Source organism: Vitis riparia, chromosome 12 (assembly GCF_004353265.1).
Source record: "Vitis riparia cultivar Riparia Gloire de Montpellier isolate 1030 chromosome 12, EGFV_Vit.rip_1.0, whole genome shotgun sequence".
Lineage (NCBI taxonomy): Eukaryota > Viridiplantae > Streptophyta > Magnoliopsida > Vitales > Vitaceae > Vitis > Vitis riparia.
Window position 1 is genome coordinate 13,997,076 of NC_048442.1, and position 137,650 is coordinate 14,134,725.

The following is a 137,650-nucleotide window of genomic DNA, read 5'->3' on the forward strand; positions in this document are numbered from 1 at the left end:
TTGAATAACTCGGATCAATGCTTTTATGTGGTGGCCGGCGCCTTACTTTGTGATTTTTTTTTGGGTTCAGCTCCAACAATGAAGATTAATTTATCATTACTACAGCCGGAGAATATCTTCCTTTCTCTGCATACATGCATGCAGTCAAGAAGATAAATTTTTAATCAATGTTATCATATATATTAGAACCCTAACACTTCTACCACATATCGTGGGTCCAAATAGGAAGATCAATTATCTAATATCATATGATCAGGGCCTCTAAGCAAATAGTACTGCAACCGAATGATCAGTAGGGAAATTGGGAAATAGATCAATGACCTCAAATCCATTTTAAATCGGATATTACATGTTAATTTGTTTATGGTTTTGCAAGTCAATATTATATCATATATGCATGGAGGAAATTAAAGAAAGCCAAAGAAATGAAAAGAACAGAAAAAAAGAACGGAAAGGAAAAGGGTAGATAAGAAAAATGCATGCCTATCCAGTGTCCCATGTGCGTGCATGGGGTCACTCAACCTAGTCCCGTGTACATATACCATCATGGGTTGACAAAAAAGAAAACAAAAATTCATCAAAGAGACAACTAAATTAAAGAATTAATTATGAGTGGGCACTTTTAAAGTGCATAATGAGTAATGCATTGAGGGCTAAATGGGTGAAGGGCCAGCCGAATGTAGTAGAGCTTTTAAACAAAACCAAAGTCTTGATATGTACGAAGGCGAGGTTGAGTTCCTACCTCAGAGTTTTTGGTCAAAATGACCTATTTATTAAAAATATATATATATAGGATCTAATCATTTTATGAAACTTATGTTCAAATTGACTTTTTTAGTACTATGAAGCCTTGTCATAACCTTAACTTATGTTCAAACACTTGGAAATTCTAAATACACCGAAACTTTACTTCTTACTTCTCATCATTCTTTACTTTTTCTTCCTTTTCCTCCCTTTTTATTCCTTTATCTGTTTTTCCTTTTTCTTTTCCCTTCTCCAAGGTTAGGATTTAATTTTTTTTTCCCTTCTTTAAGATTAGGATTTAGGATTTGAAGAAAATGAGGACATGACAACAAATTCACATGTCTTTTTTTTATTTTTTCAAAAAATAAAATAAAACAGTATATAGTTTAGGTTCAATTTCTTTTATTGATTTTTAAATAAAAAATGATTAGTATGTCTTTGGTGGCCTAAATAATGACAATAAATTATAGCATTGGTCATAATACTAAACATCAATATGAGCATCAAGACACTTGTCTTGGGTGGTAGCATATTCAAAATGGATAAGAATTATTCCATCGTTCCCTAAATACAAGCTTCTACCTAACGGTTTTCCCATTGACAATTTCTACAACCACATGGAAAAAAAATATTGAAAGACTATTAAGTAAGTTCCTGAGTTCCAATAACATATATCACATCTAAAAAGATAAGTCAACTAAATATATTATATAGTCATTAAAAATTTAAATATGAAATACAATTTGCTTTAGAAAACTTGAATAGTTAAATTTCAACTTTGAATGTTGGTGAATGCCTACAAAGAAATTACTTTTTCTGGCAAAAAAATGTCACGAATCATGTAAGATATCAATGTTGGGGTGGGCTCTTATTCATACGAGACGGGTGGACCACCATAAATGTAAGATTGTATCAGTGTAGCACTTTTCAAGAACACAACCTTGACCAAATTTTTCACGCATGGAACACAATCTATAAGCCAAAAAAATTTATCACAAATGGAACAGAACTTGTAAGCCAAAAAAAATTTCTCACAAACATTTCTCACACATGGAACACAACTTGTAAACCAAAAAAAATTCTCACAAAAATTTCTTACGTATGGAATACAACAAAAAAAAAATTCTTACAAAAAATTCTCATAAATATTTCTCACACATGGAACACAACTTGTAAGCTAAAAAAAAATTTTCATAAAATTTTCTTACAAAAACATATCACGTACGAAACATAACCTATAAGTCAAAAAAAAATTTACATATAAACTCAAAACCAACCTCAATTTTATAGTTCCAAAAATGTTTCTTACAATGGCCCACTAGTCGGGTTAGGGTTTGAAGAGAAACTCCGGAGACAGCCAACCACGGAATAGGAAACAAATGGGAAAGTAAAAAAAATAACATAAAAAAATATTATCTTTTCTTACGTGGACAGATGAGACTATTTTTAACGATAGTTTTACCTTAATCCCAATTTTGGTATTAAGTTTAGGGAGAAGGCCATTTTGGCCCAAAACACCATACCTCATATGATCTAACACAACTGATATTATATATAATGTATTATTATGATTTATGAATGCCCTCAGTCTCTCTCTCTTCTGCACCTCCAGTACTAGAGAGTAGTGTGTAGGGGCCTAGATCCTAGACTAGCTAGCTTGATTTCATTTCCTATGCCTTCTGATAAAGTAAATTTCACCTCTGTGGAAAAGCCTGCTTGCTTTCTCCTTGTGATAATAAACATATAAGGTATCTACTTCACTCTCTATATATAGGAATTCGAGGCTATCATTTTGTACCCACAGAAAGTTTCCATTGCAGTTTTTCCTTCCACTTACTTCCACGGAAAAATTTGGAGAGAATAAATATTTTATATATAAACACACACACACACACACAACATAACCACCTCCGTCCATGGCTGTAGGTTTTTGGTTTGTTCTTTTAGTTGGTCTGGTTGGGCTTGTCTTGGGTCTCATCTTGAACCACTTTCTGCCCTTGTTCTTCAAGCTTGGGCATGTCCCTAAAGGGACTTTTGGGTGGCCTCTACTGGGTGAAACCCTTTGTTTTTTGAAGCCTCACCCCTCTAATTCTCTTGGTGCATTTCTTCAAGACCGTTGTTCTAGGTAAGTGAACAGTTAGTTGATGCTCTTTTCCTTATATATTTATATATTTTTAACACCAGGCTATTGTCAGTTAGTCTGAAATGGGTTTTAGAATGGTGATCGAAGGATAAAATAAGAGTTGGAAGGTTTTGGGATTTCAGGTTTGGCAAAGTGTTCAAATCCCACTTGTTCTTCTCTCCAACTGTGGTATCTTGTGACCAGGAGCTCAACTACTTCATACTTCAGAATGAAGACAAGTTGTTCCAGTGCAGTTATCCAAAGCCCATCCATGGTATTCTCGGGAAGATTTCCATGCTGGTGGCGGTAGGCGACACCCACAAGAGGCTCAGAAACGTGGCTCTCTCACTGGTCACCACTACAAAAACAAAGCCTGAGTTTCTCAACGAGGTGGAAAGGGCAGCTATTCGGGTTCTTGATTCCTGGAAAGATAAACCACAAGTCATCTTCTGTGAAGAGGCTAGAAAGGTATTGCTTACAAAAAGAAACCCAAGCAATAATAATAAGTTAGTTAATCACTAGTTATCCAAGAATTCGACAATCTGATGACTTGTTTTTCCTTTTTTATAATTAACGTCTGACTTCATATTCCGCAGTTCACATTCAATGTAATAGTAAAGCAGGTCTTAGGCTTGACACCAGATGATCCACAGACTGCTAAAATTCTTCAAGATTTCCTCACTTTTATGAGAGGACTCATATCTTTCCCACTCTATATTCCCGGAACTCCATACGCAAGAGCTGTTCAGGTGCTCCAACTCTCTAATTTTTTCTCATTTCTCTACCCAAAAAGAAAGCTAAGATATAGTTAGCTTTGTTTGATGCAAAAACAACCATGTTGTTTAATAATTTCAGATAGTTAGCTAGTTCCTTTTCTTCCATAGCAAAAAGGAAGGCATGGGATCACCTTTTCTTTGAACTTTCTTTACAGGCTAGAATTAGGATATCTTCTACTGTCAAAGCAATTATAGAGGAAAGAAGAAGAGATGCTGAGAATTCTAGCAAAAGGGATGATTTCCTTGAGATCCTTTTATGCGTTGATACCTTATCAGAAGATGAAAAAGTGAGCTTCGTTTTGGATTCTCTACTGGGTGGCTATGAAACTACCTCTCTCTTAATGGCCTTGGCTGTGCATTTTCTGGGTAAATCACCCACTGCACTGGAACAGTTAAAGGTAACATTTTCTGTGTACCATATACTTGATCAGGTGGAAACTGAATTCATGGTCAAATTAATTTACCACTTTTTCTTTTGCTTTTCCTTTTCTTGATACATAGCTGGAGCATCAGAAGATAAGAAGCATGAAGCAGAAAGATGACTATTTGAACTGGGATGATTATAAGCGAATGGATTTTACTAAAAATGTAGGATTATTTCCATCATTTGGGTTTCCATCATGTTTACAATGATGATCTGATCATTTAAGTATATATTATTTGGTTCCACATCGTAGGTCATTCATGAAGCTCTCAGATGTGGCAATGTTGTGAAGTTTGTGCACAGAAAAGCTCTCAAAGATATCAAATTTAGAGGTACTACTCCACCTTGACCCTCCAAGAGATAAGCCATAATAATGCATGCATGAGCTTTTTGTATTGTGTACTTTTCATTCTCTGTATTAAAAAGATCCTCCCCTTTATATTTTCTTTCTCCCAGATTATCTAATTCCATCTGGTTGGAAGGTCCTACCAGTTTTCAGTGCAGTTCATTTGGACCCATCTCTCCATGCAAGTGCTCTCCAGTTCCATCCATGGAGATGGGAGGTAATCACTTCAATCTTAGCTTTCTAATAAAATAACTGTAATTTCAGTATGAGGAGAAGAATTAGATGTGGAACCCAATATAAAAACTGAAAGTCCACAACTTCTTTAGGTTGGAACTCATTGAGTAATTCTAGATGCACTTACTTATTAGATATAATTCAGAATGGATGGATAAATTCTTTTTCCATTAGGAATGAATTAATTTCCTTAATTAAGAATTGTGGGGGGTTCCATACATGTGTCAATAGTACATGGAAGATCAAACATGCAAGAGAGATGAGAGAGACATACATCTTCTATAGCATATGTCATCATTGCTCCTCATGATTAATAATGTGGAAATTGATTTTCTTGATAAAACTCAGGGCCGAGATCAAACATGCAAGAAATTTACTCCCTTTGGTGGAGGGTCAAGATGCTGCCCCGGATCTGAGCTTGCTAAGATACAGGTTGCCTTCTTCCTCCACCACCTTGTACAGAATTTCAGGTGATTCCTTGTATCTTTTCAAGAATATATTTCTGATAGAAACCTAGCTAGTTTTCTTGTTATTTCCTGGGTATTATAGATATATTGTGCAAAACTTGAAGCTTTCTGTCTTTATATTTGTAGATGGAATACCAAGGATGGTGATCAACCCTTTGCATATCCATATGTTGAATTCCAGAGAGGATTGACACTAAATTTGGATCACTGTTCCACCTGATCAATTTCCAATTTTGCAGACGGTTTCTTTAGGTTTTGTTTTAGGCGGAAGCAATGATCCATGATTTGGTGAAGGCTGAGAGATGAACTACTAGCTAGCATACTAATCTCATCATGCTTCTGAATCATATGGGGTTTTCATGGGAGGCCTTCCTTTGTTTAAAAACTTCTAAAAGGGTTTTAAGCTATGTAATATTAATTTTCTTTTCCTCCTGTGTCGACCCATACATAATAATCAGTCTCTCATTGAAGGCTAGCTTTAAGCTTCTATATATATATACATACTCCTATATTTTATCAGCAAATTATCTTGTACGTACCATTTTCTATCTCCTTAGCAACAGAACTTCTTCTGATCCATGCTCAAAACCATAACAACCCAATACCCACACCGAATGAAAGTACAAATTAAATGAATCAGGGATCAACCTGTTCTCTTTGTGTAACAAGTTTCTTGAGCTTGTTTTTTCTTCCCTTTAATTTATCGATAATCACCATCAAAGCAACAACACAGAAGAAAATTAATTTTGAGAACTAAAAAGGCAAGAATAAAACAGAATGCCATACTAAAAGCTTAACTGATCTAATAAGTAAATAAATTCTGTTGCTTAAGTGTACCTAGGTAGCTAGGCTGCCTTCACCACAATAGGACTTCTCACAAAATGCTTAGCATCTGACCATATCAACTCTCCAAATACGTAGTCCCTAGCTGCACCGGCTCTTTCAGCCTGGAGAGTAAGACTGAAGGTCTTCTCTTCCCCGATCTTATTGAATTTTAAGCTGTCTGGCTTGACTAAAACTGAGATTCCAGTGGGTTTCCGGATGCGTGCTTTGTAGGTTCCGGGAGGACCAACATTCTTAAGAGTTCGAGTCACAGTGATAGAGCCATGGAGCTTAGGGACTGTGATTGAAGGGTAATTGAAGTTGGTGAGACTGATTGGCTTGGGGCATGTATAGGGCCTCTCTGAGAACATTTTGATCAGGGTTTGGTTATACCCCAAGGCACATAGAAAGTTGAGGTAGTCATTAACATTTAAGTCATAAACCAACCCTGGATTCATAGCACGGTTTGGCCGAACATGTCCTGCTCCATAGCTGAATGGTGTTGCCTTGAAATAGGATGCATTGAGTATTGCTTCCATAGAATTGTCCATTGTTCTTGCTGTAAGGTAGAAACAAAAACAAAATCAACTGAAAAGAATGAGAGAAACAGCTGCTAAACAGCATGCATTAGGAAGTTAAAGGGTCTTCTGACCGGTGGTCATTATTGCTGATCTAATAGCTGCAGGACTCCAATCCGGGTGGAGGGTTTTAAGAAGGCCAACAATGCCAGAAACATGAGGGCACGACATTGAAGTGCCTGATACCGAGTTAAATAGAACTCTCCGTTGATCAAAATCTTGATTAGTTGGCCCTTGTGCTTCAGTGTATGCAGCTATTACACTTACTCCAGGTGCGGTTATATCTGGCTGTAGCATGAGAGAAAACAATAAGTTGCCTAAATGATTCAATAGAGAGAAAAGTGAAAAGAGAATGTTGAGTTGCTTGGAAAACCTTAAGGATCTCTGGTGTAATGGTGTTAGGTCCCTTTGATGAAAAAGCTGCCATGAAGGGTGCTGGCTTAGTGCCCAACTCAGTTGTTGAAGGGGTAATATAAGCAATGGGAGACCTGGTTAAAATTATGTTACTACTTGAAACGTAATGAAAGAACAATGGCAGCAATTATAGAAAGCTTATAATTAAGGGGGTCCATATATATATATATATATATATATATATGAATGATCCGTCATGTGATCAATCTGAACTCTACATTTGACAAGCTCTTGGAACAAACAGAGTAGCAGCCAGATCTTGATCCCAAATGGATGGTTAAGACTACATTCTCTTTCTAGTCATTTCATATGTGGGCAATTTCTATGATACTATTGGTATGTCATCTTACTTAGTCGAATTGAGGTAGGTGAAGACAGCAACCCCATCAGTGAAGTTGATATGCGAAGCAGGGAGGACATGGGGATCAGCTATAACTTCATTCCCAGTAAGCTCATTGTTGGCAAGAACCATCCCCACAGCACCAGCCAGAGCAGCTTGCTGGCCCTTGTCCACCCTTGCATTCTCCCCTCGAAGGCACACCAAGATCTTTCCCTTCACCTTGCTATGATCAAGTGTCCCAGCCTTACAAAGCAAACTGCATCATTCAAGAAAATTACCTCTCAGCTATGCAAAATATGTGATGATTTTCCACTGAAGTGACTAAAGCACATCAGATATATCATCAGAAAGCATTTTGTTACAAATGGAAAAATGGATTCTTATTTTGAAATGATAAAATAATGGGCAATTCGCTTCTGAAACTCCATTTTCACAACATTGCTACATAGAAGAGTGTTCAAATAGCGGGTCTATAGAATCAGAATACCAATAGCTTGAGTTGTTCTATCCTTACGCGTCATCAGCTGATGCATTAGCTGCTTTGGCATCTGCAGCACTGATAAGTGGAAAGAACTTGTTGGGTGGCAAGGCTTTAGCTGAAAGACTTCCTCCCTTCCAAAAGAACAAAAAAAAAAGTTAAAAAACCAAAAAAGAACATTGGTAAGTTTGTATCCGTGGAAGAGGATTTCAGAAAGAAGAGACATGTCAAAAGATTGCCATGCTGATTGCCCCTCAATATTAGCAACAACCAGTGATTCCTTTAGTCCTAGTGAGACTCCAATCACCAGTCACCAGGGGAAAAATATTAAGGACACGAGTACGTAGCATGCAGCATCACAATTTGAAAAGACCGATTTTGAGGTCAGGAGGGAAACTAACCTCTAAGCGTTTCTTGTTTCCAAGGACAACATAACTAGGGAACCGGCGATCCATGGTGCTGGCTCCAACGGTGAACTGCCATGGTGAAATGTTTGAAACAGTACCATCAGCGGGTCCAGAATTGCCAGCTGAGCAAACCACCACAATACCATGCTTAACTGCGTGGAAGGAACCTATAGAAAGACTGTCGTTGAAAAAGGGTGTGGGTAATCCTCCCAGTGAAGCAGATAGCACATCAACTCCATCATGGATGGCTATATCAAACGCTGCCAATATATCTGCATCAAAGCACTCATTGCCACCCACTGGTGGCCAACACACCTTGTAAGCTGCCACCCGTGCTTTAGGCGACCCACCTTTCGCTGTTCCATTGCCAAAGCCAAAAACACTAGCCCCCTCTACAAAGTTACCACCTGCTGTTGATAAGGTGTGAGACCCATGACCCTCAGTGTCGCGTGGGGTATGGAAGGAAGAGTTGAGTGAGCCTACGGCGGCACCATATCCTTGGTGGAAGTATCTTGCCCCAATCAGCTTCCTGTAATATTCAACAAACAGTCCATGCATACTACCAATGAAATATAACATAAACTAACACAAGGTGAACACACCGACAATGAAGTCATGAAAAAACCACTTTTCCTTTGTCATTACTGAAAGATTGATGCTAAGTTGGCCTAATGTCACAAGATGCTCCAAATGACCCTTCCCATGGGCTTATACGGAGGTCAAGAAGCTTCTAAAGACTCCTACACTTAGCTATTGGTGGGAAAAGTGTGGAAGATTCTAGATATGGCTAGAAACACCCATACTTCTTTATACTAAAGTGGAAGGCATGGGAAGAGTCTAAGGCATTCTAGAGAGTTCCAGAAGTGTCTTTTATATACTTGTACATAAGCTTGTACATATATTAGTTTAAGAGATTCTAGAATATTCATGATTTGTAAGGAACCCTCCAAGGTTCTAGAGACTTCCTAAGGTGCCTATAAATAGGTGAAACCCTTATTTGGTCAAGATACTAAGCACTTGTAAATTAAGCATCCTTAAGAACAATAAAAACTTTCATTCTTTAAGTGTTGCCTACTACACCTTTTAAAGCTTCCAAGTTGTATGCATCTTAGCTTAACGAGCTAAGTATCGGGTGATTAAACAAGATCAAATATTTTGGTTTGTCTAAGTGTAGCACGAGTTTAGGGAAAGACTAAGTCTGTGATGATTGGTATCAAAGTGCAACTACGAAGCAGGCATAGTAAAGAAAGCATGTCAGGCTCTAACATTGAGGAGATTAGCAAGCAAACCCGTGGGAAGGAGACCAAGCCTATTGCATGTGGTAGGGGCAGGAAGGATAAGTCTCGTGATGCCTTAACCAACATGGAGGCAAGACTAGCCATGACGAACACCCGAGAGGGGGTAGACTTGATAGAGCAAGACATGGAGAAGAGCTTAAATGATCTAAGAGAGTATATTCAAGACCTTTGTCAGGAGGTGCTTGTCTCACAAGTTTAGCCGGTGTCGCACAAGGAGTTCATGTCCTTTCAAGACAAGGTCATGAGCATGCTTGCTAGCATGAAGTCAATGATGGAAGCCTTGGCTACATGTATGGAGGCTCGACACCAGGAGGTTCGGCAAGAGCTGGCCATCTACAAAACAACCATGTTGGCATGGGTCATGGCCACTCATGAGGCACCAAGGGTGAAGGTGCCAAAGCCACACACGTTCAGTAGTAAGAGGGATTCTAAGGAACTGGACAACTTCTTGTGGCACATGGAGAGGTATTTTGAGGCTATCGCACTAACAGATGAAGCCACTAAGGTATGCACCGTAACTCTCTACCTCATTGATAATGCTACTCTATGGTAGCGTCGGAGGTTTGTAGATATAGAAAATGAAACGTGCACCATAAACACGTGGGGTGCCTTTAAATGAGAGATCAAGAGGCAATTTTATCCTGAGGATGTGGTCTACTTAGCAAGGAAAAAGGTGAAAAGTCTCAAGCACATGGGCTCGATCCGTTAGTACATTTAGAAATTCTCTACACTAATGCTTGAGATTCCTAACATGTCCAAGGAAGAGCTACTATTTAACTTCATTGACAACCCATAAAGATGGGCCAAGCAAGAGTTAAGGAGACGTGGTGTCAAGACCTAGCCACGACCATGATAGTAGTAGAGTCCTTGGTGGAATATAAGAAGGGAAACTTCCCCAAGCCTAAGCCACAGTCCAAGGGTAATCATGCCAAAGGTGGGAGAGATAAAGGATCACGGGGCTACATTCCTAAGGAATGATCAAACAAGGGCCCTAGTTGCAAGGATGTAAAGGACAACGAAAAATGGAAGGAGTTCACACCCAGGACCAACTACTTCTTATGTGATAATCCACATTGGATGCGAGATTGTCTCAAGAGGAAAGCCTTAAACACCATGATCGAGGAAAAAGAAAAGGAGGGTGATGTGCACATGGGATCATTGCAACTCCTAAATGCCCTCAAGGTTAAGTCAATGCCTAAGACACCTTAAAACAAAAGGCTAATGTATGTGAAGACCCTTGTGAATGGAAAGGCCAATAATTCCTTGGTGGACACTGGTGTTACTTTTAACTTTGTCTCAGATGATGAAACAAAGAGATTGGAGCTCCCAACATCTAAGGAGGGAGGTTGGGTCAAGGTAGTTAACTTTGCTGCTAAGCCATCACATGCTATAGCACATGGGGTGGCTATATACATTGGCTCATGGGAAAAAAGGGTCAACTTCACACTAACACCCATGGAGGACTTCAAGTTGGTATTGGAGATGGACTTCCTAAGGAAAGTCAAGGTTATGTCATCACCCTTTCTATACCTAATGGCTATTTTGGAAGAGGAGAAGCTTTGCATGGTTCCTACCATCACTGAAGGTTCGCCTAAGACTCCTATGCTATCAGCTCTTCAAGTGAGGAAAGGGTTGAAAAGAAAGAGGTGACTTACATAGCCACCCTCAATGAGAAAAAAGAAAATGGGTTAGGGAAACTCATGTCAAAGGAAATCGAGGAATTCTTTAATGAGTTCAAGGATGTGATCCCATCAAAGTTGCCTAAGAGACTCCCACCTAAAAAGGAGGGGGATCATAAGATTGAGTTGGAGTCAGAAGCTAAGCCCCCTAATAGAGGGCCATATAGGATGGCACCATTCGAGTTGGAAAAGCTAAGGAGACAACCCAAGGAATTGCTAGACACAGAGTTCATCCAACCATCCATGGCTCCCTATGGTGCGCCAGTGTTGTTTCAAAAGAAACATGATGAGTCTCTAAGGATGTGCATTGACTACCAAGCACTCAACAATATGACGATAAAGAACAAGTGCCTCATTCCACTCATTGTTGATCTATTTGATCAACTTGGTATAGTAAGGTACTTCACGAAGTTGGACTTGAGATCGGACTACTACCAAGTGAGTATTGAGGAAAAGGACAAGCCAAAGACTACATGTGTGACTCAGTATGACTCATACAAGTTCTTAGTGACGCTCTTCAACCTAATCAATGCTCCAACAACATTTTGTACACTCATAAATAAAATCTTCCACCTATATTTAAACAAATTCATGGTGGTTTACTTGGATGACATACTCATCTATAGTAACACCCTAGAAGAACATGTAGAGCATCTAAGGAAGGTCTTCAAGGTTCTAAGGCAGAACAAGCTATATGTAAAAAAAGAAAAGTGCTCATTTTCTAAGGAAGATGTGAGCTTTCTAGGGCATTGCATCAATGATGGCAAGTTGATGATGAATGAAATCAATGCGAAGGTCCTCCAGGAGTAAGATCCGCCTACTTAGGTACCTTAGCTAAAGTCTTTCCTTGGCTTGGTTAACTATTATCGACAGTTCATCAAGGTTTACTCTACAAGGGTAGCTCCACTCACCAATCTTCTCAAGAAAAACAATGCATGGGAATAGGATGAGAAGTGTCAGTGAGCCTTTGAGGATTTGAAGAAGGTTGTGACTGATAAGCTGGTATTGGCACTACCTGACCACACCAAGGTATTTGAAGTACACACGAATGCCTCTGACTTTGCTATTGAAGGGATTTTTATGCAAGATAGACATCTGATAGCCTTCGAGAGTCGCAAACTCAATGACATTGAGAGACGCTACATGGTACAAGAGAAAGATATGAAAAATTGGGCACATTGAGGCATTATCTATTGGGGTCTCATTTTATGGTGAAGACCGACAATGTTGCCACTAGCTACTTCCAAATGCAGAAGAAGCTAAGTCCTAAGCAAGCTAGGTGACAAGACTTCCTAACCGAGTTCGACTATACGCTAGAGTATAAAACAGGAAGCACTAATCATGTGGTCGACACCATAAACCACAAGGTGGAGCTATCATCCATGACAAGCCAACCCCAAAGAGATATCGTGGATCTCTTAAGGAAGGGGTTGTAACATGATCTAGTGGCTAAGGGCCTCATTGCCTTAACCCATGAGGGGAAAACTAAGCGGTTCTAGGTGGAGGACAACCTACTTTACACCAAGGGGAAATGACTCTACATGCCTAAGTGGGGAAACATGAGAAGAAATCTTATCAAAGAGTGTCATGATACTAAGCGGGTTGGGCACCTTGGGCAATGACGCATGCGGGCACTACTTGAGTCGGTTTAATACTAGCTTCAGATACAGGATAAAGTTGAGGCCTATGTGAGGACTTGTCTTGTGTGCCAACAAGACAAGGTAGAACAATAACAACCAAGAGGCTTGTTGAAGCCAGTACCTATCGCGAAACATCCATGGGAGAGTGTCACTATGGACTTTATCATTAGGTTGCCTAAGTCGGAGGGCTACAACTCAATTATAGTGGTAGTAGACAGGTTCTCTAAGTATGCTACTTTCATAGCAGCCCCTAAAGATTGTACCACAGAGAAGGCAACAAGGTTATTCCTTAAGTATGTGGTAAAATATTAGGGATTACCTAAGTACATCATCAGTGATCGTGACTTGTGCTTCACTAGGAAGTTTTGGATGGAGCTATTCAAGCTTATGGGATCGAAGTTTCACTTCTCTACAAGATTTCACCTACAAACGGATGGGAAAACTAAGAAGATGAATGTCTTATTAGAGTTCTACTTTAGGCACTTCGTGAGTGTCGACCAAAAGGATTGGGCTAAGTTGCTAGATGTGACCCAGTTCTCATACAACTTACAAAGGAGTGAGACGACCAACAAAAGCCCATTCAAGCTAGCCACGAGGCAACAACCATTGACTCCTCACATACTAGCGATGGGCTATATGGGGAGAAGTCTAACGACTTTTAAGTTCATTAAAGGGTGGCACGAGTAAACTGATATAGCACGCTCACACTTGAATAAGGCCACTAGGAAGATGAAGAAATGTGCTGACAAGAAGCGACGCCACACAAAGTACAAGGTCGGGGACATGACACTTGTCAGGCTTCTTCCTCAACAATTCAAGTCACTACAGCTAGTGCATAAGGGCCTTGTGAGGAAGTATGAAGACCCTTTCCCCATACTTAAAAATGTCGACAAGGTGTCTTACAAAGTTGAGTTGCCACTGAGGTTGAAGATTCATCCTGTCGTCCACGTAAGCTACTTGAAACCATATAACAAAGACAAGGATGATCCAAGTCAAGGGTTATCTAAGCAGGCACCTATAGTAGTTGTGACCTCCTATGATAATGAGGTAGAGTACATCATCGCAGACAGAATTGTAAGAAAACGAGGCATGCCTCCTACTATGGAGTACTTGGTGAAATAGAAGGGACTACCAGAGAGCGAGGCCAACTGGAAGCCAACAAACGCTCTATGGTAGTTCCAAGAGCAGATCAAACGATCCCAGGCTGAAGGCCGAGGACGTATGTGGCTTAGGTGGGGGAGAGTGTCACAAGATGCTCCAGATGACCCTCCTCATGTGCTTATATAGAGGCCAAGAAGCTTCTGGAGACTCTTACACTTAGCCATTAGTGGGAAGAGTGTTGAAGATTCTAAAGATAGCTAGAGACACCCACACTTCTCTATACTAAAGTGGAAGACATGGGAATAGTCTAAGGCATTCTAGAAAGTTCCAAAAGTGTCTTGTATATACTTGTACATAGACTTGTACATAGACTAGTGTAAGAGATTTTAGAATATTCATGATTTGTAAGGAACCCTCTAAGGCTCTAGAGACTTCCTAAGGTGCCTATAAATAGGTGAGACCCTTATTTGGCCAAGACACCGAGCAAGTGAGCTTCCTAAGAACTTATAAAGCATCCTTAAGAGTAATAATAGCTTCCATTCTTTAAGTGTTGCTTACTATATCTTCTAAAGTTTTCAAGTCTTGTGCATCTTAGCCTAGGAAGTTAAGCATCGAGAGTAAGACTGGCTTAACAAAATCAAGTGTCTTAACTTATCTAAATGTCGTATGAGCTTAGGGAAAGACTAAGTCCATGACACTAAGCTCAATTAGCTTGAGTACTCAGTCAAAAATCAAGCGTCTTATGTGGAGGCAAAAATCAAGCCTCTTATGTGGAGACAAAAATCAAGCCTCTTATGAGAAGCACCGCTTATTTGTCAAAGTTCACATCATAGCCTCAGCAAAAGTGTCTACTTTTGCTGGCCCTCAGCCAAAAATAATGGGAGCCCCACCACATGTTGAAGGAGATGATGCTAGATCTGAAGCAACATCTATGGATGACATAAACAATACTGTTTTGCCCACAAGAGATGGCAACTCTACCGAACTCTATTTCCATAACAGATTCTATACTGTTGAGGATGTTGAAGGGACTCAACAAGTGTGGGCGACCTCTAGGCCATTGTACAAACAATAAGTTCTGTTTCCCAAGGAAGAAAGCACATCTGTCTGTAAATAACCATTTACTTAAAAAGAACACATCAAGTTCTCTAGGTAACCGAAAAATGGTTCTCAGTTTGATAGAATCTCTACTTTCATATATGTCAAAAATAATTAAAGAACACTACTTTTTTGGCTCATATTGTTTGGGGTTGTGAATAGATTTTGAAACTAAAACAGAAGATGGGGAAAAAAAAAGATTCTTATTTACAAAAGGTGGGAAGTGGAAGCCGACCTATTGCAGTGAAATCCAGCATCTTTGTCGTTTTGGCAGATTCCTCTCCATCTTGATGGAATTGGTCCCATTCCTTCATCACTAAAACTCGCTGATTCAGGCCAGACACCTACCAGAATCTCCATTAAACAAAAAGGCCAGACTGAAGAAAGATAGGCATGATAGCAACCAAAAATTGAGACAGTAGTTCATATTCAACCTACACTCATTTCAGTTTTATCCCGATTATTTTTACGAGTGCAACATAATTTTTGTTCATCAATTCTTTTTCTTTTGAGCATATATACTACTGAAAAATAGATCATCGTCTCCTTTTTAATTTCCTTGTGAATGAGATATATGTTTTACTCACCATCCCTGCTACTTTCTTTCAACTTCCTACCTGATGACAGCGTTTTAAATTCTCACCTACAAATTCTCTGTTAATATTATTTCTATTGATTCTAGAATCACTGATCTGGGCCATTTTTGTTACCTGTTGTCATGCAGCTACTTCCTTGAACCCCTAAAGAATGTCTTACCTTATATTTATATTATGAAGTTTGATTTGAACTTAGTAGTTATACCTCTTCAATTATCCAGAGTCTAAATTTACAAACAAGATTCCCGTGTATCGTGCCTATCTTAATTCATAATCAAACTGAAACACAAGAGCTGAAAAACCGATTAATTCATCACACATTTTTTTAGTCAACAAATGTATCGTGTGGCTCTAAAGAACTAACTGAAATGCATTATCAGCTGAAAAAACCAAGAGAATCTATTGAATTCAAAGCACTGGGGCACCCCACTTGTTTATTTTGTCAAAGATTGAGACTCCTGTAATGACTTAGCACAACCAAGAGGTAGTTAGAATAAATGAACTTTCGTCACATTCAAATACCAGAGCCAACGAGTCAAAGAAAGCATCCCAACAAGGGAATAAAAATCACAAAAGCCAACCAACCCTTCTAGAGACGTGTAGATTTTTTAAACAAGAAAGAAGGTTCCGACTGGGGACCCCTATTTCGGCAAAGATTTTGATTTCACCAAAAAATCACGGGCTGGTTCCAATTGCATTCAACTGTATTCATCTAGAGATGGAGTTGACTTGGCATATATATGAGATGAAAGATTTAAGGAAAAGGGAAAGGACCAAAAGGGAAAAGAGATGTAAAATTCACCGGTGTCGAGGTTTCCTATGATGGTATCTTGGCCGAATCTCGCCTTCTTCCAGATAGAATTGGAAGGAATTATGCCATCATTCTCCAGACCCAGAAAGTGCCATGATCTTGTTGTGTGTAGTTTCCTTCCCTTGTTCAAGAAAACTGAGACTACTTTGGGATGGTCTGCATTTGTTAATGAGTCAAACACAAATTGAGAAATAGCAGACTAAAAGAGAGTGATGAGAAACAAGAAGAATTGCTCACTGGCTATCTGGGCAGCTTCATGGTCCTGGAGAGTTGCAGCAAAGCCATTGATGTGTCTTGTGTATGAGTAAATAATGGCTTCTTTGGCATTATCACGACTGCGGAAAATAATTCAGAACATGCAGGTGATCAGCTTTGGATAGAATATCAGTTCCTCAAGGAAACAAATGAGGAAAAAAAAAGGAATTCATTACCTTCCCAGGAATGATCCAAGAAACTCATAATGAGACTCAGTAACTTGATCCAGATCATCAGAAGAGGGTTCTGGGCCATGTGAGTGTGCTCCCAAATACACTATGTATGACTACACCAACATCACAACAGATTTACTTGAAAAATGAAACCACCATCACAGCATCACTCACAACCTTTATGAGGAAAACAAAAATGGTAGGTGCTTACCCTTTCAATAGCAAAGGTGGAACTAAGCAATAGAGAGATAAGAAGAAATGAAAGGAGGCAAAGGGCTGGACCTGAGAGCCTCATTGCTGCTTTCTCTTAAATGCTTCCCCTGCCCCCTTAGTGATGATATGGTGCAATGCTACAAGGCAGCAGTAAATTTATATAAGGAACTAGGACACAGTATTAATGAGAGTTATGCTATATCTTCTGGAGAGTGTGATGGGTCCATTCATCTCCAGACATAGTGGGTAGGGGGGCTCACTCACCAGCCATTAGAATCTTATTTAAATAATTCAAAAAGTGAAACTTGCAGAAAATCAGTTATGTAGAAAATAAATTATTTTATTATGAAGGTACCCCTTTTTGCAATGATGGAAAAACGTAGGCTGTTATACATGAATGATTGGTGGTATTCAACTCAACCGAATTCAAAATAGACTTAAATCTGAATTTCTTGAGATCTATTATATATGTGAATCTCAAAAGGAATAGAATTGTATCTTCTCATAATAGCATGGATGGGGTCTTTTCCTTTTTCTTTCGAGTTCTTTTAAGATGAGAACTCCAAATAGTAATTAAGATATTAAAATACATTGACATTAGAAGTATGCTCTACACTAGGCAGACAGACTCACTGGCTCATGTATGACAGAGGGAGACACACGGAGGCATTAAGGGAAAACAAAAAATTACAATAATCAGCTGATCCTCACATGCCTCTAGAGTTCAAATCTGGATCGACTTGTGTAGATAAAAACCTATATTTTAATGCATACTGTTAAGATCCATAGATAATTAAGTTTTTAATACATTATATTAGGCCTTTGTTTGGTTATAGTCAAATTAAAAAATAAGGAAAAAAATTTCTAACACTACGTGTATAATGGGTTTCTTCTAACTAATGGACACGTTAACAAAGAACGATGTAAATCATTATAAATGGTATTAGAGTCAATACCCAATTCTTTATGGGAGTCTGAGTGGACATTCTAACTAATCCCGCAACTCCATGAGATATGATTATCACGACGCTTTGTCCACATAGGGGTAAGAGAAGTTATTGACATTATATTAGACTCTTCTTAACTGTATAAATAGATTTTAAGGTCACGAGTGCCCATAGAGTCAACAGTATATACACAAGAGAGAAGAGGAGTGACCTTACAAAGATGATAACTTATTATTTAAATATCCTTACCCTAACATCACAGATAGTTATAAAATGGTTAACTGACTATTTCAATATCTTTAGTCTAACATCACATTACGTGGCTTCAGACACCTCCTGTATGGTGCACAGTAGCATATAGGCAATGATAGGATTAGGCTTTGTGGGTGAGTTAGGGTTCTTCCATGATTAGGTAAGAATAAAGTTTCACAAGGAGTTCAAATTCAAATATTAATTGTAAAATTATTCTAATAAAATATTCAGGAACTCTTATTCTGATCTATGAAATCAGAACAAAATTGGGAAGGGATCATCACAGTTGAATGCTCTTTGGTTGAAAGAGTGCGCACAAAAGTGATAAGAGGAAAATAGACTTGCTCCATGAACCATAGCATCTGTGACATTTTTGTGAGATTCCCTTCCACTTTGATGAAATGGTCCCTTTACTCCATCACTAAAGTGATTTGACTTGAGAGTTGGGACAGATGCCTAGCTAGCAGTCAACTCCATTAACAAAAGGTCAGGATAAAGGAGAAGATGCATCATACCTCACACATGTCAGAAAGAGAAAGGAAAACATCAATGTCATACAAAACAGCACTTTTTTAGCTTATATAGCAATTGTTTTGAGTCTGTAACATGATTTTTGTTTTATCAAATACTTGTTAACAACCTCAATTGGCATGTTGCTACACTAGGTTTAGTTCAATCTTGTTGCTCCTCTCACACAGAATCTTGAACTTCCCTTCCTGTCTGTCCTAATTTCAATAGCTCTGCATTTCAGTTCTGTCATCTCTTGTGTAATCAGCAAAATGATTTCACTTATTTTGTGGCCATGTCCTTCTGCCCAATGAGTCATCATTTCAAAGGCCCATGACAGTCCATGAGAACATGCAAACTCATAAAAGGCAGTTTCCTGTTCGATTGAGTTTTGCTTTGAACATAAATTAATGAGTCAGAGGTGCGCAAAGAAATATACCACAAGCTGCATCTATTTTCTATATTATGTCTTCAGTCATGGCCATTGATTACCAGCACCCAAACAAGAAGTTGTTTATAAAGATTCTGTGTGAGAAAGTTACCGATTAGGTAAGATTCTTTGTTCTTAATATCCATTTAGGCGGTTACAAACTTTAACACATTTAGTATGTCATATACTCAACTAACTGAAATTCTATGTGGATTACAAGATAGTAGTTGCTTTATTTTCAGTTTGGACACTTGGAGATATGAGCAATCTGTCACATAGCACAGATTGTGACACAACTTATACGACATGATCCTATAAATATGCATCATGTGGCCCAAAGCCTAACCAAGTGGACAAGGTGATAATGGCCTGTCAACAACATGAGGCCTCCTGCCATTCTTACCTCCACATGGGGATATGACAATAATCTCAACATCCATTTCTAGTGCCCCGGAATTAAGATTAATGCCTAGAACAGATGCCCTTCTTTGGATGGATGCCTGAACTATTGGCATGCTCAAAATTGTAAAGTCACCCCAAAAGTGCATTATTGCAGTGGCTCCCTCACAATAATCCTTAAAGAGTGTCAGCACTCCTGTCCCAGGCAATGATGTAACATTTTCACAAAAGCTTCATCGAAGCGGTTAGAAGTAGAAGAGAATCTTCTCACAACAACAATTTGATAGTCTCCACATGAATATAAAGAACCATGGAATTGTGATAATATTGAGTTAAAACTTTGTCCTAATTGAAGTTCTTGCAAATATTTTAATTCAACTGCGCTTTCATGAATAAGACATGTCTTGAACATTGGTGTCATGTGCCCCTTTGCTGGTAAACCAATAGCTATAGAAAACTGAGAATTGTTCATAGGAAAACAATAATAATAGGATGTTCCCCAAAAGACCATAAGAAAACTTGGAAAAAGCATCCATAGCTAAGCTGTAATTTGTCTCATGCAGTAGCTTTGCCATTGTCTAATACCATACCAGTCCAAATTCTGTTAACCTGCCCCTCACCTCTATTCATACTACAAATTCTGCTGAATCCGCTCCATTGTGTTGCAGTATGAAAGTGGATGGACTGAAAGGAAAAATGGAATTATCGGTACCTTGAATATGAAAAAAAAAAATTAGAGAACTTGGCATGATGGGTGAGTCACCTTACCTTACCTGAACCCATGACAAAAGAAGCCAAACTTGTGAACCTGCAAAAACCCAGGCTGCTTTTGGCGCTATCTAATGTTATCTATAATAATCTTCAATAAGACAATGATGCGCAAAGTGAAGCCTTCTCTGCCGCCTACTCCAAGTCCTCTGGACTTTCTCTTGTCTCTGCCTCTCATCTCTTTTTCCAACACTTTCTTAAATTTCACTTTTCTCACTTCCAAGTTGGACTCGGGGGGTAAACTTTTAATATGATCTGATAGAGAGAGTTGTAAAACAGTGGGGGGAGACAGAGATCCCTGTTACATGGTTTTTCAACCTCATCCAACTCCTCTCCATCATCATCTTCAGCTTGAAAGTAAGTAAATCTGGACTTGATTATCTTCTAATAGATTAATTATGTAGGTTTTTCCTTCAACTTGGTCTAAAGGTAGGACTGGTTACTTCAAAGCTAATTGAAGTATATTGGATTTACAGTATGTGATAAAGTATAAGAGTACATGGGTTGTTTTCAAAAACTTGGTGAAATTATACTGCTTGAACTGACTACTATGAATGCTTCTTTTAAAGTGCTCTTACTCTCTCTCTCTCTAAAAATGCATACTCAACCTCAGTAATTTGATATGTTGTAATTCTGTTTTGGTTCATCTAAATGGATGAATACACCTCCTGAAATCATTGTCTGGCCTTTGTGCTTCAGTGGGGTAGTGTTCTGTTTTGCTACTGGTGACTGCGTATTCTTGAGTTGGTATAGATTCCTAATTGGCAGCAGGGTTGATAACACTTCCAATGATGGGTGGATCTTGTAGGGTGTGGAGGTCAACCCAGATAGCATAAGGATTCACTTCATTCAATGGTCAGGGGTTGATCTGCCTGGCTCCCTGAATGCCATCTAAGAAGCTTGTCAAGGTTGTTGACTCCCTTCCTAGTTGGCATCAGAGGAGTCATGCAGGCCCCAACATTTAGACAATTGGTCTTGATTTCAGGTGTGTTTTTATCTAAACCTTTGCTTAAATTGCTCCTAGTGTTTTTTTAAACATTAACCTAAGCATCATGTACAGAAAATTACCCATGAATTTCCATAATTTTTCTCCAACATCCTTCCCAAACAATGGGAGAAGGAACAGGAGAGATTGACATGTGTGCACCATATTCATGTCACAAGTTTCTTCATATGCATCATCTTTCTTGCCCCTATTTCTTAATATCACTGTCTCCCAATTTTGAGCTTTCCCTTTATCCTCCCTTTTGGGAAAAGGCAGCTTTAAATAATATTCTTATCATACATGCCAACTTGCAAGATTAGCATACATTTGCAATGCACATGGGAGATGTGAAACAAATTAATTTTCTTTTGCTATTATTCAGTGGTTTCAGAGTTGTTCTGTTTCATGGCTAACTAGTTATTTTGACCAACTGGACACTATGCTGGTCATTGTGAACCATTGGGCCAGTTGTGTGATGGATGAAGATGGATTCTGAGAGGCAAAGTTGTAGGCTAAGTAATTTCCAGGCATGTGTTTTCTACTCCTTTGTAGCGATATAGAGATTCATCTTTTGAACATTTGACACAATATTCCAAGATTTTCAATTCATTTAGTACTGGGATTGAGGCAGATTCCAAAGCAACATCCGACCTAATTTTGGGACAGCACCAGATTGCCAGCTTAATTTTGCAATCATTCAGGCCTGCCACCACTTTGTAGCTTGGCACTGCATCCTTACACTCTCAAGGAAGAAGAGTACTGTTGCCTGACCACTTAAAGCCTTCTGTAGCCAGGAGAACTGTTCTTAACTAGCCTCTTATGGGGCCTCCAGCACTCATTTAACTATCATATTTCAGAGCTGCTAGTGGCCATCTCTTTGAAATTTCCAAATAGAATAGTACCCAAGTTTTTATGCGTTCAGAAAAATTGCACTATGTCATTTGTGGGGATCTTCCAACCCTATTTTTTATCGATAGGATTCTTCTGTACTCAAGTTCAAGACTTCAAGTCCATCTTGTCTCCAGTGTGGATCTGGAGAGTTTGCTATAATGTCAAACACTTCGTTGCTGGAAAGTATTATTGAGACAGATTGCAAAGAAAATCAATTAACTACACAAACCATGAAGTTAAAGCCTCAAATCTTATTCAACAGCATACCCAGATGCTCAAAAATCCAACTACACTTAACAAATGCAATCTTGTTATATAAATTGACAAGACAAGAGGTGGGAAAGCGAAAAAAGTCGCAGAAAACAGAGTAGCACTGCATATCTAACTTGCAGTTTTGATTTACAGAGCAAAGAAGGGAGCCAGCTGAGCCTTAAAATCATCGAGTAGGGCAAGGGCGATTATTTCTATCTTTGAAAATATATGATACGACCCAGTGGCATGAAGATCTGCCGTGAGGTTTGTGCAGTTGCAGTTGCAGGGCATCTATTTCTTTACATGATGGGGCATGAGTCCGGTCGGTCGGTGTATTCCGGGTAATGGTAAATTGGGTAGTGAGTAACACCAATCTCATACGGATATGAATGCCAGGCGTGTACAGTTGGCTCATTTTTCTGTTCCTCTTTCTTCTCCTCTTTCTTTTGCTCTTTCTTCTCTGCAGCGCCCACGCTCACCACCTCTGCATTGCCCACGTTCTTCCGGAGCAAGAAGGTGAGAGCAACAACATCAATTTCCTCCCCTGTTACCTCTATTTCATCCTTCTCTTGACCTTTCAAAGCTGCTGATTCAACCCCTGAAACCCCGACTGCAATCTTCAAGGCCTTGGTGCGTGACTTCTGCCCATTCATAGCCACCTTGATCACCACCTTTTGCTGCAAACGAAGAAACAAACCCACCCCATATTAGCATACATCTCTCAACAAACAATAGTAGTATGAACCTGATAAAATTGTAGGAAATCATACCTTCATGGCGTTGATCTGGTTCTGGGTGTTGGAGGAGGGGTGTTGGGAGAGACTGGTGACTCTGAAACTGGGGAGAGTACTGTGCTGTTATTTGCCACTGGCTCTGTGCATAAGCCTTGTTAGGCGCGGTCTCATATTCATAGGACTCCTGTAGGCCGAGCAATAGCCGCGTGTGGGGATTAAAACCCAGGAAATTGGCCTAGTTTATTAGCCCACTGTCCCTTCCGGCGACCTCACCAAATTCCAGTATTAATGAATAAGAGATATGATTCATCGGCACGTGATCTGTTGACCTCTCTTTTGTTGTATTAGCTAAAGTAGTGAACAGATTTTAAAATCAATGGAAAAAATTGTGGCTCATTTGTATCATGATATTGATAGTTATCTAATGGAGAATTGTTATTGAATTTCAAGAATTACAAGAAACAAAAAACCCAATTCATCCTCAAATGGCTATCCGAGAGGCTATCACTCTCCTACTAGATTCACAGAATATCCGATACTCACTAATTCCCTCCTTTTTCCTATTTAAACCATCCTATCCCGTATCTAGATTGTTACCTAACCTATACTAAGACTGTTACAATTAACTGCCAGGTGGCAGTACATTTCTCTTCCCTTTTCTGGTATACACATAATGTATAGGAGGCCTATCATTATCCCCCTCAATGTGAGACACCTTGTCCTTAAGGTGGAAGTCAGGAAAGTGCTCTTTAATGGTGTCAACTAATTCCCATGAAGCTTTAAATTGAGGAAGTCCTTTCCACTGAATAAGTACTTCAATATTAAGTTGATTGTCATTGGGAGACTGGCGAATATCTAAGACCTGATCAGGTTCCACAAGCCATTCCAAATCATTAGCAAGAATAGGGGAAAGTGGATGACATAAATCAGTTGAACTAAGAGCCCGCTTGAGTTGTGAAACATGAAACATTGGATGAATAGTTGTCAAAGAAGGAAGCTCTAACTTGTACGCCACTGGACCAATTTGTTGCACCACCTTGTAAGGGCCAAAATATCATAAGGAGAGTTTCTCATTGGGTCGCTTGGCAAGGGAACGAAGACGCTATGGACAAAGTTTTAAATAAACAAAATCCCCAACTTCAAATTGAACTACACGACGATGAGCATCTGCAAATGACTTCATTTTGGATTAGGCACAACAGAGATGGACTTTCAGTTCATTTAAAATTAGATCACGCTCTTGTAATAACTGATCCACTACTAGAACAGAGGTGGAGTCTGATCCAGAATGTAGCAACGATGGTGGGTCTCGCTCGTAAACTGCTCAAAACAATGTCATATTAGTGGAGGAGTGGAAGTGGTATTATACCAGTATTCTGCCCACGGAATCCATGTAGACCAACATCTAGGTTTGTTATATGAAAAGCATCAAAGGTATGTCTCCACACAATGGTTGACCACTTCCGTTTGTCCATCCGTTTGGGGATGTTATGTGGTAATATGGCAGAGAGAAGTACCCTGCAACCGAATTAGCTCCGTCCAAAATTGACTAAAAATATTTTGTCACGATCATTGATAATGAAATGGGGAATTCCATGTAATTTGACAACATCATGAACAAAGACAACAACCACCGTTTGAGTTGTGAAAAGATGTTTAAGCAGTGAAAAGTGAGCATATTTGCTTAATTGATCCACAACAACTAAAATGGAGTTATAATCCTCAAACTTAGGAAGCCCCTCAATAAAGTCTATTGTCACATCATCCTATATTTTTTCTGGAATAGGCAATGGTTGTACTAACCAGCAGGTGACAAAGTTAGGGCCTTATTTTATTAGCATACTATACACTTTTCCACAAACTCTTTGATGTCATTCTTCATTCCAACCCAAAAAAAAATCTCGTGTGAGTAGTTTGTAAGTTCATAAGAACCCGGAATACCCTCCAACCACGCTAGCATGACCCTCTTGAAGAAGTGTTGTAACAAGGGGTGAGACATTGGAAAGAACTAGGTGCCCCTTGTAGAGGAGAATGCCATGGTCTAAAGAATACCGAGGATAAGCATCTGGATCAACTAGTAGCCTCCGCTGAATCTTAGCAAGGTGTGGGTCAGCTTCAACTTGTGAACTGATCAACGAAGTGTCTAAGCGACTAGGAACCATGAGGGCAACTAACTCCATAGAAATGAGGATGCGAGATAAGGTGTCAGCTGCTTTATTCTCCAATCCAGACCGAAACTAAATTTCAAAATCATACCCAAACAGCTTTGCGACCCACTTTTGGTACGACTCATTCACCACTCTTTGCTCTAGTAGAAACTTCAAACTACTTTGATCCGTCCGCACAATAAAATGGCGACCAAGCAGGTAGTGACGCCACTTCTGAACTGCTAAGACAATAGTCATTAACTCTCTTTCATATATGGACTTTTGCCGCTCCCTTGCTGAAAGGACTTGGCTAAAATAAGCCACTAGTCTTTGACTTTGCATCAAAATGGCACCCAAACCATACCCCGAGACATCTATCTCTACAATGAAGAGCTAATTGAAGTTCAGCAAAGCCAAAACAGGAATTGTTGTCATAGTTGTTTTCAATTTTTGGAAGACAGCCTCAACCTCTGGGTTCCAATTAAAAGCATTTTTTTGAGTTGCTAAGTGAGAGGCCAAGAAATAACTCCATATCCCTTGAAAAATCGATGGTAGTACCCAGTCAATTCGAGAAATCCTCATAGTTCTTTAAGGAATTTGGGTGTGGGCCACTCTACCATGACTGAAATCTTGTTAGGGTCAACAGCAACCCCTTTGGCAAAAACCAAATAGCCCAAGTATTCGAGTTGCGGTTTAGCAAAGAGGCATTTCTTTCCATTGACGTGTAGTTGGTGGTTCGTCAAAATGGACAACACACTTTGAAAATGATCACAATGCTCCTTCAAGTCCTTGTTGTAAACCAATATGTCATAAAAAAATACGAGCACAAATTCCCGAAGGTGTGGCCGAAATATACGATTCATTAACAGTTGGAATGTCGTTGGTGCATTGGTTAGCCCAAAAGGCATCACCAAGAACTCGTAGTGACCTTCATGAGTACGGAATTCATTTGTGTGGATATCTTGTTATTAGACTCAAATCTGGTGGTAGCCCGATTTGAGGTCTAGTTTGGAAAAAAATGGTCGCGCCATGAAGTTCGTCGAGTAACTCATCAATCATCGGAATGGGAAACTGATCTGGGACTGTAACTTTGTTGAGAGCACGGTAATCTATACAAAACCTCCATTCTCTTTTTTTTTTTTTTTAACCAATAACACTGGACTACAGAGTGGGCTTAAGCTAGGCCGAACCATTCCTGCCTCAAATATCTCTTGTACCAATCTCTCTATTTCATTCTTTAGAATATGTGGATACCGATAGGGATAGACGTTGACCAGAGATGCTCCCAGAATTAATTGAATGACATGGTCAATATCACGACTTGGTGGTAACCTTGTTATTGGCCCAAAAACTTGCTAATGTTGAGCTAACACTTCTTTGACTATTTTCGGGACCTCTTATACTCCTTCACTCAAACTCGAAGTGGTGGAAGTCTGACAGAGTTCTGCCCATACCCCTTGGCTATGGTATTGCAATGCTCTAGCCAATGCCTTAAGAGACACCTCAGTCCAACTAAGGCTCAGGTCTCCCTTTAACACTATCACTGCCTTCCCCATTTTGATCTTCATTGTGTCATCTTCCAGTTTACTTTCATGTCTCCTAAAGTCCCTAATCAAGGCATTCCCAGAATTACATCAGTGTTACCTAATTTAAGTGGAAAAAAGTCTTCCACCACAGTAAGCCCCTGCATCAAAATACCAACTCCCCTACAAATACCCTTCCATTTCACGGATATCCCAGTTCCCATCATCACCCCATAACTAGTTGTTGTAGTTAGTGAAAGTGCTAATTGTTGAACCAAATCAAGGGATAAAAAATTATGGGTAGCCCCACTGTCTACAAGGATGATTACCTTTTTTGACCCGATCATCCCTTTGATTTTCATAGTCTCCGGCGTAGTCAAACAGACCATGGAATTTAGAGATAATTCCACAACGTCTTTCAGCTCGATAAGTGAAGGTTCTTCGGTTGCTCTACTGTCAAACTGATTATCCTTCTCATTTTCATCTTCATGCACCAATAAAACCCTTAATTCTTCCTTACAACGATGACCAGGGGAGAACTTTTCATCACACTTAAAACAGAGTCCCTTCTCTTTATGGGCTTGAAGCTCCGATTCCATCAGTCTCTTTATTGGAATCTCTCGTCGTTGGTTCATCATATTCTCACTAACAACCACTACCCTAGTCTAAAAATTTTCCCCAATCTCCCATTCACCTCGATTTGTAGATGACAACATTTTGGTGTTCTTTAGGTCATTTGGTTCACAGGTCGCCCTCAGGGTTAAATTCCTATCTTCAACTCATTGGGCCATTTCCATCAAGTGGCCCAACCCATATGGTTGCAGAAGATGTAACTCAGCCCAAATCTTAGGAAACAACCCATTCATAAATGTGTTTTCCATTACCTCATCAGAAATCCCTTTCAAGAGAGTCACTATAATCTCGAATTCCCGTCGGTGTGCTGCCACTGTCCCCTGTTGTCACACTGCAAGAAACTGCTCACAAAGGCTCCCTTCTTGAGTTGGACGAAAGCAAAACAACAGTCATCTCTTCAATTTTCCCAACTCCTAAACGTCTCCCTTGAACCAGTCCACTGGTACCAAGAGAGTGCGTCCCCATCTAAACTCATCGCGGTGGTGACTAATTTCTCATATTCCATAAGTCTATACATCGTGAAGTATCGATCGACTCGAAAGATCCAGTCGTCCGGGTTTTCTCCCATAAATATAGGCATCTCCAACCGTCGGCTGCCATGCCATTCCCCGTTTCCGCCTCACCTCATCTCATCCACCGCTATCCAACTCCCACTGGTTTCCCCAACTCCAGGGATCCATTTTGCGTGGTATTCTCATTGAGCAATAGTCGTCGTGACCCGCCCCAATGACAATGCCACCATTGCATTCTGTGTCTCTTCCAACGATTGCAGAACTCGCATTACGTTTTGGGCAAGGTTCATAACTGTTTTTTCCATTTTCGGTAAGCGTTGTATCTCATCTCTAATTTCTCCAACTTCCTTTTCTAGAAAATCCACCCGACCTTCATTTTTTTTCTAAGCCATTTGGATTGATGCTTTGATACCAAGTTGATAGGTATCTAATGAAGAATTGTTATCGAATTTCAAGATTTACAAGAAAAAAAAGACCCAACTAATACTCAAATGGCTATTCGAGAGGCTTTCACTCTCCTACCAAATTCACAGAATATCCAATGCTCACTAATTCCCTCATTTTTCCTATTTAAACCATCCCAGTCCGTATCCAGATTGTTACCTAACCTATACTAAGACTGTTACAAATAACTGCCAGGTGGCAGTACATTTCTCTTTTTTTTTTTCTGGTATACACATAATGTATAAGAGGCTATCAAATATCAAACTTTTGATCTGGGTAGCTCAACTATGATAAAATCTGAATCATTAGATATGGATACAAAATAATGAGATCGGGTATAAGATCTAAAACAACGAAACAACAACTACAAAGTAATGGATGCCCATGCAACACCCTTTGCTTAATGATACTTCTATAACATTCGCTGCAAGTGAGTACCCTTAATTTATTGAAGAAATGAATGATTATTCATTCAAGAGAAATAAGAACAACTAGATTAAGATCCTACGTCATGGTTTAATTATAATATGCGTAAAGATTCGATGAGTTTAGAAGCGCTTTTGTATTAAATGAAAGAACAAAAGAAGGAAGAATGACCAAGTCATGACCCCAAAAAAGGGTTTTAGGTGAAGACCTATTGTAGGTTAAGATTTATCAATAGTTTCATCATGTCATAAAGAGAGCTCTTCAACCATACTTTTAAGCTTAATTTTGCAACTGTGAGTGTTTAGCTAGGTTGGCAATTTTGGACAAAATTCCTGTGTTCTCTAACTTGGTTTACCAATCCCTCTTTGAACTACTTGACTTTGAAGATTAAGACTTTGCTAAGAGGCCGAGGTTTGTAGCCGAATGTGTGGTGATTGAATGTGAATCAACCCTGTTTTTCATCTTTAAATGAGTTAAGACAATTGGGAGAAATAGTTTTTGGTGCAAGGCTTTTATTCCCCTATTTCTGGATCAATCCAGGTGTAGGGGCAAATCAATCCAACTAACCTGATTCTAAAATCAATTTCCAGCCCTTGGATTAAGGGCTTCATTCCCATTTAAAATCAAATGTTCACCCATTTCTAGGGATGGAGAGACTACAGCAGTCGTTCTTATTCTCCTCATTCCCTTTTCTCTTTAAGGTTGATTGCTCCAAGAAAATCTCATTCAAGTTTTCCAAGAAATTTTTCTTAAAATGGATTTTTTGAAAATGAACATGGGTTGATTTTTTAAACATTCATATCTCATTCTCCTGGTTTTGTGCAAAAACCCATTTTCTTTTTGTGACAATTCAAGAAGAGGCCAAGATTGAGCTTGGTGCGGACTCCAAGTGTGCTTCGGAAGATGAAGGTGAGAATCTGAAAGTGAAGGTACTAGTCCAGTGGTCCGGAAAGGATTGGTTAGCTTGAGCTAGGTACAACCTTGTACTCAGTTTTTATTCTTCATAGTGGAGTTTTTCAATCAATGGTAGGCTCGTGATTTTTGATCTCTTCAGAGATTTTTCACATAAATTTGTGGTGTCATATTGTCTTTTTTTCTCTTCTTAGCATCAATTTGTTCAATTTCAGCAATTGATTAGAATTTTGATTGTCTACTACTCAATTGATTGATGAAGAGAAATGACTATGAATAATCTTTGAAGTTGTTTCTGATTGTTGATCATTGACATTTTGAGGTATATTGATCTTGCATTTATCTTAATTTAGTTTAAGTTGATTTGAGCTTGGGAGTGTTGGATCATGTGCATGCGAATTGCATTTTCATATTGTTGGGGAGTGTTGTTACATTCATATATGCATGTGATTTATAATTTGTGTTTTTGAGAATGTGTAAAGAGAAGAAAAATATTCAAAAAGTTACAAAGTTTGCAAATTTGAGTTGAGAGTTTTTTTTAATTGGTCAAAACACCTATTCACCTCCCTCTAGATGTATTCCACTATTGAGATTCACCTTTTCAGCAACCATTCAGGGCTGCCACTGCTTTGTATGTCTTGGGACTCATCCTTACACACTCTAAAGGAAGAAGAGAAATCGTTCCAGGCCCTCATTTTATTATCACGTTTCAGAGCTTCTAGAGCCCATCTCTTCGAAATTTGCAAAATATGATAATACCCAAGTTTTTATGTGTTCTTCAGAAAAATTGCACAAAGCTATTTGTGGAGATCATAGCATCCAACCCTATTTTCTATCAAAAGGATTCTTCTGTACTTAAGCTCAAAGGCTTCAAGTCAGTTGGATTCAAATCAGTCCAACTTGGCTCCAGTGTGGACTTCATTGCTGAAAAATATAATTGGGATAGATTGCAAAGAGAATCAATTATTAACCCAAATCAACTACTCAAAAACCGTTGAAGTAAAAGGCAAATCCGTTTAATACTCAAAAGGCAGATCATCCTTGGAAACCTCATCTTTATTGAGTGTGAAATCAAAAGGTTTGAAAAGGTGACACAAAACAGAGTTAAGAATGGAGCAGGGCCTCCTCTATAGACATCATCAGATGGGGAAAACGAAACTATCTCCAGCTTCGCATAGGCATGAAGTCCAGGAGTGAAGTTTATGCAGGCTCAGGGTATGTCTCTAGGCCATAGCTGTGTCCCTTTACATGATGGAACACGAGTCAGGATGACTGTCGGTGTATTCGTGATAATAGGGTTCGATAGAGGGCATATACACATGCAATGATGGCTCATTTTTCTTTCCTTGGTTGTCTTTCTTTTCCTCTTTCTTCTCTCCCACAACGCTCACGCTCACCAGCTCTGCAAACCCCACTTTCTTCCTGAGCAAGGTGGTGAGAGCAACAGCATCAATTCCCTCCCCTGTTACCTCTATTTGATTCTTTTCTTGTCCTTGCAAAGCTGCTGATTCAACCCCTGCAACCCCCACTGCAACCTTCAAGGATTTGGAGCGCGACTTCTCCCCATTCATAGTGACCTTAATCACCACCTTTTTCTGCAACCAATTAAACAAACCAAGTTCACATTAGCATACTTCTCTCACCAATAATTTTATAAACTTGACAAACTGCTGCTAAATCATATACATACCTTCATGGTCTCAGTCCCAGCCTTGGAATTGGCCTGTTTGGAGACACTTGTGATTGTGCATATGCAGCTGGGAAAGGTGCCCAAGCTTTGTGAGATGTGGTGACTCATTTATAGGACTCTTGGGATGATTACAGAGAAGTATCCCAATGGGACATTTGATGCAGTAAGAAACTGGTATTTTGCCACCGTCAAACAAATGGCAGCCACGTTTTAGTGCAATGTAAACTACGTCACAGCTTCCATGCGGTATCCCAGAAGGAGAAGGCTCTTGCAGTAGTTAGATTTGTTTTTAGCACAAGTCTTCCATGATAACCGTCTTTCCTGAAAAAATATACACCTAATGGCCATGTGCTTAGAGATTGGCCTACAAAGACATTATTCAGCCAAAGTCATTAATTTTATTGTTGAAAGAGGAACAGTAATTGTTCCAAAAATAATCACTTCTTCCCTTCCTATACCATCTCTTCATTTCAATTTTGATTAAGATTCTCCAAAGAATCTCTTGACTTGGATGGAACAAAATATATATCCAAGTTGACTAGCCAACTCTTGTATCAACCTCGCTCAAATTCCATTCTAGTATCAACAAGAGAGATACAGGATTACAGACAGGGAATCCGATGATGATTTATATTGAATTGAATGTAACAGGAAAAAAGAAAAAGAAAATTGCAATCCTGGAAAAAACGTCGCAGTCATTGTGTTATTATGTATGTTTTAGTCCCCCTTTCGGCATACACAAAAAGAGAATATTGTCTGACTTCCTATAAGTTCTTCGAAGCAATTAAATTTACTCGGTTGTGGAGGGTATATCATCAACTCCTTGTTTTCATCAAAAGAAATTCATGCTTAAGCTTAAGGCTTCAACTCAGTTGGGTTCAAACTAGTGTAACTTTACTGGGGTCTGAACAGTTTACCTATGATGTCAGATGAACTAATCAAACCATTGAAGTTAAAGCCTGAAGTCTTATTGAATAGAGTACCCAGATGCACAGAAAGTTGACTGTACTTACAAATCTAATCTTTGTGACAAGAGAAGAGGTGGGGGAGCGAAAAAAAAATCACAGAAAACAGAGTAGGCACTGCATATTTAACTTGCAGTTTTGATTTTAGTATTTTACAGAGCAAAGAAGGGAGTGAGCTGAGCCTCCTTTGAAGAAATCATCGAGTGGGGAAGGGGAATTATCTCCATCTGTATTCAACAGAGTGGCATAAAGACCTGCAGTGAGGTTTATGCAGTTGCAGGATATTAATCTCTTTACATGATGGAGCATGAGTCTGCGCGGTTGTAGACCGGGTAGATTGGGTAATGAGAAACAACAGACTCATAGGGATATGAATTCCAGGCATATACGATCTCATTTTTCTTTTCCTCTTTCTTCTCTGCAGAGCCCACGCTCAACAGCTCTGCATGGCCCACGTTCTTCCGGAGCAAGGAGGTGAGAACAGCAGCATCAATTCCGTCCCCTATTACCTCTACTTCATCCATCTCTTTACCTTTAAAAGCTACTGATTCAACCCCTGAAACAACTGCAATCTTCATGGCCTTGGAGCGTGACTTCTGCCCATTCATAGCCACCTTGATCACCACCTTTTGCTGCAACCAAGTAAACAAACCCACCCCATATCAGCATATAAATCTCCCTCAACAAAATATAGTTTTATAAACTTGACAAAGTTGCAGCAAATCGTACCTTCATGGTCTTGATCTGATTCCGGTTCTGGGTCTGGGTCTTGGAGTCTGGGTGTTGGTGAGACTTGTGACTGTGAACCTGGGGAGAGCGCCGCTGTTATTTGTCGCTGGGAGAGATGCAGAAGACTTGAGAGACGGGTCATATATTTATAGGACTCATGTGGGCCGAGTCATAACCGCGTGTGGGATTAAAAGCTCGACTTAGTCTCCTGCAAGGACAAGGTTCTATACTATATTTGATTTAGCAATAAGCCCGCCCGCCCGCCCGCCCAGCCCCCCGTCATAGCCGTACTAGATTTTTCAAAAAATAAACTGAACTCAATCCACTCATTTTTTTCTTTTAAGGTTTAAATATTATTAGGTTTATCAGAGAAAAAACCAAAACTTCCAGTTTCTGGGTTATCAACTCTTTAAACCAATGAAAACCCTATGCGATGTGCTACTAGTCAACTACCAGTCAATAAGGTTGGCTCATCTCTAATGGGCCTACAAAGACGAGCAATCAAATTTGGAGATGGACAACTTATCAGCATACCTCGACATACACCAAATCATATTAATATCAATACTTAAAGATGAAAATGATGACATGGTTAACACTTGGACTATTCTATGCTATCTCACGAATTTTCAATTTCAACTTGTATAGCAAGAGGAGGGCGGTGGCCCTTCTGCTTTAATCACCACTGAATCTCTTGACTTGAAATGAAACAAATCAGCCCAGCCTTAATGGCTAGCTCTCCATGTATCAATCTCATTTAATTTCATTATTTGTAAGTATTAGGAATAGCTTTGTCGGGTTGACGTGTTGACCCTGTTTATTGTATCAGATGATGTAGCATAATCACCTTTAAAATCAACGACTACTTTTATTTAAAAGAAATCTCTATCAGCCATTTCAATATCATATCGAATTTTTTATTTGAATCCCTGAAATATATGGTAAAATTTGAACCCACCCTTGAGAGAGGTCATAAGCACATGAGATCAAGGAATAAAGTAATAATACCTTTGCTTGTCAATATAAGATCATATAAGCATCATTTGGTGCAAGCAAAGAATGGTCATGCATTCAAGAGAAACGAGCGTCACAGGATTAAGACCCTATGTCATTGTTTAATATGGGTAAAGATTCAGAGGATTTAGAAGCACTTCTGTATTAAATGAAGTGCTTTGGCTTATTTCTGTGAATGGAAGAACAAAAGAAGGAAGGAAGAAAGACCAAGTCATGACCCCAAAACAGGGGTTTAGGTGAAGACCCTTGGGTTGGCGTATCGATAATTTCATGTCCTGAAAGGAGGTCGCCAAAGCATACTTTTCAGCTTTTCAAACCAGAAGAATAGTAAAGTGGGGTTACAGATGAATTGGAAGTGTGAAAGCAAGCAGTCTCCTTTCCTAATATATAATCGTTGACCATAAATGAGGACGCGGTTTGGCCACGACTTCTTAAGTTCAAAACTTGGCCTTATAGACAATTGGAGCCTCTTCCTTCCATGCGTCTCATCAGGCACGGGCCATCTGATTTCAAGCTCTTGTAAGAGTCAAATATAGAAGCTTCTTCCAAGAAAAGAACAAGGGGGAGTTTGGTAGACCGGATAATCGTGGTGGAAAATTCTCCTTTCATTTTCTTTTTTTTTTTCCTTTTTTGGGTTCTTAAAACAAGAACAGGAAAGAAAGGGAGGTCACCCCCCTAATGCCCATGTGGCTGTGGCACTCATGGAGTCATGGTAAAATATATCAAAACTAAATTGGGAAAATATCTTTAGAAAAGTATGATGTTAAACTAAAAATTGAAACTATCTTTTGAAAAAATAAATCTTCAACTTTTAAAATTTATGTTGCCTTTTTAATAGATAATTTTGTATAATATAACTATAATGAAGTTATTTATTGAAAAAACCAATTTCTTATTGACTCCGATACATCCCAAGTTAATTTTAAAAATATTTATTAAAAAAAATCATTAAAAAAATTTAAAAGTAAAAAAAAAAAAAAAAAAAGGTCCAATTTAGGATTGTGGGCTGGTTCACACTTGATTGATAGGTTTGGGAAATTAAGCTTGCATTGCTGTCTCCAAATGATTACTAACATTAATTTTCAAAGAATATTGATGAAGGAAAGTGTTCCAGAATTTGGTGCAAACTGAGACAAATAAAGAGTACAAGAGACCAAAAGGGGGTACTTCAATCTATGGGAAAATGAATCACAATGGAAACCGGAGAAAACCAGGAAGGAGAATAGCCCAATTAATACACCTTCATCATGGGCTGAAGGCTACCTGATGAACTCAGAATGGGAATTGAGCTGGTGAGTAGGGTGAGCTATCACTGCCTTGCAAGTGAGCAGAGCCTGAGAAAAGTCCAAACGAGGAGAGAGCTAAGCAAGAATATATATCTACATATAATCAGTCCTGAATGCGAATGTTCAATCTCCTCAGCCAGATGGAGTGAATGGTCATGTGGAAAACGTCAAATCTCTGTGGAGCTGCATTCACCATAAAATGCCTTTGGACCTGCTTCACCCTCCTGTACATTCTCAGGTACTGAGTTTGGGATATGCCCATCAGTATCCTCTTGATATTGGCTATGTCTCTCACCTGCACTTGCACTGCAAATGACTTCCAGTTGAGAACATCATTGAAGGGGGGTACATAGTTGTCTGAGATCAATACTGGTACGCACTCAGCATATATAGCTTCCACAACTCTCGGGCTCGCCACTTCATAGCCACTGGGGCACAGGCAAAACCTGCTCTTCTTCAACATTGAGTCATAAGATACACCATTAGGAAGCTGGTCATACACTTGCAAGTCTTTGTCTTTGTCCTTCCACTGCTCCAGAAGCAGGTACCTGATGTGTCCGTGTAAGCGGCCTGCGAAGAAGCCGAGAATGGGGCGGCGAGATGGGGAGAGACCGCCAAGAGGCCCACTCATTTCTCCAGTCCTAAGATGGATTTCTGGAAATGACACATCTTTAGAGGGATTGAATCCTTCAGAAGTATTAGCATTGCACAGCACTCTGATGGAGTTGTTGTATAGATATGGAACAGAGGTCGATGCCCGCGGTCCCTGGATAGAATTGGAATTCTAGTTGAGCATTTATGCCTCGAGAAACAAAGAAAATTTAAGAAGCGTACATAATTTGAAAACTTACCCAATCATGGCAAGAGAGCATGAAATGATCAGCACCAAGGCTTCGATTCCAGAAGGGGTGGTTGTGGGATATGAGGTTGATGTAGTCAATGACTGTATTCTCAATGGCATGTATTTCATGGGAGTCCGGCACATACAGGTACTGAACCATCATCACCACGCTGAATGGAAGAAAGTAGAGGAGGGCTTGGTCCGGGTCTGTGGTTCGATAAACGCTTCCCTTTTCCATTTCATGGATGAATCTTCCCTCTGTAGAGTAAATGCTCTTGCATGGACCATTGTGAAACATCGGAGGTTCTCCTTCTTCATATACATATATCTTAAACAGCTTCTCCATTTCAAGATAACTCCTACAATATGTAAATGAAATCAGTACTGTATATCACATCAGAACAAACGTACATAATATAATTCTAAGGGAAATTTTGAATTGAATTCGTACCTGTGAAAGGCGTTTGCATTCCTGTAAATGGGACCTTGTGGAACATAATCAGGGTCTTCATGTGTTGATTTCAGACTCCCATTTCTAGCAGCTTCTCTTATGGAAGACCGGGCTCTAGCCAAACCTGCCTCAAGTCTCTCTAATTTGCTGTATCTCTTATCTTTCCATGTCTCTTGCTTTTTCTCCTAAGAGTCCACATCATAAAGAAGTCAATATATACAAAGTTCCCCATAGCTAAACGATTAAAAAGGCAACCATCATTGACTAAAGAAGTAAACAAATTCTCACCAATGGAGGTTGAAAATACCGTCCTCCCGCGATGTGCACGTCGGGCAATGAAGCATTGAATGAGGAAGAAGCAGATGAACTTAATGCTGTGGACGGAGGAGGGTTAATCTCTTCCGGGTTCCATGAAAAAGAAAATGAAAACCACGAAGAATTCAAGGCACGGGGAATACTAGAAACAATCACCAATGTTGAGATCAGAATAAGTAAAGGAATCAGAGATAAAAGAATAAGAATTAATGGTTTGTTAGAACCCATCTGCATCTTCTCACCATCACAAACCAACCCCCTTCCTACAGTGCAGATTAGACTAGAGAAGGTGTAGGAATAGTGAGTGGGTATATCGTGGATTCATTTCTTCAAAGTAAGTTATTCCTTGCTGCAAGTCAGTATTATTCTGATAAAACATACAATATTCTATAGCAAGAGGCTACTTGGGTGGCTGACTTTTTCATGTAATATATTCATATAATACACTTCCTTTAAAATGAAGTCTCCCAACAGCCTAAGCTTCATGAGTCATTGCTTTATGGGGAGTGAGAGAAAACACGGAAAACTATTCAAATCAGTAGGAATGAAGAAACATATGAAGCTAATCCCAATGAATCGCTACAAACTACAAAGCAATGCATTTGCATTTTGCAACTCAGCAATATGAGAAATTCAAATGCACTTGTGGGGGATCGGGGAGATGCCTCGATCGGTTTATTTCCAATGCCCAAAAAAATGGGGCTTGCTTCACGTTCACGCAAAGCCTTGAATTGAGTATTTTTTTTTTTATTGGCCATTAATCTATGCTTTCATGATTAAAACAGAGGTTGTACTTGGGAAGGTAGGCATCAAATCCATTCAGAGATACCAATTTACAGGCTTACATTGTAATTCAAAGGTCCTTCAATAGTATTCATGGCCTTGGAAAACAAAGGAGTGTACTATATTAATTAAATAAAAGCAAACCAAGTACATACGATGTGTATAAAAGAAGAAAAACAAAGAACCAACATATTAATGATGAAGTTACTTTAGATCTGATCATCAAGAGATTGATATTAGAAAATTTTTGGTTGCTTCAAAATCCGTAAAGATCACGAAGTTTATGGGCATCTTCACCTGGAAAATACAGTCAAAATAACCAAAACAGCTCCATTTTTGCATCACAAATAGCTCTTTGCAGTGCATTTTGGCAAGCAATTATGAGCCTATGAACTGGTTTTAATCTTACTTTATGTTAGTGACACTGTCCATATTTTATGTTCTCTGTGTATCATCTGCCCCTGCAATATATATACTAGATCAGTCATGCGATTCTAAATGGCTACATTCAATCTTCTAAGCCAAATTGAGTGAATTATCATATGGAAGACGTCAAATCTCTTGGGAGGATTGTTCACCACAAAGTGCTGTTGCACCTGCTTCACTCTCTCCTGCATTCTTACATATCGATCTTGAGGTATTCCAAGTAAGATTTTCTTGAGGTTTGGTATTTCATTCACCGAAACTTGAATCGAGAACGATCCCCAATCAAGAACATCGCTGAAAGGAAGGACATAATGCTGTGAAATCAACACCGGAACACACTCTGCATAAATAGCCTCCACAATTCTCGGGCTTGCAACTTCATGCCCACTTGGGCAAATGCAGTACTTGCTCTTCTTCATCAAGTCAGGATAAGAAAGCCCCTCTGGGAGAGTTTCATAAACTTGTACCTGTTCATCTTTTTCCTTCCAATGCTGCAGAAGTGCAGGCCTAATACGGCCATGTAATCCACCTGCAAAGAACGCTAGAATGGTTCTCTTAGATGGGGGCAAACCACCAGTAAGGCCTATGGTTTCCCCAGCTATCAGATTGATTTCAGGAATTGATGCATCTTTCCTTGGATTAAAGCGCTCAGACGTGTTGGCGTTGCATAATAATCGGATGGAATTGTAGTATAGCTGAGGGACATACCAGGTTGCCCGAGGCCCCTAAATTCCCAAAAATTTTAACCATATGAGACTAAGGAGAGTAAGGAGAATGTTAGTGAACAATATTCTAACTTACCCAATCATGGCAGGAGAGCATGAAATGATCAGCTCCAAGGCTTCTGTTCCAGTATCGATACTTTTGCGATATAACCTTAACATAATCAGATACAACATGCTTCATGACATATTTGTCGCGAATGATTGGGTCGAATAGGTGGTGAATGATCATGACAACACTGAAGGGAAGGAAATAAACGTGGGCTTCATCAGGGTCCTGGGTCCTGAAGTGAGTGTCTCTTTCCATTAAGCTGAAGAACACTCCTTCTATGGAGTATATGCTCTTACAAGGACCATTGTGAAATAGCGGCGGCTCTCCCTCTTTATAGATGAAGATCTTAAATAGTTTTTCCATTAACAGGTAACTCCTACACAATTGAAACCAATAGGAGTAAAATTAAAAGTCAGAATACCAGATTGAAAGAGAGTCATGGAGATGGTAATCCTTCATCCTAAAAGATCTGTAATTACAGTAGCTTTTGGCACCCTTTAAATACATCACAATTCTAGATTGCCATAAGGCCAGGGAACAGGAAAGTGATTATAAAAAGAGTTCTTCTCTTGGTAGCAATGATGGAGAACAATATTTCAAACACTCAAAGCTTGTTTGGAAATATAATTTTGTTTTTTAAAACTATTCTCAAAAGATGTTTTTTGAGAACTATTTTAAAGAAATGTCACCTTCAATTTTGTAAAGAAGAGAGTAAAAAAGATATGAATGGCTGGATACAAGGACTGGAACTTAAGAAAGTACCATTTTTCCTTGAAAATCTGCATTGCAATCTTCTTGGAAACTGGGGTTTGAGAGTATCTTATTACTCCATTTCTTTCGATTAATTGACTAGGAACTATGAATTGAAATAGTTTATTCTCGATTTGGAGAATTGATAAGAGGGGTGATCAATACAAGGACATAAAAGATCAGATGTGTACCGATGGAAGGCAGTAGCATTCCTGTAAATGTCGCCTTGTGGAACATAATCTGCACCCACAGGGGCTGAAATACTGCTCCAGTTTGTGGTACCTTCTCTTATCAAAGCTCTTGCTCTTGCAAGACCAGCTTCAACCCTCTCCAATTCTGCATCTCTTCGCCTAAGCCTTTCCCTTACAGATTTCTCATTCAAACCATTTCCCGGATTCATAAATTCCTTCTGCCTCATTGCATCCTGAAAAAAAGCCCCTTAGATTAGAGGTAATGAATCATCAAATACAGAAAGTAGAACATAAATGACAATGAGGGGAACAGAACTGTGTGATTGGAAATCCACGGAGAAGGAAAGGATGATGAAGTTCTAACACTAGTCGTCCATGGCCATGGAGGAGACCCCTTCAAGCCCCTTGTTAGAACTAGTGCAGAGACAAGAGCTAAAGAAGCTCCCAAAAAGAGAAGCACATATAAGTTCCTTGTATGAAATTGCCTCATCTCTCTCCCTGATCTTGCAAAGCAATCAAATGTCTTTGATTTCCAAGAAAAGTCATAGCCCAGTCTGATTAAATGGCATGGTAATGAAAGAATGATACTGAAAAAAAAATCAAATGAAATCAAACCAAAGGCAATTCATATCTAATCAAAACCCTCTCTTCTCTTCTAAATGAGGATGCCGCCAACAGTGGAAAAGAACACCCAAATGCAACCAAGGGTCTCTACTTCTACCCCCAAATGAGTATTTTGCATGAATTGCAACCAACTCTGATCATAGACTAGTGGGTTCTGCAAAGCACCCAAACCCAAGTTGAGTTTGACTAAGGCTTCAAACTTGGTACGTTTTTTTTCTGCCAAACAAAGTGGTGCCAGTTTCAGAAAAAAACCAATTTCATTTGTTGAGTTCTCCAATGATGATTCCATAATTGGGGTGTAGGAAAAAGAAAATTAGGATGTATATAACTAGTATTTTGTCCTGATTTTCTATTTTCTTCTTCTTTTTCTGTGTGCTTAAAAATGGTATGCTCGTTTATGATGAAGGCCTCACATCATTCAGATGGAAACAACAGCTGGCATAATAAAACTCTTGTAATTCGGCAGTAATTGAGTATTTATGCTAAATTTTCTCATGGGATTTACCATTTGAAATCAAGGGTATACTGGTGAGGGGTGACTGCTAACTGAATTCAGTCATTTTCACAATATCATCTTTCTTTTTCTCTTAAGAAAGAACAGTCATTATTGATGGAAACATTTTGTATTTTTCTTCTTTTTGTCATTCAAAGATTTAAAACACTGTGATGAGAACTTTGGGGATATCTTGGATTTCAAGCACTAAATGACAGATTCAGCAGTGAAATTAATGGCTCCTGGTCATTAATAAATGCAAACCGCACCATAGAAGTTTAGGAGAAATACAGGCTTTCACACGTTGATTTCCATCAGAAATTTTGTTGATCCATCCATTGCCATATGTGCCCTCAGATCATCAGTTTAGTCACATATAGTAACTAGTTTATAAGCCTTTGAACATTGATGTCTTCCATTTCAAGAGTTGAGGAAAAGTTGTCCCTGTGTCATTTCTGTGCAGACAGTTTGGATTGAAGGGATGGTCGTATCTATTATTAGTTGTGGATCAAATTGGATTAGTGGGTTCCATTGATTCCTTGCATTATTGCTTATATATGCTTTTACCAAACACAGAAACTAAAGCACCTATGATCATGTTCAGAAGTAGCTCTTTCTAGACAATAATCAAGAACCTCTTAATTGTTTGTGGAGGGGAAGTAATTCTCATCACTGCAACATTAGATCTTCCGTAAGTCTGTCAGCCCATAAACTTGTCATGACATGGTTGTTTGTTACGAAGAAGGCTCACAGAAGATGGTTCTGAGGACAGCCCTCAACAATGTAAAGGATCAGTCCAACCCACTAATTATCAGTAATTAAGCTAATCGATATTTTAGTATTAATTTCACAATGGGACTTTAATTTTTATTATGAAATACTAATTAATATTTGACGATCACAAGATTCCAGTCCTCCTAACAATCCATTTTCAACTGGGGCTGGAAAGTATATTTTAATTTCTTGATGGTTTTCTTTTCTTCAGCCACCCAGAAGAGTACCAAAACCACACCTTTGTTGTATACTCACTTAAAATGCAGACGGTTCATCACAGGTAATATCCCTTCAATTTCATCACTGAGACTTCCACTAGATACATTGTCCTCATCATCATCATCTTTGCTTTCCCAAGTAATAACAGAGAATTTGAAGGTATAGCAGTCTTTGAGAGGGAATGTTTTGTTACTCTTGATACCACCACCTCTCTTGTTATGATACCCAGGGTAGTCCTTTTGAAATTCTACTTTCTCTTTCAACTAAAGACCGGCTCCCTTGGCTAGTTTCTCCACCTTCCATCTATTATAGGGGAAGTCATCTCTGTGTGTGACATGAACTTCCCCTCCACTGCTCAGCATCTCACTTGCACTCTCAAAGAAAGCCTTCAATAGCTCTCTGTGCATCCTGATTCATTTCCACAAGAAAACATAATAAATACGAATCAAATAGTGAATCATAACCATAATTAAGCTTGCTGACCTGCAGAATTGTTTGTACCATTTGAGAGAAGCAACTGCACTTGATGAGTTGGACATTTCTTTCACATAACCATGGGAAATGGCCAGCATGAGGGAAGTTAAAGACAATAACATCAAATTCCATGTGTATTAGGGTGGGATGTCTGCTCATTTCTTTCACATCAACTTCATGCAAAACTAGACACCCTAATCTTTTTAGTTCTTCCAAATGTGTTTCACAGCTCCAATGCTTAGTATACACCATCTCTGCACAAAGACACCAAAAGAAAGAAGAAAAAAAATGCAAATTATGTAGGGACCCCTCCCCCTAACGACACGTGGCACACAGTTCTATCCGGATCAGTGCCATCCGGATTCCCCCAAGAGGACACATGGCACGCTTCTCCTATCCGGACTCCCTGAAATAGAAGCACACGGCACTCGCAAAGCATCACATCCGGACTGCCGCCATTTCTCATCCGGCGACCTTTCATATTCTATCCGGATATGTTTATCCGGATCATCGACCAAAGTAAGCATGCCTTACTACGTCATTCTGACATCCTGTCACAATTCACATCCCGACCCCTGCAGAGTGAAAAGACAGAAGTGACGGCAAGTCACTTCCCACGATCTCTGACAGTCACGGCATCTCCCACGATCTCTGACAGCCGCCCGTAGGGTAAGGATGTCCCTGCCACCACCTAGTGGCATCATGGTGAACCAAAAAGCCTTCCATCATTTATGGAGGAGAGAGAACTTCTGATGCTATATATATGAACCTTCGCACAAAGAGGAAGGTAGGCTCGCAATACCTATTAAAAAGCCAACTGATTTATCTCTCTTTCCATGGCTAACAAAACCATCAGAGGGTGTGTCCGGACACCCTGTTCGGATGCCTTTTGCAGGAACGGTTGAGTCAAGAACATGTGTTGGTTGAGATCGTGTGTTCATCCATTTGGCAACTACGTGGATCGCCAGGAACGCGAGGCCTCAACATTGGTGCCGTCTGTGGGAAACTTTTTCGTCGATTCAGTCACCGGCAAAGATGGCCACACCTTCCAGAAGCCATTCATCGGCTAGAGGAGAGGAAGATAATTTTGAATGGCGCGAAGCCATCGAAAAAAGACAGTTAGCAAGCGAGCGACAACTGCAAGCTCTCATCCAAGAAACGACGAGACTAAGAGAGGAAAACGCAATATTACGTATTCAAGCATCATCGACAGGGCCTCCCCGTCGTCAGCATTCTAAAGGCCAAGTAGCCAACTCAAGGCCTCATCCAGAGTCGATTTACCCCGGAACAGCGGGGGTAATCCCTGAAACGCGCAACACTAGGCCACATGAGCCACACACACCCATGCCTCGAGCTCCTCATGAGGAAAGCTCCGACTCCACTCGTTTCTCATCTAAGAGACAACGTGACAGAAGATCCTAGTTGTCGGGCGCGATGCATGCAAGACTGGGTCCCCAGGATCCTGGCAGGCCCAAGCCGCTGATAGCCACCACATGGGGAGTGCACCATGATCCTACGGTCACCCCCATACCACAAAACGTTCTCCCGCACCGTGACCCCTTGGTCACCCCCATGGTGCAGAACGTTCCCCCGCACCAGGCGGTACAATCAACTGGGAGAAATCCCCCAAACGAGCCACCCATGGGCTCCATCAGCAAAAGGCTGGATGACATGCTCTCCACGCCTTTCTGCTCTCATATCATTCATTACGAGCCCCCAAGGGGGTTCCTCATACCAAAATTCTCCACATATGATGGGTCCAGCGACCCCTTCGACCATATCACGCATTATCGACAGCTCATGACGCTCGATATAGGCAACGACCAGTTGTTGTGCAAAGTATTCCCCGCCAGCCTACAAGGGCAGGCTCTCTCATGGTTCCATCGCCAACCTCCCAACTATGTGGATAATTTCAGGGACCTATCAGAAGTCTTTGTAGGACAATACCTATGCTCTGCTCGGCATAAGCAGAATATCAGCACCCTACAAAACATAAAAATGAAGGATAATGAATCCTTAAGGGAATTCGTAAAGCGATTTGGCCAGGCTGTCCTATAAGTGGAGGCTTGCAGCATGGATGTTGTCCTACAGATCTTCAAGCGAAGCATCTGTCCAGGCACTCCATTTTTTGAGTCACTAGCTAAGAAGCCTCCCACGACGATGGACGACTTGTTTCGACATGCGAACAAATACTCAATGCTTGAAGATGACGTGCGGGCAGCCACCCAGCAAGTGTTGGTTGCCGGACAGCCGTCCAAGGGTAATACAGAAGGAAGCGCCAAACTTCCGGACAGGCCAAGGCCATCCGATCGAAGGCAAGAAGGGCCAAGTCGCCCGGAAATGCCACCCCTCACACCTCTCTCCATAACTTATGAGAAGCTTCTCCCTATGATCCAAAGCATGTCCGATTTCAGGTGGCCTAGACCCCTCGGATTGGATCCATCCAGAAGGGATCATAACAAGAAATCCGCTTACCACAAGGAGCATAGCCACACAACGGAGACATGCAAAAGCCTTCAATATTTGGTGGAAAGGTTTATAAAGGCGAGACATTTAAGGCAATACCTCCGCTCATATGCCAGAGATAAAGACGCCTCCCGGAACCACAACTCTAGAGCCCCCGCGGTTCCAGCCGCCCCCAAAGCCGTCATAAACTACATTAATGGAGGCCCATCGGATGAGGAGTTCAACTCCAAACGAAAAAGACAGAAATTGTTGTGAGAAGCAATGGTGCGTGAGCGTGTCAACTTCATCCGGCCTGGGATAACTGGAGGGGGGCGGGGGGGGGGAAGCCCGCCCCATAGACGGAACAATCACTTTCCCATCAGTAAACCCCACACGGATATTGCGGCCACACCGTGATGCCCTCATTCTATCCTTAGGAATGGACAAGTTCGACGTAAGACGCATCTTAATTGACCCAGGCAGCTCAGCCGATCTGGTGCAAGCATCGATCATAAGCCACATGGGACACAATTTAGTTGGTCTCGAAAACCCTGGAAGGATTTTGTCCAGATTCAACGGGGCATCAACTATTTCCTTAGGAGACATTGTGCTGCCAGTCCAAGCTGGCCCAGTCACTCTCAACGTTCAATTTTCGGTGGTACAAGATTTATCACCCTTCAATGTTATCTTGGGGCGCACATGGCTGCACTGCATGAAAGTCATCCCCTCCACATATCATCAGATGGTAAGCTTTCTTACTGAGGATGGGCAAATCAACCTGTACGGCAGCCAGCTAGCCGCTCGCCAATGCTACCAGATAGTAAGAGAAGCAGGGACCAGTCAGGAGAATGAACCCCTCCCTGAGTCCACTCACGCACTTGACCAATAGCAGTCATTGTATCCGGCGGACAGAAATCCCCCGGTAGCAGATCCCTTGCAAACAATCCAAATTTCGAAAAAGGATGCTCACCTTACTCATATCAGTTCCCTCTTAACGCCTGAAGAAACCCAGAACATCCAAGACGCCCTCCGACAAAACCATGACGTTTTCGCGTGGGCGCACTCTGATATGAAGGGAATTCACCCCTCAATAGTCTCTCATAAACTTAACGTTTTACCAACAGCGAAACCCATCTGGCTGGGATTCCCCGCCTCTAACAATGAAGCAGAATATGAGGCCATCTTATCTGGATTGGACCTCGCTCTGGCTCTATCTGTCTCCAAGCTCCGGATTTATAGTGATTCTCAACTCGTGGTAAGACACGTCCAGAACGAATACGAAGCCAAGGATGAGCGCATGGCGCGATACTTAAACAAAGTAAGGGACACCTTGCAGCGATTCACCGAATGGACGATTGAAAAAATCAGGCGGACTGAAAATTCACGTGTCGACGCCCTGGCGGGCATAGCTGCTTCCCTTTCCCATCAAGGAAGTTATACTATTGCCTATATATGTGCAAGTCAAACCTTCCGTCACAGAAACCTCCACTTGCAACGCCATTAAGGCAAACGAAACAGACGACAAAGGCTGGATGAAAGTCATCATCGAATACCTCCGGACAGGCACCCTGCCCGAAGAACCCAAGCAAGCACACAAGATCCAGGTGCAAGCCGCCCACTTCACCCTGATTGGGGGGCACTTGTACAAGCGATCCTTTACAGGTCCCTATTTCAGATGTCTAAATCATTCAGAGGTGCTGTATGTATTAGCTGAATTGCACGAGGGAGTATGTGGAAATCATTCCGAAGGGCGGTCTCTGGCGCACAGGGCCCATTCGCAAGGTTATTATTGGCCTACGATGAAAAAGGATGCGGCAGCATATGTCAAAAAATGTGACAAATGTCAAAGGCATGCCCTCATTCCACATATGCCATCAGGAGAATTGAAACCAATCTCAGGACCCTAGCCCTTCGCACAGTGGGGCATGGACATAGTAGGACCTCTACCAGCTGCAGCCGCCCAGAAAAAATTCATGCTCGTTGCCACGGATTACTTCAGTAAATGGGTAGAAGCTGAAGCCTACGCTTCCATCAAAGATAAAGATGTCACCAAGTTCGTATGGAAAAACATCATCTGTCGCTTTGGAATCCCTCAAACCATCATAGCCGACAATGGTCCACAGTTTGATAGTAGAGTTTTCCGGAATTTCTGTTCAGAACTAAACATCCGGAACTCATACTCCACGCCGTGTTATCCTCAAAGTAATGGGCAAGCAGAGGCCACAAACAAGACACTAATCGCTGCCTTGAAGAAAAGACTCGAGCAAGTTAAAGGAAAATGGGTGGAGGAGCTACCCGGCATCCTGTGGGCTTATCGAACCACACCCGGACGTCCAACAGGAAACACTCCCTTCGCCCTCGCATACGGTATGGACGCAATCATTCCTACTGAAATAGGTCTACACTATCCGGACCAAGGCAGGAAGGGAGAATGAGGCAAATGCAGAGTTAGGAAGAAACTTGGACTGGGCAGACGAAGTAAGAGAAACTGCAGCCATCCGGATGGCAGATTATCAACAAAGGGCATCAGCTCACTACAATCGCAAAGGAAGGCCCAGAAGCTTCAAAAATGGTACGCTAGTCCTTAGGAAAGTTTTCGAAAATACTACTGATATAGGAGCAGGAAAGTTTCAAGCCAATTGGGAAGGCCCATACATAGTGTCTAAAGCAAGTGAAAGTGGAGCAATCTACAAAAGCTAGACGGAACCCCATTGCAACGACCATGGAATGTATCTAATCTAAAACAGTATTATCAATGAAAGATGAGACAAAAGATAGAAACACAATTTGAACGAGTATATTTTATTGATACTTGTGAAAAGTTGCATACAAAAAGGTCTCCGGACTACAAAAATACAGAGAGAATATAGCAGTAAAAATTACAAAAAGAAAAAAAAAAAACTCTCATTGAGCAGGCTTGCCGCGCAGCTTCTCCTCTTCACCCGGAGGAATTGAAGGGACATCCCGCTTGATGCCATGTTTCTTCATACAGCAGCGATAGCCGAAGAAGTACATTTCATCAACTTGCTTCTGGTAATCTGCTTCAAGTTCCTCCCTTTCCGCAGCAAACTCACCCTCCAGCTCTTCTTTTTGCGCTGATAAACGCAACTGCAACTCTTCTCTCTACCTCTTCTCAATGGACACCTCTGTCCGGAGTTGCCTCACCTCCCTCCTCAAAAGAGTCATCTCGTCCTCCGCCTCAAACAGGCGGACGTCTGTAGATTCCTCCCGGCTCTTTGCCTCAGCAAGCTCTTCCCGTAGAGCCTCGTTGTCCTCTCGAGCAGCGGATAAACTGGCTTCAACCTGCTCCAGTCTCAAGCGCAACTTCTCTTCATCATTTTTGCGCTGAGAGACGAAAGACTTTGTATAATCAGCAGTCTGCAGCAGGTCAAAAAGAAGATCACGTTGATGAGCCATGCCGCGAAGACCACTCACCAGCTGCACAAAAATACACAAACAAAGGAAAGTAAGGTTACAAACCATGTGACAAACACATCAGTATGGCAATGTAAAGAAGAAGCAAATTATACCATTTCCACCGTCTCGAACATCTTTGCTGAGGGCACTGCAACGTCTGAGCCGGATGGAATCCGTTTCAACTTTTCTTCCAACTCCGCGTAGCTGAAAGGGCTAGCGGAGATGCAAGCTACATCATCAACAGGACTTCCCCCCAACGAGGCATTAGAGAGTGATTCCTCCTCCGGATCCACAGCCTCAACATTCTCGGCCGATTGGGTCTCTCCGGGTGAGACCCCATCCGGGACCAGCACTGGGGTGGTTGGGTTCTCTGCCGCCACCTCCGTCTCACTGCCCTCCGGGAGACCCTCCTGGATGGATGAGCAGTTAACTTCGATGGTTTCCAAAAACCGATCCTAAAGCCGCCCGACGAGGCCAGACTTCAAATCACGCGCCGGACGCGACCTCCTTGTGGCTGGTCCCTTCACCAGCACAAGGGCATGTGGGCTTGGCTCACAAGAAGGCAACCCTTGACTTTCTGCCCCCATTTCTGCCGATGGGGGTGCTGAGGGAGGCAATGTTGTAGCACAAAGGGTCCCGACTGCATCCGCATCCGGATGGGGAGAGTCAGGCTGATTTATCGAAGTAGCCTCCTCAGCCAGAGCAGCCAGACGCCCAGCCACTGTCATCGAAGGCCCCGAATGGTTTAGACCCGCAAGATGACCGGAGCCGCTTGAGATAGAAGGCGGGATGGGGTTTTCTGGCTCTCTTATTGTTACTTCCTTTGTATAAATTGAAGGGGGTGGCATAAACTCCTTCGGAGGAGTTGGCACTTTTATTTCTTTCCCCTTATTTAGAACCAGCTTCCTCTTCTTTGTCACTGGAGCATCAGCGGGTGGAGAGGACGCGGACCGTTTGCTACCTGGAGCCTTCCGCAAGAGCCCTTCTTGTTTTTTCTTCTCCCGCTTATTGAGACGGGTTTTGCGTTTCCGGGCGTCTGTCTTCCGCATCTCCGCATAAAATGGAAGGTCTTTTAAAATATAGTGCTCCCCAGGCACTAACTTTTTTGGCTGCTTCCTGGGGAGAATATTGACAATGTATGGTTGGGGCTCCCGGACAATGGACAGCAGGTTCCGCGTAGTAAGCAACGTCTCATGATGTCTCTCAGTGGCAGTAATATCAAATAACTTGTTCAGACGAGCGAATGACGCTTTTTCTACCCACTCAACTACGCGACCCCTCTTGTCCGGACTTGCATTATCAACAAACAAAGGCATTAAGCCATCTGGTAAACCCCAGCAAGAAGAACAACAGAACGAATGTCGGGCAAAACCCGCAAGCTGTCTTTCCCGGAAGCACCAACGAATGGTTGGGGGAAAATGGCCTCTCCGGGTGCTCCAGTAGCCCCGCCCAGGCACCCCGGACCAGCACATGTCCCTTTGCCCCCCCCCCCCCCCCCCCCCCCCCCCCCCCCCCCCTTCGTCGAATCCGACAGCTCAGTCACCAGTTGAAGGGAAGACAGATGGGCAACCATGCTAAAAATATCATTTTTACCTTTCTTAAGGGAATAGACAAAAAGAACCTCCAGCAACGAGAGCTCTAAGTTGAAAAGCATGCGCAGAATGCTGCATCCCATCAGCACCCGGACTATATTGGGGTGGATGTAGGCTGGTGGAATCTGAGTAAAATGAAGGAATTCCTTAAATAGAGACGGCAGGGGGAACCGGAGCCCAGCATTAAACTGCTTCTTGGTAAACACGATAGCATGGTCTTCTGCTTTATCAGTCGATATGGCTTCTCCATCCAAAAACTCCACGAGCACGCTATTTGGGATGAAGAACCTTTCGCGAAACTCCTGCACACTCAGCTTATCCACGGATTTCTCGGCATGAGCATCGTCGGGCGAACGAGGTGAAGTAACTTCCTTGGTTATAGACATTTTTTAGCCTAGGGCTGAAAATAGAATCTGCATGAAAGAAATACCAAACAGTCAAAACACAGACAAAAATCCCCCCCGGAAAAAGACATGGAAACCAACAGCAACACTCCGTCGCAAGCAACTTGCCCAAAGCAAGCCAACAACAAACCACAAAGCAAACACAAAACAAAGCAACAGCAAAAATAGCGCACGTACCGAGTGTAAAGCAGGGAAAAAGGGTTGACAACCGCAAAAGCAGTCACCGTCGTAAAACACGAATATCGCCGGCAGAAAACCCTAGAGCTTCACTCGAAAAACGAAGATACGCAAAAGATAGAAGAAGCAATGACAAAGAAAACGCAGTAGGAAAAATGCAAGAGGAAGGCACAGTCTGCTATTTATAGGGAGACAGTCCCTTGGTATCCCAAACGCACAGCTACGCTATCATTGAAACGACATGCTGCCTAGGAATACCCAGAAACAACGGCTCATCATAAATGCTCTTCTGACTCTTCGCCCTCGCTCGCCACATGGCCCAATAAGCCCAAACAGTCGCATCAGTTTTCAAAAAAGCAATCATTTTTTAACCCGCCCATTCTGCCCGGGCAAAATAGGCAAGTTAAAAGGGGGCATTGTAGGGACCCCTCCCCCTAACGACACGTGGCACACAGTTCCATCTGGATTCCCCCAAGAGGACACGTGGCGCGCTTCTCCTATCCGGACTCCCTGAAATAAAAGCACACGGCACTTGCAAAGCATCACATCCGGACCGCCGCCATTTCTCATCCGGCGACCTTTCATATTCTATCCGGATATGTTTGTCCGGATCATTGACCAAAGTAAGCATGCCTTACTACGTCATTCTGACATCCTGTCACAATTCATATCCCGACGCCTGCAGAGTGAAAAGACAGAAGTGACGGCAAGTCACTTCCCACGATCTCTGACAGCCGCCCGTAGGGTAAGGATGTCTCTACCACCACCTAGTGGCATCATGGTAAACCAAAAAGTCTTCCATCATTTATGGAGGAGAGAAAGAACTTCTGATGCTATATATATGAACCTTCGCACAAAGAGGAAGGTAGGCTCGCAATACCTATTAAAAAGCCAACTGATTTATCTCTCTTTCCATGGCTAACAAAACCATCGGAGGGTGTGTCCGGACACCTTGTCCGGATGCCTTTTGCAGGAACGGTTGAGTCAAGAACATGTGTTGGTTGAGATCGTGTGTTCATCCATTTGGCAACTACGTAGATCGCCAGGAACGCGAGGCCTCAACAAATTAGATGGCATCAATCACAAGCTAACCAATATGCTTAACTGATAATCCTTTAGGCCAGTATATATGGAACACAAAATATAGAGAGTAGTAAGGGGATTAATGGATGTAAACAGAGTTTCATGTAGAATGAAGAACACCTTCAGGGTCGAGTGAAGTGGCAACCATGTTAACAGCAGAACCAAACTGTCTAGCTAAACAAGCTAAGAATGAAAAGTCGTCTTCGCCCACAAACAGTATCTTCTGAGAGCTGTTGTAGTGCTGTGTCGATCTCTCTTTCTTGTTCATTGTCTTCATATCTCCCTCTCCAACTGTGTTTGTGGGATGTAGGAAAAATAGCAGGTGTGAAGGATTAATGGGAAAGGAGCCCATTAAGTTTGTGAGACTATGGAGTTCGTGTTCCCCAAAAAGACAAACCAAACGTCAAGGATTCAAAGGGATACACATATTTTATATTTAAATATAAAATATCATAAATTCATTAATGTTAATTTATTATTTTAAAATTGTTTGAAAAATTAAGAATAGAAAGACGTTTCATATCTTCACTTCCTAAAGTAAAAAGTAAATATATATATATATATATATATATATATATATATATATATATTCTTTGAACAGCACTAACAAAAAAAAAATAAAAATGGAAACAAAAAAATTAGAAATTTACTTCGGGTGACATATATTAAAAATATAGTTTTTAAAATTAATTAATTAATTAAAAAAATTAAATAAAAAGAATGGGGTGGTGGAGAAAAGGGTTGTTTTCCGTGAGCGGTTGTTACCTTTTTTTCCCCGCCCAACGGCGTGAACAGAGAGTATGTGCCACGTGTCAAACCGTACAACCCTTCTCCCGCCACGTATCCCCAGCTTCCATCTTCTTTGATAAAGGGGTTTGATCACTGGTTTTTTTCCGTTTTTCTTCTTCTAAAGTTGGGAGTTTGTGTTTATGAGCTCTCCAAACGAACTCGAGAAGCTAAAATCAACCACTGATGGAGGTTCCAATTGGGTTTCTTGCCATGCTATGGAGCTTTCTCTCCTTCCTTCCCTTCTTCTTCCTCCTGTTAACGCTTGGCCTCCTTAAAGGTATCATCTCATCGCATCTGAGTCATCTCTCTTCTCATTACATTCATCCTAAATTCCTCACATAACTAACAAACCAAAAAACCCATCTATCAGATACATCACAAATCATACAAAGTATCAATGGGTATATAAGGATGGGGTTTTGTTAATGGGTGTTTTGTTGTGCAGGGTCACTCATAGCCCCACTGGTTGTGGGAATTATTGTGTTTGGAAATTCAGCAGTTATAATTGGGCTTTGGCCTGCCCATTTTCTCTGGACTTACTACTGTGTTACAAAGTATTCTATTTTTCCCTTTTCCCTCCTACATTGTTGTGTATTCTCTTCTTTCTCAAGTTGTTTTTATGTCTTCCTTTTCTATGTTTGTGGGTTTCTTTTATTTCAGGACCAAGAGGCTTGGTCTGGTTGTGAAGGTTTTGGCGCTGATATCATTGCCACTGCCTCTGCTTCTTTGGCCGATCCTTGCCATTGTTGGAAGCCTTTTGGGTGGACTTGGGTATGGCTTTTTTGCCCCCCTTGTTGCTACTTTTGAGGCTGTTGGAGAGACTACTGCTGACAAATTCTTCTTTTGCTTTATAGTGAGTTCCCCTTTCTCCTCTGCCTCTGTTTCTAGAAAGTAGTTTTCTTGCAGAATTGTGTATAACTGGATTAGCAAGTGATACATGAGTTAACTGTTTGTTGAAACTTAGGCATGATTTGGTCTCAGTGGTTCATATGGGTGTCATATATGAATTTTGCATAATTATCAGGATGGTTGTTGGTCCACTATCAACGGAAGCTGTACAGTGGTGCGGGATTTCACGGACTTCTGCTTTCACTCTTACTTCTCTTACATGGATGAACTGAGGGAGCACGTTCCACCAAATGAGAAGCCCGTGGATATAAAGTAGGGTATTTTTCATTTCGATTCTCTGTGACTTGTGGGAGGCAATTTTATTTTATTTTTAATTCAGAGGAACCCCATTTTGTTTCTTAGGTTATCAAAGCTGCCAAGCTGTTTGTTGGTGATCGTTCTTGGAGTGCCACTTGATGTGCTTTTGATCACCATTGTTGCGTTGTGGAAAAGTCCTTACATGCTGCTCAAAGGATGGAAAAGACTATTAGAGGACTTGATTGGAAGAGAAGGACCATTCTTGGAGACGGTGTGTGTCCCTTTTGCTGGTCTTGCCATCATTTTGTGGCCTATAGCTGTGGTTGTGGCTGTGATAAGTGCTATCATCTCCAGCCTCGTCCTGGGCTTCTACGCCGGAGTTATTGTCCATCAGGTCTCATAATTTCTCATCCCCATCATGTTACTGCCAAGTTCAGCTTATGATCTTGGAAGGTGTTGGACGGTTCTTGTTTTATTGGTTTTAGGTTTTATCTGAACTTGGATTCATATATTCCCAGGAAGACTCCCTTTGGCTGGGACTTGCATACATTGTTTCAGTGGTTTCACTGTTTGAAGAATATGTGAATGACTTACTTTACTTGAGAGAAGGATCCTGCCTTCCCAGGTACCATATGGCACTCTAGTTCTTGCTTCTTGTGTTGAGGAGTGTTGGGAGGGGGGTGGGCAGCCTCAAATTTGTCATTTTTGTTGATTAATTTTTATTCTGAGACTCCTTCTGACAGCCAGGCCCAATTACCGGAGGAACATGAACCCTCCTGATGGCGATAGGAATGATAGGAAGAATGAAAGCGAAGACTCATACAATTCGAAGCTGCTTTTAGAACGATCAAAAACATTGAAGTTCACGATCCAACAATACAAACCAATGCAAGTAAGGACTCTCAAGATTATTACAACTTCAAGTTAATATCTGTTTTGCAAAGTGTTAACTCTAAAACCCATTACAGGTATGGGATTGGCTGTTTAAATCTTGTGAGGAGAATAGCCGGATGCTTCTTCGCGAAGGTCTAATAGATGTCAACGACATTGGAGAATGCATTGTAAAGGGAAATTGTAAGAAGTTGAGTGTCAAACTACCTGCCTGGTCCATTTTTCAGTGTCTGCTTGCATCTGCAAAGTCTAACTCATCTGGCTTGATGATCTGTATGTCTCTTCTTCAACTCACCTTTTGTTCTTACTCTCTATACATTAGAAGAAACAATTTCTAATTATGGTTGTCTAATCAAATATTCCAGCTGATGAAATAGAGTTAACAAAGAATAACTGGCCAAGGGACAAGGTATTAGAGTGGTTCATTGGACCACTTCTGATTATGAAGGAGCAAATAAAGGGACTCCAACTAGATGAAAATGAAGAAGGCTGCCTGAAGAGGCTGGTTATGGATTACAAAAATGAAAAACCAGAGGAGTGGGATGATGCTGGGTTTCCATCAAAAGACAATGTCAGACGAGCACAGTTGCAAGCTATAATCAGGAGGTAGATTGCTTCATATTTTGTTTTAAGTTACAAATCATGATACTACCTCACTAATCCAATTCTTGGTGAGTCACAACAAGGTTAAGACATCTTCCTTCATGACAGATTGCAGGGAATTGTAACTTCCTTATCCAGGATACCAACCTTCAGACGCCGCTTTACTGGTTTGGTGAAGATGCTGTATATGGAGGCAGTACAGAGTGGTGTTCTGGCAAATCAGGTCGTGAATAGCTCAAACTCAGAACGAGGACATGGCAACGAGGGGCCAAGTGACTGTGGGCATGGTAAAGATTCAAGGTCATCAGGAGAAAACTCAGAGCATGAGGCACATGGCATTGGGGATATAGTATAAACATGGAGTATGAACAAGAAGATGAATTTTTTAGGATATGTTGAAAGGTCTGTAAGCACTGGCTGTTAAATGGAGTTGTTTCCTTGTATCGATTGTACATGTTGTAGGAAAGTGTTAGATTGGTTGAGAGTTCTGAAAGGAAATTTAACATTGAACTTTGAAATGGAACAAAAGAATCAATACTTGCAAGGGAAGACAGTGTGACACGCCCTCCCATCTATCCATAATGTATGCTAACTTATTAACCTTGGAGAACTTGAACATAAAAAATTGTTTTATTATCTTGTTTCCTGTAAAAGTTTTCTGATGAAGCATGTTGGCTGAGTTTTTTATGAAAAACTGTTTTCTAGTTATGTTTGGTCTCGGAAAATACTAAGAAAAGAAAAAAAATATAAAGAAAAATTATTTATTTATGTTTGGTTGTCCTATGAAAAATATAAAAGAAAATCAAATATAATTAAAATTAATTAAAATTTATGTATTTTTAAATTATTTAATCTTTATATTGATGAGTTAAAATAAATAAAATAAGTTTGAAGTAACAAAAAAAAAATTATAGGCTTTTATTCTATTTTTTATTTTTCTTCACTTTTTACTTTCTTCTACTTTTTCTTACATTTTCCCTCAAATTTTCTAAACCGAATATAGAAAAAGCCTTAAAGATTTTGATATTTTTTTTATTTTTGTAAGTGGAAGTATGATCATGATTTCATTTAATGCAGAACAAAAAAAAATCATTAATCTGCATTGGAAAATTTTCCTTTTTGACTTCCATCCATAAAAATGCATGGTGGTTTGAAATGAAATTAGGTTTAATTATATTTGTAGCCATATTATTTTTTACTTAGAATAATTTCTTGTAAATTTAATGAACTAACAATTTAGTTGAATCAAATTAATTGACAACATTTTTTTTATATTTAACTTGCATTATATTTTCAAAAATTGGTTTTAGTAATTTGGTGAAAATAATTAACCCATTAAATAAATGAATAATTAAGAAAAACAAAAATAAAGAAACCATCCCTAACCATACTAACTGTATATAGTAAAAAGGTGTGATGAGAGGACGCTTTCTTTGCTGCAAACCCAACCGTTTCGGACAGCCCACAGCCACTGGATTGAGTTGGAGTGTTTTCCTCCATAAACACATTTTCTATCTCTTTCCCCTCTCCCAATCCCTCCTCTCTGATTTCCATTTTCTCCTGCAAGTCCAATTATTTTTCTTGTCATATCATCCATCATCCTCCCCATGCAGCTGAGTTTTCCCTGATGAGAAATATCACCAGATTCCTGTTTCTGGGTCAAGTCAGGGTAACTCTGATTCTATTTTCATCTCATGATCAATGAAGAATGGGCATTCATGGAGGTGCCACGCTTGGGCATTCAACAGATCAAATGAGATTATAGCATTGTGTTTGGTTCTGTCACCTTGTGTTTATTACGTATAGAATAAAAGAGGAGAAACGGGAACAATGTCCAACAATATTCGTAATGGTGGGAGAGCGCAATCATTTAGCATTCAAACATCGGCTCCTCCAGCGGAGAGAGTAACCGACGAACCTGTCACATATAAGACCGCTCAGAGCACCGTTACCTGCGCTTATCAGACAAATATTGCTGGTTTCTGGCGAAATGTAACCATCTTGTGGTGCAAGAACATCATGAACCATTCCCTCAGTATAACAGTTGATAGCCTAGATGGTGAAATTCATCACACATGCAAGATTGACCTCAAGCCATGGCACTTTTGGAGCAAAAAGGGGTACAAGTCCTTTGAGTTTGATGGAAACCCAGTGGACGTGTTCTGGGATCTCAGGTCTGCCAAGTTTTCAGGTGGCCCTGAGCCGTCTGCAGACTACTACGTTGCCCTAGTTTCAGATGAAGAGGTGGTGTTGTTGTTGGGGGATCACAAGAAAAAGGCTTATAAGAGGACGAAATCGAGACCAGCACTTGTTGATGCTATACAGTTTTACAAAAAGGAGAACGTATTTGCAAAGAAATGTTTCTCCACCAGAGCCAAGTTTGAAGAGAAGAAAAAGGAACACGACATTGTCGTGGAGAGCTCGACATCAGGGCCTAGAGATCCTGAAATGTGGATTAGCATAGATGGGATTGTGTTGATCCACGTTAAGAACTTGCAGTGGAAGTTCAGAGGGAATCAAACTGTGTTAGTTGATAAACTGCAGGTGCAGGTTTTCTGGGATGTGCATGACTGGTTGTTTAGTAACCCTGGCACAGGTCATGGCTTGTTCATTTTCAAACCAGGTGCCCCAGAAGCAGACAGTGACAGAGATGGGGACAGCAGCCGTGGAGGTGACAGTGACACCAGCACAGGGAGCAGCAGGTATTACAACGCCCGAGCTGCAGCACCAGAATTCAGCCTTTTACTTTATGCCTGGAAGATTGACTGAGACATGAGCCTCATTGATAATGGCTAGCAAAGGCAGAGATTTGAACAGACACTGTCATGGGGGGGTATTTGGGTGAAATGATCATGCTGCAGGAGCAAGGCAATCAAGTCAGTTTCATTAGGTTTAATTTCACCCGTGTGGATGTAATTGACATAATAACCTAAACGCTGAGATTGGATATTCAATACCATACAAGTGTCTAAGATTCTAAACTACGTGTGCATAACTGCTTAATATTCATCGGATGGCTTTGTCTTAGAGGGTTTCTTCCAGTTTCTTCTTTCATTATGTTGTATGCAGGTTGATAGCGTGGAGGCTCCCATGATAGAGGGTGATGATTGTGCTTTTATTTTCGTTTCATTTTATCTTCTTTTGGTATAACTAGCATGTTGACGGTTTCTTTAGATATTAGCCGCTTTGGCCATGCTTTTTAATTAGTTACCTACCTAATCTCCCTTTTTATTTTGTGGTTGGGTGGGGGAAGGGTGATGATGGGGGTAAGAGGGAAAAACACTATTTGTATGAATCAGAGGGAGGGGGCATCATATGGGCTTCTTGGATGTGTAGCCTTGAGGGAAGTTGTTCGAGATTAGGTTATTGTCGAGTTGAGTACTACCAACAGATTTATGCACAACCAAGCCCCTTCCCTTTCTCCTCAGGGGACACCACCCTACCTCCCACAGACCACACATACTAAGACCGAAGCACCAGGGCATGCAATCAAAACTGTGTTTTTCCATTAGTTTCAAATGGTCTGCTGCCTTATTTTCCCTAGTGTTACTTTAGCAGAAAAATAAAGAAGAGGCAAAATCATAGGAACTACATATAAATCATTTTCTATGTGAACATTGCAGGATCAAAGATGAATACTCATGGTTCTCTCAAGATAAGGTGAACAGACAAAAGTAAAATTTCTATAAAATTTAGCATAATTCTGGATGATACTAAACAGTGTCTTTGGGGACATTTCAAGCAGAAATATATGAGAATAATTAGTAAAATGAAAAAAAAATGAAGAAAAACTGATACCACTGTCACCTTCCAAAACATTTCAATATCAAAGAGGTCAGAGTTGAAGACAGAAACTTCATTCCAGCAGATCCTCCAGGGAAGTATGAAATAGCATAATAAGAGAGCGCAAGGACCTACCAACATTAAGAGGGGATTAAGTTCCACTAAATCAAGTCAAAATAAAATCAGGAAAGAGAAAGAATTCCTTGTATCATCACAGAAGAGATCATGATATGAGATCAATGTTTAAGCCTTTGAGCGAGAAGACAACTTCTTGCAATTTTTTTTTAAAAACAACAAAGAAAGCTTTTCACTTTTCCTTTCTTTGGAAATACATGGGATATGTCTTTGACAAGGTATCAATAATACTAGTGCTCACACGAGAGAATGAGTATTCAGAAGGCATGCCAAGAATCTAACTCTCCACAGACCTGCAGTGCCTCAAGCAACCTAAATGGTGATTACAAATGACATGCAGAACAAAAGGCAAAAGAACATGCAAAGTGTAAGGCTATGTTTGGTTCCAAGAAAATTTGAAGGAAAGTTTTTTTGATAGGTAAGATCAGCGAATATATATAAAAAAGGAGGCGCCAAAACAGTGTCCCAAAGTATACAGAAAGTATACGCCAGCTGCCTAACGGCTCACCCAAAAGGGAGAGGGAGAAAAACAAAAAACATCATCTGCCCTCACTTTGAACCTATCTAATCAATAAAGCTAACAACGGAAGTAGATCTCATACTATAGATGCTCTAGACCAGGACCACAAATTACACACAAAAGAATTTTTCTTTCTATGAATCTTACCTAGTCAGCATATAAACAGAAAAAAAATACAAGAAAAAAGAGGATTCAATATACCTGTAGCACAGAGAAGAGCACGGAAAAAACATAACTGTGAAGCACCATGGAAACATAAATAGTACCCACCATGCTGCCAATGAACCCCAATGTAAATGGAAGCCTCTGAGGAAAAAAAGAAAAAGGAAAAAAGAGAAGGAGCAACAAAAGAGTTAAGCAAAAGGATTTTAAAGTATAAAATAAGTAAAATTGCTATTAAGTTGATCATCAATCATCAAGAAGCTCCGAAAAACCACAATAGTTATCAAGAAAGAAGAAATGCAAATAGCCTAATTACCTCTCTCGAGAACATGTGAGCAAGCTGATTCTTCGGACCCTTGAGTGCGAAGAAAGAACCAATAATGAGTACACACCCAATTGTAAAGCAGATAGCAAACTTCTGAGGCATCAGCACCATGACCGGAAGGAACATAGCAAAGGCAATAAAGACAAAGAAAATCCCAGTAGCAAGAAGCAAGGAGAAGTACATAAGAGATTTTCCGGAAGGGACATTGGTAGTAGCAGATTGAAAGCTCCCTGGTATATCCCTAACACCCTTTGAGACCCTAAAACCAAGCATCCATATACTGTAATCAGCAACAAAACGATAACACCAAAACCCCACAACTCAATGGTATTCCAATTCATACCCAGTTCAGAAATCAGCCTAATATAGAATAATTACGCAGAACACTGAAACAAAAAGGTATTCATATACTCAACGGTGCCCGGCAGATCCATGCAAAAAGTAATGAGCCTCTGGCGGCCAACCTCAAATTGGACATAATTACAAACCCTATTCATGATTTCAATTTTCAATCATACCAATTCCAGAACAACAAATACATACGAAACCAATTCAAATCGAAAATAGAAAGAGTGTAGAATCCAGAGAGCATGAAAGGTTTACACGTTGAAGGAGCCGGAGACTTTGTCGTTGGCGGTTCTGACGGCAGCTTCGAGATCGAATCCCAAAGCGGAGGAATCAGGATCTTGGGAAGCTGCGTAAGCGTTCCAATCCGCCAGCAAAGATGCCGGGGATTTCTCCCTACCGCTGCTGCTGCTGGGACCTCCCATGAACCATGCTTGCGCCGTCTTCTGCATATTTTCTCTCACTTTCCCTCGCTTTCTCTCGCGCCAGTGCTGGGAGCTCACTGAGAATCAGCCGTGAGAGGAGATCTGATGGCTTCAGCCCTCACTTAGGCGCATTAACAGAGATTGAAAATGGACTGAATTGTTGTCTTTTTAATTTCACTGTTATTTTTTAAAATAATAAATAAACAAATAAATAAATTTAATACCACAAAATTAACGAGACAAAGGTAAGAATATTAAAATTAAATTTAATAAAAATAAAATTAAATTAACGAGACAATTGTAAGAATATTAAAATTAAATTTAATAAAAATAATAATAAAATTAACTAGACAATGGTAAGAATATTAAAATTAAATTTAATAAAATCTAGATATAAATATATGAGATTAATTATAATCTATACATTAAATGTTTATGTAAACAAATCATATATAAAGAAAAAAATCTTTTAAAAAAAAAAGAAAAAGAAAAAAGACAAACATCTAGATGGAACTATAATTTTTCGCATAGTAAAATTAGTATCTGTTTGGACGTGGCTTAATGTCCGTCTACCTATTAAAAGGAGTAAAAGTCAACAATGGTTATTGTTTTCAAACTCTATCTTGAAAATTTATTTATTAAAACTGAGAATAATTTTAATATTTTTTAAAATAATAATTAAATAAAATCCCGTTTCGAACTAAAAATATTTTTATTGGAATTTTAATTTTATATATATATTAAGCTTTAAAATTGTTTTTAACTTTTTACAAGCCAACATCACTTTCTTTTTATCCACCAATTGTTTGACTTGAACTCTCAATCTCAAACAAAATTAAACTCCAAATAGTTTTTGTCCTAAGAAAAAAATATATTGTTTACACTTTACAGTATTTGATTTTAGAATATAAAATATGAAAAAAGAAATTATATATAATTAAAAATAGTTTTTTTGGGGGGAAATATAATCTTATGAGGTTGTCAAATAAAAGATACAATGAAAACAATTTTGAAGGAAAAAATTAAGAAAACAAGACATAAATGTAAAATTATTATATCATTTTTAAGTACTTTAAACTTATTTTAATTATTTTTTCTATTAGGTATAAGGATTAAGTAATTTTAAAATATTATGAAAAATATTTAAAAATATAAGGAATGTGTTAAAGCACTGATATCAATAGTAAGTGTGTAGAAATTTTACAATAATAAGTTTTCAAAAGTGTTTTATGCGTATGAGTTCCAAACTAAAATATTATATATTAAATTTAATAAATAATATTAATTAATTTTATAATATATATTTATAATAATTGTATTATTATATAAATATAATAGAGAATAGAAAATGGGTTTTTGAAGGTTTTTTTTTGTGAAAATTGGTCTTGAAGAGAATTTCTCATTTTTTGTTTTTTCTTTTTTATTTAATAAATTAATAATTTTTTAAACCCAATTTTAACATAAAATTGATAATATTTTTTTAATTCTAAAGTGAAAAAAAAAAAGATAAATATTATTTATCTTGTATTAAATTTAGTATATTATTTATATATTAAATTTAGTAAATAAAATTAATTAATTTTATCATATATATTTTTTAGTAATTGATTTAGTATATTATTTATCATTTCTTAATTTATTGAGAAATGATTTTTGATTTCTAAAAATTGGGATTTTAGAAATTATGTCTCGGGAAGACAAATGGAGGCATGGTACGAAGGAGGTATTGTAGAATTTTCCTTTTTTTATATATATATAATTTCTTTAAAAATGTCATAAATCGAAGAGAACAATAATTTAGAAATTATTTTTTAAAACTTTCGTGCTTTTATCAAAAATCCCTAAATCGCGTATTTAACCATAATCGGAGGCGAACGAAATTATACCTAACCCAAACTGGGTTCATAGAATTAAAGAGGCTATAACGGACTCAGGTGTCTGAAATCTGTAAGTCATAGTTCTACTTTGATTGGAAGAAGAAGAGGAAGAAGAAAGGACGATGAAGGTAGCTCCAAAGATAGTGTTCCTCTTCAACGACTGCCAACCCTTCTTTGATGCTCTCCGCCCTAACCCTAACTCCTCTCTCACCACTCTGTAATATTAATCTCTCCTTCTTCGTCTTCTTTGCTTTTTTACTCACCTCTTCTTTTCTCCTTAATTACTGTTATCTCTCTCTTCTATCTCCAGAGAAGACGCCTTCCACCTATCACTGGAGCGCTATGGAATCCGAGATCGCAATGCCTCTGGCACCCTTCTTCACTTTGTCGATGATAAGGGCTCTTATCAGGTACCTTTCTTCACATCATTTCCCAAGTATGGCCCACAGCTTCAGGTTTTGTTAGATTTTCTTTCTCTTCTTTTTTTGTGTGTTTCAATTTGAAAGTTAGCAAGGTTATAATTTGTGATTCAATTACAATTGGTGGGATTCATAGAATTTAGTATTGTTAGTTTTCCATTGTTTGTCATTTCCAAATGGAGGGGATATCCCATTAATCCCAATTTCTCAATCTATTATTCAGAACACGATATACATTATAGCCTAAATCATAAGAGCTTAACTGCACATTCTGTTTGTCTGAGTCATCTGATTTCACAACAGGTCATCACATAAAATGCGATTTGTTATGGAGCCGCACTTGAGGGAGTGTTAGACCACTATATACATTAAGGAGTGTTAGACCACCATATACATTAAGGGCTCATGGTGGGTATGGGGGTGCTCGTGAGGGGGTGTTAGAGCATGATATGTATTATGGGCCCAAATCCTTTGAAGTTCGAATTCTATCCGCTTAAAATTATAGGAAAGTTGGATTAGTGATGCGGGTATGAAACATTTGTTTCAAACTTACGGTTTTCTTTCCAAAGTTTGTGTCTTTACATCATGTTTGATATTTTCTTTCAGCTGTCTATGGTGCTTCTGCAAAATTATGAACCACCAATTTTGGCCTGTGCCGTCAATGAAGTTCTGGCATCAATAACGGGAGAACAATCATCACCATTGCCCACCTTTTTAGTGCCATCATCAAAACTCAAGTGGGAAATTAAAAATTCAGCACCTAACCATAAAAATGCACTTTATGGTATGCAAATAGGCCCTGAAACAGAAACAACTCAGGCATTGGCTACCAGAACCGAGAAGCCACCGTCGCTTTTGCAGATTCACCATGAACCGTTAGCCATCTTTATTCAGTTGGCCCGAGTATTGAAGCTGCCAGCTTTTGTTCTCATTGGGCAGAATGGAACAGGGGAAGAACTTGAGGTACTTGTTATTTTATTGATTTCTTCGAACTCAAATATGCTAGTTACGATTGCCCCAACACATGTGCAAATCAATGAACTAAAATGCAGAAGCCCCATGATATGGTAACATATTTTAGTGTAGGAATTTTCACAATGAAATAGATGGAGAAAGGTAGCAGCCTGTGTGTGCTTATTCGTTTGTATATTGCTGTTGGGCCATGTCAAATTAACCATGCATATTTTTAAGGTCACTGCCATCTGTTAATTTTAGGTCATGCTATTTCATTCATGATTCATTCTTTTCAAGCTTTCAAATCCATGTTTCACTGTAACTTCTAATCGAAGGCTTCAACAACATACAGAAAAACATTTCTAACCAAATTTGCCTGTTTCTGGATTTGAAAATTTGGCAGATTATCAGTTAAAAATAAATTTCTTATGATTAATTTAGAGTTAGTACATGTTTGTGCCTATTTTTTGTCCTTAAGAAAAATGTTTGCTCCTCACCATTGTCCTTTTTGAAGTTATGAACATTCCATTACAATGAAGACCAAGTTATTTCTATTTTTTTTTTCTTCTTTTTGGGACAAGTCAAAATTGTTCAAGTCTGGTTTGAAGTTCTTTTCAATGATGGTTGCATATCAATTCATGATACATGTTCCCCTCAAAATTTGGGATTTGCATGCAAATGAGTGTGTTTGTGGAATGTGTTAGAAATGTTCATCTAACTTAACACAGATGTTTACAGTGAAAAAGAGAAACATTTTTTTTCTATCACAATTTTATTTGGTACTTTCTTTATGGCTATGGATAACAAATGTCACATAGGTCCTTCATATTGGCCCCGGAATAGAAGAAAATTGGACATAATTCAACTGTCTATGTCCTACAATTGGTGTTGGACTTAGCTGCCACCTACATCTAACAGCCACATCCCATGTCTGTTTATCATAGACAATAGTAGATCACCGGTCCTACAAGCTTCCAGGTCACTCATAATAGAGCAGTAAGATCACCTAAAATATATATAGTGAAAAATTCCTGTAAGGAAGCTTTGATCAAGCTAGAAACCTAGCTAGCTTGGCTAATCTTTACATCACTAGTCCTAATGTAATTGGTTTGTATGGGAAGTTAGCATTCTAGCCAAAGGCCAACTGTCCTTATTGTTTTTGGTGGGCAAATTTTGTTACCCATTTCATTTGTCTTGTTTACAAGGTTAGAACATTGGAATGCCAGTTTTTTTTTCCTGTTTTTCTCTCTACTTTTCCTTTTCCTTTTCTTTCCCCTTTATTTTGCAGCGGTGGGCGATGGTCCAAGAATTGCAAAAGTTTTTATGTCCAAATGAACATAATTTCAGTCATTTTTTTCCTCCAGTTGGTTAAAGTTTTGGCAGTCACTTAGATATTTGATCAGCATCTAATTCTTGGTGGTTTCTTCCCCAGATGCTACACAAGGTAGGAGAGCTTTTAGCTAGCACATCCGGGCTGTGCTTTCTGAGAGAAAGGATCAAGTGGAATCCAACAATGACCTCAAAGGATGTCGGGGAGCCATGGCGGGCATTGTATGGTTGAGCATTAGAGATTATTACCTATGATTAGTTCGGGGCTTGCTATATTTATTGGCTGATTTATACAACGGCATAATGGCAAAATTCTTATTCTGTCGAAACTTCTTGTCAACAGCTCCAAGTGACTGTCTAAATTTTCATATGAAGAATGATGATCCATTGCAGAAATATCTTTTTTCGCCTTTTTATTTTTCTTCCAGTTCAGTTGAGAGTTTAAAGTTTCGACATTCTGAACATACTAAGAAATATTCAGCAAGGTTTGCAGCATTTGAGAGATATCAAGTGACATCAACATTCATTCACTTCTATACCCAAAAGTTCCAGGGCATGATGCAGGAGTATTTATTGAGAACAATTTGTTGAGAATTTGTCCTTAAGATATGGTGATTTTTTAACACAAATTTGAAGTATTTGTACTTTTAAAACAAAAAAGAAAATCATGGAAACATGAAGAACATTAGGGCTTGTTTGGTTGTTGTTTTTTTAGGATTGTTCTGAAAAACAGTTTTTTAGAACAGTTTTTAAGAACAGTTTTTTTTTTTTTTTTTTCAGGAAAAAAAAAAAAAAAAACAAATTGTGTTTGGAAATTGAATTCTAAAAACAGTTTTTGTTCTAAAAAAAAACATATTTGGTTGAGTGAATAAATTTTTTTTAAAATAAATAAAACAAAAAACATGTTTGAAAGTTATTTTTTTTTAATTAATAAAGTGTTTTATTCCATTAATTTGATATTATAAATATATAAATAAATTTTATAAACATAATTCATTTAAAATGAAAAAAAAAAATTATTCTATTTTGAAATTTTTATACCAGTTATAATTTTATTAAACAATGACTTTGTTAAGTCTATTAGTTTGAATAATTTAATGAAGAAGAAAAGGTTTGCGGGTGGGGGTGTGGTGGTTGGGTGGAACTAAACCTTTGTGGAAACACAAAAAGCAACTAAGAAAGCACACAAAAAAAAAAAAAAAAAAAAAACACGAAAAACAATTTATTATTTGAATAGTGAAAAAACAATGAAAACATTTTTTTATTATTCTCAAAAAAATGGTTTTTGAGAACACAGAAAACACAAAAAACAAAAACACACCCCTTTTCATAAATAAGTTTTTTGTGTTTTTTGTTTTCAATAACATAAAACAGTTTTTAAAAACAGAACAAAACAGACCTTAGTGTTTTGAGAATAAAATAATGTTTAAAACAGTTTTAAAAATTAGTTTTTGAAAATAAAATATGTTGTGTCCTTTGATTTTCAATAAAACAAAAATCCATATAATAATTTAATGTTATTTTCTATGTTTCAAAAATAAATTTTATTTTTAATTATTATTTATATTTATATTTTAAAACAATTTTCACAAAACAAATAAAAATATAAAATATGTTAGCTAAAAACATCTTGTTTTTATTTTATATTTATATAATTATTATGAAAAATAATCTTTAAATATATATATATATATATATGTATGTATTCTTTGAAGATATCATGTTTTATTTTTTAAAAGTAGAAAATTATTTTCGAGAATAGTTAACCAATAAGCTTAGCTTTTTATTCAAAATTTTGAAAGTAGTTAAAATTATTCTTAAAAACTGGTTCATGGAAATTATTCTGAAATATTTATAAGTGTGTCCTCAAATGATATTTGGTTGTAGTCTCGTAGATGCTAGAGAGCAAAAATAATAGGGGGAATTGTGTTTTGGGCCTAGCTGGGCCCAAAAATTAACAAATGGTCCATATATCTGACAAAATTAAGCCCACGACCCAAGTAAAGTCTCAAAATTGATAAGAAGGATATCCCATTTATAATATTCCAAAAATGCCCTTGGCTGGGGATTTAAAAAAAAAACTAAAATCCACGTTGGATTTCCCTTTGTTTTCCCCAAATTGGAGTCGTTTTCACATTCTCGACTTCGTCCCCCTTTTTCGCCCAAAGAATGCCCTAATCCTCAGTCTCAATCTCGTGATCTCTCAAGTTCGTGTTTCCTGGCCTTCTGATTGTTGGTGTAGGCAGTCTCGTTTTTCATCTCTATCGATCCATTGCCGTTGACGATCAGAACTAGATTTCGGCTCCGTGGCGAAGTAGTTTATAGGTGAGGTTAGTAGGTTGATCAATTTCATTTTATGCTTCATTTAGCCTATTCGGACCATTTGATTTCAGCCCAAATACATTGCCCTAATTTATCTCGTCATTTCAGTTTGCCATATATTGTGCCCTGATCCATCCCCACCGGCGGTGCCCTCCGTATTGGTTATATTTACTGGTTATATTTTTTCTATTTTTTTCCCCTTGCATTAGTGCAGACATATTTTTCCTCCGTTGGTTGAAATCAAATCTTTCAGCATTATAGTGACATCATCGTGTGGCAGTCTAGTTAAGTACGATAGTTCGTATGTTAACTTTCTTCGATAAAACCCAAGTTATGGTGACCCTATAGTATGAGATATTGTGGGTTACTTAGTATGCGTAGATAGATTATCATTTCCAACTTCATGAAATCTGTAGTTAACATGAATATAAGTGGCAAATAAAGAAACAAATCAATTGAATTGATTCAAAACACTAACCACATAGCCATCATATGTACATTTATGAGTGTCAAAAGTAACTGTTAGGTTCCCATTGGGATCCAGAGGGTGATAACAGTATGCAAAAACAGAGAAAGAGTCAACCAATTTGTGAAAAAAAAATAATAAGTGAAGTAACAAAAAGAAAAGTATATGTATAAATGATTTATTATATACTGGACATGGCGACTAATAATAATGTCAACTTCAAAGCCAAAGGCGACATGGGAAAGAAGATCAACCCCATTTTCTATACTATGCATAATTTATTGTTCTATAATATGAAATTTCTGGTATGTTTGTATAGGTTGATGGACGCAACTAATATGATATATTGTTACATTTTTGTGGGAGGCAAACTTGTCCAAAAAAATGATGGACAATGGGAATACGTGGGTGGAAGAAGCAAAGGTATTCACATATATAAAGGAATGCCATTTGAAGAATTCACCAAAAAAATCTTAGAGAAATTCGACATCTCGTTTGATGCGATGAAGATGCACTACACCCTCAAGTTCAACCCTAGAGTCATCCAAGATTTAGAAGATGAGGATGACTTGGATAAGGTGGTTTCCCACAGTGATGACTTTGCAAATGTATACCTAGTAGACTTACCCTGTGTGGAAGCCATTGAAGTAAATATACCGAATACAAAATTGGCAATTGGGTAATGGACGTTAACATGAATGTCTATTTAAAATATTGTGAATATCACTTTTACGCATCACATAGTTTGATTATGTTAATGTATGTAAATGCAGAGGTCCACCTGCGTCGTTTCCTTCCTCTAATGCATCATGAGATGCAATTCCTAATACTATGATGCTATCAAGAGGTTTTGTGTCGCGTTGTGCAGATAGTGAGTACACCCCTTTAGAATCGATTCATTTTCGTGAGGCAATATTAGGGTCGGGACATACATTTAAAAATGCAGAGGAGTTTCGCAACGCAATTTACCAGATGCCATTAGGTGGAAGGTTTGAATACAAGTACAAGAAAAATTCTCATACGTATATGTCTGTAAAGTGTTCGGTTGAGGGTTGTCCTTGGAAGATAACAGCTCACGCTGTCGAGGGAAATGTCATCTTGCGAGTTCATACTTACCAAGTGAATCATAATCATATAGCTCAAGATGAGTGTTCATCTAAGGTCAAGGTTTCTTCAAAGAGAGGCGCGGTTGTTGTTGAAGATGTGTTTAGAACCACTCCAGACTATCTTCCCCGTCAAATTTGTAAGGATTTTGAACGTGATCATGGAGTTCAATTGACATATAACCAAGTATGGCACCTTAAAGAGAAGGCAAAAGAGCGCATATATGGAGCTCCACGTGAGTCCTACACGTTTGTCCCTTGGTTATGCCATAGGCTAAGGGAAATCAACCCCGACACAATTGCGGAGTACACTTCCGACGAAGGTCACTTCATGCAATTGTTTATTGCCTATGCATTTTCAATTCAAGGGTTCATTAAGGGGTGTCGACCAGTATTGGCTATTGATTCTTGCCATCTAAGCGGACCATACAAAGAAGCTCTTTTGTCCGCCATTGCATATGATGCAGATGATGGAATGTTCCCTCTTGCCCTTGGTGTGGTTAGTTCAGAAAATTATGAGGATTGGTATTGGTTTTTGGAGAAATTAAAGGGGGTCTTATATGGTAAAGAAGTTGTTATTATATCTGATAGACATCAAGGAATCTTGCGTAGTGTTTCCGAGTTGTTCGGGATAGGAAATCATGCATATTGTTATCGACATGTTAATGAAAACTTTTCTAGCTTCTTGAATAAGCAAAACATTAGAGGAAAGAAAGGGAAAGAAGATGTTTTGTTACTTCTAGACAGCATTGCATATGCTAGGTTGGAGATAGACTACAACGAGGCATTTGAAAAACTTGTGCGCTTCAATGACAACCTCGGTAAATGGGTTGCGGAAAACAATCCGAAACATTGGGCAATGTCAAAGTTTCTAAAAAAACGATGGGATAAAATGACAAGTAACATTGCAGAGTCCTTCAATGCGTGGTTAAGAGATGAGCGTCACCAAACAATTTATACGTTATTGTTAATGCACATGGATAAGCTTGTAGCCATGTTGGACACCCATATGCGTGGTACAGAAAAGTGGAAGAGCGTGGTTGGACCGAAAACTGAAGAGAAGCTAATGTCAAATATCATGAGGTCTGGTCCGATTAGTGTGTTGCCATATTTGGGGGGGACGTTTAAGGTGTTTACCGGGGAGGTTTATTTGGTTGTCGATATCAATCAACGTACGTGTACTTGCATGACATGGCAAATGTCCAGTTTGCCGTGTTCACACGTATGTGCTGTCATCCGCACACTCAGACATGACGTGTATGACTATATTAACCCATGTTTTAATGTCTCCACCCAACATTTGATTTACTCTGGTCAGTTTCAACCATTACCAACACACAATATGCCGAAAGTTTGTGAGGATGGGAGTTTGCAAGATTGCGCCAGCAACTTCTTTTCTGCTCTCCAACCCCTTCATGTCAAACGTCCTCCAGGAAGACCCTGCCAAAGACGCATTGAGTCACAGTTTACTCATAAGAGAGCAATTCATTGCTCTCGATGCAATGGCATAGGTCACAATCGCTCTAAATGTAATAATCCATTGTCGTGACATGTGGCTTGTTTGTGCTTGTACGATTCTCATACTTTGTATCAGCCCATACATTTTATTGTAGGGTATACGATACGGTATTCTTGTTTTTTGTTCCTATGTATTGGGCTGGTTATAGGCACAATGCACTATCTTGTTATTTTCATGATTTATAGTTGCTTTGCTTAACCTACTTAATTAAAAGTGCAATTTGAATGTGGTTTCTTTAAAGTTGTTATTTAATTCCATCAGTGTGTCTACATTATCAAGCATTTCTAGTTCCACCTACTAAAAAATGTCTTTCCATTTGTCTTGAATGAGATATACTCGTTTCACACTTTGTAAGCATTGCAGTTATTATCTTGAGAATTCATATGATCTATTGGCAGTAGCATAGTACTTCACTCACATGTTTGCACCCAAACTGTTAGCGCTTTCCTCAAATGGTTTTTTTTTATTTGATTTATTTTTACCTTATACATCTGAATATGGTATAGCCTGACGAAATTTATCCAATTGATTAATGGTACGATAGTGAAATGACCTTTCCCTTTATTATTAGTCTCTCCAGCTCATCGATCACTACTATAGCACCCTTTGGAAGTCACTGGTTATTCTAAGGTTCAAACCTCCAGCAATAAATTCATTCTTCAATGGCATTATCATTGAAGAATACTGCGGAGGTATTGCATTATTTCTTCGTTATTATTTTTCATTACTTATTTTGGATACTTGATATTTTAACCTACTTAACACAATTACTTGTTATGAGTCTTACATATTCATTATCAGATAAACATCGAGTTGTAAATTATTCATCCACATTATTTTGTTTGTTAGTTCATTCAATTGTATTTCCATTTGCACCACGTTTATGTACTCATATTGTCTTTGTTATTTTTATGTTGATTACTAAAATGCATCTCTAAGATACTAATTATGTCCTTCACTTTTAATGCAGCCCACAAGATTGTTCACACGTTGTTCATCTTCGAGATTCTTAAAACTATGCAACAGGCTGCCAGTTGATATATTGGAAGTTGTTCGAGACCTTCAGTTTGGAGGTTTTCTCAACTTAAATTGCAAGGAGATACGACATAATATATGTCTATGGCTGATCGACCATTTTAACGTTGGCTTTAGACGCATAGACATATTATCCGACAAAAGCTATGATTTGACTGCTGCAAATGTTGGCCTTGTATTCGGCCTCCCGACAAGCGGACGGATTCTACAAATTGCATCAACCCCGTCTAAGCATCCATTCGGTACACTCAACACTTGTGAGGAGAGACTCCTTAACTTACCTGTCGGGGAGGAGTTCCATAAATGCTTCCTTTACTACGCATGTGCGACGATATTGGCGCCAACGTCAAGGATAGATGGATGCCGAAACTTATGGCATACCATCCATGAAAATGGTTTTTGAAACGATGTCAACTGGGGCCAATTTGTTGTTGACTAGCTGGTTGAGGGTATTAGACGATTTAAACAACGGAACAATGTTTGGGTACATGGTTGCATCCTCTTCTTCCAGGTATTGCCCTGCTTTTACATTGATAACTTGGTCACTTTTACATTGTTCACATCACTACCATCAAGTAACGAATCCACATTTGTTTATTTCCATTGTGCAGCTCTACTACGTAATTAAATTCAAGATTCCTTCAGTTCATGTTCCCGTGACAGTGCCCCTCCTCTCCGCATGGTCAGATGAGTTGATAAAGGAGCGCTTAGCTACTGAGATAAGTCAGTTTGGTAGTTTCGGACATGGCGAGGTAGCGATTTACTCTACATTCATTTTGTTCTGAAATTTGATGACATCGAAATTGAATACCTTGAAGGTTTATACGTTCTTGATTTGCGTCATGAAATCAATTATAGGGGTTTGATTATTCGTCACCGCCCTGTACGTCACCGCCTCGTACACATGTGGAGTCTAATAGTGGCCCGACAAGTAGTCATGTACAGATACTATTTGTTACTTTACGCATTAACTTCGTCTGAATGCCATTACAATTAGGTTTACTGACTCAATTGTTTGAAACCATTGGTTCTAAATATTTTCTTCAATATTTTTATAGTAATTTATGTGCAAGCTATTCGTTAACATGTCATAGGAACTACTTGAGCAATACTATGCAGCAAAACGTGCAATAAATCAATATCAAAAGGGCATTCAACACCAACTAGGCATCATGCGTGGTGTGATGCATACATTGGATGGTCGAAGACAACGAAGCCGACCCTCGGTTGCCACTAATGACTCAAGCTATGCAGCCCATGAATTTCTGCAACCCGAACCACATTCAGACTATGGCGGAGATGACATCGCTTCCCATGGCACTGCAGATGTCTAACACACCAATTCGGCATCCATCAGATATTGGTAACAGTATGGGGGACATTCATTACTACATGAATTTGTACATAATAACTCATATTATATTACTCTGCATTACAAATTAACTGTTGTTACTCCAAACTAACAGCCGATGAAGAAGTAGTCGTCCTTGAACAGTTGTCTTTGCAATCTATGGTTGTGGCTCCATCTGATAGGAGTGGTAGGCGATGAAGAGTGCGTCGGTTGGCTCCCAATCTATTGTCGTCATTCATAGCGCAACCACAAACCCGCCAGTCTGCCATCAAGATGGACCTCAAAGAAGCAGCTGCAATTGTTTTTTATGGCGCCTTGGACCCGAGGTTTGACATAACATATAATACTCCACTTTCAAATGTATTCACCTCCACATATTTGGTATTACCCTAAAATTGATGAATTTGTTGACAACGAGGAACTTGTTGCAATGCATGACACGAGTTTAAGCAGAGGCAACCTCGCCTTTTTCCAAGGAGACAGCTGGATTGGCAATCATGTTAATATATCAATTTCTCTATTACTTTGCAATATTTATAATTTAATATTCATGTACCATCTTGTCATTAGTGTCTCTGAATATTGCTTACATATTAATCACTTCTTCTCTTAGGTCGTGGATGCGTATTGTAGATTGCTGCAATTCGATGATGTAACAAGGACCAAACTCTTTCTTTCGCCATACATAGCGGTAATGGAGGGCTTTGATGGACACTACAATTCAATGTTTTGTTGTTATAACATGTCAACAAGTTTCCTTACCCTTTAAAGCTTAAACTTTTTTCATATCATATGTAAGAAATGGTCATGCGTTCCAACGCAAAACATTTGACGCAGGAAGCAGTAATTGGCCGTTTTGAGCCATATTTGTATCCCTTCGATGTTTCCTATCAGAATGTTAATGAGGTCAGCTTAAATACATTGTTCGAGGTTTCTACACTTGTCATTTCCTTCACCCAATATATGTTGTAATCCATTCTGAGTGGCATCATGCACGTCTACTTACCGGTCCTTCTCAAAAACCATTGGACGCTTTATATTTATCACTTGCATAACAAATGAATCCAGCTCTTGGATTCTCGACCTGGAAGGAAAAGGAGTTGTATAAGTGGGATACAACAAAATTTGGTAAAGTAGTTGTTAGTTGTGTAAAATTTTTTGCTTCCATTGTACCTAAGATGGGAAGTTAATTTGAATGCATCTACATTCTTTATTTAAGGCCAAGGTTGTTCTATGGCTTGTTGCCTACAAGAAACAAATGGTGGATGTAGACTTGAAGATGTTCCGATTTCTCATGCCAGACGTACCAAGTCAACCAAATGAGTTAGTGTTTACTTTGCAGTCCGTGACTAGATTTAAATTTTATTGCAAGTCAATTTATGTATATTATCGTTGCCATGTCACGCCTAATAAATAATTACCCATTACTTTGTGTGTTAGCAATGACTGAGGAGTATTTGTTATGAAATTCATGGACAACTGGTCAAATGGAGGCCTCTCCAAATCCATCGATGTGGTATGACCGTACACAATTTTAATATACCATGAATATATCAAAGTTGCATTCCATGGCCAAAATATTTAACATTTCCTAATATGTCTTTTAAACATTAATGAATGCAGGGCAAGATTAAGAAGTATAGATTGAAGATATTGGGGAGATTGTTGTTTTCCTCACATAATGCACATCGACATCGCTTTCTCGTGGATTAAGGGACACTATTCAATTGGTTGTGCCAAGGATATTTTCAATTGATTGTACATTATTTTGTGAAACCTAAACTATTTTCAATGTATTGTATATAGAAGTTAGTGATGAATGCACAGCTAAGGTTAACAACAGTACGATTCATGTTTAAACCAAACAAGTTAAGCGTTCAACAACCCTTGGCTTCATAAGCATTCAGAAATGAAATTGGGATTGCTACTTGAAATGTATACAGTATACAAAATTGCGTTGGAATAAGAGTCGTACTTTGATTCATCATTGCATGGATCACACATTGCTACTTCAGTTTACATGAATCTCTCTCATTCTCACTCTCACTCTCACATGTCTTTAATTTCCACCGTGATAGTTAATATTAAGATGGAAAGAAAGAGGACGAAGAGAAAGGACGGACATGATGAAATGAAGCATGCCCATACAATTTCTCTCATGGACCACACTATCACATAATGTCATAAAAAATAAATTAAATAAAAAAAAAACCAGTTGCCGCGTCCGGAGATCGATCGGTTTGCGACCGGGTAGGTTAATAAACCATCAACCGGTCTTCAACCGAATCACGTCCGGTCATGGGGGTTCACACGACCGAGAACACACAGCCACTGGGAGAGAGAGAGTGTGTAAAAAACTCTTTCGACCGGCATTCGACCGGTTATCGACCGGGAAGCCTCCATCCTCGACCGGTCACACACAGCCACTGGGAGAGAGAGAATGTAAAAAATACTTCCGACCTGTATACGATTGGGTATCGACCGGTACGCGACCGGTAACAACCAGCCACTGGGAGAGAGAAAGTGTAAAAAATGCACTCGACCGATTATCGATTGGGTATCGACCGACCCTCGACCGGGAGACCTGATTCCTCGACCGGTCACAAGCAGCTACTGGGAGAGAGAGAAAATGACAAGCGCTATTCGACCGGTGGTCAACCGGCCGAAGTGATCCGATCGACCGGTCTATGAACCGGGCGCGCAAATCTTCGACCGATCGACTTAATTTTGCCATTGTTTTTGCTATGAAAAAATAGGTATTTTGTATTTAATTATTGATAAAACATATAATAGCTAGAGAAAGAAGGTTAGCTTTATGTTTTATTTTATGATTTAAGCAAAATATGATGCTAAGAAATAGAGGATTTGTGTTGTTTTAAAAAAATGATCATTAATGCTAATATAAAGTATCTAATATAAAGAAATTGATTAAAAATTAAATATTAAATTAGTCCAATATAAATCAATTTTCAAAAACTCATTTTTCATTCTCCATGTGATAAATTTGAAAGGAAACATCAATTATCAATCTCAATAATTTCGTCACATCAATTCTAACTCGCATGAGACAAAATGTCACTATCCTTTGATTATTTTCAAGCTTAACTATCTTTTGATTCCCATATACTACCTTAGGATAGGACTGTCAAGCTAGCCAACAACCTTGAATCATTAAAGGGAATATGCCCCCAGTTTATTCGAAGGACATCAACGGGAAGAAAAAGAAACAAATAAACAAGGTCATGGATGGTCATGATGTTTTGTTGTGGGTGTATAAGTATTGGTTTAGCTTTTCTTTTCTCTCTCTCTCTCTTGAAAAGATAACCTAAAATTTTATAAATCAATTTTATTTTGATTAATTTAAAAATATTTTAAAATATATACATTTTTTTTCATAAATTAAATAATTAAGGAAATAACTATTGGTTTGACTTTTCTTTTCTCTAAATTAATTTTATAAATCAATGTTATTTTTATTAATTTAAAAATATTTTAAAATATTTAAATTTTTCATAATAATCATTTCGTCAAATGATCTTTTTATTTGTTATCTCGGTAACACATGAATTTTTTTTTACGTGATACTTGATTTGGGTTTTTTTTTTTCTCTCACAAAATAAACATAAATATTGAACAACAATAAAATAATAATTTTTTAAAATTAAAAATACCATTAAAACTAAAAATACTTAAAAATTTACATTCTTATTCTCTATTTCACGATTCCAAACATGGCCTAAAATGCTTATTTACAATTTAGTTTGTAACATCTTAATTATTTTTTAAAATTTAGGAGTGGTAAATGTTATTTTTAAAAAATAAAAACAAAATATCCATTAAATTATATTTAAATAATAATAAATTTTGGATTTTCACAACATTAAAACATACATATATAATTATAAAAGAATGTGTATATCTATATATATATATATATATATATATATATATATATATATATATGTTAGAATCTTTTTCTCGTATTACTTTGACCACCACCAACAATTGATAACCACAAGATAATTCAAGCTTTCCTATTTTGTTTTCTTTATCCCATTTTCTTTTTCCCACGATTTTCATATTTATACTTTAGTTTATAGTTAGTTTTGTCATACTAGTGGTTTAAAATACTTATATTTTGTAACATGTATATCTATATATAATAATAAATCAATATTATTTTATTCAATAATAAGATTAAAAATAGAAAATAAACATTAAGCCAACCCCAAAAGAAAACAATAAAATAAAACATTTTTCCGGAATTTTTTTATTTTATCTTAGTTTAATTTACAAAATGTAATTATCTTCAACTATTCCAACAATTTAAGAAAACTTTATATCTCAATATGACATTTTCTTAAATTATTTAATTATTTATTTATAATTTTAAATTATCACTTATATATATATATATATATATATATATATATATATATATATATATATATATATATATATATGTTTCCACTCATAGGTATTCAATTGAAAAGAAATCAATTACAAATGAATGTAAATTCAATTTCATTTAATTGTTATTGAGTATCTGAATTCCAAGAGACAAAGCAACTCTCACACTTTCCAAGCCAAAGCGATTGTTCGGCTTCTTACTTACAGAGGGGGTCAACCGCTAGTGGATTGGTCGAGCGATTGGTGGGGTTGTCTTTTGAAATACCCCCCGCACGACATTTTGACAATCTCAGGCTTCAATGGTTTTGGGTATTCAGCTTCGGAAACCTACTTTGAACGGCATTGCAGCTATTTCATGGCTTCGGAGTGGGTTTTGAAGGGTGTGGAATGATCTTTGGGACGTCGGTCGTGTGTATTGGAAGGGCTCCTCGTTCAACGTGCGTCAAAGGAGGTTTCTCACCTGTTCCCATGCGCCAATCCGCTTAGCTTCGGTTTGTTATCACTTTCATCTGCTCGTTTATTTCTCTACCACCCTCGTCCCTTTCAGTTTGACTCTCTGATGCGCCTAGGAGATATACGGCTGCCTCTAGGGCACAGGGCAAGCGCCCTGTTGAGCCATCTCAGCCCGGTGAGGCGGAGGCTCGCCGAAAGGCAAGGTTTGACACCGGTCTTTTCACTTTCATGGAGGAATATCAAAGGTACAAGCAGAAGTTTTCCCACATGAAGGTTGTTCCAAGGAGAAATATTAATTTCTCCCAACTACAGCATTTCGACTTTGAGGGACTATTCGCACGTATGGGGTGGCTGCCCTTAGTGACTATTTTCGAGCCGATATTTTCGACATTAGTGAGAGCATTCTATTCACGAGTCACATATGGACATGGAGGGCCGATTGTTGTGACCGTTAAAGGTGTGCAGATCAAGCTTGACCCGAAGAGCATATGCCGCATTTTAGACATCGCTCCAGTCGGACTCAGGGTATATGAGTCTAAGGCTTGGCCCACTCTGGCGGGTTTCGAGCCTAGAGATGCGATACAAAGGATGTGTGCCCTTGCTGATGCGTAGGGGATGGGCAAACCATCGGCACATAGCCTGACATTCAGATGTCGCATCCTTCACCACATGATCTTGTACATTCTCTTGCCACGAGGCGGCCACCGAGATGAGGTATCATATCTGGAGGCATTTCTCATTGATTCGATTATGACGGGGAGACGGATTGACGTTGGTTATGTGATGATGATGCACATGCTCACATGCTGCGAGAGCTCCGCACACGTTTTCCCCTATGACCGCTTTCTGACACGAGTATTCAAGGATGCGGGGGTTGATTTGAGTAGGAAGCGGGACTTTGAGGCCCCAAGTAGTTATGACACATATGATGAGCAATCGTCGGGCCGTATGAAGTTTGAGAAAGGCTCCGATGGATCATGGATTAGGAAAGTGGAGCGACTAGTAGCACATCCTGCCGTTGAGGAGGAGGTGGAGATTGGGGAGATGGAGGGTGGGGTTGCCCCTCAGAGAGATTATGAGCATACATAGACTGAGTTTGATATCCATACACAGCAGTCTGAGTGTTGCCAGTTGGGGGCGATTGTATCAAGGGGGATGACGTCTGAGGTAGTGCACACAGCGGGAACATCTTCGTAGCCATCATTCACTGATCCACCTCATGCGCATACATCACCTCATCAAGCTCCATACGACCCTAGTCAGCCTTGAATGGATTTAGGTGCTCAGATCAGCTCACTGGGCACTCGGATTGAGGAGCTTACAGTTGTCAAGGATATGCGATTCTACTCTATGGAGGATCACATGGATTATTATCAGACAGGCTTCACCGAGCAATTCTAGTGTATGCAGTAGAGATTTCAGAGTATTGAGGATCGCATGGATTAGCAGCAGGCTACGTTTGCGGAAATCGTCCAGAGGCTTGATTGTCAGGACAGTCAGCATGAGGACATGATGGCTTACATCTGATCTCGGTGTTTCCACCACCACTAAGCTGTGATAGCAACGAGAGCTATTTAAGATTAGCATACGTAGATGCAAATCATTGCCATCTTTGTTTCATTTGTCTATGTTTCCTCTATATTTCACTTGACTATATATATATGTCTATGTTTATGTCTATATATGTCTATGTTTCGTCTATATTTCAGTTGACTATAAATATATATATATATATATATATATATATATATATATATATATGATTTCTTTTGTCTTATGTGAATTATACGTTTACTTTTGGTTCCACCTAAACCCCTCCCATTGACATGTGTGGAATGGAGCAAGACATAGCAGCATTCTGTTTAGATATATGTTACATGCTATGTTTACTTATCATGTTGTTTTCCTGTTAAGTGTTTTTTTTTAAAATGTTGAGTGTCGCACTTCGTACTAGTCATTTGGATGCTTCAGGTGGAATTAGATGATGCATAGATTGTTTCAAAGTACCTGGGAGATTTCATTAAATGATGGAAAATTTGATCTATTGACGATTATGCCTTTACTTTTATTCCTTGATTAGCAAACATACAGGTCAGTTTCTTGGCAAAATGGGGCACTAACAAGAAGCAGTTATAGAAAATTAATTATGTTGTAGCTTTTGTATCTCCTTTATATGTACCGTTTACTTGTTTAAATCACATTTGTTTTCTTTGTATTGATGCTGGTGCCCTGCATTCCATTTCAAAAGATCTCTAATTTTCATGGTAGTTTTATTATGTTTCAATAAAATGTACCTTCACCATGAAACATTATCATAATGGAATTTAAAATCAGTGCTGAAATCGTATTGAATAAAATTGTGGATGCTCGAAGCCTTAAAAAGTGATAAAATTATGCTGTGTCCATATGCACCCAAACAAATGTAATGTGCGATTTGCTGCTCAATCCTACAATCCTTATATAGCACTTTGAGTTCATGAGGTATGGTTATTGAGGTTAAATAGGGAGAAAACATTATTGTAAATCATACTCTGGTATTAGTTTGATTGATTGCTTAGGTATCTCTCAATGGGATACCCTCAATTCTAAATCATACTCTTATATGTAAATTAGGAGACTTATGCTTGACATAGACCCCTAAGGAAAAAATATTTAAACAAAAGGGCAAGTGGGAAATGAAAATTTTTGTTGGCAGATTAAAGTTGCTGATTAGCAGTTGGTTTATGAAATTGAGACTCTAATTTAAACAAGTTGCTTGCAAAATACTTATAATCAAGAATATCAAGATCATCCGAAGTCAAACTCTCATTTTGGATTAGTATTATATGGCCTTTGATTAACGCGTGATAAATGGATTATCATGTGATGGTACTCATTCTAATAAATACTGGAAAATTTTTATATGATGCTGCTGGTTTTGGGCTGGTCTTCTGGTGAGCTTTAATGCCTCTATAATTAAGGTAGTCAAGGTCATTTAATGCCTCTGTAATTAAGCTTTAAGGAGCTGAGCTAGTTTTAGCTGAAAGTGGGAGAGTCCTAGAAGCTGAGTTGTTTGTTAGGTTAATCAGCCTTTGAGTTTATTTATGGTTCAATGAATTCTCCAGAGAAGTGGGTGATTGGTGTTTGGTTGCAAAATCAATGAATTCATTTATGGGTTTAATGAAGGCATAGTAAACAAAAGCTGTTTTTATTATTATTATTATTATTATTATTATTATTATTAATGATTCTCATATTAAGGGGCCCAAGGGCAATTTTTTTAACTATTTGTTTCCAAAATCAAAACAATAAGTATGTGAAAAAAATTATGTGGGTACTAAAAAATTTTGTATGAAGTTAAAGTAAAACCTCCAGCTTTCAACCGATCCATCTAATCGGCTGTTACAGGCGAGAGTGTGTGCTACCGGTCGTTCATAGAGGTAACTGGTCGACCGGTTGCACTTACTCGGTCGAGTACTAGTCATGGACCAGTCGAGGTTCCCCACTCATTATCTCTCACATATTTTGCTTGCATCTTGGAGAGTCAACATTGTATGATTGTGGTTTTGCATTATATGGGGTTAAATTATGAACTAGTAATTGGTTGTTGAAATGACATGACTTTTTAAGTTTTCAATGTGATTTGCCTTGGACCCATGTCCGAAGGGCCTGACACAGGGCCTGTGAAGGGGATAATACAAGGCATCATTCGAAAGTTATCACTGCCCTCACAGAAAGGCTACAGGTTACTTCAATTATGCAACCGTATATGGAAGGGGTCCTTCCAATTATATCCAATTATAGTATGGTTATATAATGCATTCAGATAAAATTTCAAGATTATAAATACAGTAACTAATTGATCAACATGTCCATTATGTCAAGACTTAAGTAATGGTAAAAATTCAAAAAAACATTATGAATTATGTATATATCAATTGATATTTTGTTGTTGTTTATATTTAATTCAAAACTCCTAACACAAGTATGATCATAACATGTTAATTCAGTTTTGTTCCTTGTAGTCTCCACATTCGCTTTCCTCAGCTGTAGCAATCATCAACTCATCAAAGTTCTCGGTCTTGAGAACCAAAAATTCAATCTGAGAGCAAACAAAACAAACAGCGTAAAGTCAGTCTCGCATCCTCCAAGGTGCCTTGAAGTAGTAGGAATTAATGACTCATAATAAATTAATATGACATCATGTCACAACTTGGATGTTTTCTTCCCCTTTTTTATGCACACATACAACACTTACATAAATCAAGGCATTTAAACTATGTCACTCGAAATTAGTTTGTCATGGTAGGCAACATTATGTGACATCGAAACTAAGGAGGATGAATATAGGAAAAAGAGAGGTTTGAAAGAATATTGAAAAAAGAAATGAGCAAATAATTTTGCGAAAAACGTTTGGAATTCCTTCAAGTTAGGTAGCCTTGTACACCTTGTACAGTTAGCACATTGGCCTTGTACACTTAGTGTAAATGCCTTGTACAGTTGGAGAAATCTGACATAGGTACAGTTGAATGAGTGTAAATGGGCGGGATAGCCACTCGCCGATGTCATGGGTCAGTGAAAAGGGGGAAAATGAAACCTAATTTAGGTTCCCATTCATCATACGTGTGCTAGCACATTCCAATGAATGTGTACGAAGGGAAATGAGAGGGGAGTACAAGGCATGTCCCCCTTTGACAAAAGAAATGAGCAAAGAATTTTGCGAAAAACGTTTGAAATCCTTCAAGTTAGGTAGCCTTGTACACCCTTGTATAGTTAGCACATTGACCTTGTACACTTAGTGTAAATGCCTTGTACAGTTGGAGAAATCCGACATAGCTATAGCTGAATGAGTGTAAATGGGCGGGATAGCCATTCGCCGATGTCATGGGTTAGTGAAAAGGGGGAAAATGAAACCCAATTTAGGTTCTCATTCATCATACGTGTGCTAGCACATTCAAATGAATGTGTATGAAGGGAAATGAGGAGGGAGTACGAGGCATGTCCCCATTTGAAAAAAGAAACGAGCAAAGAATTTTTTCGTTTGAAATCCTTCAAGTTAGGTAGCCTTGTACACCTTTGTATAGTTAGCACATTGGCCTTGTACACTTAGTGTAAATGCCTTGTACATTTGGAGAAATCCGACATAGCTACAGCTGAATGAGTGTAAATAGGCAGGATAGTCACTTGCCCATGTCATGGGTCAGTGAAAAGGGGGGGAAATGAAACCCGATTTAGGTTCTCATTCATGGGTCAGTGAAAAGGAGGGAAATGAAACCCAATTTAGGTTCCCTTTCATCATACGTGTGCTAGCACATTCCAATGAATGTGTACGAAGGGAAATGAGGAAGGAGTACGAGGCATGTCCCCCTTTGAAAAAAGAAATGAGCAAATAATTTTTCAAAAATCGTTTGAAATCCTTCAAGTTAGGTAGCCTTGTACACCCTTGTACAGTTAGCACATTGGCCTTGTACACTTAGTGTAAATGCCTTGTACAGTTGGAGAAATCCGACATAGCTACAACTGAATGAGTGTAAATGGGCGGGATAGTCACTCGCCAATGTCATGGGTCAGTGAAAAGGGGGAAAATGAAACCCAATTTAGGTTTCCATTCATCATACGTGTGCTAGCACATTCCAATGAATGTGTACAAAGGGAAATGAGGAGGGAGTACGAGGCATGTCCCCCTTTGAAAAAAGAAATGAGCAAAGAATTTTTCAAAAATCGTTTGAAATCCTTCAAGTTAGGTAGCCTTGTACGCCCTTGTATAGTTAGCACATTGACCTTGTACACTTAGTGTAAATGCCTTGTACAGTTGGAGAAATCTGACATAGCTACAACTGAATGAGTATAAATGAGCGGGATAGCCACTCGCCAATGTCATGGGTTAGTGAAAAGGGGGAAAATGAAACCCAATTTAGGTTCCCATTCATCATACGTGTGCTAGCACATTCCAATGAATGTGTACGTAGGGATATGAAGAGGGAGTACGAAGCATGTCCCCATTTGAAAAAAGAAATGAGCAAAGAATTTTTCAAAAATCATTTGAAATCCTTCAAGTTAGGTAGTCTTGTACACCCTTGTACAATTAGCACATTGGCCTTGTACACTTAGTGTAAATGCCTTGTACAGTTGGATAAATCCATAATAGGGACAACCAAATAAGTGCATATGAGTGGGAAAACAATGCTTCCACTCTCATGGATAAGGGAAAAGGATGAAAAAGTTAAGCCTCGTTTCGCTTCATATGCATCATTAGTAGGGGAGCTAATAGAATGAATTAACATGGTAGCCATCACATAAAATGCGTGCAATGAGGCACCATTCAAGTAATATGTGTGAGGAATGTCCCCAACGATTGGAAAAAGTAAATGAGTAAGTTCTTCAAAATCACTTGAAAACCCTTAAGATACACGCCCTTGTACACCCTTGTACATTTAGTACATTGGCCTTGTACACTTAATGTAAATGCCTTATACAGTTGCAGGAAATTGACCTAGGTACAACTTAACGAGTGCATATGGGTTGGTTAACCACTTCCCAATGTCATGGCTCAGTGGAAAGGGCGAAAATGAAACTCAATTTAGTTTCCTATTCATCATAAGTGCACTAACTAGTCCCCACAGCTCACCTTCTACACCATACCCATTTATTCTCTAGAATATAAACCCAACAACCAGATTATAAAGTGAGGAATTTTCAAACAGCTGAAATGCCAATTTTTAGGAGATCTTTTCCGACGGATTAATTGGAAGTTTCTTTCATTTACTTAGCTTGTGCTTCATTCGTATGAGGCAAGATGCATATGATCAAAGCCTCATTTATACCCCACCCTGCACCCTAAAACACGTTGTTATTAAGTTCTAAATTTTTTAAGAACACCCCAACACCAGATCAAAACGGATGTCTTTCCTCAAACCTTGTAAACAAACATCCACCACATCATCAAAGGAACCAACATGAAATCAAAATCTCATAAAATTTAATCACACCCACCCTCATTGCGATTTGGGAATGATGATGATCACATACATGCAAAGGTTTTTCTAAGTTGCTCACAATCCTCGACTATACGATTGGGGGACATTCATAGTTGGCTTCGTCTTTGAGCATGGTGTTTATGGAGGGAGAGAAAGGGGTAGGAGGGTGGTGACCCTTTTTGCCATTTATTTGAGATTTTTCAGTCAACATGACATGACATTTCAAGTTTAACCACTTTAATTTACAACCAGTTGACTTGAAACTAATGAAGGGCATATTGGTCAGTTAATATCTCATAGCCTTCCTATTAATTTTGTTAGATATATGAACCATTTGTTAATTTTTGGGCCAAATTGGGCCCAAAACACAATTCCCCCAAAATAATATTTGGTTGTGGATACTAGATAGCAATTAAGAAGAGTAAAAGAAGGGCGCAATTTTGAGAAGATTCAGGAGGAAGGAGTGTTTCTTTATTTTCAGAAATAGCAGGGGTGCGTATGAAAATTGAATAGTAAAAAACTTATTTTCATTTTAAACGAGATTTCCCTCCTTCCACTTCGAGGAAAATTAGAACAAACCCTACCCAAGAATTTCAGTTGGTGATACTGGAAGATTCAAAGAAAAAGTTTAAAGTTTGAGAGAAACCCAGAGTCTTAATCCGAGTTTGGAGGATGGGTTCGAAGGATGGGGAAGAACAGTGCAACACGGAAACGGAGGAAGGGACTGTGGCTCGCCAGAAGAAGAGGTCGCGGCGGGTGAGCTTCGCCGCTGAAATCACTTCAGTTCACGTCTTCAACAGAGACGACGAATGCGAAACCCCTCCGGAGTCCAAACCAAGCTCCGACTGCGACACTCCCCAATTAGGGCTCCCTGATGCTCCTGTCCTCCGTTTCCTCAAGGATTTAGGCGACACTACTGACGACGACGACGACGATAACGGCATCGAAAACGAGGACGATGATGTGCATCAGAGAAAGTCTTTCTTGCGCCCCTTTCAGTCTCCCTCCCCCGGAAGCACCATTGGTTCTGCTTCCTCTAATGATGGCAAGTTATGCTTTCTCTTTCTAATTTTAGCCCTTTCGTTTGGGATTATGTATTACGAATTCATTTTCATTGAGCTAACTACTTGTTGAGGTTATCTTTTTGCAGCAGACAATTTTTTTGGGCCTGTATCGGCGAGTTTTATTAGACCCGGGAGATTTTCTGACTCTGCAGCTTCGGATGAAAATCATGATATTACTATGGATTCCACAGCATTTTCCATGCACTTTCGTAGCCTTGCAAGATCAGACTCTGGGGGGGAACTCAAGACCCCAACAGGAGTTCGCCTTGCCTTTGATGAGAAGACGCCAACCCAGAATAGCAACCCTGACAATGTAGGTAGTTCCATGGTACTGACAGTGGCTAAGAAGCCAAACTCCCAATCTTCTGATAAAGCGAGTGCTGGTGCTGACTCTAATGAGATGAGTCTTGTAGGAGAAAACCCAAATAGGTATGATTATGGCAGACTGTCCCCTCAATTGGATGCTCTCTTGGCAGAAGGAAACAGGGATTTGCATGTTGTCTCTTTCTCTGATCTTGTTAATAGTCCAAAGTCTCCGAGCTACCTGAACAAGGTGAGGAACACTGGGAGTGGTGCCATGGATCTGAAGGATAATGGAGATATTGACGGAAACAACATTGATACCCATGAGGCGTCTGCTAAGAAAGTTCCTGTTGCTCATATGGAATTGAGTGAAACAAATGCTGGTTTTATGGCTGCTCCTATTGACCAAATCACTTCTGATAGCTCACCTGACACGAATGATGGTCCAGCTACGAATGCCTCCAGTGATCACCAAATCCGTACTCCTAATCAGCCAGCTAAAGTAAGAACTTCTCTTCTTAATGAGGTTTTCGTGACATTGTTTTCCCAGTGCTTTGGTTTTTTGAATTTCATTTCCCTTGAATGGATCCACTTGGACTTTATGAAGAGATTATCTAGCGTATATGTTCACCATTTGTTTGGGGGCAGTTTTGGACTCCATTTCAATCAATTTTGTTCTACATAGTACAGAATCCTTTTGTGCCTTTTCCCTGAAGGTTTGAGGAAACGTTTTGTTTAATGTGGAACTGAATTATGCAGTCTATATAGTCTATTTTTGTGTATATCTTCATCTCAAGTTATTTATGAACATTCTGTATAGATATTGCATTTGACAAGTGACAACTCATGTCCATCGCAACTGTTAATATATAGATGGATAGTTTGTGGAGAAGCAGTCTGTCTTCTATTTCTACTTACACAATTGCCCTGTTGAGGTTTTTCTATTATGCTAAATTACCAAAAAATGAGTTGTCTATGTGCTTTGTAAATCATGCCCTTTTTTGAGATATTCATATGTTTTTCTTTTCCTTCTGGAGAATCAAGGCAATTGCTTTGTTGTTTCATTTGCAGGCCATGACATTTGGTGAGATGAAGGAGTTTACTAGAGATGCACATGGATTGAGTAGGTCAAAGGTCGAGTTCTCTGCCTTGAATAGTGGCACTCTGTCAAATTTGGATAATAAAATTGTTCAGTCAGATTTTTTAATGCAGCATGAATGTGGACATTTAAGTTCCGATGAAGGGTGGGTAAAAGAAAGTTCTCCTAAAGATGGAACTTATAAGAACTCCAATATTGATCAGAACGTTGATCAACGATATAGATCTCCATTGGCAGGGTCTGTACACTTGTTATCTGCTAAAAGACAGCAACAATTTTTGGATAATGCTAATTCACCGAGAAATTCATGGGCTGTTACTCCTTCCAAAAATCATCATGGCTCATTTTTAAGCAATGATCACATGCGACATGGTGACAGCGAGTCATCCATACAGAAAAGCATTTCTAAGTTGAAAATTCTTGAGGCTTCTTCCTATGGTTCTCTTAGAGATGGAATTGGAGGGTCGAAACTCAGGTCATTAGATTACCTTTCTGCCACTCCTCCCCTAAATGTTATTCTGGAGGAAAATAGCAAAGATCCTCAACACAAACATCTGGATGTTCCCATTGATTCATTAGAAGAGCATTTAGGAAGTGTTGCACAGAAGGATGGGATTCTGACCCCAAAGAACGAAGGAAATTTGAGCCAAACTGATGAGACCACTGGCTTCCTTAAAGATGGCAAATCTCTGCATCATATGTCTATGGGCATTCTTCAAATGGATGAAACTACTACACCAATGGCAGTAGCACTTTCACCCACTCAGTTTACTTGGTCAGGCCATAAAGTGCTGCAGCATAACTTCACAACAGAAGATACCAGAGATGGGACACTGGTTAGTTCTGGAACTGATTCTCCACTGGGCAAGATCATACTTGATTGTGCTAGAGAAAAGAAAACAAGTAGTACACCTGATAAGCTTGTTTCTTCTCGAATGAAAAGGTTAGAAAAGAAGTTATTGGCATCACCAGAATATCATGGGAGCCTCTCTAGGGATTTGAAACAGCAGGATCAGCATAATAAATTTAGCTTTGGCTCAGGACAAGATGGAAGCACAATAGAAAATTTTGCCATTAACAGCCATTCAAGTGCAACAGCTAACAAATTGGACTCACCACACTTGGAAAGGAGAGGGCAATCTAGCACACCCTTCATTGAGATTAAGCATTCCAAAGAATTCAGTCAAGTTACAAGGATGAATGACAAAGAGATTAATCTTCATGATCTGCAAAATGAATCTGGGGCATTGATGGACTTTGAAACACCTTCAAGGGATATGGACACCCTTAATCATCAGTCACCAAGCCCAGAAAAGAATCTTCAAACTGGAGAAGAGTCAACTAGGCTTAAGAATGAACTTCCTGGTGGAGGGATAAAAGCTTCTTCTTTTCATTCTCCTTCTCTGTATGCCCATAGAAGCACTATAGAGTCACCTTTCGGAAAGGTGGAGTTTCCCTCTATTCACTCAACACTTTATCACACATGCACATAACTTTCTTGGTTTTATATTTTGCAGCTTTGACCTAGGCTCTGCATAAGGATGGGCCATTGAGGATTTCACACCTTGATTTCAACCTTAGTCCAGTTGTGGACTTGGGTCCATTCCAAATTTGGCAGAAGCCTTATCTTGGTGTGGACCATGGACAACCTTGCTTCTGTCCAGTTCTCTAGGCTGTTCCTAAATGTTAATAATATTTTTTCTCTTCTTTGATACTTCAGAAATCTGACATTCAGACTATGGTGGAAAAACCAAGTCGGGCCCTCCCCCAGAAAAAGCCAACTCAGAGCCCCTCCAAGAAAGAGCCATACAATGCATCACATGTTGATAATTTCCTTCATTTTGTTGGAAAAGGCATATCGTCTCCTCAGGCCAATCAGTTTACAAATGTCCATGGTAGTGGTGATTGCTATCAGGGACTCCACATTTCACAAACGCAATTTTCCAAACAAGATGTTGAGAACTCTCCTGGACAAAAAAGAAGAAGTGAAGAACTAGTTCTCAAGGATGTTGACAATGAACTTGTCAGTATTCAGAGGAGTCCAAAAATTCATAAAGGTGGAGGTCGTGATTCAAGGTCCTTACTGGAACTTTCTGACAGAAGTAACAAACACACAGAGAGGATGGGAGATTATACACCTTTGACGGATTGGGCTGATGTATGTCTGCAGTTTACCATGCTGCTATTTTATTATATCATCTTTCTTACATATCTAGTTTGTTGACAGAGCAAGATATATATCTATATATAGATAGATAGATATTTCTATTTTTTTTAATCCTTCTGATTGAATTAATATAAAGTTTACCTCGCAGATTTTCTCAAAATTTTCAGAGGATACAAAACAAATTCTTTCTCCATTGATTGATAACCTGAATTTACGAGCGGTACACTTCTTTATTTTCTCCAATTTTGTGAATAGAAATAAATAACCTTTGTCCCTGGCTTAAATTTGTTCAATTTTCTGGATCTATAAGCATCTAAACTATCCTAATAACCTTATTACATTCTTATTATCTAACTCTTCCTTTTCTTTTAATTATGTAGATTAGCTTGCTAGAAGATATCTTACTTGACCTGCAGAAAGTTAGAGCGCATGAGATGTTTTTTTCTGAAATCCAATCTCAGGCAGGCAAAATTAACTCACAGGCTTGTTATTAGTTATATTATGAACAATTGAACGGATCATAATTTTGGGGAAAATTTATTTTGCAGACATGACTAATAAATATTTACTAACCATTTTCCTGCTAACTCTTTTGTATTATCTTCTGCAGAAAATATTAGACCATGCAAGTAACCTTACACATAAAAGGTGATTTCTCACCTTGTTAATGTGACATGGAACTGAATATTAATGGTTCTTATAGATGTCATATAAAAGATCTGGTGTAGCTCCACACATGTTGACATTGATAAATCTAATGCAGAGCAGCTGAAACACGATTTTTGCTGTCTAAAATGGCATATGAACAGGCAAAACAGCAGTTAATGTGTGTGAAGCGAGAGAAATTGCTGGTATTCATCCGAGTTTTTTTATCTCTTCACGTATGCAAATATTTTTTCGTTCTCCATATGCTTATGTTCTCCTACCACCTTCTTGGTATCCTGCGTGTAGGAAAGAGTACAACTATTGAGCTCTGGGATTCAGGAGTCTCAGATGTTAAAGATGAATTCTTTCCAACGTCTGTCTCTACCTGGTGCAAGAGATGCTCAAGTTGATGATGGTGGTCATCAGTCTTGTTCAGTTAATTTTGAGGGAAAAATTGAGGTAATATATTAGAATTAAGATGTGAGTTTGTTTATTTGCAGTTTATTCCTGTAAAAGTTGCTCTAACAATTATTTTGGCTACTTTATCACATCATGGACTCCCTGTCCTCTTTTCAGGGCAAAAAAATGTCAAATGTTAAAAATTGCTTAGGGAAAGTACTTCTTGGTGGCAATCATGTATTAATTTATAAACTACATCCAGTCACCAATTCTAAGATGATTCATTTTGTTGATAAAAACTAAGGCAACATCTTTCCAAGACTTAGCCGTTTTGAAGCCCACATACCCTGTGGAGGCAGCCTACTGAGTAAGAATTCCTATGAACTCTTGGGAAAATAAGGATTCCTACTACCTCTACATTTTTCTAAGTAACAAAAATTTCTCATGGAAAAAGAAGAAAGTAGTCATTATTTCCCAAAAAATTGCAGCATAGAAAAACCAAAAATCTGGGGTTGATCATCTTTATCCTGCTAATATTTCATACTCCATTCAAAATTAGTTGGCCCAAAGTGGTGAGAACAATTTCTTTTATCATTTTACTATAGGAGGGCAATTTGTTTTTATCTCAAATTATAATCTAGTTACATGATAATGACAGCATAATCATCATAGTCATGGGATCTTTCTGGAACTATCATCCAATCTCCTTTCCCTAAGAGAGAAATGCAGCTAATATGCATCTGGAAGGAACATAATCAACAGGCCATTGAAGGGTTTGAGTTGTCTAGATTAAATCTAAAAGCTCTCTTTCAGGTCTTTGTTTTTGCAGTAGAGAGTATCTTTAGAGGAGGGGCACTTGTGTTTTTGGGTTTCATTTACTGTCTACTGTTGGCTTGAGTGTGCTTGGAGCTTTGTTTATCCCCCTTGTATCTTTCTTTAGCTCTTTTAACTACTGGTAGGGTTGGTAATGGTTGTGGATGAGCTGTACTGGACTGTAAATTTGTTGGTTTCTTTGTCTCCACATGGATGAATAATAACCTGCCAGGAGGTGTTGTTGGCCACATTCTTCTGTTGCGATTGAAACCAGAAGAAACAGCAATTTTGACAGTCTATACTGAAAATTTTAGTGGCCATACCAATCAATGCACCTTAATGTTCTTTGGATGAGAAATGCTACTGTATGATATATTCTTCCATGTGCTTGTTAATATCTCAGCACTGCTAATTAATTAATGGAAGTTGGATTTGGCAGGGAATAGCCTACAAAATTGTACTGTAGCCTGATACACTGTTTTCATATTTCTTCATGGTTCATTATTTGTGTTATATTCTTAGTTCATCTTGTATGATTTTTTAGAACATCAAGGGAGCAAATTTTAATCAGTTTCATTTTTTTAATAAAATAAGTGTGATCTGTACTATTGCAGGATGCCTATGATAAAGTGAGTGCAATGAGGCAGGAAATTGAAGCTTCAGATAGAAAAATAAAAAACTTAACCAAATCCTTGCAGAGTTCTTGTAAGATGAAGGGAAAACCAAGTTGTGCAGAAACTATTCTATTAGTTACTGATCATTTAAACCGTAGAACATGTTGCAGGTTCATACGTCAGGATTTGCAGGTTTTTGTTCCTACTTTAATTCTTGTTACCACATACTACTACAAACTATGTAATGCTTTATGTCGCTGACAGAAGTATCCTGTTTGTCATTTGACCAGTTCTGGGAAGTTGATGAATTTGAGAATAGGAATTACCCTCACAGCTTCGTTCTCTGCTATCGGAATTTCATGTTTCAAAGGTCTCTTCTCGTCTAGAATGCTTTATTTGTCTTATAACTGCACCTGGGACTATAAAACATTCTATACGCCTATATTGTTACAATTTTGCTTTTCAATTTGATAATATACAGGTTCTCATTAAATGCTAGTCCTCTTTCAAGCATAATCATTTCCAACAAATTGAATGATACAAAAATTGTGAAGGTATGCAGTCTTTTTTCAGAAGGTATTGTATTAGGCACCATGTGCATTTTTCTAATTCAGTAGTTCTTGTTCATTAGAATTTCCCAAACATGGATGCTTGCACCGCATTTGCATTTGTAATAGATGTTGAGACCACCAAGAAGCATGTTGGTCCAAGAAGTTTGGCACAAGAAACACAAGTAAGTTTCTTCCTCTCTTCCTTCCATTTTATGGCTTCATCACTCCATCTTTTTCTTTTTTCTTTTTTTTTTGGGTCCCTGCTGGGCCTCACACCTGAAATCTTCCACATCGCCATCCCAAACCCTTGAGCTAGGCCTCAAGGGTTCATTCCTCCATCTTCTTGCTCATTGTTTTGTTCTTGAATTGATTTATATGCATTTGTTTGAAATACCAAAAGACCCTGAGTAGTTAAGATCAATACTTTGTTGAGTTTATTCAATGTAAAGAGCATCAGAAATTGAATATCTTTGCTCCACCATTAAGCTCTAATATACACTTACAAGAAGAATCTTTGGTTGTGTCTTGTCTTGACTCTGGATTGTGGAACAGGTGATGCTATTTTATTACCTCTGACAAGCCACTACCACTTCTATTACTTGCTGATGTTGCTGGTGGTGCTTGGGGGTAGAAAAAATGATGAGGAGAAAGTGTATTTATTATGTCATTATGATCATTTTTGCCACTGATCACTACCTGCCACATCAGGAGATGGTAAAAGTGCTGGTAGTGATGATGGTGCAAATGGCATTTTTCTTATGAAATTCATGCAACTTTATAAGGTATTGTACTGTAGTAGGGCTTTAGTTACAGATTACCACATTGCTAGTAATCAGGTGCCTTTAAAATCTCAAAAGCAAATTCATTCTCTGAACAGTTGCAAAGTTTTACTCCCAGCTATTAAAAAAAAAAAAAAAAAAATCCTCTGGGCCTCCCACTCGTATGGGGCACAGGTGAAATAACTACATGGCCGAAGTATTCTGTTCAAAAGAACATGTCTCTTTCATTTGCAACTGGTATTCATGTCTACAGGTACTGCCTATAGCCAACACTTTGGGACCTAGGTATATTGAACAACTTGTAGTCTAAGTAACTTTGACCTTTATTATTATTTGTGGTGATGGTGCCAAGAGCATTTTCCTTATGGAATTCATGCAACTTTATAAGGTATTGTACTGTTGTAGGGTGTTAGTTACAGATTACTACATTGCTAGTAATCTGGTGCCTTTAAAATCTCAAAAGCAAATTTGTTCTCAGAACAGTTGCAAAGTTTTAATACCCAGCTGTTTAAAAAGAAAAGAAAAGATCCTGTGACCCTCCCACACATATGTGGCAGGAGAAATAACTACATGGCCAAACTTCTCTTTTCAAAAGAGCATCCCTCTTTCATTTTCAACTGGTATGCATGTCTGTAGGTACTGCCTACAGCCAGCACATTGGGACCTTGGTATATTGAACAAATTGTACTCTAAGTATCTTTGATGTTTATTATTATTATTATCGTCATCATTATTTTTTCCTTCATCTTTGAAGGGAGCAAAGCCCTCCTTTAGTTGGACAATTGCACATGGTTATCAGTATCGATTTTGGGACAGTAGAAAAGTTTATAATTCACGGGCGATTTTTTCCTTTCATTATGATAGGCAGCTCCTTTCACCTTGGCATATTCTATTTATGCAGATGACCAGTTCGCTGTTATCTAATCTACTAGATGTGGTTGAGGAAGTACAACTAGCGCGACTAGAGCTTAGAAACCTGAGTAAGACAAGTTTTCATTCTCCATCAGGTAAGATAATTTTGTGACCCTTTTTATTTTTTGTTTTAATTTGAGACATAATGTTCTAAAGTTGGTTTAACAAAAGTAAGCTCGGTTCCAATCAGCAGGCTCCCAAATTGCATTTGTGCACTCAAATCTTGGTTCAACTCTGCCCTTCCAAAGTTATCTAATAAAATTTGACCAGTTAAATTAGAAATTAAATGTTCAACTTTGTCCATTCCATAGGTAAGGAGTAATTTTTAAGGGATTTGATAAAAGTAAACTCCAAATTCTGTGCTAGTTTTTTTATTCTTTCTTCTTTTTTTTTTTTTTTTTTTAATTGAGGAGGGGGGGCAAATTTATCAAAGGGCCTTTATTTCCATATTCAAAGATGTTTTGGAATTAACATTTCAATCTGTCTATGGTTTCTTATTTTCAGTTGGGCAGCTTGATTTGCACCTATGCTTCATTGATTTGAAGAGTGGTAGGAAGGTGACTTTGATTCTTGATGTGACTTGTTTAAAATGGTAAAGTTCTGTCTAGTTTTTTTCTTAACTTTTAGTGACTGCTAAAGATTATGCTATGTTTATATTTCACGTGGATGACTTTTGGTTTGTACTTCTTTTGAATTGCTTAAGAGCCCTCAAGGATTCCCTCCTTTCTTGGAGCTTTGAACTGCCTGTATTGAAAAGCTAAGGTGCTCCAGAAGCCTCAATCCAAATTTAGGATATCATATTGCTATATTGTTTGCACATTAAGGTCAATTAATATTTGTATCTTGTTATTCTTATCTGAAGAGCTCATAGAAAGAAGCTTCCATCTAAACAAGTGGATTATGCTTAGTGCACCTACTTAGTGGGGAAACCCACCATTCTGTTGGATTCTTACTGAACATCTTCTAGGCCAAACATTTGATTTGATTAGACTATTCTATGTGAAACTATTGGCATTGTTTTGCTATTTACACTAAGATAATGACCACTGGCTCTATATCCTTCAGGTGGATCTGTGGTGTCTAATTAATTCAGGATTTCTTGGTCTGCACTTTCTCTTGAAAACAATCACCAAGATTTGGATATTATAAAGTTTAAAAACATGACAAGGAGTTGTTGAAATCATTTTAGACTCTCCTCATTGCCATTCCAACCCTTTATATGGCATGTCTCAACCTTCTGAAGTCATGTTACATGATAAGTTCTTTTCTATCTCATTTTACTTACTAAAAGATGAGATTCACATGGAAAGAATGGATTGGTGATTAGATTGGCATGTTGCACATGATTGCCTTATGTGCCACTCGCACATTGGCAAATGCTATAATGCTCAATTGGGAGTCTGATAATAGTAATATGAGTTTTGGCTTTAGCCAATGCAGTTTTGTGATGTGATGGCACTTGTGGGGTCTACTTGCTCACTACCCATGGTACATAATAGGACATGTGGATGATGAGCATGATGTCACTATCTGCATGGCCTACCCAGTAAATCCCTATTGGATGTGTCACACTCATCCCCCCATGTGATGGAAAATTCTGCTGCCATAGAAAATCAATTCTGTCTGTTTGAACATGCTATCTTGGGTGACTATTTGTTACTGCTCTATGCCTTGGTTATTTCTTTGTTTGTTGATTTTCAATATCTTGGCATTCATGGATAGGCTGGACTGACTGTTTGATAAATTCTATTCTATGGTTATCTTATCTGCACTTGATCAGAAGATTGTGTCATCTTATCAGCATTCTTTATAAATTCTTCCTTTTTACTTTTGGTGGTCAAGATAAAAGGATATCTCAAATGGTTAAAATCATCCAGTTTTGCTCTGTTTTTTGAGCTTATTGACTGTTAAATAAACTGGCTCCATTAGTCCGTTTTGTAAATATGCTGGTCTCTGATAGAGCATTTGATAACAAAGAGCTGTCTGTTCAAGGGATTAAACTTGTTCTTCTTTGTAACCTTTGGGCGTGCTCCAAATTGTTTATAATTTCAGGCTTCTCCTCTACTGTAGATTTTGTGGATTGATTAGGGGCTCTTTGATGCATATAGACTGCAGTCATTGTCTATTTAATACACATTATCAGAAGGCCTTTTATATGGAAGTAAATGTCCTTATTATGCATCAAATAATTACATGAACCTGTCTAATCATTTGGTTTTGAAACAGTGGGATTTATCCTTCGGAGCTCCTTCCATCTCAGATACAAGCTGCAGCTACTGGTACCCATGAAATCAGAGGTGCTGTTGAGAATCTTAGAGCTGGATATCCTAGGATTCTACGGCTTTCTAGATGTGTTTCCCATGTGATTCATGCTTCAAGTGGGTAATCAAGTAAAGGAAGGAAGAAAGTTTAGAGGTCCAACATTTTGTTGGACTTTTTCTCCAATGCCTTGCTGGGCAATTCTTCTGTTGCTTGAATGTGATTATTTATTCGATTCATTCTATCTGGACATGTATTCCTCCCCCTCACCCGACAGATTTTGACATATGCTTTTATATCTTCAAACTGTCAGTTGTAAAACATTTCTAGCGTGAAAAGGAACGGGATTGTTGTACGGTTGATGAGAATTGAGAATTGAGAACTTGAAAGGTCAAATGTGACTTTGCTTACCTTTAGATGTTTTGAAAGTGACTGTGAAGATGGAATGGCTGTATCCCATTTAGTGTGTGCGTGTGCGCACGCGCGTGTTCAGCAGTAGAGAAGTGGAATGGTGTCTGCACTTCTGAAGAGGGTGGTGTGAAATGGGAATGGATGGGTAGAGAAGTAGGGGGCGCTGGAAAACACGAGGAGCACGGTGGTTGAAGTTTGGAGTGTTGGGCTGGAGGCCAAAAAGGCTAGAGAAAAAGGCCAAAAGGTCTACACCTTGACTTGGAGAGATGGCAGCTACTAGAGAACGGTCCCCCCCACAGTCCACACCCACCCTTTTCTGTGGGAATAAGGTGGAGAGTGGAGGGTGTTGTGGTAATCACAACTCATAAAAGTGAGTCCCTTTTCTCTCTTTTTGAATCTCACATGTCCTGTCACTGCCCCCACCTGGGCCACCTCCAAGTGGACTCAGCACCTCCAATCCAAATATCCCTTATCCCTAACATTTATGTTGAGTATGATTTACACTACCAAATTATCTGAATTCTATATAAATAACTCTCCTTTTCAATACTTTCTCCCCCCACCCCACACCCACCCCCACAAGACAAGATCGCTTTTTCTTTTATTGGAATAATCCCCCTAACAAAAGAATAAAAAAATGCAAAGCTCAACCCATGGAAGAAAAAAGAGATAAGAAAGGTAAATTATATTATGGAATAAAATATAAAAAATACTATTTTTAGTTTATTTTTTCTATCTTTGTCTTATTTCTTGATTATTCTAATTTAATCTTAATCACATGTTTTAGCAGTATAAAATTTGAGTTTGATGTGACACTAATTTGTTACCTAATACCCAATAACTAAATTAACTTAACACCTTAATACTTATATTTATTTATTTATGTTATAAATAATTTTAATAAAAACGTTTTAATCATAATTACTTCCAATTCCAATCGGACATGGCGACACGTTTTTCACCCTCAAGTCTCTCTCCGCCATACATACCTTCAAGGGCTTCTGCTATTACACTTCCTCTGAAATAGGAGAAAATTAAGAAGAAAGAAAACAACATAATTTACAAGCTGACCTGGGTCTGTTGGCTGGTACAGGGTATGACATGATAATAGGGGCACCGGGCACCGGGCACCGGGCACCAAAAAGAAGAGAAGAAAAGGGTGTGGGGAAGATAATTAAAGAAGGGGCCCATACCTTTTGCCCTTTCTGCTTTCCGGAGTGCCAGTGTTGGGAGCATTGACAGAAAGGGACACCTTGGAGAATTGGGTCCCTCCCCTCTGCCAGAACCCCACCTGGGTTTCTCTCTTAGGCCTGCACTTTTCATGGGTTTAATGCCATAATCATATCCTGAAATCTTTTCATTTCTATAACCTACCAGTAGAACCGCAATATAGACTTTTTAGTACTGTGTACCCAACTCCCCTTTAAAACAAAAGCGTCTACCTTTTTAGGGTTTTTCATTCATGATTTCTTCTCCTTCTCTTTCCTCTCCAGAAGGTATCAGTATCCCCTCTTTCTCTGCTTGTGTTTTTTTTTTTTTTTTTTTGTCCCGTTTTATTTGGAATGTTTTTCATTGTTTGCGAGCTTTGAACTTCGTTTCTTTAATTTAATTGCCACTTGCAATATTTGCTTGTCTCAATTCCTCGTTTTTCTTTTCTTTTCTTACCCCCCAAAACGAAAAAAAAAATTATAAATTCCATGTTAAAATCGTACTTCTCATCTGCCAGATTCAAACTCCATGATTCATCTTCTTGAATTGAATATATATTTAGGCATAGCTCTTCTGCAACCCTTTTGATTAAATCCTTTTCTCTCTCTTATGTTTTCTTCGGGATTTATTTTTGGGGTTGCCGTGGAGCTGGGTAGAAAACGTCTGAGAGTTCACTTTTTGCCCGTCTGCACTTTTTTTTTTTCCCCTTTTTTGACTCGGGATTCCTGAATCGGAACAGATGTGTTTGTGAATGTGGACGAGGTTTGAACAAAATGTGAATTTTGATGCAATACCCATCTTTTGCCTTATCAATTCTAATGAATTTTACACTATTCCCTAATTTTAAAGCGAAATCAATCGATCATACTTTTGTTGTGTTGACCTGAATTAATTTGCCCATTTTCTGTTGAATGTGTACTTTTAGCTGCAATGATTCTGAATTTTGGTTTCTTTGTGAAATTCTTTTAGGGTTGTGAAGACATTCGGCTGAAACCCACTTATTCACTGTTGGTTAATACAGCATACACAGTTAGGTGGAGGTGTTGGAATTGGAAGAGTTGTATAGTTTGGTGTTCAAACATGGGTTACATTTGTGATTTCTGTGGAGAACAGAGATCCATAGTGTATTGTAGGTCTGATGCTGCTAGCTTGTGTCTGTCATGTGATCGGCATGTCCATTCTGCTAATGCGCTTTCCAAGCGCCATTCCAGGACCCTTTTATGTGAAAGATGCAATTCTCAACCTGCATTTGTTAGATGTATCGAAGAGAAGATCTCTCTTTGTCAAAATTGTGATTGGACTGGCCATGGTGGATCTACTTCCACTTCATCACATAAGAGGGAAACTATCAATTGTTACTCAGGCTGCCCTTCATCTGAGGCGCTTTCTACAATGTGGCCATTTGTTTTAGATTTGCCTTCTACAGGCAATTCCACTTGTGAGCAGGGTTTGAGTTTAATGTGCCTCAACGAGACCAGTGAGATGAACTCTTGGGGCCCTCCAGGAAATAGCAGTAGGCAAGACGCATCTCTCACAGTTGAAGTGAATGATGCTAATGATGTGGATAAGTCGAGCATATTGATTGGTTCCTCTTCAGTTATTGAACTCAACTCTCCATCCCAAAAGTTAGACCAGCCATCTGGATCTGCTGATTTAACTTTGCCTAAGGTGAGTGCAAACTTTTTACTAAACATTATATTGAATGCTTAAATAAAATTTCCCATAGGAAATCCCAGTGCACTACTTCTCTCTTTCTTGGAGGGTCTAGCAACAGCATAGTGATAAGCATTGCCCACTTTCAGAGAAATGGGTAATGGCTTTGCTTTTTCATCCCCTGTATAACTGCTGGAATGCTGGTGATTGGATAATCAAGAAATTCTGATTCATGAGCATTTTATATCTAAAGTTTTAGGTACTTCTGACTAAATTTATCAACTTCAAGTAACAAGCTTCACGTGGTATTATTTTCTGACTCATGAACATTTTATGTTCACAGTTTTTTATGCTTATAACTAAACCTATCAACTTCTAGCTGGCAAGCAAACTTTGCATTGTATTGTTTTCCCTGGTGAAGGATTCATGTAGAAGTTTCTTGCCGCCAGAGCCACCCTTATGTATTAGAAAATTTACTGTCATTATTTTCACAATTTTTGTCAATCTTACAATTTTCTCTGTGCAAAATGTTTTTCTCAAACAGATTCTGTATTAGCCCTTGCTTTGCATGCTTGCTACGTTCAGCAGATTTCTTTGGTTAGCATAGATTACAATAAACATTTATAGTGATCGTGGTTTTTGTATTCTTGTTTGTTGGTTTGTATACATGTATTTTCATCAACTTGCTAACTCCTTTAGATTGGACAGCATAGCTAGTTGGGTTATACTAATGTTTTTATGAGTTAGATTCTACCAAAAACTATTGAATGTAACCTCATTTTCTTGTTTGATGGTTCATATAAATGTCATTTTATATACAAGTATTTTCATCGACTTGCTAACTCCTTTAGATTGGACAGCAAAGCTAGTTGGGTTATGCTAATGCTTTTATGAGTTAGATTCTACCAGAAACTATTGAATGCAACCTCATGTTCTTGTTTGATGGTTCATATAAATGTCATTTCCTTCACATTGGACAGCAGAGCATGCTGGGTTATGACAATCTTATTCTGAGTTCTTACAACTAGAATGTCATTGGGAACTAGCTTGCTTTCTAGTGACTTGAGATGTGAGCTAGTAGGTTTCTGGACCTATTTGGTGTTCTTTCTGTGTACTTCATTTGTTGGTGTCCCTTGTTTATTTCCAATATTTGATTACTTTCAAGAACAAATTCTCTGAGACCCTTAATTACCTCATTCTCTCAGTTGAGAAAAACTCTTCATAAGGAGCGAGGGACCCTTACAAATAAGGGGCCCAAACAGGTTTCTCTTGGAGATATAAAATGAGAATACTTGAGAATAATATTGAATATATCAGTCTTGTAGTACCCAAGATCAATAAAATGTTAGTAAAGTTCATTTTCTGATTCTTTATCTGGTTTACCAAATTGGAAATAAATAAATAAATAATCCAGCTACTAGCTTTGGTTTTATAGTGCTTTATGTTTTTATTAAACATTTGTTTCCCATATTTTGATAGTTCCAAATTATTTTGCAGTTACTCTGTCCTGGAACAGATGATCTTGGGTTCTGTGAAGATGATAGTCTGTATGAGGACTTCAATATGGATGAAGTTGACTTGAATCTTGAGAACTATGAAGAACTCTTTGGTGTAGCTCTTAGCCACTCTGAACAGCTTTTTGAGAATGGTGGAATTGATAGCTTGTTTGGGAATATGGACACATCCGGTGCTGATTCCCACTGTCAGGGTGCAGTTATAGCTGAGGTTCTGTCTTTACATTTCATATTCTCTCATGTTTTTTCTCCTTATCCTTATCGACAATTACCTCCTTATTGATTCTTGGTACTGTTGTCACTACTTCATTTAGCTTTCTTGATAGTCTCAGTCCATAGTTGTGAATTTTTATCTTCTAATTGCGGGAAATAATCAACTGTGCTATCTATCTTGTCAAATTAAAAACAAAAAAGAAAAATTAAAAAAGAAAAAAGAAATGGTGCCATAATTTGTTTAAACCAAATGTATGCAGTTCTTTTATGTTCAATGGTTCAAGGATGTTATTGTGAAAGCAATGAATATATTATTGTTGCTCATTATTAAATATAATGTCTTGGCAGGGAAAAGAAAAAAATGGTTCCATGTCTAGGATCAAGACATATTGTAAGAACTAACACGGCTTGTTGATGATCTTAATTTTTCAGTCACTCAATGTTCAAGTAAATTAATAATTTCATTTTATTCTCAAATGTTAGTTAAAATAGACATTTTTTATGGATGTGATTGCCACTTGGGGTTTCAATGCACTTAGTCGACTAGGAGCTCTCTTTAACTGCATTAATGATGTGGTTATGACACTCAGTCTTCCTATACTCAATGATTTGTAACATGTGCTATGTAAAACCACCCTCATATTGTCATTATATATGTCTCTTATGTGCTTCTCCCATGTTATTCAGATTTGAAAATATATGTCAACCAATTAGATGTGCTTGAGTGTCCTAGTAAGTTTTGTTGTGTCTTTAATGAGAGTGTTGTAAACAAACTTCTTCACTATTGTTTAATACATATTCATGAGTTCATACTCAATGAAAAATTTACTTATTGTCAGATTTGTGTGTCCTTTCCCAGGGGTCAGTCGGACTAGCAAATGCAGTGCAGCCAACTTACAGCAATGCAGCATCTGCTGATTCCATAATGAGCTCTAAAACTGAACCAATCCTTTGTTTCACGGGAAAGCAAGCCCATTCCAGCCTGTCATTTTCTGGCCTCACTGGCGAGAGTAGTGCAGGAGACTATCAAGATTGTGGGGCTTCTCCAACATTTCTCATGGGGGAACCTCCATGGTGTCCCCCAGGACCTGAAAGCTCCTTGCCATCAACTAGCAGGAGTAGTGCTGTTATGCGTTACCGGGAAAAGAAGAAGAATCGCAAGTAAGTACTGTGTAAAATATAGAAATAAAGCATTAGGCCCTCCTATTACTGTGAACATACCGCATTTATAAAATGTCCATTTTTTTTTATGAGTAAGCAAAGGTATTGTATTAATAAGAGGTGCTAAAATAGCGGCCCAAGATGTACAAGAACAAAAAACTCTCCCCCTTACAGCTGTAACCAAAAAGAAAACTGTCCAAACAAGATGTACAAAAATAGCCCGTCTTCCCCCCCCGGCCACGGGAACTCACCCAATCAATGAAATCCATTAACGTTGAAGGATCAGCTTTTATAGACAGTTTGGTCTCCACCAAAGCGAAAAAACAAAAGAAGCTTTCAGCCTTTGCAACGACAACACCCTATCTTCAAAGGCAATTCTATTTCTTGCATTTCAAACTGACCAAAACAAGCACAGAGGGCTCGTTTTCCACAATTCTGCGCTTTTTGCCCACCCAAGCTCTATCCCAGCCCAAAAGGGTCTTCCTTACCAAGGAAGGAAACTCCTAACAACACCAAACAGGGTAAAAAATAGTTTCCACACCTCCCTCATCTTTTCACAATGGAGGAGAAGATGGTCAATAGACTCCTCATAAACTTGGCACAAAAAACATCTATTTGCTAAAGCCCATCACTTCTTCTAAATTTGGTCTAAAGTTAGAGCTTTTCCCCATGAAGCTTCCCAAGCAAACAAACTAATTTTTGGCTGCACCCAAGAGTTCCAGATTATCTTCATTGGGAAGCACACTGATGAATCCGACTCTAAGACTTTGTAAAGGGACTTTACCGAAAAGTTACCATCTTTGGACACCAACCACCTCACCCTATCCTCCTCATCCAACATCACTCTTTCCCCACACAATCGCCCCAGCAGGTTCTCCACCTCATCCAACTCCCAATCATTGAAACGCCTAGTGAATGAGGGTTCCAACTCGCCCCCTTTCCCCACTTGCTGAAACAGTCCATAAATCACTCACCTAAGCCTCTTTGGCTGTAGTTAACGCAAATAAGGAGGGGAAAGAATCGCACAACGGTAAGGTTCCACACCACTTGTCCTTCCGAAAGCTCACCCTTTGGCCATTACCCACCACAAAAGATATTCTAGAGCTAACAAGGTAGCCAAGTTTCCTAATTGCTTTTCACAACCTTACTCCATGCCCCTCCCCTAACCTCACGGGAGCACCACCCGCCATGCATTTATAAAATGTCCATGTGTTGCAGGTTTTTATTTTCCTTTCTATGACGTAGGTGCATTTCTGCTTCAGTGTAATTTTGAAGTTGACAAATTGGTGTTGTAGGTGTTTCTCACTTGCCCAAAATGGGGGAAAAGGAAAATAGAGAATAAGCGAATTAAATATGATATCTGATGTTCGCCGTTTTATGAATGGACATTGTACCAATTGAAATTAAACTGTTATTATTTTAAAGTTCTATTCAAATGTGCAATCAAGAAAATCAAGGTAGCATTGCAGGGTTGCAGAACACATGAATTATCAGAAGTCCCACATACAGTGTAGAAATGCATGTCTGTATTGCGTTCCTGTTGTTTATTCCTATAATAATAACATATATATGCTTGCTATCCTGGCTGATATGCTATTAATTTGTTGAACTCTTGTTTTGATTTATAGCCCTTTGGGTTCCTTGTTTTGCGACACTATTCATTTATTTAATCATCATTTTTAACCTTTTTAACAGATTTGATAAAAGAGTGAGGTATGCTTCACGGAAGGCAAGGGCTGATGTTAGACAGCGTGTGAAGGGGCGCTTTGTCAAGGCTGGTGAAGCTTATGACTATGACCCAATAAGCGAAACCCGGAGCTTCTGAGATTACAATCTTCAATCATACTTAAAAAGGAGAGAAACACCCCAAATCTCAAACCTGGGAAGAATTGGTTAAGATTGCTTGTGACATGGATAAAATCGATGCATGATTTTCCTGCACAATGAAATATGATTGGGGCCTTGGGTTGTCAACTTGTTATCAGTAGAAATGGGTGGATCAACAAATTCAGAGCCAGGAATGTAATTCTCCTGACCCCGAAAGAACCAATGGATCTTGAGATCGTGACATCTGATAAAAGATGAGGCAATGGCTTTTCACTTACCTTCCCATGTCCTATGACATGCTGAACTTTTTCAGGGAAAGGAGAGTGCTTACTGTTTCTCCAGTCTTCTATTTTTTCCTGTTTTTGTTACTTCCATGAACTAGCTTCCTGTGAGTTGCTAATAGGCCAGACAAAGCTTGCATTCGTACTTTTTGTATTTGTATAGCGTAGGAGCAGTGTATATGCAGGTGGGTTATACAGTTCGCAGGGGGTTGTACAGCAGATGGTAATTATATATGCCGTTGAAAATTGAGACATTATCGCTTGAGTAACTTAATATAAGATGGGATATTTTAGCTCTTCTCGAGGTTCTGTGGATTTGTCTGAAAAGACAGTAGAGATATTAAGTTAGCTATTTGCAAAACCATTTTGTTATCAGAGTGTTAAGTACCATCTGCCTTGCATTTTTTTCTCCTTTGTACACAAACACTTAACCATACACAAGGCATTTCCGGAGGTTTTGTGCAGACCAAAAGATGGTCCTCAATTATTCTGTTCTGAAAATTCTCACTTAAACCTACCTATCATGCGGATGAAGCATGTTGCACTCGCATTTTTCAAGCATTTTTAAGTTAAGAAACAAATGGTCTTAGTTAAAGAGAGGTGAATGCCATGAACAATGGGTTGTAACCATCATCCTCGGATTAATGGACATAGCGAACATCTTCACTGTGATCTAGAGATAAGTGGGCAGAAATTCAAAATTGCCCGAGTAAATTACTAGGTATACCATCCTTTTCAACTCTCGATCAACCAAACATGATATTATATTTAAGTTACAGCAAAAGAATACGAAACTAAACCCTATCTAGCCTGAACCATTTGAGTTGTTCCGTAGGCCATTACAGAGCTTTGAAAGGGGCATCAATACAAAGACACTGCTTCAATTTCCCCAGGCTGAGAAAATCCACCCGAGAGCCTGTTGGTCCTGCCGTTCCATGTAATCAATCATCATCAGAGCTATCTAGTGGCATCCTTTCAATCTCATCTTCTGTGATAGAATCCTAAATGCACATTGCAAAGAAATTTCATTAATGGGGGAAGTAAGAAGAGAAAACAATAGCGCAAGGATCTGCTAATCGTGAGTCTTGTGACTTGTGAAGCATTTTTTAGACACTGAATGTAAAATTCTTATGATTTGTGAAGCATTTAACAAGATAATGAAGAAACTCCTTACTGGCATCTTATCCCAGTTCTTCAACTTGGAACTTGTTAGCATATAACTGTCACGCAATGGAGCCCAGGCAGGCCCCTCACCATCCACTGGACCACTCGATGTATGAGCCTGCATGTCATGGTAATTTGTCATTACCTCAATAGCTTGGAACTAGTGGTGCCAACCTCACCAAGTGACCAATTGCATGGTTTTGATGTATAACCTCATCAAGAAACTAGGAATAATAGATTCTGATAAGATCTCACAGTGGGAGACCAGGAATATTCATTAAAAAAGTAATACCAAAACACCAACCTTGGCAGAAGTGCTAGCTGATGACAATGTTGTCTTCCCCAACTCGGAAAAGAAGGCTTCTTTCCTCCGCTTAATTATTGCTGGCAACATTGAGATAATATTCACCAAAATCAGAATCACATAGGGCTGAAAAGAGAGAAGAAATAAGTGCAGACTAGACTAATAATAACATGGTACAGGTTAAATTAAAATGCTGTTATATTTGAGTTCAAGCAAAACTTCCAAACCAGAATGCCAATGAAGATATAACTTCAGATTATGTTATAACAAACCTTCTAGCCCAGGATACCCATATCGATTTTACTAGAGTATGGCATGCAAAAATGGCTCAGTATACTAGAAGGCAATTTTCTAAACAGTATGACCACCAAAATATTGCATGACAGTGGCCTTGATCAATATAATACGGAACATAAAAACAATGCCCATGTCAAGACAGCAAAGATGATTCCATTTCAGTCCTAATCAGAACTGCTTAACAAATAAAAAAAACAATACAATTTCCATTCATAGTTCATATCTCAAGCTCAACAAGGAAAAAAAATGGAATAACAAAAAATAAAGGGGATTTCAAATTGTAATCAGGGTCCTTCAAATTACCTTTTTCATCCTTAAATCTCGAAGCATTCAAGCCTTTCTGAGCATTCTGTGCCTTGTTGACCTGTTTAAGAAACCAAACAACCAATGTTTAGATCCAATATGCTTGAATGTAGCAGCAACAGCAAACAATTTCATTATAACATAGTTAGAAACTATGGACTTTCAAAGGGACACAACAAGGTAAAACATTTGAAGAGAAACTTACAGCATTAAATAACTTGACCACTGAAACTCCAGAGTACACATGGAAAACATGAACCAAGTTAGTTCCGGCAAAAACATGAACCAATTTCAGATATTTTCAGCTAAAAAAACAAACAAACAAAAAAAAAATACCTCCTTTTGTAGCAACGCCTATCAGAAACTTTTCATGTGAATCCAAGAAATTGGCAGGCTTCACATGGCCCTTCTCTCCCAGCTATTAGATTAAGAAGCACACAATGAAATAATATAAATGTAATTGCAACAGAAGTGTAAATTATATTATAGATATTATCACAAATAACTAATAAAATTGTCAAATATTTTTGAACCCAAGATGTTAAAGAGTTATAATGAAATAAAAAGATAAATACCAGGTGTTTTTCCTTTTTGACATCTCCCTTGACCTTCTGTTCAGCTTCCTCTTCAGCAAGTTTTTCTGCAACTAGCTTCTTGTGTCCTGATAATACTGGACCCTGCAATGATATTGATTTTATATAACATTTTATCCTTGTTTGCCTACAGAAAAAAGAAGAAAAAACAAATTACAGCCAAGCAACTCACCAGGGAAACATCAGACACGTTCTTCTTTATGATTTTTTTGAATGCTAGCCTGAATGCTCTACAACCTTCTGTGAGCTTTGTAATTCCTGGTTGAATTTCACCTTCTTCATCCTCAGAAATTTCATTTTCTTCATCAATATCCTGGTGGTCCTCTTCTTCTTCTGAAGAATCCTTACCATCCAATGCCACCTCTTTTATAATAGGCACTGCGTTTTCACCTTTGGTTGCAACAGCATACCCACCATCATCCCCCTCATCTTCATCGTCGTCTGAATTATAATCTCTTGCTCTTTTGCGAAACAGCTTTTTCATTCTCCTGTCTATTTTAATCCTCTTTCCACTGCCATCAAACCCTTTTAGTTTCTTCTTTGTCTTATTTCCTTTCTTATGCCCTAATCGCCTCTTTTTTGATAAATTTACAGTTTCTAACTTTTGGGATTCTTCTGCCATGGCCTGGTACACAATTCTATCCTCTACAAGAAATCAAAAGGAATCAGCCCCCAGAGAAAGACAACCTCCATCGATGCAGTTATGACGCAGGTTTGCTCAATGACGGATAACCTAATATACTGATAGCATGCAATTACACAGCAAACACTAGTATACATAAACTACCCTGATAATATGTTTCATATATCAAAACAAAATTCATCACTTATCAACAATCATGCAGTATAATTGAACGCAAAGCAACTAATACAAGAACACGGTATAACTCAAAAATACCATTCCGACGTTCCCAGAAAAGAGAAAATCAATTCTCACAAAAATGGCAAACAAGCTTCGATTTTTCAGCAGGAAAATAAATAAAAAATAAAAAATAAAAATCAGTTTATTTCGAACTTGTTGGAGTATAAACAAAGGTTTGGAAGCAAGAGAAAGGTGAGGAAGCTGTTGGAAGAATACCTCTTCGAAACCCTAGGCGTAGAGAAATTGAAGAGAACTGAAGCGTGAGGCTCTTCTTCTTCTTCAATGAGGTGAAAGGCAAAGAGAGAGAAAGCGCGCCCTAGCTAATTTTGGGCTTGGGCTTGGGCTTGGGCTATTCTCTTCGAAACCCTAGGCGTAGAGAAATTGAAGAGAACAGAAGGCGTGAGGCTCTTCTTCTTCCTCAATGAGGTGAAAGGCAAAGAGAGAGAAAGAGCGCCCAAGCTAATTTTGGGCTTGGGCTTGGGCTTGGAGGTGCAATGGTTGCAGGCCCGAACAATGATTCCCAAATTTTCCAGAAGACCAAAATCACCCAAGAAAGGAAAAAGAAAATTCCGGAAAGGAAAAAATTCTTACTATTGGTAAGTCATTCTTAATTATTTCTGACAACAAAATTCTACTTAAAAACTTAAAGAATTACTTCTTACAACAAAATTCTACTGAAAAACTTAAATATGAAAAATCATTTTCTTAAGTTAGTATCTATTAAGGTAATATGCAGTGATGTATAATATCATTTCAAAGACAAAAATGGAAAAACACTTTAAAATTATTGTAAAGAAATAACATGTTTTCAACTCTCTTCTGTTTTAGAGGATAGAGAAGAAGAGAAGTTCCAATATGTTTCTTTCAATCTACATGAATGAATGGGAATGGAATATGTGGAGGGTGGTTTCCAAGGGACCAAATCATCACTTGTCTTTACCTACCTTATAATTTAAGGTTATTAGTTAAGTTATGCCTTCATTTTCAATCTTGATTGATGGGTTTATTATCTTCCAAAATTTGGACAATTCATAATTGGGAGGATATGGGCAATGCGGGTTTCAAATATCCACTCAAAATAGCCACCCTCAAGCCCAAGTCACATTGATGAATATTCTTAAATCAAATCATAGCCCCCATTATCAGTCAAGTTGTTTGAATCATGTTGAAAGACTCATATATGGTTGGTGCTCTCCAAGGGTAGTGCTAGCGCCACTTAATCCTCCAGGATGGCTTGATTGAACTTAAAAAAGGGTTTTCAGTTTTTTAGAAATCCATCCAAGTACCTAACAACTTAGTAGTCACTGGGATGGTTTTCAATATCATATATCCATGTTCTTCTAAGGTTTCTTTCCTTCTTCCCTCTGTTGAAAATTTTGCTTCCCTTTCAAGTACTCTCTAAAGGGGGCTTTTGGGAAATTTCTAAGGTTTCTTCTAAGGAAATTTCTGAAGAGAATGAGGTGGTACCAGCCTACCACACACCCTCTCCTCTCCTATCTACCAATCATTCCACTGATAGAATTGCTTGGACTTTACACTCACCAAGGCTACCTTTATGAATTCAACAATCATATTCTAATTCACATGAAATGAAATTAAGAAAATGATATGAGAAAAGTTACCATCCCGGAATCAACTTGTTCTCCCATTCCTCAGCATATGAAATGTGTTGAGAATTGAGATACATGGCTAGTGTCAAAGACAAAGGGATGTGACAAGTGGAGGGCCCCATTACTTAGAAAAGATAATTTATAAAAGCATATATGGTTATATACATTGATCTTCTTTCAGGTTTTTTTTGTTAGGTAAGAAAAGACAAATCATCAAGCAATTAAGTAACTAGTCTCGTCCTGTCCCACCACTTTTGCCAAACAAATTGTGCCTCTAAACATTTATCATTCGGAGTAAAGGTTGCTTTCATCACTTCAACCAAACAGCCCATTGTTTTTATATCATATCCTGATCAACCCTTCAAAACCCCCCATCATTCTAAAAATATCGGTGTTCCACCCCTTACCCACTTAGATTTTCCATTGAATTTTCCTTTTCCAAGCTTTGTTTCCTCTCTTTCTCAGTGGTCCAATGACAGAAACTACTCATTCAGAATCATGGGGTGAATTGGATATGGAGACAAACTAGCTTGTTTTTCCTTTTACGCTTTGGCATTCTCTAGACTTGTGTACTCAACCGCTCTACACCAACCAAAGCAATGGTGCTGCTTTATTCTCTTCTTCCTGCAGTGAGCTGTTTCAGATTCCATACAAGAAGTTCCTACTAATTACTCTTTAACAACATCACCATTTCCAAATTTTTGTTCGATGAAATTGGAGAAGAATCTAAGAGATGTGAAAGTAGGAGGGAAAAGGACTTATCCAAAGTGATGAAGACATGACTTTGAATGTGATACATTCGAGTCATCATCTTGATTCATTCCTGGCCAAATTTTTGTAGACACTTGCAATCACATGCCACCTGGATATGAAGCAACAACTAGAGGTGCCATCAAGGCCCCCCTTGCCCTGCCATCTTGCCAACACATTGAAGACCACCTCTCAAACTATATATAAATTACATGCGCGACAACTCGCGCATGTACATGTGTAGGCATGCATACATAAACACGTGCACATGCATTGAACATAGAAATGATACGCTGGCTGGCGACCATATGTCAGCCATAGGACAACTTGATCAGAAGATAAACCGGACACTTGTCTATTTGGTGAGTAAGATATGTGGGAGGGGGACACTTCCTAGTCACTAGTAACTTGGCATAGCATTCATGTAAGGAGATATATCTCAAATTTAGTGTGGGAATACAAATAGCACTAGTGTTTGTTTTTTTTATCTTCTCTCCAACTTCTTCACAAAGTAGTACAGGGCCGGGCACTATGTGAAAAGTTTGGAGGCTAAAATTGAAAGGGGAAAGAGAGGGGAAAGGAGAAAAGTAATGATATAAAGTAACCATGGTTGGGGCCATAGGGTCCGGAAAAGGCGGAAGGGTTAACCATGGTTGGGGGCATATGGGTGGTAATGATTCATAATTAGTGTGCTATATATAAAGGAGGAAGAGCAGAGGAGTAACCATTGCAGCTCATTAATCGACTTCTGCTGTCAATTCAACATCTTGGGATCCCATGAATTTCTCTGCTGCTGCTGCTGCTGCTGCTTCTTCTCCTTCCTGATCACTCCAACGCCCCCATCATCTTCTCAAGCTCAACCCTGTAAGTCTCATTGCAAAAGAGAATCCATAAAGAAGGAAAAAAGAAAAATTTGTTCTTTGTGTGTTGTTTTGTTTTGCTATCATGCGATAAAATGCTAGATCTCAGACTTTTATCATGGTGGGGTTTTTTCATCACTTTGTGGCACATTTTTTGTGGGGTTGTGTTTGGTTTTGGAAAATGGGTTTGTGTTCCTTTGCTCCTCCATTCTCACCTTGTTTCTGTTTCTAGCTGCTTGTGGTTTTGGCTTCTTCTTTTTTTCCCTTTTTCTGATCACGGTGGATTTGGAAACCTCGTTCCGTTTGATTTTGACTAATGCTCTTATCATATCAGTTCCTCCATTCACTGGATTGCAAGGCTCATCCTTGATTTCCAGTGCTAGTTCCTGGGTAATCTTAATCTGCAAGTCTGCAAGTCTCTTATTTTGGATTTCTGGTTCATTTTCTTCAGTTTTTGGTCTCTGATATAATGTTTTGACATCCCTGTTGATGGTCTTTCAGATCAGAGCCTCCTTCTCCGCAAATCTAAATCCCAAAACTCCAATTTGGAGCAGCATGGGACTATCGAGTCTCCCAGCCCCATCTGAAGGAGTACTGTGTGTGCTTCTGGTGAACACAGCTCTCTCCATCTCCATCTTCAAGGGCATAGTCCGGGCCATCCTCCATGTCATTGGAATTCACCTCTCCGCAAACCCATCCTCCTCCGACTCCCCTGAACCCACCTCAGAGCCCTTTGAGTTTAGGCGGAACCCATCTGAGACCTGCATGGAGGAATTCAGGAGCAGGAACCCAGCAATCAGGTTTGACACAGTGTGCTCCTGCAAGCGCCTTGAACATGACTGTGCGGTTTGCTTGACTCGATTTGAACCAGACTCTGAGATAAATCACCTGCCTTGTGGCCATTTTTTTCACAAGGTTTGCTTGGAGAAGTGGCTGGACTATTGGAACATCACCTGCCCTCTGTGCAGGACTCCCTTAATGCCGGAAGAGGAAACATCTTGCTTTTGGTAAGCAATATCTGGGAGAATCACAAGTTGAGGAAATATTCAAATATCACTGTACAGCTTATGTATAGGTGTTTTACATGAATATCATCAGCTAGGTGTATCTTTTATTCATATGTTAGTTATATGCTCCAGTTTTATGCCTTTATGTGAAGAATCTATATGATATCAGGGTCACATATCCCATGTCTATATATGTATATATATATATTGTACATGTTGTGAGGTTTCTGATGTTTTGTGCATCTTTTCTTCCATCTAAAGCTGTGGGGTTTCCCTTTTTTTGAGATTTGGATGGATGTTTGCCTTTCTCTTCTCCAGAATGCCACTAAACAGGACAAGACTTTGAAAAAGGATGCTTCCTAATTAGCCCAGATGGCTTGCGAGTGGGCACCTATGGTAATGGGTTATGAGTCTCACTTTGGTTGCTAAAATTCATGGAGACGACCTCCTTCAAAGAAGAACAAAAATGAAACGCCCACAAGTTATGAAGGGAGCAGATTTAGGAAAACCTCTTCATGTCATAAACAGAAATGAACCCAAGAGTCATTTCTCTTTCCCTGAAAGCTGAGTACTGATTCATTGCATTTTTTTTTTTGATACTTGAGTGGTTCATCCCAATGATGATTCTAAGAGTTTAGAGCCAATGGTGGTAGGGCGAGTTCCACCAAAAGAATCCAACATGTTTTTGCTTTGGTTATTTCTCCTAAGGCTCAAAGATCCTGGGTGTTCTCTTCAGCCTCTTTGGTCCTGGGTGATGGGCCACCAAGCAAGCAACAATGTTGAACACTCTATCCTTTCTGGTTCATCTCCTGGATTTCATCGGAGAAATGGGTCATTTTTCTGCTGCAACGAAGTTATTATATTTTCATTTTATGAATCATAAAATCTTCCATAATCAATCTGCTTAATGGATTGCAGGTCTAACTAACATGAGCTTTTCCCTTTTATCTTGGAATGGATCCTTGATTTGGTCGTCATGTTCTCATTGCAGTTTTCAAGCTATGGCATACATGAGCAAAATCCCCTTCAGATTATTAGTTTTCAGACCACAAATTTTGAAATTTGAAAATTGGTTGGTTCACTGGTAAGCCCTTTCTACAAAGGTTTTAAGGGTGAATCATAACAGCATATGGAGGGAACAATAGTATCATAGGTTGACACACAAATTCCACCCAAAAACCGTATTTTGAATGCAATTGTACTTGAATTCTTGGATAATCTGATGACATCGTTGCATTGCTCTCATCACTATTGCATAACTGTACATGATATTTTCATTTCTTATGGCTTCTAGAAGCCAACACCATAAATTAATATAGAGACCAAATCGGTATTATTTATTTATCAAGTTAAAATCTATATAAAGGTGGTAGAATTAGATCGAATGGAATTTTGTCTATTATAATATATACTAAAAATAAATAAAAAGATATATACCAAGAAGCAAGATTAATCAAATTGTATCATGAATACACTTTGATCATAAGTGTAACGTCATTCTCCTAGACTTGTGCTCTGTGTTTGATTGGTTATGGAATTGATTAAGATCTTATACTTTTTATAAAAGTAATTTTCAAATATTTAGTTGTACCTTATTATATATTAGTTTGATTTAGTCTTTTTAAAGTGAAAAAATAATTAAGATCTTATACTTTTTATAAAAATATAGTTGTACCTGATTAAGTATTAGTTTGATTCAGTCGTTTTAAAGCAGAAACATGATTAAGATCTTATATTTTTTATAAAAATAATTTTCAAATATTTAGTTGTACCTTATTAAGTATTAGTTTGATTCAGTTGTTTTAATTGAAATTGAAAATGATTAAAATCTTATACTTTTTATAAAAATAAATTTCAAATATTTAGTTGTACCTGATTAAGTATTAGTTTGATTTAGTCGTTTTAAAGCGGAAAAATGATTAAGATCTCATACTTTTTATAAAAATAATTTTCAAATATTTAGTTGTACCTTATTATGTACTAGTTTGATTCAGTCCTTTTTTTTCAAATATTTAGTTATATCTAATTAAGTATTAGTTTGATTCTGTTTTAATTGAAATTGAAAATGATTAAGATCAAAATAATTAAGATCTTATACTTTTTATCCTTTCTTTTAACGTAATAATATTTTGCATAATGGAAAATTTTTGCAGCTTGGATTTTCCAATTGCTTAATTTTTTTTTTTATTTTTTTTTGTGGAAATAGTCTCTTGAGATGATTTCCAAAAAAAAAAAAAATAATTATGATTGTTTATTTATTTTGGAAACCGTCTTTTCAATAGATGATTTGTCACATATATTTTTGAGAAAACAAAAGCTATGTTTAGTTAAGAAAAAAACCCAAAAGGGGGGGTGAATTGGGTTTTTAAAATCTTTTCAATCACAACAAAATTAAACAAAAGATAAGCAAAGTAAAGAGATAGAGTTGAGAGAATTCAAACTCGGGTTTATAGTGGTTCGACACTTCCTTGTCTACGTCCACTCCCCTCAACCTCCTAACCGAATGAGGGTTCCACTAACTTGAAACTTCAACCAAACTTCCAATCTTCTTACACTTGGATTCCGGCTCCAATGAGCTCTTACACAACCTCTTTAAGATTCAACCCTCTTGAAAGCTTTAACACTCGGATTGTTACAAGGTATAATCACTCAACCTAGCTTAAAGATGGCTCAAATACAAGACAAGGCTAGGATGACAAACAAGAGTGCACTAAAGGATATGCACGTGGTGATTTAATGCACAATGAAATAAATGAGAGCTTTTTGATGAAAAACAGGTAGGTAGGCTTTAAATGCAATTGTTCTCTTGTCAATAAATGAAGTGGAGCTCTCAATTTATAAGTTTCTAAGCTCGGGAGTCAAAATCAGCGAAAGGCAACCTCGTCCGGTCAAGCTAGGGGTCGATCGGTTCACTAGCCGTTGGAGCATTTAATGCATGACAGGTTACCGTTGCCTCAACCGGACCTCGATCGATCCTTGACCGGTAAAGGAATCACCTCGACCGGGAAGAGAAGGCTACTGGGAGAGAGAGAAGGTTTTTAACCTTCCTCGACCAGTCCTCGACCGGACGACCTCAACCAGTCGACCGGTTCCTCAACCGATTGACCGGTTGGCCATAGCCTCGATCGGTTGAGCCTTTTTGGCCCCGAAAAACTTATTTTATAATTCCTTTCTTTTCTAACACTTAGGCAAGGTCTTTAGGTAAATTATTAAGCCAATTTTGAAACATTTTGCCTAAGGTAAATTAGTTAAAAACTCGGGTTTTAATGAAGTCGACGTTTTAAAGAATAAACCGAGTTTTCTAAAATGCATGAAAACGTATGAAAATCCTAAGTGCACTCATGCATTCATTTTACATTAGTTTCCTATGATCTCAAGTCTTCCAAGCGTCTCGATCTTATATCCATTTGGTCATTTGATGAATTTTCGAGTTTATACCTGAGATTCTTAAACATTAAACCAATTAGTTACTTAACCATGGTTTGTTATCATCAAAACCCGATTAGGAGAACCCTTGGGCTAACAATTTTTTTTTTGTGCAAGTCGTCTCTTGAAGAGACGATTTCTCACACTTCTTCAATTTTTTTTATTTTTTATTTTTTGAAAATCATCTTTTTAAGAGACGATTTCTTATTTCATTTATTTCTACTTTGAAATTGTGTCTTGGAAAGACGATTTTTTTTTTATATATTTTTTAAAAATTATCTTTTGAAGTCCAATTTATTTCGTCTTTTCTACTTGAACAAAATTATGATAGATTTAAAATTATTTTTCCTACTACGATAATTTAGGAATTATTTTTTAAAACTACGGTACTCTTATTAAAAATCCCTAAATTGGTATCTCGCTTGGCCTACAATACCCCAATTTCAACTTCAACTTCACACGACACTAAAAATTAAATCTATAATTTACAGAAATAATACTAATTTGAATAGAATGTTAGGGGAAAATATATATATATATATATATATATATATAAAAGGGGAAATTAGGAAGGCACATGGGGCAGACTGGGCACGTGCGGGAGCAGGCGCCAAGCGAAACGAGGGGGAGCAAGAAGTTATCTTCTTCTTCTCCATTCAATCACCGTATCCATCCGCACGCAGAGTTGCCAGGAGGAATAGCGCCTCAAATGACGAAATTGTCTCTCCCATGGCTTCCGCTTCTCTAGGCGCAACCCTCATGGACTTCCACGAAGCTCCTTCTCACCGCCGCCACCTCCACCTCCTCTCTCCACGCTCTTCCCTTTTCCCCTCCGACCGCTTGCTATTCCCGTATGTTTTTCCCCTTTGTCCTCCCCTCATCCTCACTCAGTCTGCATTTTCTTAACATTTTCTACTTTAAAAATAAATAAATAAATTGGAGCGGCTACACCAACTCCAAAGATTGAAATTTTCGTTTCGATTATTTTCCTCACTTTTCCAACCATCCAAACGGGGTTTTGTTCACTCCTGAGAAAGTCGATCTTTTTTTCTCAATCTATAAGGATAGGGGGTTCCGTTTCTTATCCCCTTTTTCTTTACTACGTTTAGTTAAGTCCTTCAGAATTATGCTCTAAAGCCCTAATGCTTTCTGCTATTGAAGCAGGTACTTTTACCATCACATGCCGCTGGAGAATAATGTGTACAGATTCACTCTTTGTATAGGCACTCATAATTCAGTCTTAAAGTCATCTATCAAGTCTATGAGGAAAGGTAATTTACACTCTGCCTGTTAGCACGGCATTGAGTTTTGGTACCCTTTATGAAACCACTCATCTCTATGATTTTTGAATTTTTGGATGTATGGCCTCGTCCTTATTTTTCAGGCAACTCCAGCACCGCCTTCAAAGGGTTGTGCAAGGTCATTTGGACCATAGAAGCGGATTTGGAAGATGGGCAGCTTCTGTATATAACTGGGGATCCTAATGTCTTGGGTTGCTGGGAACCGGATATGGCTGTTCTAATGTCTCCTACTGAGCACACTAACTTATGGAAGGCTGAAGTCAAGGTAATCTCATGTTCTTGTTTTGAATGAGTGATTGAGTGGTAACTCTTGAAACATAGAGGGAATGCTGGGTGGGGCATGTTATCAGTTCCCAATACAAAATTTCTTGTACAAAACACCAGTTTACATATAACAGTTATGTGAAGAGAGATTGGAAGAAGCATGTTTAAATGCTGAGTTTGCTTTAGTGAGTCACTCAATTATCTTGTGAAGAACCTTCTGTTTTAGTTCTCGGATGTCCTTTGAGTTCATCAAAGAATCAGGAAAAATAAAAAACCAAGAAAATCTCTCTTAGGGTTTTTTTTCTTTTTTATTTTTTTGTTTGTAATGAGCATTGTAGCCAAGTGTGATATTTGGTAACTCACCCACAACTTTGTCCATACTTCTTCCAATAGAACTAAGGTGGAACTGTGGCAGTTTTTTTTCATGGGACTATCACTTAATTAATATTTACAACAAAATCCTCCTAATCACCTTTTGCATTTTGGCAGATAACTTGTGGGATAAATTTCAAGTATAATTATTTCATAAAAGGAGATGCATGGCCATCATGTGATATCATTTGGAAACCTGGCCCTGAATTTTCTCTATTGGTACCTCTTCATGGTAAACAAGATAAAAAAATTATGGTGCGGGATTCATGGATGACATCTAATGCCAGAAGGCCTACAGCTCATATATGGGGGTCATGGATGGAGGATTCATACTTCCCTGCAGAACATTTGATCTCACCTCCCTCTAGAGGTAATCTTTCCATCATGGCATTTTTTTATATGCAACTTCCTCTCCTATTATGTTGCTGAACACTCAAATGCTTCCAGTGCTTTGACAGATGAAGATGAGATTGCCAAATGCCTTAAAAGTGATTCTCTGTCAAAGCTATTCTTAGATGATCTCTCAATCGAGGATAAATCTTTCTCTGATAATGAGGATACAATTAGTGCTATGAGTAAAGGCTTAGATTCTAATGGAACAGTCTCTATGAGAGATCAGCCAGTTGAGGAGCCTTGGCTGCTCCAATCATCTCTTATTGCATCCAAGGAAGAGATGGTTTCCAACATGTCTAAAAATATAGATACTGCACAAGTTGAGGTATCTCACTTAAAATTGCTTGATCAGAGTTACCTACATACAGAAAAGCTGTTGCCTGAAGAAGGGACTAATCTAATTTCCAAGGACGACTCTGTTTCTACTGTTATACTGATTAACTCTTCTATATGTACCATGCAAAGAATTGCTGTATTAGAAGACGGAAGTTTGGTTGAGTTATTGCTGGAACCAGTCAAAAGCAATGTGCAATGTGATAGTGTTTATTTAGGGGTTGTCACAAAACTTGTTCCTCACATGGGTGGTGCATTTGTAAATATCGGGAGTTCTAGACCTTCTCTTATGGACATAAAACGGAGTAGGGAACCATTCATATTCCCTCCATTTCATCATGGAACAAAAGAAAAGGACAATGGTTCTGTATTCAACACACTTAGAGAGAATCCTATAGCCCATGAAAATGAACACACATCATATGATGTCGAAGCTGATGATCTCAGAGAAGTTGACTTTCAGGATGATCCAGTACAATTTGCGCATGATGATTTTGAGGAGCATGAAGTTGAGGATGACTTTGATGTTCTTAAGAAAGATCTGAATGGCAGCATTGTCGATCATGGTGGGGTGGAAGTTGATTTTGATGACTACTCAGATGGAATAGAGAACCATATAGATGGTGAAACCATTAACAATTTCCTTCCTGTTGAATTAGAGAAAGGTTTTCATGATTCCCAGCTGCCCCCTCTTCTAGAGATGAAGGATTCTAGACAAGCATATACTGTTGAGAATAAGTGGGCACAGGTTCAGAAAGGCACCAAAATAATTGTACAAGTTGTTAAAGAGGGATTGGGTACAAAAGGTCCCACACTGACAGCTTATCCAAAATTAAGGAGCAGATTCTGGGTATTCCTTTCTTGATGTTCTTCTTTTCAATTAGTTTCTATCTTTATCATATATAACAATCCTTAATATCTTATTTCTCTTTTTGCATTCCCATGGTTTGCAGGTACTGCTTACTTGTTGCAACAGAATTGGAGTCTCAAAGAAAATTTCTGGCGTTGAGCGTACAAGATTGAGAGTCATTGCAAAAACTTTGCAGCCCAAGGGTTTTGGTCTGACTGTAAGGACTGTTGCTGCGGGTCATACCTTAGAGGAATTGCAGAAGGACTTGGAAGGCTTGCTCTCAACTTGGAAAAATATAGTGGAACATGCAAAATCTGCAGCTCTTGCAGCAGATGAAGGTGTGGAAGGGGCAATCCCTGTTATTTTGCATAGGGCAATGGGTCAAACTCTCTCCGTTGTCCAGGATTATTTCAATGAGAAGGTGAACTCATTCTATACATTTTAATTCCCAGTCTTTCATTCATCTATGGCATTTGAATTGAAGTCCTCATACAATCTATTGCTCTCCAATTGTGCTATGTGGCTGTTTTCAGGTTGAGAGCATGGTAGTCGACTCACCAAGGACATATCATGAGGTATGACATCACCTGAATACTAGATATGTTACTTAAGATTTTGTATCAGGAGGCAATCTATGCATATTTAGATTTTTCTTGCCCTCTATTGGGAGGTTGGGTCAAGGGACGTAGGGCAGGTCCTCTCTTCCTGCACATAAGCATGTTGCTGTGAGTGCTAGCCTGCACTACCACTCAGTGGAAGTACTGGGTTGAAAAGTTTATTCAATAATATGATCCATTCCTGGGTGTATGATGAGTTGGATAACTTGGATTTGGCATATTGACTTACAATTGTGGTCCTAATCTTGGAGAACCAACTTAGGTCAAAGCACACTTCCAACCTGAATTTTAAAAAAGGGATTGAAACAGGTTTTTCATTGTGTTTGGTTTTGTTATTTTTTATTTTCCTTTTTTGATCTTGACTCTGAGCTGATAGTGGTCCACTTCCATGATTGGACATGGGAGCTGAACCTGAATCAATCTGAAAACCATTTGAAAATTGAACCTGAACTGAAATGGCTAACATCATGGTTCAAAATCGCGGTATCGGTCATTGACTCGGAGGGTCTCGAGGCGTATCGGTCTCGGTGTATCGGTTTGGTATCGGACGATACGTAAAATAAGCTAATTAGAAAATTCGAAAAATTATAAAAATATTATGTAAATCATTAGAAAAATATATACAATTAAATAAACTCAAAAAATTAATAAAATAAAATTGTATTACATTTAACATTATTTAAATAGTTATAAAAGTATTCGCTCAAAGTTATTTATAATAATGCTAATAAAAATAAATATATCGGTCTCAAAATCAACTTGAAGTCAACTATAATTAATATGATCTTTAGAGGTAAGATCTATAGACAGGGGTGCATAAATAAAAAAAAATTTATCAATTTAGACTAATACATCAACATAATTATTATTTTAAGCAATTACTTAAATTATTAACCTCCTCCCGAGGTAATATTAATACATTATTCTTATATGATTCTTTAAACAAATTTTAATTTAATTTTTTTATATATAATTATTTTTAATTATATTTGATTTTTTATATATATATATTTTTATAAAAAATCATGCATGAAAATTTTATTTTTCTTAATATATTTTTGAAGAAATCATTTTTTTTCCATAAGCTTAAAACACCAAATTTTTATTTATTTATTTTTTTATACAGAAATACATGGACCACAGGCTTTTATGAATTGAACTTGGGTTGGGCCTAATCTGGTGAGCTGAACCCGTAAAAATATGTCATGGTGCTGAGCCACATAGGATCAAAGACCAATCTTCTCCTATCTTCCCTCCACTGAAAGCAGAGAGTGCGATCTGCAGAGAGTGAAACCGCCATGGCCACCTCTCTCTTCTCCTATCTTGCCCTCCACCGTGGACGCTCACGACGTTGGTTCTGCCGGTGGTGCCGTCAAATCCTATTTTCTTCACTGAACAAAGCTCTTCTCTGCTCCCAAACTCGGAAGGAGGGTTGTTTAGCCGGCGTTCAGTCATCGTTGCGGCACCAGCAGCGCACCAAAGATGAAAAATCTTCACTCCTGATTTCTCTAAAAATGTTGATTCTTGTGATGGGTTTCAGAATCTGTTGATTGTTCTTTTTTTTTTTTTTTTTTTTTTTTTCCGAGTCGTATCTGGTATCGGACTCGTCGTGGTCGGCGTCGAGGCGGATACGACTCGGCCGAGTCGTACCGGACTCGGCCGATATTTTGAACCCTGGCTAACATCCAATATGTTGCGATTCCTAGAACCTATCTGATTTTCCTTTCTTTGGGAGACGAGTAAATAATGATCTACTTTGCAGGAAAAGTACACCTGTTAAGTTTCTTTAAATATCCCATAAATACTCAATCTGATGCTAGCAATAGGGCTCCTTGTCTCTCTCGTGTTCAGCTCCAGTGTCAAGCTGCATCTCCTTCCAATTTCTGGTTGTCTTTGGAAGCATACTCATCTTTTATTTGCTGGTTGGGTGCTGTGTAGAAAGAGTGATGATCTAGTTACTGCTAACAACTAACATGGTTTTTTTTACCTTATAAACATGGAAAATTAAGAAGATAAATTTTTAAAGTTGTCATGTTCCCTGGTAAAAGAGAGGAGTATTAATAGTTTCATATCTATATCTGATATTCGACCAGTTAAATAATTTTTGTATAAGAGAAAAAAGTGAATTTATATAAATATGTGTTTAAGAATCAATATTTATATTAATCAATAAAAAAAATTATCTTCTTTAGTGAAAAAATCGTTTCATTTACTATTGTAGTGACTATTGTACCAGGAGAGTTAAGAAACTACTTATAAAGGAGTTTCAAACAGTTGTTCTGCAGCTAAGTTATAAGTTGATCGAAAGAATATTTAATTCTTCGCTATTGGTGATAAAATATTCACTTCTGTTTTCTTATTTTCAGGTTACTAACTACCTTCAGGAAATTGCTCCTGATCTTTGTGATCGAGTTGAGTTATACAATAAAAGGGTTCCTCTCTTTGATGAATTCAACATCGAAGAAGAGATCAATAATATTCTAAGTAAAAGGTGAGATCAGTGCCTATTGCTTGTTACGTACTTCTGCAGGAAATATAAATGCAACTATATGGCCTTTGAGGCTTGCTTAAGTTGCAAGGGGTTGGAGTGACGACAGGGAAGGTTTCAGGTTTGATTCCATATAGCAGAACAGATTAGAAAGAAAAAAAATAAAAAAGAGCACATAATGAGATACCTGTTGTAAAATAAATTCGTTAACAAAAAGCTGCACTGGGTGTGTCACAATTGAAGATTATTTTGTGATTGGCTCCGTATCAGTATTTCAACACTACAATTTCATACGGAAGTTGTGTATATTATTGCTGTAGTAGCGGTATAGCTGTGATCTAGTAGGTTTTTTGCTACTAAAGGGAACTGGTATATCATTGGAAATACCATTTGGATATTACCTTCGTATTTTTCAAATACTCAGTTGATATTCATTCACATGAGCCCCTGAATCTTGTTACTAAATCGCCATAGGGGGAGCCAAAGTTTCTGTACCATTTTGAATTTGGTGGTTCTATACTATGTATCTATCTTCGATTTTTATCTGAGACTGTAAGATACTGTTTCCAGGAAAGTTCACAATTTTTTTTTTCCTAGAGTACTCCCATCTTACAAATTAGACGTAGACCATTTCTTGATGTTTTAATTTTAGAATCTTAAGGTCTATTTTTGAAACTGATCACATCTCCTCTTACAGGGTCCCGCTCCCTAATGGAGGTTCTTTAGTGATTGAACAAACTGAGGCATTAGTCTCTATTGATGTGAATGGTGGGCACGGGATGCTTGGCAATGGCACTTCACAAGAAAAAGCTATTCTTGATGTCAACCTTGCTGCAGCAAAACAAGTATGTTGAAAATTGAATCATGATCACTATTTTACTTGCACTTCATATGCTTGGTGAAATCTTTGTTTAGATTGGAATTCTTTTTATTTGAATTTTTCAATTCTAGTTTCCATGTAGATATACTCATGAAAAGGTATTAAATATATTCACTTCAATTTTTCTTAGGGTGCGTTTGGGAGTGATTCTAGAAAGCATTTCTAGCATTTCTAACACTTGAATGATAAAAAAATTAAAAGCGCTTCCTAGAATTACTACCAAACGGGCTCTTAGTAATTCATAGAATCATGGCTATCTCACACTTGGTAGGGACTAATGAATATGGTTCAGGTGAATTGGTTGAAATAAGATGAACCTTTGAAAATACTTGGGTTTAACTCTTCTTTGGTGAAAAAAGTGCAAGTAGTTCGTTTAACAACCAGTACCATAATCAGAGAATGCCAAGCTCAAAAATCCTAGATTTTTATGGGAGCATATTGTTTGAGAATCTTGTTTGTTAATTCTAAGGTTGAAAGTTTTGGGTATATGGTTTCCAGTTGGTACCCAGCCGGGAAAAAATTCATACAATTGTTGTTGGAGTACCCTGGTAACTTTTGAATAGCTGAAGAAGAAATGGGACTGTTGACAAGAAATTCTTACACAGCTCTATCCCTAGAAGTGCATGAACGCTTCCACCTAATTTATATATGCTTTTATCATAGAATAGTGTGATTTTTATATGGTTAAGCAGGTCTTTTGTAGCCAAAAACTGAGTTTTTCTTTTTTTCTTTCCCTTTTCCCCCAGGGGGTAGCTGATGGCCTATTTATTTTATAACAAATTGAAATGGAAAAGATAAAACAATTTTCTAGTTCCACATATATCATCTATATTGCTTCAGGGATTGCATTCACCATCTAGTTACTATTGTAAAAACACCCCTTCTTGAGGATTGGGTGAACCAGGGCTCTAGTAAAACTTGGAACATTGTGATGTCCCTGTGGTATTGGTATGGTTAGTCGCATATGTGATCATCACATTAGCCTAGACATTAACATTTAGGAGTGACTTGTATAAGTGGCAGTTAAAAGGTATGGACATCTACACTAAAACAAACTCATGAATTTCTAGCAGTTATGCTAAAATGCTTTAGATATTGGATTCTAGTCTATTCCTTTAAAGCTTTAATGTACTAGAGAACTCACTGAAAAAAAAAATTGTTTCAGATTGCAAGGGAGTTACGACTGAGAGATATTGGCGGCATCATCGTAGTAGATTTCATTGATATGTTGGATGACTGTGAGTTCGACTCTGTTTGTCTGTGTCTGCACATGTCCATGTTTTGCAAGTCATGCTTCTTTATTTTAATTTAGTGTGCCTATAGTTAAGGCTTCTAAAACTACTACTATTACTACTACAGTCATTGAAGAAGCCTCACCTTACTTTCTTACATACAAAATTTCATGATTTTGGCCTCCTTTTTTCATCATTTCTTTTAGTAACTTTGCTTTTTATATTTGTTATGAGTTTATGACTCATGATAGCAAAAATAGTGACACAAGAGAGATATCATGTTTGCTGTGATTGTTACCAAAAGTTCATACCCTTGTTCTAATGGCTTTATTTCAATGCCATGTTATATCATCTTTCAGCAAATAAGAGATTGGTGTATGAAGAAGTTAAGAAAGCTGTTGAGAGAGACCGGTCAATGGTGAAAGTTTCTGAATTGTCTAGGCATGGGCTTATGGAAATAACCAGAAAGAGGGTATGTTACTAAGTTATGTGGCTATTTTTTTTTTTCTTTTTTTGCCTTTTAATTCCCAAAAATTATCCTAAAAGTGATTTGGAAACTGCCATACTCAGATATTAAATGTTGCTCCCTACAACCTATGTGGGGGCGGCTAAAAAGTGACATGAAATATTGAATACATAATGATGATTATTCAACTTCCAGATTTCATTTAGGACTTTGTATTTCTACACCTATAGCCACTAGGTCAAAAGGTTGGTGGTATGCTAACTGCAATTTAAAAACCAATGTTGCAAGATATGAAAATAAATACTGGTACTTGTTTGATCTGCTAAATGATGATATAATGCTGAGCAGGTTCGACCTAGTGTGACGTTTATGATTAGCGAACCTTGCAGTTGCTGTCACGCTACTGGGAGAGTTGAAGCTTTGGAAACCTCCTTCTCAAAAATTGAACAAGAAATTTGCCGGTTGCTTGTGAGTAACATTTGATGATTTGAGGGATGTTTTCCTTTATCTACCTTATTGCTCTAAAAGATAACTCTAAAACTTCAGCAGAGTTGGATAATGATGGTGCTGCTGGAGATGAACAAATAGTTAAAAACTTGCATATGAATTTGGGGGTTGGGCATCATGTTTCCTTGTTCTTTTAAGTCATCAATGATATGATTGTAGTATTCAGAGGATCATAATAGCATGTTTTACTGTCATCACTTACTCTCCTTGTCTTGTCCTGGTTGTAATTCAGTCATCTCTTCTGTTTGTATCAGGCAATGACAGAGGAGAAAGCTGACCCTGAAAATCCTAATTCCTGGCCAAGATTCATCCTGATGGTTGACCGCTTCATGTGTAACTACTTGACTTCAGGGAAAAGGACAAGATTGGCAATCTTGAGTAGTTCTCTCAAAGTCTGGATTCTTCTAAAGGTACGAGCTCAATCAGAAAATGTTTTATAGGTTCATATTCTGGAACTTCCATTTAAGTATTAGAGTAATAGAAAGAAGTCTATAGTAGTGTATTATTCAGAATGTTTAATGCCTAACAGAAATGTTGATCCTTTAGGTTGCCAGAGGTTTCACTAGGGGTGCGTTTGAGGTGAAACCTTTTACTGATGATAAAGTGAACATTAGTTCACATCAAGGTCCCATTTCGATGTTGCGACCAACAGAGGCTGGAACCTACAATCCCAGAAGGAATGTAACCCTCTTTCCAATCAAAAAATGGAAGACTGGTGGGAAATGAAGTTGGTAGATTCTCTTCTTTGCAAAACAGCCCAATTTCTCATTTCCTTGTTCTTCCCTTGTTCCTTCTTTTCTTTCGAGGGGCCGGCAGATTACTGGCATGTAACTTGTTTAGGTCAAATAGTGGGTCATAGTTTTTCCCCTTCTGCATTTTTTTGGCTAATGAGTCCTGTTGTGCCAATGCTAAGTTGTCCAATTTTGTTGTTATCAACAATGTTGTTTTTCTCCTAATAATCAATAATCTATAGATTTATTTGCTAGTGTCTTATCAGTTAGAGAAGAATTTGTTTTTTATTTTCATTTTCATATTGCTGCTTGTTTGTGAACTAAGAGCTTGCTCAATAGTAATTCTAAGAAGCATTTCTAGCACTTGTAGTAATTCTTTTGATAAGAATTTTCAAGTGCTAGAAAGGTTAGAAGAGCTTCCTAGAATTACTATCAAATGGATTCTAATTCAGCAGATCTTGAGCTACTTCTAAACATGCCTCAAGCATCCAATAGAAAATACAGTGATTGTCAAGCTCAAAGAGTAGAAGACAGTACATCTAGAAAATTATGGGCATTTGCAACATAGAACTGACAAAACCAATCACAGTTTGTATTATGCTTGGAATGTCAATTTTGATTGTGTCCAGGGAAGGAAAAAATTGATATAATTCAGAGAAAAAACAAAAGGACATACATGATTATACTCACAAATGGGTACTTCCAGCTGAAGAAATCCATTTTTAAATGGGTTCTCTTTAGCAAGGGTACTAGGGTGTCCACATTTTATTGAAATGAGATGAAGGTAGTTTATTTTGCTATGTAGATGGTTGTGTCCAAACCCTAGCTGTAGTTGTAATTACATATAATAACATCATCATGCTGCAACTGATGACAATATATTAGGCATCTTCTAAGCTCTGAAAACCACCTAAAATTCTAGATTATATTACTCAAAATCATAAATGCGTTTATATTTAGACCGTACCAAACAGTACTAATAGCAGAGCAAATAATCATAAAGATCCGAGCAAATAATCATAAAGATCCCATGTAAGAAGTTAATTCATTCATAGTCTCAAACATTGTGTTCTCAGTTTGCCATCATTCTATGTGTTCTTTCAAATGTTCATGAAAAACACCCAAAATAAGAACAAGGAAGATGTTCATCTGATGGCTCACCAAACATTTTCTCACCCATAAATAAGACTGGTTAGCTGGACACCAAAAGATTTATTGCTGGAGTTGGGCTCATGAGTTCTTGAAAGAACATGAAGATTCGAAACAAAAAAAAAAAAAAAAACCAAGGCAGTACAAGTAGAAGGTACTGTGAGACTGGATACATATTGAAAATGCAATCAAACATTGACCCAACTGCAACAAAAGCATTGGAATATCCTGAATAATGAAACATTACTTTTCTACCGGGTACAGTACTCGGAACTACTAATTATGAGCTAGAATTTCTCAAAGCAACACAAAATAGCTAAAGGTTCACATGAACCCAAAATGTAACAGCTGCAGATTTTCAAACCTCATGAATGGGGAATTAGCTTGCTGCAGTGCTGCAGGTATTAATACCATCCTTGCAATCACTAGTGAGATCATTGAAAGTCTCGATTTGCTTTTTCCCCCTCAAGAACACTTCCGTATCAACTGAAATTCTCATGTAACCATCAAATTGAACAGGAGCTTCATTATTCAGCTTTGTTGTCTCTGTATACCAGTCACTCTTCTCATCCCAAAGATCCTTATAGTCGTCAAGAAAATGAGTTGAATACTTGTCCTTCAAAGGATCAAAGAATGATGTATCAGGTTCATTTGTCGCAATGTATAGGTTCCTCCCATCTTCAATTTTTTCCTGCAGGGATGAGAGGAGTGCATCAGGTGAAGTATCTGTGTCAAGATTAGGCCAAAGCTCCCTGTTCCTCGCCTTCTCCCCTCTCACAACATGAACAGAGTCAAAATCCCAATTCAACCTTGATGCAATCCCCGAAACAATGTCCATCAACCGTTTAGATTTCCATATCAGATGCCACGGCCGCTGAACCACAGATTCAGTCTCTCCCTCACACACCCTATACCAGTAATTATCTGGTTCAACAGACCCAAACTTCCTCATAATCAAAGCATCCTTCACCTCTGCAAGCTTCATAGGCGTGATCCTAAAATCCTCCACCAGATGAAGATTCAACCCATCTTTCTTCTGCCACTTATTCCAATCCGACCAAAATTGAGCTTGATCCAGCACAGATGCCGATTCTTTCAAATGCTCAAAATCAAAGTAAAGTCTGAAATCCTTCCCTTCCTCATCCCTGTTCGATTTAGTATAAATTGAAGACAAACAGAGGGACAAATCCATGATCAGAGTTCGGTTCAAGTACTGAGCCTCGCCCAACGCACACAAGAAACTCCAGAGATAATGATTCATGGTCTTGCATCTATCTCCACCTCCTATATAAACCAAGTACTTCCCCTGACTAAATGAACCCTCGGATTCAACTACAGGGAGCGAATCGTTCACAACTTCCCCAACAACCGGCAATGTAGCAGCAGGCTCTTGCTTCTGAAAACCCGGCTTCTGATTCCGCTTCTTCTTCCTCGCATTGACTCCAGTGTGATAATCCCCAATCCCCAAAACACTCAAAGTGCAATTCTCCGACTTGGAGATGACAAACCTCCTATAATCTTTGTAAAACGACGCCGTTTTCCCCTCCTTAGGCCTGAACCGCCAAGCCATATCACAGGTGGACTCATTAGATCCGCGAACAGGCTTCCCAAAGCGGTAGAAATGAATGTCCCTAAACACCTCAATGGCGGCCCTCATCATCGAATGGAAGACGTCAGGGTCGGAGCAATCGATGGGCTGGTCAACACCGCCCTCGCATTCAGTGGAATCGGGGGTAGGGTTTTGCACATCCGTAATATTGATAAAAGCGGCGATGGCAGTCTCGTTGGGGCGCATGAAATCCTCGCCGGTCTTGACGACGGAGTTGTCGGATTTAAAGGTCGCATTGGAGGTGGAAGTGAGGAAGGTGGTGATCTTGGTAGACGGATGAAACAGCGGATCCTCCGGCTCGTATGTGGCGGCAATGATGGTGAAGATCAGAACTCCGATTACGAATAGAGTAAAACACAGGTTTCCAATCATTACCATAGCATTCTGCCCCAAATTCTCCGGCCGGAAGCTGCCGGTTCTCGACAGTGCGGACCGCCCCAACATCTCCCCAACTCAACACCGATCGAGAAACAAATCCAACAAAAATAAAATAAAATGAAAATCAAGAAATGGAAAATGACGCTTCAGATCTGAGAATTAGCAGAGCTGGAAGCTTCTATTCTGAGACTCGAAGCTCAAATCTGGGAGCTTATGGCGGAAATTTATCACCTTCTCGCACATCAAACCAATGGGAGTGAGTGAGGACGATGTTGGAGGAAAACAGTGTGGTCAAAAATTGAAGATGACAGACACGGTGAGATTAACGTTATTTATTTAAACTTTAAGGCTTTCTCTTAGAGTGAGCGCGTGGGCACAGTGCTCATGAGGTTGTGGTGCTGCCACATGGAAGGAGCGACGGTTGGATCTAGTGGTGGTATACTGCGCCTCCAGGCGGAAGTTTTGTTAGCCCCGGATTAGAAACTAGTAAACGTGCGCCGACAGTGGCATAATCGTAATTAATTACGTCTCGAGATGAGTCAAAGTACCACACGACGTCGTTTTGTGCTGGTTGGATGACATCCTGGCATTGCCTGACTTTTGCCAAAAGTCAAAGATGCATTCCCCATCTATTGTTAGGCTTTGTTTAGTTTCGAAAGATGTGAGAGAAAATAGGAGGAAAAAAAAAAAAGTGGAAAAAAATAAAAATAAATTATAAATAAATAAATTATTTTTACATGCTCATTTTAATTCTTTTATATAAAAATTAAATAATTACTAAAATAAATAATTTTTTTTAATTATGTTTGATATTTTTATAGTATAATAAAATACGATAAAATAATTTTCTTTAATGTTTTTTCTTTCTTTTCTTAATAATTTCCAAAAATATAATTTTTTAATATTTGAGGTCATAAGAGAGCTTGGTAAATTAGAAAAATAAAAATACCAAGGAGGGTTTAAAAGCATTGGAATAACAATTTTTTGAAAGCTTCAATTATTAAATATTATGTCCAACCCTAACCCTTTATTTCACGAATAATTTTTTTTTAACTTGCATATGAGCTTAATAAATAAACATACCGAGGCTCCTTCGGATAAATTGAAGTTGTTAGCAATGTATGTCAGAGTCAATTAGACTTTAACCCTAACAAGTACAAACATAGTTCAACAATACAACCTTAAAAAGTGATGTTCACCATATCTGTTGTATGTACATGACCCAACTTCCGATATACAAAGCACCCAATATGGGCATCACAAACAAAACCGCTAGTAGATTTCACCCCCACCCACCAAAAACCAAAAATCTATGTCATTGCTTCACTATATATGTGCATTCCGACTCTCTGGGATTGTGATTTAGCTAATCTAGCACCAGATGAATACTCCCCAAGGCCTTCTTTTTAACTGTCTTCATGTGGGGGGAATCTGTGAAGGTGTACAAGATGCAGCCCTGCGCTGGATATGGCCCAGGCTGAGCTCCATGCTTCTGTGAACCATGTCTTGCAGTAACCTCTTTGCAGTTTCAGCAGCTTTATCCGACCCATCAACCCGTGCAGCAATGTCATACGCAATTCTCTCCAAAACTGATGAGGCCAGCCTCTTTTCTGGTGGGGAATCCCTGAGCAGGTCCAGGAGCATCCGGGCTCTCTCCTGGGCTTCTGGGGTGCCCTCCACAGTGAGTCGTAAAAGGCCTGGGATTGCACCTTCCTTTAGAATGAGTTCCCTGTATTTGTTTCTGCAGCTCTGGCATAAGGAAAGCAAAGCTCCAACTGCATGTTCTGTGCTCACCAGAGATCCATCTTCAATGGTCTCGACTAGGGTTAAGATTCCACCATCTGAGTTTGAAATTGCAGTTTGCCCTTCTTCGGATTTAGAAAGGATTTCAAGTAGGGCTGTAGTCTTCTCAGCAAATTTGGAATACTTCTTGCAATCTTTGAGGAGTTTTATGAGAGGGGAAACAGCTCTAGCATCAATGACTGGAGTGGTGGCCTCTGTGCAGCTGGACAGATAATGGAGTGCTGTGACAGCATCAACTTTTCCTTGAACACTTCCAGAGCTGAGAATCTGAACCAGAAGAGGTGCAGCTCCAGAAGCTGCAATGGTCAGCTTGTTGGGAGCAGCAGCAGACAGTGTCAAGATTGCTGCAATCGCCAATTCCCTTAATCTACCATTTTGGAACTCGAGGAGTTCAACAAGAGGGGGAACAGCCCCAGATGTCACTATCCTGACTTTGTTTCTGAAAAATACAAAAACAAAAAGGACCCAGTTTGAGATGAACCAATTCAACACGGAAAAAGTAAATCAATGAACAAAGGGAGGGAAACAAGAACCATGACCTTGAAGCAAGGAGAGGTCAAACAAATAACAGGACAGAAAAGGAAGGTGGGGAGGGGATAGGGGATTTGATTCTCTTCACTTTTTCTCTTTGGCGGGTTGGGAGAGGGGAGGTACCAGTTGATGCTAGTGTTTGCAGGTGGAGTAATCCATCTTCAGATGGGAACTCTAGTGAGCTAAGGTCACAGATTGTCAGAGGCTCACCTTATCCTAACCAAAATCATCTCTTCACAAAGGGAATTGGGAAAGTTTCTCCCCACATAGACCATGTCCAAAATCTATAGCTATATTTGGCTAAGAAAAGGGAAAAAAATGCTACTGAAAATGATTTTCTCATATTTGGATGTCACGGAGAAGGGTGAAAGAAAGAAACTAGTAGAAAAGATGAGGGGAAAATACTGCACGATCTTCCTCCCAATTTTCCTTAGATAAAGGTGAGGAATGTTTGGGGAAAATGCATTTCTCAACAATTAATCTTCTTTCACAGTTTCACTCGCAACCAAGCAAGAGAAAGATTTTACAAAAATATCCAGAGCCAAACATGGCCTAAAGAAAAGCACAACTCCATATTTCCAAGACCCACCCTTTCCAGCACTTGTTGAGGATATTGGAAAATGCTTTGTTCTATTAAACAAAACTATTCCGGGACTCTTAAAAGAACTTAATAACAGTCAGCCAAAACCTCACAGCTTCATAAGCCGATCTTCCTATACTATTCAATACCGTTCCTTACTAGATTTCTCTTAACAGTTTCTCCATCATCTTCAAGGCTCAATACTATTTTCTTGGTCTCACTTCCTTTTTCAACCAATAATCACTTCAATAATAGACAAAGCTGATGAGTGATCTTTGAGAAAAATTCAATACCATAAAACACCAAAAACAATTCTGTGTATGCCCTACAACATACAAAAATTTGCCTAAAACTACCAAAAAAAAAAAAAGGACTATCATAAAGTAACTCACAGACTGAGTTGTACAGAACTAAAAGCTATCACCTTCCCAAAAATTCCAGCAAGAAGAAGAGAAAATCCCCAAAACCCCATTTGGTGAGGGGAAGAAAACGAAGGCAAAGACAAAAGGAGGAAAGTGGACAAACCGTTCGTTCCTGGCGGCGAGAGTGAGGAGAGCGAGAAGAGAGACTTCAGCAGCGTGTTGGTTGGGAGAGAGGAGCAAGGAGACGAGGGGTTGGATAACGGCGGCGGCGGCCGTGAACTTGGAACGAGTCTTGACGGAGGAGTTCCTGAGAATGTTCCTGATGTCAATGGCAGCTTGTATTTTGGAATCCAGATCTCCATTCAACAGCCTCTCAGCCACTCCATCAATTAGGGTTCGCTTCTGCTGCGTCCATATCTCCCCCTCCTCCTCAGAATCTCCCATTCTCTTCTCAATTCTCATCCTCTCCATCCACCATGCCCATCATCACACCTAATTTTTCTCCTGCACTTGTTCTTTTTAGTCCTCTTTAACAAATTATTACGCTATGTTAGGGAATTTGCGGGAAATGGGATTAAAGAAAATGGGGAGGGAACATATTTAATTTAATAAATTATTTTTAATTTATTTTTTTATATAAAAACTAATTTATTTGAAAATAAATAAAATTTTAAATAATTTTAATTATATTTGATTTTCTAAATATTTTCTAAAAAAATCAATTTTTTATCCTTGTTAGTATTTTATAGGAATCAAACAATGTATTAGAAAAAACATCATTATCATGCCCAACTCAAAATCTCATCCATTAACTTATATTAAATTAAAATCATTGAATTAAAGTACAAAGGTTATAAAGAACACGAAACTCTGGAAAATAAAATAAAATTGGATATAGAAAAATATTAGACCATCATGAATGTACAAAATAAAGGGAAAGTTTTGGTAGTATGTGACATTTTCTGATTGGAGGGTGGTTTTGGATGTGATATGAATCATTGTCATTTGATTAACATAGTGTTAACCCTAGATTAAATTAACATCTTCCTCTTATTTGGTAGCATGTGTACATAAATTTTACAGGTATGATGAAAGAGGGCAAGTGTGTTTGTGTTTGGCTGTTGTGGTTGGCTCTAGGTGTGGAGAAAATGACACCCTTAGAACTTGTACCTAACTGATTTCATCTTCAGCATTCATTACTTGAATATGATCTCTTTTTCTAGTGTTTTTTTGCTGAGAAAATTTGTTACATACAAGATGATTGATTTAGAGGAGTATGGGGGTGAAAATGGCCCATTTATTAAAAAATATATATATAATATCTAATCATTTTTTGAAATTTATATTCAAATGGGTCTCTTTGGTGCCACATAGGTATCATATCATTAAAAAAATTAACTAAAACCTTCATTAGCAATTGTGATTTTAGTTCAAAAATGAAATCTCAGTTATCAATTGCGGTTTTACTCCAAAAATGAAGTCTCAGTTGCCAACTGAGATTTTAACTAAAATGATAAAAAAAATATTTTTTAATGACATAGCACCTATGTGGTACCAAAATGTCAATTTGAACCTAAGTTTAGTGGTTAGATGTTATATTTTTTTTTTAATAAATGGGCATTTTTGACCCAATACTCGATTTAGAGCCCTGTTAGAACAACATTTCATTCAAGTCATTCGTTGATTGCTGTCAGTGATGGCTGCCATGAAATGACATTTCTTACATCCTCTGCTGAGACTGAGGATTCAGGGTCATCTTCCTCGGATCCTCGTCTCCATTTCCATTCTTCTGCATGCCCTCGATGCCGGAAAATCTCATACGGTCGTCTCCACTTTGTGTGTCTGTCTCTGTAGAATAGCTGGCTTCATTTATCACAGGTGACGCATGCCTGGAGGATTGGGAGGCAAAGGAGTTGCTGGGCAAATCTACCTTGGGTCTTCTGATTCTCCTTCGCAGCTTCTGTAGAGTCCGACGCGGGACAACGAAATATTTTTCACCTGGGTTGAGGGTCTCATCTGGGTGGACCACAGAATCGCAGGGCCTCCTGAAAACCTCCGGCCTAGCCACCATGAAAGAGGGGCAGGCCTCCATGATCTTCACTGCAGGAACAGCCATGTAGTACTGCTCAACGACGCCACAGGATGGACGATCTTCAACGGCAACAGGCACTCCTCCACCCCAGCTCTGGCTCCTCCCTTGTGGGGCAGCTTTTGCCGCTGCCGCTGCCCCTGCAAGAGATGGGTAAGTCTTCTGGCACCAAGCAGCTTGTTGAGCATGTCGGTTTGGAGACGACTTGCCCGGACAGTTAAGACTATATAGTCTTGAGAGTTCGATGAATAGACCGTCCATAGTCATATTAATAAGACAAGTTAGAAGGGTGGACGACAACATCTGAGCAGGCCATGGTATTTGTTCCTATGACTGTGTCAGCATATTCCCAGATAAAGAATACTGGCCTAGAATTACAAACTAGCATGTTTAGCTTTATTCTAAGAGCAAAGCATTCAAGAGAATCAAGACAATCTCACCAAGTATGAAACTCATGCCTAAGAGAAAACTCGACTATCATCAGCAGTGATTAATCTCACTGAACACCGATTCATGAATCATGTAGCATCAAAGGCATCCAATGCAGTGTCCAACCAACAGTAGAAAATATAAGACAAATACAGAGTCATGAAGAATTAAGGGGGTTTAACCGAAAAGAAGAGGATGGTCTAGGACCTCGAGAGAAGGGTATTACTATTACCCCATGATCCTGTATCCTTTTTCACAAGTGATGTATCAGTCAACTGAAACAATAGAAATGATGTTTTTCCTTATACCAATTACAACAGTTGGGTACATCCTTTTCTTGCTATCAAAATTCACTTTACAGGTAAGACAGCAGATAGACAGAAGAAAAAAGGTAGTGAAAAATCCCCCACCAACCTATATCTTACCTTCCAGAGAGTCTATGAAAACCTCGAATAGAAAGAAAGAAAAAAAGGGGAAACAAAGATTCTCAACACTCACAGTAATTCTACAAGAGTTTCACAAGTTTTCAAATGGATGGGGCAGAGGAGAGCCTGGCGGGAATTATGAGGGGAAGAATGGGGGATACCATATACCACTAGCAAGAAACAGAAGACCTGCAAGTACCTACCTCAACTAACTTAAATGGTCAATATCAGTTACAGGCGGATTTCACCTTTTATATCCTCAAACCAAGCAATCAGAAGATACTACTGGCAAATTTTTGTCCAGGCTCCTTTCATAGATGTACACTCTCAAACCTGGCCAATGTGGTGTCTTCTTGATCTTTCCCTCCATCCAAATTTGCCAGAGTTCCAAAAAGAATCTGAAGATTGGACTTGAATTTCCTGTTTTGTTGGTTCACTATGGAAAATAGGAAGCTTCCCCTCAGTAGTTATTGGGCCAGTTGATTTGTGCATGCTGGGGCTGCTGATAGACACTGCCTGTAGGTCCCACCATATCAACAGCACCGGCCATTGTCTGAGATTGTTGCAGAAGTGGATGAACAGTTGCTGTCACTGCTTGTGCAGGGTGATAGATACCGGCAATTGGGCCATGACCACCCTGTGTTGGGGTGAAAGCTACATGCTGGCTCTGAGGGGGGAGGTTGTAGAAAGAACTTGCCGGCAAGCCAGAAATGTCTCGACCTGGTGCAGCAATCCAGACTGCTGAACCTTCACTCTGTAGAAAATATAAATCCATCAAAATGATTCTTTTTGTCTTCTAAAATAAAAGTTTGTTTAAGAACTTGAAATGTTCTCAACCTGTTTTCTATTATTTCAAATATTTCTTAAAAATAGTTTTTATTTGTAATGCTTTATTTTCAACATTCCCTATATATATATATATGTACAATTCACTTTTTAAAAACAAATGAAAACAATTAAAATATGTTCTAACGAATCACCCTACTTTCATGGCAAGTTCTCAGAAAATTGTTTTCTATCAAAAAAATTACCAAACATGTTTTTGAGTCTAGAAAACAGAACACAATTTTTTATTTTTAAGAACAGAAAACTATTTTTAAAAATAGTTCCCAAACAGCTTCTATACGTCCATTTGGTTATAAACTACCTATTTTTTGTTTTTAAAATTATAAGCTTATGTGCAAAAGTAGAGCATCTTGTACAAAAGTATATATTTAGTCTGTCTTTAAAAATCACTACCTAAATTTTTAAGCAGCTTTTGAAACCATTATTTTTTCAATATAAGCTTTTAAAAGTTCTCATATCTTATATAAAAGCTACTATGTTCTGATTTTATAAAACAGAAAATAGAAGTGTATCCAGACAGACTTTAAGTGATTAATCTAGAAAAAGAAAAAAAAAAAACAGAACACACCAAAGACCCAGGGGTGTTTCAGGACCCATGTTGACTCATAACTTGGTGCTCACTAAGGGCCACAAATATGTTAGATTGGTTAAACAAAGCAGCAGCTATTTTACCCATTTACTCCATTTTCTTATGCGAGACAACATATTATGCATAAATACAAAATAAGCAAATGTCAGGAGTAGATATAAGCCCATAATTACACTATCAATACTTATTTTTATATGACATACTTCCAATTCATTCAGGGCCCTATCAACCTGACTGGGTGGTAACTTGACGCAATTATGAAGCAAACAATGGCATTCAATCATATGTATTAAAAAAAATTAAAGAGAAAAACAATTTATCTTGGTGGCAGTGTGGTGGTGGAGGGACACCAAAGAAAACTTA

At 38.5% G+C, this 137,650-nt stretch overlaps 20 protein-coding genes across 31 annotated transcripts in view; 9 read left to right on the top strand and 11 right to left on the bottom strand.

Annotated features, from left to right (window-relative positions):
- The first annotated feature begins 2,435 nt into the window (after positions 1 to 2,435).
- LOC117926615 (cytochrome P450 724B1-like) lies at positions 2,436 to 5,635 on the top strand. Of its 2 annotated transcripts, none has more exons than XM_034845772.1 (9): positions 2,436 to 2,869; positions 3,010 to 3,334; positions 3,463 to 3,615; positions 3,798 to 4,040; positions 4,144 to 4,230; positions 4,320 to 4,398; positions 4,559 to 4,629; positions 4,995 to 5,116; positions 5,240 to 5,635. In XM_034845772.1, exons 1-9 carry the CDS (start codon positions 2,661 to 2,663, stop codon positions 5,331 to 5,333), a joined length of 1,383 nt encoding a protein of 460 aa, XP_034701663.1. In that variant the 5' UTR covers positions 2,436 to 2,660; the 3' UTR covers positions 5,334 to 5,635. The 2 variants fall into 2 exon arrangements, with proteins under 2 accessions (XP_034701663.1, XP_034701662.1); XM_034845771.1 differs by having other exon boundaries at positions 2,437 to 2,869; positions 4,523 to 4,629.
- Positions 5,636 to 5,769: 134 nt separating this feature from the next.
- LOC117926614 (subtilisin-like protease SBT5.3) lies at positions 5,770 to 17,158 on the bottom strand. The gene is made up of 11 exons (XM_034845770.1): positions 17,015 to 17,158; positions 16,807 to 16,916; positions 16,613 to 16,710; positions 16,367 to 16,531; positions 15,204 to 15,312; positions 8,147 to 8,681; positions 7,782 to 7,879; positions 7,278 to 7,523; positions 6,887 to 7,001; positions 6,588 to 6,801; positions 5,770 to 6,494 (listed from the first exon to the last, which is right to left on the bottom strand). Exons 1-11 carry the CDS (start codon positions 17,096 to 17,098, stop codon positions 5,959 to 5,961), a joined length of 2,310 nt encoding a protein of 769 aa, XP_034701661.1. The 5' UTR covers positions 17,099 to 17,158; the 3' UTR covers positions 5,770 to 5,958.
- Positions 17,159 to 22,488: 5,330 nt separating this feature from the next.
- Positions 22,489 to 23,416, bottom strand: LOC117926386 (heavy metal-associated isoprenylated plant protein 16-like). The gene is made up of 2 exons (XM_034845475.1): positions 23,218 to 23,416; positions 22,489 to 23,124 (listed from the first exon to the last, which is right to left on the bottom strand). The coding sequence occupies exons 1-2, from the start codon at positions 23,221 to 23,223 to the stop codon at positions 22,747 to 22,749; spliced, it is 384 nt and encodes a 127-aa protein (XP_034701366.1). The 5' UTR covers positions 23,224 to 23,416; the 3' UTR covers positions 22,489 to 22,746.
- Positions 23,417 to 30,815: 7,399 nt separating this feature from the next.
- On the bottom strand, positions 30,816 to 32,317 carry LOC117926172 (heavy metal-associated isoprenylated plant protein 16). Its single transcript, XM_034845251.1, has 2 exons — positions 31,469 to 32,317; positions 30,816 to 31,373 (listed from the first exon to the last, which is right to left on the bottom strand). The coding sequence occupies exons 1-2, from the start codon at positions 31,574 to 31,576 to the stop codon at positions 31,023 to 31,025; spliced, it is 459 nt and encodes a 152-aa protein (XP_034701142.1). The 5' UTR covers positions 31,577 to 32,317; the 3' UTR covers positions 30,816 to 31,022.
- Positions 32,318 to 32,414: 97 nt separating this feature from the next.
- Positions 32,415 to 33,291, bottom strand: LOC117926173 (disease resistance protein Pik-1-like). The gene is made up of 2 exons (XM_034845252.1): positions 33,163 to 33,291; positions 32,415 to 33,065 (listed from the first exon to the last, which is right to left on the bottom strand). The coding sequence occupies exons 1-2, from the start codon at positions 33,166 to 33,168 to the stop codon at positions 32,727 to 32,729; spliced, it is 345 nt and encodes a 114-aa protein (XP_034701143.1). The 5' UTR covers positions 33,169 to 33,291; the 3' UTR covers positions 32,415 to 32,726.
- A 1,981-nt stretch (positions 33,292 to 35,272) lies between these two features.
- LOC117927074 (probable glycosyltransferase At5g03795) lies at positions 35,273 to 37,382 on the bottom strand. The gene is made up of 4 exons (XM_034846471.1): positions 37,043 to 37,382; positions 36,755 to 36,939; positions 36,314 to 36,662; positions 35,273 to 36,228 (listed from the first exon to the last, which is right to left on the bottom strand). Exons 1-4 carry the CDS (start codon positions 37,301 to 37,303, stop codon positions 35,566 to 35,568), a joined length of 1,458 nt encoding a protein of 485 aa, XP_034702362.1. The 5' UTR covers positions 37,304 to 37,382; the 3' UTR covers positions 35,273 to 35,565.
- A 964-nt stretch (positions 37,383 to 38,346) lies between these two features.
- LOC117925982 (probable glycosyltransferase At3g07620) lies at positions 38,347 to 40,220 on the bottom strand. The gene is made up of 3 exons (XM_034845077.1): positions 39,994 to 40,220; positions 39,080 to 39,428; positions 38,347 to 39,003 (listed from the first exon to the last, which is right to left on the bottom strand). The coding sequence occupies exons 1-3, from the start codon at positions 40,218 to 40,220 to the stop codon at positions 38,347 to 38,349; spliced, it is 1,233 nt and encodes a 410-aa protein (XP_034700968.1).
- Positions 40,221 to 44,650: 4,430 nt separating this feature from the next.
- On the top strand, positions 44,651 to 45,298 carry LOC117925983. Its single transcript, XM_034845078.1, has one exon. The coding sequence runs from the start codon at positions 44,651 to 44,653 to the stop codon at positions 45,296 to 45,298; it is 648 nt and encodes a 215-aa protein (XP_034700969.1).
- Positions 45,299 to 52,592: 7,294 nt separating this feature from the next.
- LOC117926270 (uncharacterized membrane protein At3g27390) lies at positions 52,593 to 55,673 on the top strand. Its single transcript, XM_034845356.1, has 10 exons — positions 52,593 to 52,761; positions 52,930 to 53,038; positions 53,145 to 53,337; positions 53,509 to 53,645; positions 53,736 to 54,024; positions 54,149 to 54,255; positions 54,378 to 54,522; positions 54,599 to 54,794; positions 54,887 to 55,127; positions 55,233 to 55,673. Exons 1-10 carry the CDS (start codon positions 52,668 to 52,670, stop codon positions 55,477 to 55,479), a joined length of 1,758 nt encoding a protein of 585 aa, XP_034701247.1. The 5' UTR covers positions 52,593 to 52,667; the 3' UTR covers positions 55,480 to 55,673.
- A 948-nt stretch (positions 55,674 to 56,621) lies between these two features.
- On the top strand, positions 56,622 to 58,129 carry LOC117926190. Its single transcript, XM_034845267.1, has one exon. The coding sequence runs from the start codon at positions 56,955 to 56,957 to the stop codon at positions 57,891 to 57,893; it is 939 nt and encodes a 312-aa protein (XP_034701158.1). The 5' UTR covers positions 56,622 to 56,954; the 3' UTR covers positions 57,894 to 58,129.
- Positions 58,130 to 58,713: 584 nt separating this feature from the next.
- Positions 58,714 to 60,942, bottom strand: LOC117926191 (protein transport protein SFT2-like). Its single transcript, XM_034845268.1, has 4 exons — positions 60,653 to 60,942; positions 60,041 to 60,308; positions 59,764 to 59,868; positions 58,714 to 59,038 (listed from the first exon to the last, which is right to left on the bottom strand). Exons 1-4 carry the CDS (start codon positions 60,844 to 60,846, stop codon positions 58,928 to 58,930), a joined length of 678 nt encoding a protein of 225 aa, XP_034701159.1. The 5' UTR covers positions 60,847 to 60,942; the 3' UTR covers positions 58,714 to 58,927.
- Positions 60,943 to 62,709: 1,767 nt separating this feature from the next.
- On the top strand, positions 62,710 to 65,902 carry LOC117926192. Its single transcript, XM_034845269.1, has 4 exons — positions 62,710 to 62,913; positions 63,007 to 63,106; positions 63,722 to 64,078; positions 65,502 to 65,902. Exons 1-4 carry the CDS (start codon positions 62,819 to 62,821, stop codon positions 65,628 to 65,630), a joined length of 681 nt encoding a protein of 226 aa, XP_034701160.1. The 5' UTR covers positions 62,710 to 62,818; the 3' UTR covers positions 65,631 to 65,902.
- A 19,659-nt stretch (positions 65,903 to 85,561) lies between these two features.
- On the top strand, positions 85,562 to 97,046 carry LOC117926727. Of its 2 annotated transcripts, none has more exons than XM_034845982.1 (16): positions 85,562 to 86,058; positions 86,164 to 86,882; positions 87,452 to 88,924; positions 89,200 to 89,637; positions 89,795 to 89,866; positions 90,027 to 90,107; positions 90,257 to 90,294; positions 90,410 to 90,497; positions 90,598 to 90,750; positions 92,118 to 92,309; positions 92,408 to 92,487; positions 92,599 to 92,671; positions 92,749 to 92,850; positions 94,349 to 94,454; positions 94,864 to 94,951; positions 96,586 to 97,046. In XM_034845982.1, exons 1-16 carry the CDS (start codon positions 85,686 to 85,688, stop codon positions 96,743 to 96,745), a joined length of 4,236 nt encoding a protein of 1,411 aa, XP_034701873.1. In that variant the 5' UTR covers positions 85,562 to 85,685; the 3' UTR covers positions 96,746 to 97,046. The 2 variants fall into 2 exon arrangements, with proteins under 2 accessions (XP_034701873.1, XP_034701874.1); XM_034845983.1 differs by having other exon boundaries at positions 86,167 to 86,882.
- Positions 97,047 to 98,161: 1,115 nt separating this feature from the next.
- On the top strand, positions 98,162 to 105,186 carry LOC117926729 (zinc finger protein CONSTANS-LIKE 9). 3 transcript variants are annotated; one of them, XM_034845985.1, is made up of 5 exons: positions 98,162 to 98,525; positions 99,208 to 99,906; positions 101,389 to 101,616; positions 102,478 to 102,779; positions 104,475 to 105,186. In XM_034845985.1, exons 2-5 carry the CDS (start codon positions 99,319 to 99,321, stop codon positions 104,602 to 104,604), a joined length of 1,248 nt encoding a protein of 415 aa, XP_034701876.1. In that variant the 5' UTR covers positions 98,162 to 98,525; positions 99,208 to 99,318; the 3' UTR covers positions 104,605 to 105,186. The 3 variants fall into 3 exon arrangements, with proteins under 3 accessions (XP_034701876.1, XP_034701875.1, XP_034701877.1); XM_034845984.1 differs by lacking the exon at positions 98,162 to 98,525 and adding an exon at positions 98,585 to 99,013; XM_034845986.1 differs by lacking the exon at positions 98,162 to 98,525 and adding an exon at positions 98,585 to 99,000.
- A 311-nt stretch (positions 105,187 to 105,497) lies between these two features.
- LOC117926730 (RRP15-like protein) lies at positions 105,498 to 108,824 on the bottom strand. Of its 2 annotated transcripts, none has more exons than XM_034845988.1 (9): positions 108,767 to 108,824; positions 107,721 to 108,195; positions 107,531 to 107,632; positions 107,292 to 107,373; positions 107,161 to 107,180; positions 106,956 to 107,016; positions 106,356 to 106,435; positions 106,062 to 106,169; positions 105,498 to 105,888 (listed from the first exon to the last, which is right to left on the bottom strand). In XM_034845988.1, exons 2-9 carry the CDS (start codon positions 108,168 to 108,170, stop codon positions 105,829 to 105,831), a joined length of 963 nt encoding a protein of 320 aa, XP_034701879.1. In that variant the 5' UTR covers positions 108,171 to 108,195; positions 108,767 to 108,824; the 3' UTR covers positions 105,498 to 105,828. The 2 variants fall into 2 exon arrangements, with proteins under 2 accessions (XP_034701879.1, XP_034701878.1); XM_034845987.1 differs by lacking the exon at positions 108,767 to 108,824 and adding an exon at positions 108,627 to 108,733 and having other exon boundaries at positions 107,721 to 108,193.
- A 2,466-nt stretch (positions 108,825 to 111,290) lies between these two features.
- LOC117926731 (probable E3 ubiquitin-protein ligase XERICO) lies at positions 111,291 to 113,877 on the top strand. 3 transcript variants are annotated; one of them, XM_034845991.1, is made up of 3 exons: positions 111,291 to 111,634; positions 111,965 to 112,020; positions 112,132 to 113,877. In XM_034845991.1, the coding sequence occupies exon 3, from the start codon at positions 112,186 to 112,188 to the stop codon at positions 112,639 to 112,641; it is 456 nt and encodes a 151-aa protein (XP_034701882.1). In that variant the 5' UTR covers positions 111,291 to 111,634; positions 111,965 to 112,020; positions 112,132 to 112,185; the 3' UTR covers positions 112,642 to 113,877. The 3 variants fall into 3 exon arrangements, with proteins under 3 accessions (XP_034701882.1, XP_034701880.1, XP_034701881.1); XM_034845989.1 differs by lacking the exon at positions 111,965 to 112,020 and having other exon boundaries at positions 111,294 to 111,634; XM_034845990.1 differs by lacking the exon at positions 111,291 to 111,634 and having other exon boundaries at positions 111,641 to 112,020.
- Positions 113,878 to 116,656: 2,779 nt separating this feature from the next.
- LOC117926253 (ribonuclease E/G-like protein, chloroplastic) lies at positions 116,657 to 126,759 on the top strand. 4 transcript variants are annotated; one of them, XM_034845334.1, is made up of 14 exons: positions 116,657 to 116,914; positions 117,225 to 117,334; positions 117,448 to 117,629; positions 118,118 to 118,370; positions 118,459 to 119,576; positions 119,680 to 119,997; positions 120,110 to 120,151; positions 122,560 to 122,684; positions 123,379 to 123,526; positions 124,727 to 124,799; positions 125,153 to 125,265; positions 125,608 to 125,727; positions 126,021 to 126,176; positions 126,313 to 126,759. In XM_034845334.1, exons 1-14 carry the CDS (start codon positions 116,793 to 116,795, stop codon positions 126,490 to 126,492), a joined length of 3,060 nt encoding a protein of 1,019 aa, XP_034701225.1. In that variant the 5' UTR covers positions 116,657 to 116,792; the 3' UTR covers positions 126,493 to 126,759. The 4 variants fall into 4 exon arrangements, 3 of the variants coding, with proteins under 3 accessions (XP_034701225.1, XP_034701226.1, XP_034701227.1); XM_034845335.1 differs by having other exon boundaries at positions 117,228 to 117,334; XR_004653090.1 differs by lacking the exons at positions 124,727 to 124,799; positions 126,021 to 126,176; positions 126,313 to 126,759 and having other exon boundaries at positions 125,608 to 125,699.
- A 790-nt stretch (positions 126,760 to 127,549) lies between these two features.
- On the bottom strand, positions 127,550 to 129,943 carry LOC117926254. Its single transcript, XM_034845337.1, has one exon. The coding sequence runs from the start codon at positions 129,697 to 129,699 to the stop codon at positions 128,026 to 128,028; it is 1,674 nt and encodes a 557-aa protein (XP_034701228.1). The 5' UTR covers positions 129,700 to 129,943; the 3' UTR covers positions 127,550 to 128,025.
- Positions 129,944 to 130,703: 760 nt separating this feature from the next.
- On the bottom strand, positions 130,704 to 133,450 carry LOC117927385 (U-box domain-containing protein 3). Its single transcript, XM_034846893.1, has 2 exons — positions 133,073 to 133,450; positions 130,704 to 131,875 (listed from the first exon to the last, which is right to left on the bottom strand). The coding sequence occupies exons 1-2, from the start codon at positions 133,378 to 133,380 to the stop codon at positions 131,050 to 131,052; spliced, it is 1,134 nt and encodes a 377-aa protein (XP_034702784.1). The 5' UTR covers positions 133,381 to 133,450; the 3' UTR covers positions 130,704 to 131,049.
- Positions 133,451 to 135,703: 2,253 nt separating this feature from the next.
- The window catches only part of LOC117926547 (GBF-interacting protein 1-like), a 12,289-nt gene continuing 10,342 nt past the window's right edge, over positions 135,704 to 137,650 (bottom strand). For both annotated transcript variants that reach the window (XM_034845672.1, XM_034845673.1), the window contains one exon: positions 135,704 to 136,606. In XM_034845672.1, the coding sequence (XP_034701563.1) occupies positions 136,313 to 136,606 (294 nt within the window). In that variant the 3' untranslated portion in view covers positions 135,704 to 136,312. The remainder of the gene's footprint in view (positions 136,607 to 137,650) is intronic.

Bases quoted from the DNA above. Each gene is read 5' to 3' on its own strand.
- LOC117926615 (XM_034845771.1), top strand. From the start codon at position 2,661: ATGGCTGTAGGTTTTTGGTTTGTTCTTTTAGTTGGTCTGGTTGGGCTT. The intron at 3,335-3,462 runs GTATTGCTTACA...CATATTCCGCAG, and splicing joins TCTGTGAAGAGGCTAGAAAG to TTCACATTCAATGTAATAGT. The intron at 3,616-3,797 runs GTGCTCCAACTC...CTTTCTTTACAG, and splicing joins CATACGCAAGAGCTGTTCAG to GCTAGAATTAGGATATCTTC.
- LOC117926614 (XM_034845770.1), bottom strand. From the start codon at position 17,098: ATGAGGCTCTCAGGTCCAGCCCTTTGCCTCCTTTCATTTCTTCTTATC. The intron at 8,682-15,203 runs GTCGGCTTCCAC...TGAATATTACAG, and splicing joins GCTGGATTTCACTGCAATAG to GAAGCTGATTGGGGCAAGAT. The intron at 7,002-7,277 runs GTAAGATGACAT...AATTTTAACCAG, and splicing joins ACCTACCTCAATTCGACTAA to GTCTCCCATTGCTTATATTA.
- LOC117926172 (XM_034845251.1), bottom strand. From the start codon at position 31,576: ATGAGTCACCACATCTCACAAAGCTTGGGCACCTTTCCCAGCTGCATA. The intron at 31,374-31,468 runs GTATGTATATGA...AATTGGTTGCAG, and splicing joins CTGGGACTGAGACCATGAAG to AAAAAGGTGGTGATTAAGGT.
- LOC117927074 (XM_034846471.1), bottom strand. From the start codon at position 37,303: ATGCAGATGGGTTCTAACAAACCATTAATTCTTATTCTTTTATCTCTG. The intron at 36,940-37,042 runs GTGAGAATTTGT...GTGGACTCTTAG, and splicing joins GGTATTTTCAACCTCCATTG to GAGAAAAAGCAAGAGACATG. The intron at 36,229-36,313 runs GTAAGTTTTCAA...AATTCTATCCAG, and splicing joins TGCTCTCTTGCCATGATTGG to GGACCGCGGGCATCGACCTC.
- LOC117925982 (XM_034845077.1), bottom strand. From the start codon at position 40,220: ATGAGGCAGAAGGAATTTATGAATCCGGGAAATGGTTTGAATGAGAAA. The intron at 39,429-39,993 runs GTACACATCTGA...TCAATTGTGTAG, and splicing joins AATGCTACTGCCTTCCATCG to GAGTTACCTGTTAATGGAAA. The intron at 39,004-39,079 runs GTAAGTTAGAAT...TTGGGAATTTAG, and splicing joins TGCTCTCCTGCCATGATTGG to GGGCCTCGGGCAACCTGGTA.
- LOC117925983 (XM_034845078.1), top strand. From the start codon at position 44,651: ATGGATGTTGTCCTACAGATCTTCAAGCGAAGCATCTGTCCAGGCACT.
- LOC117926270 (XM_034845356.1), top strand. From the start codon at position 52,668: ATGGAGGTTCCAATTGGGTTTCTTGCCATGCTATGGAGCTTTCTCTCC. The intron at 52,762-52,929 runs GTATCATCTCAT...TTTGTTGTGCAG, and splicing joins AACGCTTGGCCTCCTTAAAG to GGTCACTCATAGCCCCACTG. The intron at 54,025-54,148 runs GTCTCATAATTT...ATATATTCCCAG, and splicing joins CCGGAGTTATTGTCCATCAG to GAAGACTCCCTTTGGCTGGG.
- LOC117926190 (XM_034845267.1), top strand. From the start codon at position 56,955: ATGTCCAACAATATTCGTAATGGTGGGAGAGCGCAATCATTTAGCATT.
- LOC117926191 (XM_034845268.1), bottom strand. From the start codon at position 60,846: ATGCAGAAGACGGCGCAAGCATGGTTCATGGGAGGTCCCAGCAGCAGC. The intron at 60,309-60,652 runs GTAAACCTTTCA...GCTTGGTTTTAG, and splicing joins GTCTCCGGCTCCTTCAACGT to GGTCTCAAAGGGTGTTAGGG. The intron at 59,039-59,763 runs GTATATTGAATC...TAATGTTGGTAG, and splicing joins TGCTCTTCTCTGTGCTACAG to GTCCTTGCGCTCTCTTATTA.
- LOC117926192 (XM_034845269.1), top strand. From the start codon at position 62,819: ATGAAGGTAGCTCCAAAGATAGTGTTCCTCTTCAACGACTGCCAACCC. The intron at 62,914-63,006 runs GTAATATTAATC...TTCTATCTCCAG, and splicing joins AACTCCTCTCTCACCACTCT to AGAAGACGCCTTCCACCTAT. The intron at 64,079-65,501 runs GTACTTGTTATT...TTTCTTCCCCAG, and splicing joins GAACAGGGGAAGAACTTGAG to ATGCTACACAAGGTAGGAGA.
- LOC117926727 (XM_034845982.1), top strand. From the start codon at position 85,686: ATGGGTTCGAAGGATGGGGAAGAACAGTGCAACACGGAAACGGAGGAA. The intron at 86,059-86,163 runs GCAAGTTATGCT...ATCTTTTTGCAG, and splicing joins TTCTGCTTCCTCTAATGATG to CAGACAATTTTTTTGGGCCT. The intron at 92,851-94,348 runs GTAAGTTTCTTC...CTATTTATGCAG, and splicing joins GTTTGGCACAAGAAACACAA to ATGACCAGTTCGCTGTTATC.
- LOC117926729 (XM_034845984.1), top strand. From the start codon at position 98,990: ATGTGGACGAGGTTTGAACAAAAT. The intron at 99,014-99,207 runs GTGAATTTTGAT...AAATTCTTTTAG, and splicing joins GGACGAGGTTTGAACAAAAT to GGTTGTGAAGACATTCGGCT. The intron at 102,780-104,474 runs GTAAGTACTGTG...CCTTTTTAACAG, and splicing joins GAAAAGAAGAAGAATCGCAA to ATTTGATAAAAGAGTGAGGT.
- LOC117926730 (XM_034845988.1), bottom strand. From the start codon at position 108,170: ATGGCAGAAGAATCCCAAAAGTTAGAAACTGTAAATTTATCAAAAAAG. The intron at 107,374-107,530 runs GTATTTATCTTT...TTAATCTAATAG, and splicing joins TCAAAAAGGAAAAACACCTG to CTGGGAGAGAAGGGCCATGT. The intron at 107,181-107,291 runs GTATTTTTTTTT...CTGGAGTTTCAG, and splicing joins AGGCGTTGCTACAAAAGGAG to TGGTCAAGTTATTTAATGCT.
- LOC117926731 (XM_034845991.1), top strand. From the start codon at position 112,186: ATGGGACTATCGAGTCTCCCAGCCCCATCTGAAGGAGTACTGTGTGTG.
- LOC117926253 (XM_034845334.1), top strand. From the start codon at position 116,793: ATGGCTTCCGCTTCTCTAGGCGCAACCCTCATGGACTTCCACGAAGCT. The intron at 117,335-117,447 runs GTAATTTACACT...CTTATTTTTCAG, and splicing joins TATCAAGTCTATGAGGAAAG to GCAACTCCAGCACCGCCTTC. The intron at 119,577-119,679 runs GTATTCCTTTCT...CATGGTTTGCAG, and splicing joins AATTAAGGAGCAGATTCTGG to GTACTGCTTACTTGTTGCAA.
- LOC117926254 (XM_034845337.1), bottom strand. From the start codon at position 129,699: ATGTTGGGGCGGTCCGCACTGTCGAGAACCGGCAGCTTCCGGCCGGAG.
- LOC117927385 (XM_034846893.1), bottom strand. From the start codon at position 133,380: ATGGAGAGGATGAGAATTGAGAAGAGAATGGGAGATTCTGAGGAGGAG. The intron at 131,876-133,072 runs GTTTGTCCACTT...TGTATTTTTCAG, and splicing joins CTCGCCGCCAGGAACGAACG to AAACAAAGTCAGGATAGTGA.